The sequence below is a fragment of the Mustelus asterias genome, chromosome 21 (genome assembly GCF_964213995.1).
Source record: "Mustelus asterias chromosome 21, sMusAst1.hap1.1, whole genome shotgun sequence".
In the NCBI taxonomy this organism is placed as follows: Eukaryota; Metazoa; Chordata; class Chondrichthyes; order Carcharhiniformes; family Triakidae; genus Mustelus; species Mustelus asterias.
Genome location: NC_135821.1, coordinates 59,297,065 through 59,441,243, shown reverse-complemented (window position 1 = coordinate 59,441,243; position 144,179 = coordinate 59,297,065). Strand labels below are relative to the sequence as shown.

At 45.3% G+C, this 144,179-nt stretch overlaps 1 long non-coding RNA gene across 1 annotated transcript; it reads right to left on the bottom strand.

The window, feature by feature from the left end:
* Window positions 1–32,811: 32,811 nt before the first annotated feature.
* Window positions 32,812–99,922, bottom strand: LOC144508969 (uncharacterized). The gene is made up of 4 exons (XR_013500371.1): window positions 99,823–99,922; window positions 98,420–98,558; window positions 82,677–82,875; window positions 32,812–33,098 (listed from the first exon to the last, which is right to left on the bottom strand). It is a non-coding gene; the product is annotated as an uncharacterized LOC144508969 (long non-coding RNA).
* Between the last annotated feature and the right edge of the window lie 44,257 nt (window positions 99,923–144,179).

The window sequence follows — 144,179 nt, the reverse complement described above, 5'->3', positions numbered from 1 at the left end:
GGTGAGTGTGTGTTTATGTGTGTATGAGAGAGAGGTGAGTGTGTGTTTGTGTGTGTGAGAGAGAGGTGAGTGTGTGTGTGCGTGTGTGTTTGAGGGAGGTGACTGTGTGTTTGTGTGCGTGTGAGAGAAAGAGAGGGGAGTGTGTGTTTGTGTGTGTGTGTGAGAGAGAAGGGAGTGTGTGTTTGTGTGTGTGTGAGAGAGAGGGGAGTGTGTGTTTGTGTGTGCGTACGAGAGAGAGGTGAGTGTGTGTTTGTGGGTGTGTCCGTGTGTGAGAGAGAGAGGGGAGTGTGTGTTTGTGTGTGTGTGAGAGGGGAGTGTGTGTTTGTGTGTGTGTGTGTGTGTGAGAGGGGAGTGTGTGTTTGTGTGTGTGAGAGGGGAGTGTATGTTTGTGTGTGTGTGTGTGAGAGAGAGGTGAGTGTGTGTTTGTGGGTATGTAAGAGAGAGGTGAGTGTGTTTTTATGTGCCTGCGTGTATGAGAGAGAGAGGTGAGTGTGTTTGTGTGTGTGTGTGTGAGAGAGGGGAGTGTGTGTTTGTGTGTGTGTGTGAGAGAGGTGAGTGTGTGCTTGTGTGTGTGAGAGGGGAGTGTGTGTTTGTGTGTGTATGAGAGAGAGGTGAGTGTGTGTTTGTGTGCGTGTGAGAGAGAGGTGAGTGTGTGTGTGCGTGTGTGTTTGAGGGAGGTGACTGTGTGTTTGTGTGCGTGTGAGAGAAAGAGAGGGGAGTGTGTGTTTGTGTGTGCGTACGAGAGAGAGGTGAGTGTGTGTTTGTGTGTGTGTCCGTGTGTGAGGGAGAGAGGGGAGTGTGTGTTTGTGTGTGTGTGAGAGGGGAGTGTGTGTTTGTGCGTGCGTACGAGAGAGAGGTGAGTGTGTGTTTGTGTGTGTGTCCGTGTGTGAGAGAGAGAGGGGAACAAAGAACAAAGAACAGTACAGCACAGGAAACAGGCCCTTTGGCCCTCCAAGCCTGTGCCGCTCCTTGGTCCAACTAGACCAATCGTTTGTATCCCTCCATTCCCAGGCTGCTCATGTGACTATCCAGGTAAGTCTTAAACGATGTCAGCGTGCCTGCCTCCACCACCCTACTTGGCAGCGCATTCCAGGCCCCCACCACCCTCTGTGTAAAAAACGTCCCTCTGATATCTGAGTTATACTTCGCCCCTCTCACCTTGAGCCCGTGACCCCTCGTGATCGTCACCTCCGACCTGGGAAAAAGCTTCCCACTGTTCACCCTATCTATACCCTTCATAATCTTGTACACCTCTATTAGATCTCCCCTCATTCTCCGTCTTTCCAGGGAGAACAACCCCAGTCTACCCAATCTCTCCTCATAGCTAAGACCCTCCATACCAGACAACATCCTGGTAAACCTTCTCTGCACTCTCTCTAACGCCTCCACGTCCTTCTGGTAGTGCGGCGACCAGAACTGGACGCAGTACTCCAAATGTGGCCTAACCAGCGTTCTATACAGCTGCATCATCAGACTCCAGCTTTTATACTCTATACCCCGTCCTATAAAGGCAGGCATACCATATGCCTTCTTCACCACCTTCTCCACCTGTGTTGCCACCTTCAAGGATTTGTGGACTTGCACACCTAGGTCCCTCTGTGTTTCTATACTCCTGATGACTCTGCCATTTATTGTATAACTCCTCCCTACATTATTTCTTCCAAAATGCATCACTTCGCATTTATCCGGATTAAACTCCATCTGCCACCTCTCCGCCCAATTTTCCAGCCTATCTATATCCTGCTGTATTTCCCGACAATGCTCTTCGCTATCCGCAAGTCCAGCCATCTTCGTGTCATCCACAAACTTGCTGATTACACCAGTTACACCTTCTTCCAAATCATTTATATATATCACAAATAGCAGGGTTCCCAGTACAGAGCCCTGCGGAACACCACTGGTCACAGACCACCAGCCGGAAAAAGACCCTTCGACCACTACCCTCTGTCTCCTATGGCCAAGCCAGTTCTCCACCCATCTAGCCACTTCTCCTTGTATCCCATGAGCCTTAACCTTCTTAACCAACCTGCCATGTGGGACTTTGTCAAATGCCTTACTGAAATCCATATAGACGACATCCACGGCCCTTCCTTCATCAACCGTTTTTGTCACTTCCTCAAAAAACTCCACCAAATATGTAAGGCACGACCTCCCTCTTACAAAACCATGCTGTCTGTCACTAATGAGATTGTTCCGTTCTAAATGCACATACATCCTGTCTCTAAGAATCCTCTCCAACAACTTCCCTACCACGGACGTCAAGCTCACCGGCCTATAATTTCCTGGGTTATCCCTGCTACCCTTCTTAAACAACGGGACCACATTCGCTATCCTCCAATCCTCAGGGACCTCACCCGTGTCCAAAGAAGCAACAAAGATTTCCGTCAGAGGCCCAGCAATTTCATCTCTCGTCTCCCTGAGCAGTCGAGGATAGATGCCATCAGGCCCTGGGGCTTTGTCAGTTTTAATGTTCCCTAAAAAACCTAACACTTCCTCTCTTGTAATGGAGATTTTCTCTAACGGGTCAACACCTCCCTCCGAGACACTCCCGGTTAACACGCCCCTCTCCTTCGTGAATACCGATGCAAAGTATTCATTTAGGATCTCCCCTATTCCCTTGGGTTCTAAGCATAATTCCCCTCCTTTGTCCCTGAGAGGTCCGATTTTCTCCCTGACAACTCTTTTGTTCCTAACGTATGAATAGAATGCCTTAGGATTCTCCTTAATCCTGCCTGCCAAGAACATCTCGTGACCTCTTTTTGCCCTTCTAACTCCCCGTTTGAGTTCTTTCCTACTCTCTCTGTATTCCTCCAGAACTCCATCTGTTTTCAGTTGCCTGGACTTAACGTACGCCTCCCTTTTCATTTTAATCAGATCCTCAATTTCTCTGGTTATCCACGGCTCTTGAATCCTACCTTTCCTATCTTTCCTTTTTACAGGCACATGCCTATCCTGCAGCCTTATCAATAGTTCCTTAAAAGACTCCCACATGCCAGACGCGGACTTACCCTCGAACATCCTCTCCCAATCAACATCCACCAATTCCTGCCTAATCCGGCTATAGTTAGCCTTCCCCCAATTTAGCACCCTGCCCGTAGGACAGCACTCATCCTTGTCCATTACTATCCTAAAGTTAACAGAGTTGTGGTCACTATTTGCCACATGTTCCCCTACCGAAACTTTGACGACCTGACCGGGCTCATTTCCCAGAACTAGGTCCAGTATAGCCCCCTCTCTAGTCAGGCTATCTACATACTGTTCCAAAGAACCTTCCAGTACACATTTTACAAATTCCTCCCCGTCCGGACCCCCAGCTCTAAGCACTTTCCAGTCTGTGCCAGGGAAATTAAAGTCCCCCACTACAACAACCCTATTTTTTCTGCACCTATCCAGAATCTCCTGACATATCCTTTCCTCCACTTCCCGTGGGCTGTTGGGTGGTCTGTAGTACACCCCCAGCATAGTGACTGCACCCTTCCTGTTTCTGAGTTCCACCCACAGCGACTCAGTACATGACCCCTCTAAGTTGTCTACCCTCTGCACCGCGGTAATATGCTCCTTAACTAATATCGCTACTCCCCCACCTTTTTTAGCCCCTCCTCTGTCTCGCCTAAAACACTTATACCCCGGAATATTCAGCTGCCAGTCCTGTCCTTCTTTTAACCAAGTTTCCGTCACCGCAACCACATCCAAATTCCGCATAAGCATTAAGGCCCTAAGTTCGTCTGTTTTACCCGTTACGCTCCTCGCATTAAAGCAGATGCACTCCAGACCTCCAGGTCCACTCAGGTCATCCTCCTCCAGAGTGCTCCTCTTCTTAGCTAGCCTTGCCCTGGCCCCCAGCTCAACCCCAGCCTCAGTATTTACTGACCTACTGTTTTGTTCCCCACCCCCCTGCCACACTAGTTTAAATCCTGCCGAAACACTCTCGCAAAACTCCCAGCCAGGATATTTGCTCCCTTCCAGTTAAGGTGTAACCCATCCTTTCTGTACAGTTGCCATCCTGACTTGAAGATTTCCCAGTTATCTATGAATTTAAAACTCTCCCTCTTGCACCAGTCCTTTAGCCACGCGTTCAACTGTAGAATCTCCCTGTTCCGAGCCTCACTTGCACTAGACACCGGGAGCAGTCCAGAGATTGCTACCCTGGAGGCCTTACTTTTTAGCCTAGCACCCAACTCCCTGAATTTCTCTCGTATGACCCCCCTGCTCTTCCTACCTACATCATTTTCACCAATGTGTATAATCACATCCGTTTGACTACCTTCCTTTTTAAATATGCTTCCTACCCTCTCGGAGACATCTAGTACCCCGGCACCAGGGAGGCAGACTACCATCCTGGATTCTCGTGCACTCCCACAGAACCGCCTGTCCGTGCCTCTAACCATTGCGTCCCCCACAACTATTGCTCTCCTAAACCCCTTCTTTCCCTTCCGGACCCCTGAGCCTGTCTCCGTGGAGGCGATCTGGTCCTCGTGGCTTACCCCTGGAGGGTCATCCCCCTCCACAGAATCCAAAACAATATACCTATTTTGGAGGGGGACAACCACAGGGGATCCCTCCACAGACTGCTCACTCCCTTCCCTTCTCCCATCTGTTGCCCATCCCTTTCTTTTATGGGAGACTGCCACTGGGGTACTTTCTGGCACATCACCCTTCTGACTATTACCCCTCCTAACTGTGACCCACGTGTCTTCCTTCCGAGACCCTGGTGTCACTACCTGACTATAACTTTTATCTATTAATCTCTCATTTTCCCTAACTAAACCGAGTTCATCGAGCCTCAGCTCCAGCTCCCTTACACGATCCTTCAGGAGTTGCAGTTCCACACATCTGGCACAGATATGGACTTCCGGGAGGCAAGATGTCTCCAGGAACTCCCACATCCCACACCGAATGCAGTATACTGGCCTCCCACTCATACCAGCCATGTCCTTTTTAGTTTTTGGGAGATAAAACAAAAAAGAGGGTGTAACAGAAGAAAAACAAACAACCTTCCTCGCCTTCGCCGAAGCCCTGTGAGCCAAAGCCCTTATAGCTCACACTCTGCTTCCCACACACTCAAGCCCTGTGAGCCAAAGCCCTTATAGCTCACACTCTGCTTCCCACACACTCAAGCCCTGTGAGCCAAAGCCCTTATAGCTCACACTCTGCTTCCCACACACTCAAGCCCTGTGAGCCAAAGCCCTTATAGCTCACACTCTGCTTCCCACACACTCCACTGCCCGCTCCCGACGCTGCCCGCTGTATACTGCAGCCTACCTTTTATACTTCACGCGCTTAAAAAACCCTTCCCAGACTCCTTAGCAGCCCACTTCCAGTTTTCACTTTAAACTTAAAATTCTACTGCAAAAGTAAAGGCCAAAAAAAAAACACACACTTAGCTGACTAATTAAATAAATAAACAATTCAATTAATCTCTCACCAGCACTGCTGCCTCTAATCACTCCCTCTCAGCTTGCTCCAGTGGAACAATGAGGGGGAACCTCCCAGGTAACTGACTTTTAAAGTTAAAATAAAAACCCTTCCCAGACTCCTTAGCAGCCCACTTCCAGTTTTCACTTTAAACTTAAAATTCTACTGCAAAAGTAAAGGCCAAAAAAAAAAACACACACTTAGCTGACTAATTAAATAAATAAACAATTCAATTAATCTCTCACCAGCACTGCTGCCTCTAATCACTCCCTCTCAGCTTGCTCCAGTGGAACAAATGGGAGTGTGTGTTTGTGTGTGTGTGAGAGGGGAGTGTGTGTTTGTGTGTGTGAGAGGGGAGTGTATGTTTGTGTGTGTGAGAGAGAGGGGAGTGTGTGTTTGTGTGTGTGAGAGAGAGGTGAGTTTGTGTTTGTGTGTGTGAGAGAGAGGTGAGTTTGTGTTTGTGTTTGCGTGTATGAGAGAGCGAGAGGTGTGTGTGTGTATGTATGAGTGAGAGGTGAAAGTGTGTATGTGTTAGAATGAGAGAGAGGGAGGTCCCAATCTAGTGATTGAGAACGTAATCTTAATTCAAAATATTGGTTAATCCTGGTTTCCCAAACTTTTCCAGCCACAGAACCCTTTTGATCTCCAAAGAATACCACGGAGCCCCTAAGAAACGTTCTTATTGTGTTGAAGAGTTAAACCACAAAAAATTGACTGCTTTTGCTCAATAGGAATAAACAGACAAAAACAAATTGAGAGAAGTCTTTTCAATTTCTTATGATGTGGATTGCTGCAGAAAAGAATGTCCGAGGCGAGGTTCATCGGCGAGACCAGGCAGATGCTACAACAATGGATAAACGGACTCCATGCGACAATCACCAGGTAGGAGTGTTCCCTTCCTGTCGGGGAAACACTTCAGCAGTCAAGGGCATTCAGCCTTCGACCTTCGGGTAACCGCTCTCCAAGGTGGCCTTCAAGACACACGACAACGCAGAATTGCCAAGCAGAAACTGATAGCCAAGTTCCGTACGCATGAGGACGGCCTCAACCGGGATCTTAGGTTCATGTCACACTACATGTAACCCCCACCATTTGGCCTGGTCTTGCAAAATCCTACTAACTGTCCTGGCTTGAGACAATTCACACCTCTTTAACCTGTGATTATCCTTCTCTCCGCTCCTATTGTCTGTACCTGTAGAGACTTGATTACCTGTAAAGACTCGCATTCCAATCATTATCTTACAATTGTGTCTCTGCCTATGTATGCCGTGTTTGTGAACCCACCTCTCCACTCACCTGATGAAGGAGCAGCGCTCCGAAAGCTCATGATTCCAAATAAACTTGTTGGACTTTAACCTGGTGTTAACAAAAGAACAAAGAACAAAGAACAGTACAGCACAGGAAACAGGCCCTTCGGCCCTCCAAGCCTGTGCCGCTCCTTGGTCCAACTAGACCAATCGTTTGTATCCCTCCATTCCCAGGCTGCTCATGTGACTATCCAGGTAAGTCTTAAACGATGTCAGCGTGTCTGCCTCCACCACCCTACTTGGCAGCGCATTCCAGGCCCCCACCACCCTCTGTGTAAAAAAATCTCTCTAATATCTGAGTTATACTTCGCCCCTCTCACCTTGAGCCCGTGACCCCTCGTGATCGTCACTTCTGATCTGGGAAAAAGCTTCCCATCGTTCACCCTATCTATCCCCTTCATAATCTTGTACACCTCTATTAGATCTCCCCTCATTCTCTGTCTTTCCAGGGAGAACAAGCCCAGTTTACCCAATCTCTCCTCATAGCTAAGACCCTCCATACCAGGCAACATCCTGGTAAACCTTCTCTGCACTCTCTCTAATGCCTCCACGTCCTTCTGGTAGTGCGGCGACCAGAACTGGACGCAGTACTCCAAATGTGGCCTAACCAGCTTTCTATACAACTGCATCATCAGACTCCAGCTTTTATAATCTATACCCCGTCCTATAAAGGCAAGTATACCATATGCCTTCTTCACCACCTTCTCCACCTGTGTTGCTACCTTCAAGGATTTGTGGACTTGCACACCTAGGTCCCTCTGTGTTTCTATACTCTTGATGGCTCTGCCATTTATTGTATAATTGTATTTATTGTATTTATTGTGTTGTGAGACTTCTTACTGTTGCAACTTCTTATGGGTATACATGTATTATAGTTTATTGTGTAGTCAGGATGGGAGCAGGAGTTCTAACCAGTACCCCCCCTCTTCTTCCCACTTTACCATTACCTCTGCTCCACCTCCCTCCTCCCCATATCCCACAACTCTCCTGAGGTCAGTGTCCTGAGCTGGCCCATCCTGTTGTCCACACCCAGCCCTGGCTCGACCTCCCCCAAGCCCCACCACCCCAAGACTGATGTGTTGCCTCTGTAGCAGTGACTCACAACTCGCTGGTACTATACTAATGAGGCTGGTGGACCCATTTATTGGATCTTGCCATGGGTATCATTAGATGCGTACAGCATCAACTGTACTGGAACCATGGTCCCGATTCAGGCTCAATCCAATTTTCGATCCCTGTTTATATAAGAATTACTTACAACAGGAAACAAGGCCACATGGGCTGTAAATTCAGTGGTGTTTCAGTGGTACCTCCATCCCTACCACGAGCATCTGTGTTAAGCAGGCAAAATTACACCAAACCATTTTCAACCATCATTGGAGTCAATTACTGAGACACATTTAAAACCATATTGTGTGGGCAATTGCCCTGTTTTGCTCAGTTTTGTTCCAGTTTTAAAGCTCCAATGATTTCAGACAAAGTCATATCTTCAATCAGAAACATAAATTCAATTCTGGGAGTTATTCCCTGGTTACAATCTACAATGGTTTTTGTTATTGTGTGATCGCATTAAATACACTCACGATATGTGGTGCGACCTCTACTCTAATGGTTGGGTCAGAGGGCGCTGATTGACTAGTTGTATGCTTAACTCTCTAAAATTAAGTACACTAGATAAAGTGTTTGTATGAAGTCCTTGACTGTGTACAGTCATTGACCTGTATTGATATTTAATGGGTTTAGCATCTTGACTAAAATGTGTTAACCAGTGCCTTACAAACAGCACATTAAAACCTTTGGTTATGTTTTGCTCCTTCAATTCCTGACACCATTTGAACCTCCTCGAGCAGATTACACCATATAATCACTCCCAGATATTCATTATGCTATATATAAACCATCTCCAGTCAAATGATTAGATGAGCACAAGTAATCACTTCCAGAGATCCTTTCCCCATATATAAACCGAATGCAATTAGATTACTCTGCTGTAATTACTGCCAGGCATCCAATAGTCTTTGTAGTTCTTATATCACCAAGTTAAATGAAACTTGGCTTCTGTTTTGAACACTATTAAAACAGTTTACAAGGTGAAAGGAAGGCAACGATTCTAGAAAAATATAAAGATTATCACATGTTTTATGAGCTGTGACATTGTACACTAGCATTGTATCATTGAATGCATACAGTAGACCTGAAGAAAATGTAACTCTGAGGAAATAAATGATAGTATAGTATAAAAAATAAAAGGAGTCAGACTAATATCCATTGAAAAGGAGATTCACAGTTAATGATCGAGCATATGGCCCATGTTGCCTACAATGGCCCTTTGAAGGGGTGACCCAAACAGCCTTACTACACAGTGCTTTCCGCATGATCCTGTAATTTCCTCCCCTTCAAGTTTTTATCCAATTCCCTTTGGAAGATTACTATTGGGTTTGCTTCCACCAGCCTTTCAAACACAATTGCCGCGTGAAAAACATCTTGCCTCTGGCTCTTTGGCAATTGTCTTAAACTGTGTCCTTCGGCTACTGATCCTGCAGCAGTGGAAACAGTTTCTTATTTACTTTATCCAAATCCTTTCATGATTTTGACTGACTATTAAATCTCTCTTTCTACTCTGCTTTGAGGAGAACAATCATAGCTTTCCCAGCCTTTCCACATAACTGAGGTGGAACCATAGAAGTTCACAGCACACCAGGAAATCTTGGACACACCGTGTTGGCAGGGTTCTCTCTCACTTTTTCCCTATATTTTCCTCTAATTCACCTACTTATCTAATCTGCTTGATTGCTCTTCAGAGACTCTGAGTTCCTTAAAGTGATGAGCCTGAACCTTGTAGTCATGAAGGTTCAACAAAATCTGTCATCCTGATAGTGTGTTTTGATAATGATATTATAAAACCACAAATCACTCTTAAGAGATTGGGTGAACAGATTTGAGGTTCATAGAACCATAGAATCTACAGCATGGAGACAGGGCTTTCATCCCAAACTGGTCCATGCCAACCAAAAAGCCCATCTAAGCTAACCCCATCTGCCTGCATTTGGTCCCTACCCTCTAAACCTTCCCTAACCATGTATCTGTCCAAATGCCTTTTAAATGTTGTCAATGCTCCTGCCTCAACCACTTCCCCCGGCAGCTCATTCCACACACGTACCACTCTCTGTGTAAAAAAGTTGTTCCTCAGGTTCCCATTAATCCTTTCCCCGCTTAACTTAAACCTACGCCCTCTAGTTCTCGATTCCCAAACCCTGGGAAAAAGACTGAATGCATTCACTCTATCCATGTCTCTCATGATCTTATACACTTCTATAAGATCACCCCTCAGTCTCCTACGCTCCAAAGAAAATAGTCCCAGCCTGTTCAATCTCTCCCTATAACTCAGTCCCTTGAGTCCTGGCACTATCCTTGTAAATTTCTTCTGCACTCTCTCCAGTTCAATAACATTTTTCCTATAGCAAGGCAACCAAAACTGAACACAGTACTCCAGGTGCGGCCCACCAATGTCCTGTACAACTGCAACATAACTTCCCAACTTCTATACACAATGCCCTGACTGATGAAGGCCAGCATGCCACAAACCTTCTTCACTGCCTTCTCTACCTGTGACTCCACCTTTAGAGAACCGTGCACCTGAACTCCAAGGTCCCTCTGTTCTACGACACTCCCTAAAGTCCTACCATTCACTGTGAAAGTCCTACTTTGATTTGACTTTCCAAAATGCAACACCTCACACTTATCTGTATTGAACTCCATTTGCCATTTCTCGGCCCATTTCCCCAGCTGATCGAGATCCTGCTGCAATTTTTGATAACCTCCCTCACTGTCTACAATACCACCTATTTTAGTGTCATCTGACAAAGACAGGCTAAACTTTTTTAACTTTCCAGGCAGTCAGCTCCTCCCATCATGTGCAGACAGTTTGCAAGATTCCCCAGTGCATGAACTTTAAAGTTACATTGCAATACCAATGACATCTCTGAATCACAAGTAGACCCCTGCCAGCTTCTAGCAAGAGGCACATCCAAGGCCTGAATTGGTGTGCCGAATATTTTTGCCCGATGGGAGGGGAGAAATCTTGATTTATTGTACTTTATCCCCATTTTAAAACACGATTTCTTTTAGAAATCCATGCTGGCTCTTCCTAAACCTATATTTTTCCAGGTGACGACTAATTCTATCCAGAATAAGCTTGCCCACCACTGATGTTAAACTGACTGTCTGTAATTGCTGGGGTTATCCATACAACCTTTTGAACAAGGGCTTAACGTTTGCAATTCTCCAGTCCTCCTGGCACCTCCTCTGAGTCTAGAGAAGACTGGAAGATTATGGCCAGTGCCCCTGCAATTTCCATTCTCACTTCCTTCAATGTCTTTGGATGTATCTCATCCAGTCCTGATGCCTTGTCAACTTTCAATGCTGACAATCTATTCAACACTTCCTCCTTATCAATTCTGAACCCTTCTGGGGACAGAGTTTCATTGACAGTCACCAAGCCCTGTGTAGGAGCAACCTCCTTGGTAAAGACAGATGCAAAGTATCCACTTAATACCTCAGCCATGCTCCCGGCCTCCATGTGTAAAATTAATTTTAGGTCCTGGTGCGCTATCAATAAGGCGAAAGACTACCTGTGTGCCAATACAAGTGTAGGCTTTTATTCACAACAGAATCAGGAGCAGATCCCAACAAATAACCGACCTGGACTGAACAAGGGGGAGGAGACAGCCACCTTTATACTAGGTGCCGAGGGGAGGAACCAAACCGGGAGGGGATGTGTCCAGGTATGACAAGCACACACAACGGTGGTCCATATAGGACAAAGGCACAACTGAGGTCCACCACATTCACCCCTTCCTTTTAAAAAAACAACATGGGGGTGAAGCGGAAACAATATTACAAGTCCAGACGAACCGGTGGCTTGATCCGCCGTTGCGATCGTCGGAGTGCAGGTCGCAGAGTCGTCCGAGCAGGGAGCGATGTCGGCCCAGGCTCCATACAGTGAGCGTCGAGGGAAGGCGCTAGGTGGTGTGAAGCGGACCGATCCGTCGTCCCGTCCAGTCGTCGGGTACTGCGTGGCGATGGCTCCGGCGACTCAAGCGAGCTGTACATAGGGGCGAGAGGAGTGAGCAGTGGCCCTGGTGGCGTATGGAGAACAGTGGGAACCGGAGCTGGGGGGGTGGGGGGCCGCAACAGGCTCTGGGCACACAACATTGGAGACAGGGACTGAAAGGGAAAGAGGCGTAGCAGTCTCCGAGTGGACAACACCGGGAACCGTGGGGTGGAAGGACGTGGTGGCCTCAGGGGCACCCGCGGGTGCCAAGTCACGGACAGAAACCGTGTCCTCCCGCCCATCAGGGTACGCTACATAAGCGTATTGAGGATTAGCATGGAGCAATTGGACCTCCTCGACCAAGGGATCTGCCTTATGGGTCCGGACATGCTTCCGAAGCAGAACGGGCCCCGGGGACATCAGCCAACCCGGGAGCGAAGTACCCGAAGAGGACTTCCTGGGAAACGAAAACATCTGCTCATGAGGGGTCGTATTGGTCGCTGTGCACAAGAGTGACCTAATCGAATGTAATGCGTCCGGAAGGACGTCTTGGCAACGGCTGACCGGAAGGCCCCTAGACCGTAGCGCTAATAGAATGGCCTTCCAGACGGTTGCGTTCTCCTGCTCTACTTGACCATTTCCCCTGGGGTTATAGCTAGTGGTGCGGCTGGAGGCAACGCCTTTGGCGAGCAGGTACTGCCTCAGCTCGTCACTCATGAAAGAGGACCCACGGTCGCTATGAACATAGGCTGGGAAGCCGAACAGGGTGAAGAGCGTGTTCAGGGTCCGAATCACTGTAGCCGTGGTCATGTCCGGGCAGGGGAAGGCAAAAGGGAAACGTGAGTATTCATCAATGATATTCAGGAAATAAACATTGCGGTTAGAGGAAGGGAGGGGGCCTTTAAAATCAATGCTAAGGCGCTCAAACGCGCGAGTGGCCTTCACCAGGTGCGCCCTACCTGGCCGGTAGAACTGCGGTTTGCACTCAGCGCAGACCCTGCATTGCCCGGTAATCGTCCGGACTTCCTCGAGGGAGTAGGGCAGGTTACGGGACTTGACAAAGTGGAAAAATCTGGTGACACCCGGGTGACAGAGGTCGTTATGGAGGGACTGTAGCTGGTCTAGTTGGGCGCTGGCACATGATCCACGGGACAGGGCATCTGGGGGCTCATTGAGCTTCCCAGGCCGGTACATAATGTCATATCTGTAGGTGGAGAGCTCAATCCTCCACCGCAAGATCTTGTCATTCTTAATCTTGCCCTTCTGCCTGGTGTTAAACAGGAAGGCAACTGACCGCTGGTCCGTAATTAAGGTGAATCGTTGGCCCGCAAGATAATGGCGCCAGTGCCGGACGGCTTCCACGATGGCCTGGGCCTTCTTCTCGACCGAGGAGTGTCGAATCTCAGGGCCTTGTAAGGTCCAGGAAAAGAAGGCCACCGGACGGCCCCTCTGGTTAAGGGTGGCGGCTAGGGCAAAGTCAGACGCATCACTTTCCACTTGGAATGGGATGGATTTGTCCACAGCATGCATCGCGGCCTTCGCGATGTCCGCTTTGATGTCGTCGAAGGCCCGACGGGCCTCCTCCGCCAGGGGAAAAGAGGTCAATTTTAGAAGCGGATGGGCTTTATCCGCATAACGGGGAACCCACTGGGCATTGTAGGAGAAGAAGCCCAGGCATCTCCTCAGTGCTTTGAGGGTAGTAGAGAGGGGAAGCTGCATAAGGGGACGCATACGGGCTGGGTCGGGACCAAGGACATCATTTTCTATCACGTACCCAAGGATGGCGAGGCGGCGTGTCCGAAAAACACACTTCGCCTCATTATATGTCAGGTTCAGGAGAATGGCCGTACAAAGGAATTTTTGTAGGTTGGCATCATGGTCCTGCAGGTCATGGCCGCAGATGGTGACGTTATCCAGATACGGGAAAGTGGCCCGTAGTCCGTGCTGGTCCACCATTTGATCCATGGCCCGCTGGAAGACTGAGACCCCATTGGTGACACCAAAGGGGACTCGGAGGAACTGGTAGAGGCGACCGTCCACCTCAAAGGCAGTATATGGGCGATCCTCCGAGCGGATAGGGAGCTGGTGGTAAGCCGATTTCAAATCGATCGTAGAGAAAACCCTATAGTGCGCGATGCGGTTGACTATGTCCGCGATGCGGGGTAGAGGGTACGCATCTAGTTGGGTATACCTGTTTATGGTCTGGCTGGAGTCAATCACCATGCGGTGTTTCTCCCCCGATTTAACTACAACCACTTGCGCCCTCCAGGGGCTGGTGCTGGCCTGGATAATCCCTTCCCTGAGCAAACGTTGTACTTCGGACCGAATGAAGGCCCGGTCATCCGCACTATAGCACCTACTCTTGGTGGCTATAGGCCTACAATCCGGGGTGAGGTTATCAAATAAGTGGGGGGGGGGGATCTTGAGGGTCGAGAGACTGCAGCTGGTGCGCGAGGGGCGCTGCAGTGACAGCACCTTGCAGATGGAGAGCGGGGGATAAGGGCCATCATACTGCAGGGTGACGCTCCTATGATGGCTGAGGAAATCTAACCCCAGCAGTACAGCTGCACAGAGTCGCGGCAGCACGAGGAACCGAAAACGCTCGTAGACTGTGCCCTGTACCGTCAGAGTCACCACACAGCACTGAGTGGGAATTCAAGGCCATGGAGATGGTCTAGCTCCAGGGTCGCACAGGAAGGACGTATTGACGCACTGTGCGAGGGTGTATATAACTTTCTGTGCTCCCGCAGTCGAACAGGCAGTTTTCTGTATAGTCATTTACCTTGATCTCCATTATTGACTTGGAGAGTTGGTGAGGCTGCGACTGATCCAGGCAAATCGATGCCACCGTCGAATCCAGGAAGAATCCATCTTCGTCCGTGTCTGATGACGTCACGGCGCGTCTTGATGCCAGTCTCAAAGATGGCGATTCCCGCGCATCCGGTGACCGCATCAAAGATGGCGATTCCCGCACTTCCGGTGACCGCATTAAAGATGGCGATTCGCGCGCAGCTGCCGACTGCCTTAAAGATGGCTGCGCCCGCGGAACACACGTAGCACTACGAGGCTTCGGAAGCGGCTTCACCCGGCAGACTTTAACGAAGTGGCCTAGCTGACCGCATCCGGAGCAAATCGCATCCTTCGCCGGGCAGCGATGCCAAGGGTGCTTGGGTAGGCCGCAAAAGTAACATTTGGGCCCCGCCGGAACAGCCGTCGCGGTGGAGCCGTCGATAGAACGGGATGCAGGGTAGGACCCGAGGTTGTGAGAGGCCGCTTCTAGCGTTTCAGCCATCATGGCCGTTTTCCGGAGATCCAGGCCATCTTGTTCAAACAGGCGCTCCCGAATGTATGTAGACTCAATGCCCGCAACGTAGGCATCGTGGATCAGGTCCTCCGTGTTCTGAGCTGCTGTAACAGCCTTACAGTCGCAAGCTCGAGCTAGGACCCGCAGGGCGCGCAGAAATTGGGCGCACGATTCTCCTGGCTGCTGCTTGCAGATAGTTAGGAGATGTCTGGCGTAGACCACATTAGGGCTCTTTCGGAACTGCCCTTTTAGGAGTTTGATAGCGTCCGCGTATGTAGCAGCGTCCCGGAAGATTCCATAGACAGCTTCGCTTACCCGGGCGCGGAGCACGTGGAGTTTAGCGGCGTCGGTGTCGATGGCCGTAGCGGTGTCGACGAATGCTTCGAAGCAGTCCAACCAATGATCAAATTTATCAGAGGCTCTGACCTCTTGAGGGTCTAATGTTAACTTGTCGGGTTTTAGAAACTGCTCCATGTTGGTCAACTGTTGTGAATAAAATTGATGCGCTATCAATAAGGCGAAAGACTACCGGTGTGCCAATACAAGTGTAGGCTTTTATTCACAACAGAATCAGGAGCAGATCCCAACAAATAACCAACCTGGACTGAACAAGGGGGAGGAGACAGCCACCTTTATACTAGGTGCCGAGGGGAGGAACCAAACCGGGAGGGGATGTGTCCAGGTATGACAAGCACACACAACGGTGGTCCATATAGGACAAAGGCACAACTGAGGTCCACCACAGGTCCCTAATTGGCTCTCTCCCACCTTTTACCACCCTTTACTATTCAAATGCCTATAGAAGACTTTGGGGTTCCCCTTTGTGTTGGTTGTCAGTCTTTTCTCACAATCCCTCTTTGCTTCTCTAATGTGCTTTTTCACTTCTCTACTGAACCTTTTGTATTCCTCTTGGTTCTCAACTGTATTTTCTATCTGACATAAGCACACTTTTTCTTCCTTATCTTAATTCCTATCTCCTTTTGCATCCAGGGAGATTTAGATTTGTTTGCCTCATCCTTTCTTTTTTTAGGGAATATACTGACATAGAACCAACATAGAATCTCTACAGTGCAGAAAGAGGCCATTCGGCCCATCGAGTCTGTACCGACCACAATCCCACCTAGGCCCTATTCTCGTAACTCCACATATTTATCCTGCTAATCCCCTGACACGAGGGTCAATTTAGCATGGCCAATCAACCTAGCCCACAGATCTTTGGACTGTGGGAGGAAGCCGGAGCACCCGGAGGAAACCCATGCAGACACGGGGATAATGTGCAAACACCACACAGAAAGTGACCCGAGGCTGGAATTGAACCCGGGTCCCTGGCGCTGTGAGGCAGCAGTGCTAACCACTGTGCCAGCGTGCTGCCCTGTACCTTGACTGTGCCTGGGTCATTTCTGTTTTGAAGGTAGCCCATTGTTCAGCTACAGTTTTTCCTGCCAACCTTTTGTTCCAGTCTAACCGGCCCAGCTCCATCCTTGTCCCATTGATGTCAGTTTTATTTGCCAATTTTTACTCTGGATTGCCCATTATCCTTTTCTATCATCATCGTAAACCTAACAATATAATGATCATTGTCTCCTAAACTTTCTCCCACTGACACTTGATCCACCTCATTTCTAAGAACGCGGTCACACAGTGCATCCTTCCTTGTTGGGCTGGACACATATTGCTGTAGAAATCTAGGAATTTTTGCCCTCTCCGCCCTTTACACTACCACTGTCCCTGTCCACATTCAGGTGATTAAAATCCACCATTAAAACTACTCTATAAGGTTTGCATCGCTCTGTAATTTCCCTGCAGGTTTGTTCTTCCACATCCTTCCCACTAGTTGGAGGTCTATAGACTACACCGAACAATGCAACTGCACCCTTTTTGTTCCTTATGTCAGTCAATCACCAAGGTTCCAGATGTCCCAATAATCATTAACAAACCTGCACTTCCAGCAAAATAAAATTGAGCTGAAGGATGAAGCGAACACAACTCAGGACACATCATGAAATGCCTCACTCCACCAAATTCTGGGCTATTGGTTATAACAAAGAATATAAACGAGAGATTTCTAACAGTGCTGTATCTCTGAGTTATCGCTCAATGTTTTTCCACACGCACTGAACTGATATGGCTTAAAATCATTTTGATATAGCACCACTGGGACCCAGTGATCACAGATTGTCTCAGGCCTAACACAGATCTGGATGTCCATACCTTCGTTACAAGGTCACCTTCAAGCAAGGTGTAAAGACGACAGATATTGACCCTGGCAGTGGGAGACCATCACTGATGACCGTGGCCTTTAGAAGTTGACTGTTTGGAAGGGCATTGGAAGAGGTAAGCAGAAAGAAAAGTCACAGCTGGCTGAGAAGAGGGCCCAAAGGAAGTGGAGACCAAGGATTTGTGTACATTTTCAGCCCACTCTCTCCCTCTGTAGTAAATGCGAAAGAGTCTGCCATGCCAGAGTGGAATTCCTGAGACACACCAGATGACGCTTAACAGAGTTGACTGCTACAGTGCAAACCATTATCTTACGAGATGGAAGGCTACCACGAAGCAGGGTGGCGCCCATGGTGGCACAGTAGTTAGCACTGCTGCCTCCCGGCACCAGTGACCGGGGTTCAATCCTGGCCTCGGATGACTGTGTGGAGTTGGCATATTCTTTGTGGGTTCCTCCAAGTGCTTCACTTTCCTCTCACAGTCCAAAGATGTGCAGGTTAGAGAGATTGGCCATGCTCAATTGCCACTCAGAGTCAGAGGAATTAGCAGGATAAATATGTGGGGTTACGGGGATAGGATCTGGTGAGATTGTTGTCAGTGCAGGCTCGATGGGCTGAATGATTTCTTGCTGCATTGTAGGGATTCCATGATTCTATTCTATGATTCTAAAGCAATAGGCAGAAAATTCCATCCCAGCCTGCATTACATCAAGAAAATTTCAGCCCTAAATTGTCTTACTACTGCCCACTAATCAGCAAACTTAGCACAGAATGCGACTTGATTGTGGATCTTTTCCTGAACTGAATGCGCAGCAGTATCACAGAGGAAATGCACCACGACGGCAAAGAGGTCTCAACCGTCTTCATTTTGGAGATGCTCCAGCAGACCTGTTTGGAGGTGTAAATGGTTCATGCACCTTGGCGCCATGACCCTTGCCCTTTGACTTGTGTTCCCATGGCTTGAACACTGAAGTCTTGCCTGTGTGAATGAAGATTCGTCAGGTTAAGTGTTTTTATTAAAATGAAAACACAAACTGCTGTGGTATTTGAAAAATGGTTTCGTGCCACGCAGCTATATGCCAGAAAAGAATGTCAAACCCACAGGAAAACATTCAGTGCCTGATGAAAGATTCTGCTCAGTCTGTATTGATTAATAGTAAAATTTTTGTTGGCAGTAACATGAACTCAGAAAATGGTGTTGTACACCTGACTAGCTTGACTGGCCTTTGGGTCTTGTTCTCATGTTTATCATGAGCCAAATGTGTTTTTTTTTCTAATCCATGCATGAAATAAGATAGCAGCATCGAACTATGTATGGAAATATACTGGGTCTTAATGGCTTCAACTTGTTAACATTTGTGAGTTGCATTCTTGGCAGGAAAATCTGGATGCTTGCAGAATATTCCATTGCTGGGTTGAAATCAAAGCATTTTACTTCAATGAAAATTAGGGAAACACAAAGTGAATGCAAGAAATTAGAATTAAGTCGGAAAGTCAGAATGTCTGTGTTGGACCGAAAAAGCAGTGAAAAACATGAGCAAGAAAATCCATTGGAGGATAAATATGAATGGGTTTAAGAGACAATCAGGTGCCCTGCTGGAGAGAGGGTATGAGAAACAAAGAGAGGGAGAAAAAGAGGATCAAAGAAGAAAGAATGAGAGAGAAAGCTAAAGAGAGAGAAATATAGATTTGCATTTATATAGTGCCTTTTGTGATCTCCAAATGCACTTTATTGCCTATTAAGCACTGTTGAAGTGAACTGTTGTAATGAAAGGAAGGGATTAAAAGTTGTGGTAGGAAGATGGAATGTGGGATTAACCTTTGAAAAAGGACTGTATTTGTTAAACTTAATGACTTTTCTCCATTCGTGAAATATCCTTAAGTTCTTAAATAACCCCACTGAAATTTACAAAACCAATTAAATGTAACTTCAAAAAACTCCAAAAGAATCAACCTCTATAATTTGTATTTTCTCTGGTTTCAATGACAGTCCATAAAATTTATGTTGTTGCTGAGGCATTGCAAAAGTATTTGGTCCGCATCTATCTGGCCTTTGCATAGGCCTGACTCTGTAATGTTCGTGTGAAAAATCCATTTTATATAGACATCACAAGCAGAGGTGAATGTGGATATATTTATTATATTACTAGACTGTAATTCTCCTAGATTTTTGGGTGCCAAGACTTCCCTGGTAGCTGACTCAAATCATTATTCTTTATATATGAACACAATGTTGGTCGGTTGCTTGTCTTTGGGAGATATCACAAACTGGCCTGATCTTACATGTTTATTCAATCCCTACATAAAATGCACCATTCACCAGGAATCCCTGAATCAAAATCAGGAATGTATTATCAATATTAAAATAAAATAGGAATGGATATTCAGAACATATGAATACCGGTTGATATCAAAGTCAAGAAGTCATTCCTTCAATGGAGCACAATGAGTCTACTGCTTTAATGTGACTTTAAGGGATCACAGCATGACATCACTAAAAGGGAAGTGTGTCATGTGATCCAATTTCAGTTTCACTTTTGCCTGTGAGCAGAACACAGCAGAGTCCTGAATTTGTCAAGCTTTATATCCAAATATATCTGTTCTCATGTACCTGGTCTTAATAAATAACCCCAGTATGTGTTTACCCAATCCTTATGCACAATTGGTGCCATTATATCATCATAACAACACAACATGGTTTTCAGCGATGGTCAGATGGTGTGGCACCAAGATTGATACAGGTACAACATAGTGAACAGCCTTAAATTGTGCTATATAGCATGAGACAATCCTCAATGTTTTGGTCAGATTGCAATAAATTCGAAGTGTTATGAAGCGAGTGAGGGAGAGTCAAATAAAAAGAAAAAAACCCAAAAGAAAACCATCATAAAAATTGGGCCAGAGAAGGTTGTGCTTATAATGGGCAGATTCATCCCAGGTAATATAGAAGAAGGAAGATTAAATGGATATTGCCAGATAATCCATACAATTCCTCAGTTTGAAATGGGATACAGCTAAACAAACTACTTTTTAAAATGATTAACCAGAATACAAAGCTATGCATTCTTGATTCAGGTGTGTATGAACTAGACAAGCAAGCCATAAACAATTGCCTAGCTATAGAGAATGAAGGTCTGCAAAGGCTGGACACATCAGGACTTACAGCAAAAGAGCTAAAGGATCTCCGAAAGAGCTAGCAGACAGAGCGAGCAGCAGACAGAGGGGTGGCATGGTAGCACAGTGGTTAGCACTGCTGATTCACAGCGCCAGAGACCCGGGTTCGATTCCTGGCTTGGATCATTGTCTATGTGGAGTTTGCATGTTCTCCCCATGTCTGCGTGGGTTTCCCCCGGGTGCTCCGGTTTCCTCCCACATTCTGAAAGATGTGCTGATTAGGCGCATTGATCCGAACAGGCGCCGGACTGTGGTGACACAGGGGAATTTCACAGTAATTTCATTACAGTGTTACTGTAAGCCTTACTTATGACTAATAAATAAACTTTATTTGTTGAGTTGGTGATCGCATCTTCTCCCAAAATGCATTCCATCAAATAATTACTCGGGGTTGGATGTAAGCATGAAGCAATCCTCACATGTCAATGAAACTTACAGGCCAATTGTTGGCGCACTCACTAGAATACCCAAATCTATCAAGACCTGCAATGGTGAGGCCTTCTGCGTGCAGCACGGAAATGTCCAACTTTCCAACAATTCGGCAAGGCATGTAGCAAAAAGGACCATTGGTGGCAGCAGTGCACTGGAGCAAATGCTGTTGCAACTAAAGAGAGTTGTGTACTGATCCAAACAGACTGTATATAAAATGTACCTTCAAGCAATGAAAATGACCATCTGGTATTCTGTCAGAAACATATATATGAGGTGACGACAAAGCAGAAAATGACAATGATGAGCACAATGAGATGAAGAGCGGTGAACACATATTTCACACTGTCAATTTCATTCAAAACGTAGAGTCCATTGCACTGTTATAAGTGTTTGCCAAGATTAGAATTCTCTGTCCTCAGAATGTTGGTAACTATTCATCATTGCCAAAGATTGACACAGGGACAAGTGTCAACATACTACCTCTGTGAATTCTAAAAGATGTGTATCCATGGACATGGAGGGCCTTGGCGAGACCTACTGTTGTGAAACTTCCAATGTACAACAGTTTTCTAATTCCAGGTTCCATAATCCTGGAGTGCAAGTACAATCAATACTTGTCACAAATGTTCTATATCATGGAAGCTAAAGGCCCATGCTCATAGGAGCATGCCATGACCTCCTACTAGTGACAAAACATGGAATTAGTTGGAACTCATGCCATTGATCAACCACAAGCACTGTTCCTAAAGTCTCAGTTCATGATCTAATATCAAAATGTCCAGAATGTTACGCTTGCAGGAGAATGCAAGTCCATCAATTGATCTGCGAAATTTAGTGCAATGCAAATGCCAGTGGCTACAAGAAGAAATGGCAAAAATTTCTACACTACAGAAAGTATGTGTGGTGAACCATAGTTGGTTACCACTATGAGTACTGAACCATAGATGGTCAGCACTATGGGTATTTGTAGATATGTTACTGTTGTCACTGTTGGGGTTAGGGTTGGGCTGTTCTACCTGTTGATACTGTTCTGTGGTACACTCCAGTTGGCTCCGCCTACCTGGAGGAGTATAAAGGTCACTGCACTGCCTGGTGACCCTTTAGTCTGGGATTGTATTGTATATAGTGTGCTCCATTCTTGTTAGTAATAAAAGCCTTTATTTCCCGGGTACAATCTAGCCTCCCGAGTGATTTAATCGCGCATCAGTATGAAAAACCATAATTGAAGGATGGGCTGATTCAATCCATCACATCCACGAACACATGACATTATTTTGGCTTAACAAGCTGGGTATCTCTTAGGGACTCATTTTTAAAGGCAGGCAGGTCATCATGCTAGAATCTTTGTGACTTGGTGTTCTTCAATAATTTCATCACCCACACATGAGCATAGATCGGACAAAAGAACTTGCAAGCAAGACAGTCTATTGCCTGGGTATGAACAATGACACTGGAGTCGGCATCATGAAGTGCAAGGCATGTCAAGAACAAATGCCAAGTCAGCACAACGAAACACTGATTCCATGTGAAGTTCTTGCTCGTCCTTGGTCCAAAATCACATCTGACCACTTTCATGTTCATGGCACTGACTTCATTGTCATCATCATCGCCAACTACTTTGTCAATCACCTCATTATTCAACAATTGCACAATTCATCAAGCACAACTGTTACACATACACTTGAGTGCTATTTTCAGTTTATTTTGTGTGCCAAGAGAAATCATTACAGATAACAGTTTACCACTTATTGGCAAGCCATTTCAGGATATGTGTGAAAAGTGGAATATCGATCACACTTCTTCTTCCCATTGTTACCCTAGATCTAGTGATCTTTCTGGGTGAATGATTTGCATGGTGAAATTCTGATTCTGTAATACGAACAGACAATGCGAGATCTACACATTGTAATGTTATATCTGAGAGTTTCTCCTTTAAGTGGGGTGTGGAGTAGTATTATTGTCACTGGACTAGGAATCAAGAGACCCAGGGTAATGCTCTGGGGACCCAGGTTGGAATCCCACCATGACAGATGGTGAAATTTGAATTCCATAAAAATCTGGACTTAAAAGGTCTACAGATGACTGTGAAACCATTGTCGATTATCGTGAAAACACATCTTGTTCACTAATGCCCTTTGGGGAAGGAAATATCTGCTGTCCTTACCTGGTCTGGCCTACATGTGACTCCAGATCCATAGCAACGTGGTTGGCTCTTAAATGCCTTTAGAAGCAGCCTCAGTTGAAGGTCAATTAGGCATGGACAATCAACGCTGGCTTAGTAATGTCCACATCCCATGAATGAATATTTTTTAAAAAGTGCAACTATTCCATCACTGGCAGTGCTCATGTTTGGCAGCCCAGTGCGTGCCAATTTACCTACTCTTAACCCATTCTACTTTCTCAGAATGGAGAAAACAACTTTTAAAACTACAAGAGAAGATGATCATCATGCACGTATCGATCCCCATGCTCCAAATCACATAAATATCATACTCTTTTTGTGCCAGATGCAGGATCATGCAAATCTAAGACAGATAGACAGCTCATGTCTATAAATGTAGGGAAACAAATAGTGGTTAATCATGAGATATGGGTGTTTTGAACTAAAATAATAAATTATGATTGAGATTAGGAACATTGGAATAAAATATCACGCAATGTGCAAGCCCCCATGATAGCAAGCCACGCGTGGTGTCTTCAATTATAGGGGAAACGTCTGTGGTTTCCTTGAAGCAGCTTGTTTCAGCTGCCGGCAGGAATACGATGACACTCAACTAATGATGCATTGATGCCTGCTCCAAAGTTGCCACAGGGTATTTGACAACTTTTCAGCTTGTGAAAGGCAGCCCGACTCCTCATGTTTTGGATTCCTTTCCACAACAGCATTCCTCATTATTCCAAGCTTCTCACGGAATAGTTACCCCTACAGACACAAAACGCGCTCAGAGTCGAGATTGAACGGCCTGGCCATGGAAACGGAGGGGAGTCCAAATTGCAAGCTTCTCATTAAATGAATACTGCAATTAACAAATGTAGACCACCCCAACCCCACCCCTCCACCCCCAATACCCCCCGCCCACCTTTCGCCGACAGTGAACTGGTTCCTCCTAAATAATGTAAGAAAACTTGCAGCAAGACAAGTCTTTTAGGCACTTCTCTTCAAAGAATACCGCAGTGCGCTCCATCAGCAAGATCACCCCAGTTATTTAATCTCTGGAGAGAATCTCCTGTCTCAGTGAGTTTCAATCATGGGTCTGAGCCCTGCAGTTGACTTTTATCTCAGAGTTTCTTCCAGCTCTGGCTTTGTGCATCCCCACTTCACCATTGGCAGCCATCCATTTAGCTGCCCAGATCCCAAACTCGTGAATTAAGGGAGACCTGATAGAGGTCTACAGAATTATGAGAGGCAAAGACAGAGTGGGTAGTCAGAGGCTTTTTCCCAGGGTGGAAGTGTCAATGACAAGGGGGCACAGGCTCAAGGTTTTAAAGTTTTTTTAGTTAAAGTTTTAATGTTTATTTATTAGTGCCACAAGTAGGCTTACACTAACACTGCAATGAAGTTACTGTGAAAATCCCCTAGTCGCCACACTCCGGCGCCCGTTCGGATACACTGAGAGAGAATTTAGCGCGACCAATGCACCTAACCAGCACGTCTTTCAGACTGTGGGAGGAAACCGGAGCACCTGGAGAAAACCCACACATCGTGCAAACTCCGCACAGACAGTGACCCAAGCCTGGAATCGAACCCGGGTCCCTGGCACTGTGAGGCAGCAGTACTAACTACTGTGCCACCGTGCTGCCCACAGGTGAAAGGGGGAAAGTTTAAGGGAGATGCGCGGGGGGGTGGGGGGGGGGGGGGGGGGGGGGAGCGGGTTTCACACAGAGTGGTGGGTGCCTGGAACGCGCTGCCAGAGGAGGTGGTGGAAGCAGGCGCATTAGCAACATTGAAGAGGCATCTGGATGGGTACATGAATAGAGAAGTTATAAAGGGAAATGGACTGAGTAAGGGCAGAAAGTTGTTTTTTTAGTTTAGTTAGGGCATCATGATTGGCACTGGTTTGGAGGGCTGAAGGGCCTGTTCCTGTGCTGTACTTTTCTTTGTTCTTTGTTCTATCCTCATCTTGCCTTCTTAAAATCCACCACTTTGACCAAGCGTTTGGTCACGTGCCCTCATTCTCATTCTTTGGTTCCCTGTCTATTTTTAACCTGATAACACTCCTATGACATGCCTTGTAATGTTAAAGGTTCTGTACAAAACCAATTTTACTTTGTTCTTATCCCGTAATCCATATTTACACTTTTATCTCTTATTTGCTGCAGTGTTCAAATTTGGTCAGATTGGAAGTTTCAAAAGGTCTATTCTTAACACTGTTGGTTCATTGATGAATAAATCCATATTAAGAACACCAAGATCTGGTGGCAACAGCTACTTATACCTGTAAGTTAATGGGAACAGAGATTTAAACTTCACACATGGCTAAAGCTTCATAATACATGCCAATAAGGACAAAAGCTCAGACACCCGACTCTATATCAATTCTGGCTAACCTTAAAATTAACCCTAAAATTACATTGCTGCTCCTGCATTTCTCATGTCTCTCCTGACTTTCCAATTTTGGCCTAGTACACTGCTCTAGCCAAATTCAATGTCAAAGGGACAGAGATATTTGCTTTTAAATCACACCCTTTGTGACCTCAGGGTTCCAAAGTGCTTAATTCACATTCGGTGAAGCACTTTCGCAGTGTATATAGTCACTGTTATATTATAAATACAGCAACTAACTTGCGCACAAGATTGTCTCACACATAGCGACATGAGAACGATCAGGTATGTTGTTCTTTTACTGATGTTTGTTGAGGAGTAATTATTTGCCAGACACTGTCGAAAATCCTACTACACTTCTTGGAAATACAACTAAAGGATCTTGTACATCAACCTGAGAGGGCAGACAAGGCTTTGATTCTTATCCAAAAGGCAAGATGTCTGACAGTGCTGCACTCCATCTGTACCGCACTCCAGTGTCTGCTAAAGATTTTGTGCCTCAGTCTCTGGAGTGGGACTTTAACCCACAATCTACTACCAATGGCACAAGTACAACCATGTGAGTCACAGCAAACATTTCAACAGTAGGATTTCATTTGGCCCCATAGTGCTTGTGACCCCAACACTAACATTAGCAACTTTAGACCTTGCTTTAGATGTCAACCATAGATCAGCCATTACTCTCTCACTTATGGGTTTTCGACCTACTTGAGAAAGCCCCACAACATAGTCTGCTTGACCACTCCAGAGTATTGCTCCATCAGGTGAGACTTTATAACAAGGCTCCATCTGCCCTCTAAGTTGGACGTATTTCAAGAAGAGTGCTGCAGAATTTTGCCTGAAAACCTAGCCAACATTTAGCCAGCCCTTGGCCAATATCTTGTTGCGTCTTATGGGACCCTGTTGCCCACAAATTTGTTGCCACATTTCCTACATTACAATGAGTGACAGCGGGTGGAATTTTCCACCAGTGGGATTTTCTGTTCCCGCCGAAGTCAATGGACTTTTGAATGGCTTGTCACATTTTCCAGCCCCAGTCCCTCCATGAAGGGCCATAAAATTCAGCCCACTGTCGAAATGCCCAGAGATGATGTAAGATGCTATGTACATGCAAATCCTTTCTTACCAATTTCCCTTATCTCCCAAGCTTTCCCAACCATTTGCTTCTATTATGGACTGTTCTTAGCCTCAACTCCCGTATGTTTTGTCCATCTGATATAGAATCCCTACAGTGCAGAAGAAGGCCATTTGATCCATCAAGTCTGCACTGACAACAATCCCACCCAGGCCCTAGCCCGGGACACTAAGGGGCAATTTAGCATGGCCAATCAACCTAACCCACACATCTTTGGACTATGGGAGGAAACTGGAGCACCCGAAGGAAACCCACGCAGACACAGGGGGAAAGTGCAAACTCCACACAGCCATCTTTTTCTTCATATGGGGAGTTTATCACTTAACAATTTCCTACCCATATCTACTGAACTAATGTTTTCTGGATTATTTGTCCAGTAATACAACCTCGACATTCTGAATCCCTGATCACCTTATACGATTCTCTTCAAATGAACTTTTTTGGCCTAGTTGATCTCCCTTGCAACCTTAATTTCTGTTACATATGGGAATGATTACAATCGGATATTGTTCCAGTACACACAGAAATATGCACACAGGAAGCATTCCAACAACAATCTGGCATTATCTGATAATTTTGCTGATCTCCTACCTACTGGTGGACTGATTTTCCACTGTTCAGCCCCAGTCTGGTCAACTGCAGTTGAGCAGAGACCCAACATGATCAATCTTCCCCCTTTTTCCCATCTATTATTGGAGGGGGAGATGAAGAAAATAGTTTTAGTTTCCTCACAGCAAGTTATAATGGCCTGGACTGTGCTGCCTGGAGGGGCACTGGAAGAAAATTCAACAGGAAAATTCAAAAGGGGATTGGATTTATATTTGAAAATGAAACATTTCTGGAGTTACGAGGAAAGAGCGAGGGAATGGGACAATTTGAATATTTCTTTCAAAAAGACAGCAAAGGCATGATAGGCCGAATGGCCTCATCCTGTGCCATATGATTCAATAATTTATAAATTGGAATACAAGGAACGTAAAGGACAGAAATTTGGCCCCACTGCGTATTTCCTGAGTTTTCTTTTTGTCTTTCTAAGTTAATAGCGGAAACCACGCAGATAATCATTATTCCTCACGTCGCCACCATTGAACATTGACTGGTTCTTCTCCACAGATCACACACAGGAACCATGGCATAGGATCATAGAATTCCTACAATACAGAAGGAGGCCATTTGGCCCACTGAGCCTGCACCGACAGACCCTATCCCTGTAACCCCACATATTTAGCTGCTAATTCGCCTGTCATTAAGGGGAAAATTAGCATTACTAATCAACCTAATCTGCACATCTTTGGACTGTGGGATGAAACCGGAGCATCCGAAGGAAACCCACGCAGACACGGGGAGAACGTGCAAACTCCATACAGGCAGTCACCCGAGGCTGGAATTGAACCCGGGTCCCTGGTGCTGTGAGGCAACAATGCTAAACACTGTGCCATTGTGCCACCCATATGAATTTGCGAAGCCTCAGGTGTAATCCATTTTTATTGTTCCACCACTCATGCTTTGAGCTGCCTGTAAACTCTACATTTTGGAATTCCCTTACTAAGCCTCTCCACCCCTCTCGTCACTATTGACACACTCCTCAAAGTCTACCTCTTTGACCATACCATTGGCCACCAACCTGATAGCTCCTTATGTGGCTCAGTGTTAACTTTTGTTTGACAATAAATAACTTTTGCTTGAAGTGTTACTATATTAAAAGAGCTGTATAAATACAAATTCCTTTAAAACCGTAACTTAATTTATTCCCATATAAAATAAATACCTTTGTCTGTAATCTTGAATCTCAAATTCTATTGAATAAAATATACATTAAGCTGTGTTAGGGTCCCGGATGAGAACCCAAGGTATATTATGAAGCTAGACGAGACCCTAACATTTTTGTTATTTTGGCATAAATGTGAGGAACAATTTCACTGAATTGTTATAGTAAATAGTATTATAGTAAAACAAACTTTATTTAATAACACAGTTTAAATATAACTGTAACAAAGGAAACAGCCTAACCACAATTGAACAATATTTTAAAAATGAAAGGAAACAACTTCAATTTCTAACTTATCACTATTTGAGTTCCAAGTAAGCAACATTCTTCTTACAGATTTAAAAACCACATTCAACACAAATGATTAGCAATCACAAATGTACTTGCTATGGTAAATGTCTACGGACTTAACATGGGTGGGACAGGTCGATTAAGAAAATTAATTTCAGTGGAAAAAAGATCTGGAGACTTAACAAATCGAGTCTCCCAGTCCTATCTCATCATCACCGAGGTCTGAAGGCAAATTTATACCTGGAGTGCGAGACAGTGAAGTAAGTTTTCAGCGAGAGAAAGAGCTTTCAGAAGCTTGCAAAATTCTCCTACCTTCAACTGGAACAACGAAACTCTAATTATTTTCTGAAAAAAACTGTTTCTTTCTCTGCTACAGATCCAGGATTGCACATGGTCCACATCATCACATGACCCTGTCAATCACTCTAATCTGAAATCCCAGGGGAATTTAAGTAAGCAAAAGTCCATTGACTCTACTCAACATAACCACTTGCAAGGTTGAAATGAGTAATTATCCTGCTCTCCCTACACCTGAGCTGTATTTCCTATAGACTTACCAACTACCTATACCATAAAGCTGATTTTTTAAACATTCTCCTGAAATGTAAAAAAAAATACAATATATATGCATATATTTGCACATTTTCATCCCAACTGCTTTCATTCAGGCACAGTTTCACATTTTCACTACACCGGAATTGAATAAATTGCTGCAAATCCTGATTTCTCAATGGATAGTTAACAATTTTATTTTACTTGTGTCTTCCAGTTCTTGGCATGCAGTCTAAGTTAAGTATCTACTCTTTGGTGATCTTTATCTAATTCTGATAAGAGCCCTGCGTCATGCTGCCCTGTTATCCTTTCCTTCACTAAAAATAACCTCAGCTCGGTCAGTCATTACAACCAATGGATAGAAGATTTTCAAATCAACTTCATCGCTTTTCATACACACAACATTGTTATCTGATAAAGTCCAACAGGTTACCTTTTCAAAATCAAGGCGACAGTGCAATCTATCAAGGTATCTATAAGACATAGGAGCAGAGGTAGCCAACTCAGCTCATCAGGTCTGCCCTCAGTATTTACAATCCTGTTAATGGGCTTCCATTGCTCAAAGTGAATCAGAGGATATAGTGGGAGTTTGGGAGAGCTGCATCGCTGTTTGATCAGTAACATGGGTGGGACAGGTCGATTAAGAAAATTAATTTCAGTGGAAAAAAGATCTGGAGACTTAACAAATCGAGTCTCCCAGTCCTATCTCATCATCACCAAGGTCTGAAGGCAAATTTATACCTGGAGTGCGAGACAGTGAAGAAAGTAAATTAAGCAGCATGAAAGGAGGTTATTCGGCCCATTATTACCATGCCAGGTCTCCAAAAGCATTGCTTAATTAATCCCATGTCCCCTTGTTCCGTCCCCATATCTCTGAATTTTAAAAAAAATTATCTTTTGAATGTTACCACTGAATCTGCTTCCAGCGCCCTTTCAGGCAGTGCATTCTGGATCGTAACAACTCGTCACATGAGAAAAAAATCATCTTCCCGTGACTTCTTCCAATCACCTTAAATCACCTTGGAGTTTAGAAGAGTGAGAGGGGATCTCATAGAAACTTATAAAATTCTAACAAGGTTAGACAGGGTAGATTCAGAAAGATGTTCCCGATGGTGGTGGATCCAGAACTAGGGGTCATAGTTTGAGGGTAGGGGGTAAACCTTTTAGGACCAAGGTGAGGAGAAATTTCTTCACCCAGAGAGTGGTGAATCTGTGGAATTCACTACCACATGAAGTAGTTGATGCTAAAACGTTGTGAATTCAAGAAGAAATTAGATACAGCTCTTGGGGCTAAAGGGATCAAGAGATGTTGGGGGGAAGGTGGGATCAGGATATTGAATTTGATAATCAGCCATGATCAAAATGAATGGCGGAGCAGGCTCGAAGGGCTGAATGGCCCACTCATGCTTCTATTTTCTATGATTCTATGATCCAGCTGGCTGCCAGTGGAAAGAATGTCTCCTTGTCAACTCTGTCAAATCTCCTCCACCCCCTCACCCCACTCACAAACGCCATCATTTTGAACCCTTCTATTAAATACCTCCTTAATCTTTGCTGCTATAAGGAGAACAATTATAGGTTGGAGAGTGTTTATAATCGGTCTATATTTCCCAGGAACCAAAGAGAAAACTGTAACAGATTTTCTTTGCGTTTGCAAAGTGTTACACGCATTGTGCACAAGCCCTTTTAATGTTCTAACAGATTTTCCATGGCATTACTGTTGACTAATCCAGGGTCCTGCTGGTGTAAGGTCGCAGATCAGTTGTCTGCTCTGGGGTGAGTAAGCCACATAAGCAGTTGTCTGTCGGCACTTGAGGTCAATCAGAGTGCAAGTGCAAAGGCTGGGAAATTTCTGTCTCCAGTCAGAAGAATCTATCAAGAAATGCTTGACCTTTGAAAAAAAATGATCGTTATGCATCTGTGAGATTTCTGGAATGTGACATACATGGACTTTTTGTGCATTTTGTCAGAGACATAGCCAGAAAGGTGCTTTCATACTATAGAAATAATTGAACTGCATCCTTAAAATAAACAAACATTGAGTTTGTGAGTTATGTACCGCATTTAGAATTACACGTGTGGAATGTGATTGAATTCCTTTATGCAATTAATACGATGATGCAAATAAACTAAAGGGACTAAAACAAAACTGCTTTACATAAAGGTGCTGAAGGGGTTTGCAGGAAAGAATGAGGTGCATTCCAAGAAAGTCAATATACGTCATAATGAACATTGTCAAGGAATAAACCTACAAACACAAACAACATTTTAACATGGGTAAGGTCTCAGCAAATCTTCAAATTATAAAACCTTGAACCACAGAAAGAGGCCATTTGGTCCATCATATTTGTGCTGTTCATTGAAAGATCTGTTAGGTTAGTGTCATAGAGTCATACAGGTTTACAGCATGGAAACAGGCCCTCCAGCCCAACTTGTCCATGCTACCCTTTTGTTTTAACCACTAAGCTAGTCCCAATTGCCGACGTTTGGCCCATATCCCTCTATACCTATCCTACCCATGTAACTGTCGTGTGTCAAACATAGTACTGCAATTTTCAACCTTTAAATATTTGTCCAATTCGCTTTTGGAAAGGAGTATAGAATTTGCTTCCTCCCACCATTTCAGAAGGCGCAGCCCAAATTATAACAATGCACTCCGTAAAAGCTATTCCCCTCATCTCTCGTTCTTTTGTCAGTCACCTTAAACCTGTTCCCTCTGCTTACCAACTTTCCTGCCATTAGAAACACTTTCTTTCTAATTATACTTTTCAAAACCCATGTCTAAGAGGCAGTTCCAACATGCAGGCAAGTTGTGCTTGGTCACAGAGATAGACAGTACCTCAAGAGGTATGGCAGTGTTATGCAGGGACGCGCGGCACAGTGGTATTTTCATTGTTCTCATAATCCAGAGACCCAGGGTAATGCTTCAGGGAATGCAGGCTTGAATCCCACCATGGCATACAATCATACAATCCCTACAGTGCAGAAGGAGGCCATTCAGCCCATCAAGTCTGCACCGACTACAATCCCATCCAGACCCTATTCGCATAAACTCACATATTTACCCTGCTAATCCCCCTGACACTAGGGTCAATTTAGCATGGCCAATCCACCTAACCTGCACATCTTTGGACTGTGGGAGGAAACCGGAGCACCCGGAGGAAACCCATGCAGACATGGGGAGAATGTGCAAACTCCAAGGCCGGAATTGAACCCGGATCCCTAGTGCTGTGAGGCAGCAGTGCTAACCACTGTGCCACCATGCCGCCCAGCAGATTTGAATTCAATAAAAATCTGGAATTAAAAGTCTAATGATGACCATGAAACCATTGTCAATTGTCATAAAAAGACATGTGGTTCACAGATGCCCTTTAGGGAAGGAAATCTGCCATCCTTAACTTGTCTAGCCCACTCCGTCAGTGATCTTTAAAAACGCCCTCTGAATTGGCCCCTTAGTCCATGAGGAATGGACAATAAAAGTTGGCCCAGCCAGAAACACCCACATCCCATTAATGAAATTAAAAACGTTCAAGGCATAGCTGGTTACTTCTAAAGCAGCCAGATATTTCTTGTTTATTCAGGAAATTTAGACTGAATCAAGTCAATAATGGCGATTGTTGGAGAGAAAACTGTGAAGACAGCGGAAAACAACAAGGCTCAGTTTTGAAATGCCCTTCATACAATCCTGCAAGTTTATTTTGTATTTATGATGAAGCTTCCGCAAGAACATTGGCTTTTTTCCATCTGTTGCAATAGTTATTCGATAATCTTTTGAAGCACAGATAATGGTTTGAAGCACAGTTTGAGTCACTGGAAGGTGATGTTTGCACTCAAGCAGGGTTAGGGGGAAGCATAATGCCATCGAGTCACATCTTAGTCTCCGCAGGAGAAAAGCTTTTTCTCTACATCTGAAATATGAGCAGCATACGAACAGTCAAACAGTAATTTAATTTTGCTTTCTTAACTTAGCTTATAGTTTATTTTAAGGTGTCAGCCCGTGACTCAATTGGTAACACCCTTTTCTCAGAGTCATGGGATCAAATCGCACTGAACTTTCCTGAGTACATGTCCAAGACTGATGCTCTTAATGCATTACTGAAGGAGTGCTGCAGTGTCCATAAGACCATAAGACCATAAAACATAGGAGCAGAATTAGGCCATTTGGCCCATTGAGTCTGCTCTGCCATTCAATCATGACTGATATTTTTCTCATCCCCATTCTCTTGCCTTTTCCCCATAACCTCTGATTCCCTTATTAATTAAGAACCTATCTATCTCTGTCTTAAAGACACTCAATGACCTGGCCTCCACAGCCTTCTGCGGCAAAGAGTTCCACAGATTCACCACTCTCTGGCTGAAAAAATTCCTCCTCATCTCTGTTTTAAAGGATCGTCCCTTTAACCTGAGGTTGTGTCCTCTGGTTCTAGTTTTTCCTACGAGTGGAAACATTCTCTCCATGTCCACTCTATCCAGGCCTCGCAGTACCCTGTAAGTTTCAATAAGATCCCCCCTCATCCTTCTAAACTCCAACGAGTACAGACCCAGAGTCCTCAACTGTTCCTCATATGGCAAGCTCTTCATTCCAAGGATCATTCTTGTGAACCTTCTTTGGACCCTTTCCAAGGCCAGCACTTCCTTCCTTAGATATGGGGCCCAAAACTGCTCACAGTCAGAGTTGATGGCTTCTGATGCAACCTGTTACGAACTTGGCTGATGTTAACTGCAAGGGTGTCCCAACTTCGAAGCACCGGTTCATAGTGGTGTATAGTCTTGTAAGGAGCCACGCGTGATACCAGTGAGACCAGCCCAGTCATAGTATAACACTTTTTAAAGACTATTTATCATGGTACAGAAAAGACACACATGCACAAACAGGACTATGGAAATCACTCAGTTTAAGTAGGAATTACCCTTCTCATCCAAAGTACATTTACAAGATCTGAAATCTTTCAGGACTTCCCTCTGACCAAACAACATCCAATCCAATAGATCTATAAGTAAAGTGCAGCTTATAGTTACCAAACTGAATACAATTGAATAGTTATTATGGGGAATATCTCTTCTTGGTTCAGTGAAGATATGGGTTTTAACTGTCTCCATGAACGTACTCTGCACACTTGCTACTGCAAGTCTGCAAACCAGCACCAGCTTACAGGCTGTTAGCTGGGCTTTGTACCTCAGGCTGCTAGATAGATACTACCTCTCTGCTTCCACAAAATGGTTGCCAGTTATATAATTGTTTCCCTTTGAAGATACTCTCTGTATATTTGGCTGTCTGTCCCCTCGGCTTCTGTTAGTTTCAACATGACCATTCATAGGACGGGGCATAGAGTATAAAAGTTGGGGTCTGATGTTGCAGATGTATAGAACGTTGGTTCGGCTACATCTGGAATACTGCGTCCAGTTCTGGTCGCCACACTACCAGAAGGACGTGTAGGCTTTGGAGAGAGTACAGAGGAGGTTTATCAGGATGTTACCTGGTATGGAGGGGCTTAGTTATGAGGAGAGATTGGGTAAACTGGGGTTGTTCTCCCTGGAAAGACGGAGGATGAGGGGAGACTTAATAGAGGTGTATAAAATTATGAAAGGCATAGATAGGGTGAACGGTGGGAAGCTTTTCCCCAGGTCGGTGGTGACGTTCACGAGGGGTCATAGGTTCAAGGTGAAGGGGGGGGAGGTTTAACACAGATATCAGACGGACATATTTTACACAGAGGGTGGTGGGGGCCTGGAATGCGCTGCCAGGAAATGTGGTGGAGGCGGACACACTGGGAACGTTTAAGACTTATCTAGACAGCCATATGAACGGAGTGGGAATGGAGGGATACAAAAGAATGGTCTAGTTTGGACCAGGGAGCGGCGCGGGCTTGGAGGGCCGAAGGGCCTGTTCCTGTGCTGTATTGTTCTTTGTTCTTTGTTCTTATATGTCTTCCCTGAATGGTACCATCATCTGTCCCAAAGTATTTCTCATTAGCAGGGTGACGTATTCCTTTCTTTGGTCTGTCTGCACCTGCTAATCTCATTACAGGGACTCACATCCTGTGGAATACCTTTTGAAATGCGGGTAACTTTGGACCTGAAGGTACATTCATGACAAACCTTAAACAGAAGCTCCATCTGCCATGTTGGGTAGTTGCAAAAGATCTCACAGCAATATTTGAAGGAGGGCAGGACAGTTTTGCCCAGTGTCCTGGCCAATATTTATCCCACAAACAATGGGGGGAATTTTCCCGTCCTGCCTGCCACAGAAATCGTAGTGGGTTGGGGGGTGGACCATGCAAAGCTCCGTTAACCTCATCATTCAAAATAGATTCTAAGGTCATTTTCATTGTGCTGTCTATGGGAGATGCTGGATACAAATTGGCATCCACGTTTCCTTACATTACAATAGTGAATACACTTCAAAGGTAACCATTGATCGTGAAGAGCTGTGTGATGCCCTGTGGTGTTGAAGGGCACTATATTAATGCAAGTTCTTTCTTTTCTAATCTATATATCATGGTAGTTCTTGTGCTGTTCATTGTGGAGAATCTCACTAAATGAGACTAGAATGGTTACCCATTTTCCACCTGATGTCAGTGACCTTTACTGTGAGTTGAGGTGTAGGATATGGAGAGTCAAGCTCTCTCAACATTGTCAATGAAACAATCTCAAGGTCAAGAGACTGAGGGGTCAAACGTCAGTTCCAGGACTTTGAACGCGCAATGTGTGATGGTGACATTCAGTTGCAGCTCTGGGGGAGTGCTGCACTGTTAAACACATCCCTTTCTGCTCCCGTTTAAGTGGATGTTGCAGGTCTTCTCAAAGAATAAAGGAAATATAATAGGGAGTTATCACAGTATCCCTAATATTCTTCCGCCAACCAACAGCAAGTGTTTGGTACTCAAATGAATGTCTGGGCTGTCAGCCAACGATCCATAATAAGGCTTGGCTGTGAGCCCAGACATCCATTACTCTTGTTGAAACAGCTGCGCCCGAGAAAAAATATTGTTTGATTAACAGTTTAGATTCTCTGATCTTTGCTGTCAATTCCGCAAATTTTGTTTACACAACATTGTGCTTTCAAGGGTTTGTGATTTTTATGATGTTTCAAGTAGCTGGAAGATTGACACTTTTATTAGCTTATAGTGAATTGACTTTTTTGTCAACATAGAAGAAAGTTATGAATGAATTACTTTTTAAAAGCTTTTCCCCCCATACTACTATAGGGTTCATTGGTTCTAGACTGCATGTAGTGGGCCAATGGGCATGGAAGTACCATAGCTTGGTATGAGAGCCAATAAGGGGGTGATGGAAGGCCAGAGCTTGGCACAGAGGGCATAAAGGCCATGGGGAGAGGTAGATGGAAGGGAAAAGTTTGGCATTGGGCATGAGGGCCATGGAGGTGGGTGGAAGAGCAAAGCTAGGCACAGGGGAAGTGAGGGGCCATAGGGGTAGGTTGGGGGGGCATAAGGTGGCATGGATGGGGCATGGATGGGGTGAGGACTGGAGGATCTTTGTGTTTTTATTTTAGCCCGTACCAAGTATCATGGCATGGAGGTGGACATTTTAAACAGCCTACATCCACACCTAACAGCCCGTGTGGCTGCCTCCAAACTTCTTCATGGGTCGGCTGGCCTGGCTCCAGCCTGCAACCGCCCTCTGGCAATGAAGATCTCTGCTTTGTGGGCACTTTCTCCGAAGGCGGGTGGGGTGAACCGGGAAGTTGGCTGACTGCCGCTGCCCAACTTGAGGATGAAAATCCAGTCCTTAATTTCTTAAATGCATCTCAAGTCTTTTAGGTGCCTTCTTCAATCAGTAACTCCTAAGGTGATCCCCAGAATACAAATGGTGATTCCCCTCAATGTACATACACACACCTATCACCGCTCTTATTTTATTTTCTGTTGTCTGGTGTCAGCTTGTGCTGAATTAGGAGCGGTTTGAGCGAACCCATTTGAGCTAGGAACTGAGTTGTGATGACGCCAATCCAACTTCATGGAGGCTCCTTGCAGCCAACAACAACACAGCTGGGATTTCAGAGTAAAAGCTTTAGCTCTTAGTTTTATTCCTGAAGCAGAGGTTATTCTGTGCCAACTTGTTAAGTATTGATAAGCTGGTCGATTCATAATCAAGGTCAGGGTTGGTAGCGACAATAAAATTGTGTAAGAATTTGGATAAGTAAATTGCAAAGGTAATCAGAACAATTCTGGGAGGCGAGGAAATAAGGAAAGTGAAATTGGAAAACGTTCTGGCGAAAAGAGAGATCTCAAGACTAGGGGATTTCCTTTCTTTGGTTGTAGTGACTGGAGTGTCATACCATGTAATTGCTAATAGCTCACTTTGCAGCAATGGCGTATGTAAAAGATCCCACGGCACTACAATATGGATGACTTCACCCCTACCCCACTTTCCTCAAGGTCTCTATTCAGGTTTGTTCCCTTTCCGCACTTCAGTCTGACTGTTGGGGATTTCCTCCCTCCCCCCCTTTTTTTTGAATCTTTCGTGAGATGCGATATTACTGGCTGGGTCAGCATTTATTGTCCATCTCTAAATGCCATTGGGAAGGTGGTGTTGAGCTGCTTTCTTGAACCGCTGCAGTTACGTAGCATAGGTATACCCACTGTGCGGTTAGGGAGGGAGTTCCAGGATCTTGACCCAGCAACAGTAAAGGAATACCACAGAAAGCATTCTTTCTGGTTGTATCACAGCTTGGTATGGTTCCTGCTCTCCCCAAGACCGCAAGGAACTGCAAAAGATCGTGAATGTAGCCCAATCCATCACGCAAACCAGCCTCCATTGACTCTGTCTACACTTCTCGCTGCCTTGGCAAAGCAGCCATCATAATTAAGGATCCCCATGCACCCCGGATATTCTCTCTTCCACCTTCTTCTGTCGGGAAGAAGATACAAAAGTCTGAGGTCAGGTACCAACCGACACAAGAACAGTTTCTTCCCTGCCGCCATCAGACTTTTGAATGGACCTACCCTGCATTAAGTTGATCTTTCTCTACACCCTAGCTATGACTATAACACTACATTCTGCACCCTCTTGTTTCCTTCTCTATGAACGGCAGTGAGACAACCCAAATTCAGTCATCCAGTCCCTTCCTGCCCTTATAATTTAAGCTTGATTACCTGGCCCTCTCCAGTCTGTTAAACTGGAATAACCTATTGCTGGGCACACCAATGGAAATACTCAGCAGGTCTGGCAGCTTCTGTGGAGAGAGAAAGAGAGTTAATGGGGGAAATTTTCCAGTCTCGTCCACTGCAGTAATCATCATGGGCGGGATAGAAAATTTGATGGACTATTTAAAGGTTCGTTGCCCTCTGGTGGGAATTTCGGACTTGGGGAGGGGGTGAGGGGGCTAGATCTATGATGTGAGCTACAGAAATCGTAATAGCTGAATATTCCATCTGTCCATGGCTAATAGAAATAGACACAGTACTGCACGAGCTTGAACAGATAAGTCCTCTCTGGTTTCCTCGCCAATACTTATCTCTCAAACAACATTCGAAAAATAAATGATCGAGGAAGTTATCTGAGTGCTGTATGTGGGTGCTGGCAGTGCACTATCGCTGCTGCATTTCCTTCATTGCTACAGTGACCTTGACTTCGAGTTTAATTGGCTACAGCGTGTTCGGTTGTCCTGAGGTTGCAAGAATACACTCTATAAATGCAAACACTTCCGTTCTTTCTTTAAGTTGTCAAATGCTCCAAAGCAATTTTCAGTAATGATATCCCAAAATCATTAATGTTGGGAGTGTGTTGTTACAAGGTTACAAGCTGTATAGCTCCCATAAACAGCTGATAATTGTGAGGCAGCACGGTGGCACAGTGGTTAGCACTGCTTCTTACAGCACCAGGGACCTGGGTTCAATTCCGGCCTCGGGTGACTGTGTGGAGTTTGCACATTCTCCCCGTCTCTGCCTGGGTTTCCTCCTGGGTGCTTCGGTTTCCTCCCACACTCCAAAGATGTGTGGGTTAGGTTGACTGGCCATGCTAAATTGCCCCTTTGTGTCAGGGGGATTAGCAGGGAAAATGCATGGTGTTGCGGGCATAGGCTGTGATTGTTGTCGGTGCAGGCTTGATGGGCCGAATGGCCTCCTTCTGCACTGTAACGATTCTACGATTCTATGATCTGCAGCCAAACTAGGTGGACTACCCTCTGAGAATTTTGAAGTGATTTTGGGATATAGTTATTCAGCTCTTTAATGAATATCAGAATGTGGAGCATAGACTGAAATGCTGTAACAGAAGGACACCCCCTCAGAATGTCTATAAAAGGGCAGAGACCTGGTAGAACCGTGCCTTGCACCACATTACAGTCCTCCTTTCTCAGGTTCTGCCTTCAAACTATTCGCAGTGCTTTTTCTTTTGATTATGTATGAGTGTATTCCGAATTCTTGCTCCTTATCACCGCTTACCATCACAAATGGAATTTTTTTCTTCTAATGCAATGGTTTTGCAGTCAGCACTAAACCAGCTGGTAATGAGTCAGTGCTAAACTCAAAGGGTAGGTACAGACGTTTCAAAGCCATGAGGTGATGGATGCCATGATGACAAAGAGCTGGGCCAAAAGCTGGTTAGGTACTAATATGAAATAACACAAAGGAAGTGAGATCACTAAACCATTGCCATGATTCACAAGCTCTTGAAATTCTGGCCTGTTCTAATTTTACGCATGTGTCGATCTGTGAATTCTTTGGGGAGGGACTGGGTATGATAATCCATTGAATTGATCACTGAGTCGCTGAGGAGCGCCTCAGGGTGGCAAGATAGTGTTCCGTGGTGTTCCCTGCCTTTGGGAGAATAGATGTACATTTGCATAGCTCTGCACCAAGTGCCACTACACAAACACATTTCTTCCCCATCTATCAGAAGTGCCGCCTTTTGGACGAGACATTAAGCCGAGGCTGTGTCTGCCCTCTCAGGAAGATGCAAAAGATCCCAAGGCAATATTCAAAGAAGAGCAAGTGAATTCTACTGGTGTCTCGCCCAAGATTCAACCCTCAACCAATGTCAATATAAAAGTGATCGCACCTTGTACCGCTATTTGCACTCTTTGTCCCTTAATGGTACCATTAACATTCCCCTTTGTCTCACGTCCCTGACAAATTTACCCATATCTCCTTTGGACTGACTTATCCCTGTTCTTCTATTTTGCCTCACCTCCTTTGCCTCCTTTCCAACTATATCATTCTTTACATTTCTACCTCTCTTCAGTTCGGTAGAAGACCCAAAACTTTAACTTCAATTCTCTCCACAAACACTGCCAGACCTGCTGAGTTTATCCAGTATTTTTTTAAACTTTATATTATGTTATGAAATATTACCTGATAATTTATGTCAATGCTATTTATGGGACCTTTGCTATGTTTCTTGATGACACTTCAAAAATACTTAAAGGGTTGTAAAGTATTTTGGGTTATCCTGAGATCATGAAAGATTACTTGGTTATTTATTTCAGTGCTACTTATGGGACCTTTGCAATGTTGCTTGATGACACTTCAAAAATACTTAAAGGGTTGTAAATTATTTTGGGTTATCCTGAGGTCACTATTTCTTTCTTCTTAAAGAGGCTGTTTCAAGTGTGAGTTGCATGATGGATGGCACATCCATCAGTTTGCACTTTCTTCCCGTGTCTGCCTGGGTTTCCTCCGGTTGCTCCAGTTTCCTCCCACAGTCCAAAGACGTGCAGGTCAGGTTGATTGGCCATGGTAAATTGACCTGAGTGTCAGGGGGATTAGCAGGGTAAATGAGGGTTACGGGAATAGGGCTTGGGTGGCATTGTGGTCGGTACAGACTTGATGGGCCAAATGGCCTCCTTCTGTACTGTAGGGATTCTATGATTCACATCATGTCCCAATGAATGGCTTGACTCTTGTAACCATGCCATACACCTACAGACACCCATGAAAGAGATTGACACATTGGGCAAAAACACTGAATATTGAATGCCAGCCTCCTTTGAACTCCTGTTACACAAGTGTGATAAAAACAAGTTTGACACAAAAGCACGTTTCATCAATGTGAAGATTGTTCTTCTACTTGTTAAGCACTGAGCCCAGATAACCTGTCACGCAGCCAAAGTATAGCATTTGTGAAAGGCATAGTATCCCCCAATGTTGCCTCACTTCTTTTGAAGTCAATGGAAATGAAAATTGGGAGAATTGTATAAGTGCCTGAATTGATATTATCCATTTTACATTCTCACTCAAAGCAGGCATCATCCTTCAGAATGAGGAAGGTACGCAGCAGTATTCCAAGGAGATCCAAATCCAGCAGCACCCAATAGTAATCCAGGCATATCCCGTCCCAGCTCCCTTTAGCTCACTGAGGAGGAGCGACAGATGAATTGTCCCATCACCTGGAACTGGATCCACAATGCAGGAGCACTGCACAACCGGTATTAATAAAAACGATAATGCTACTGATGCAGCGAAAGGAGACGTACTAAAGATTGGACGGCACGGTGGCACAGTGGTTAGCACTGCTGCCTCACAGCTCCAGGGACCTGGTTTCGATTCCCGGCTTGGGTCATTGTCTATGTGGAGTTTGCACATGCTCCCCATGTCTTTGTGTGTTTCCTCTGGGTCCTCCGGCTTCCCCCTATGGTCCAAAGATGTGCGGGTTAGGTGGATTGGCCATGCTAAATTGCCCCTTAGTGTCAGGGAGACTAGCTAGGGTGAATGCATGGGGTTATGGGGATAGGGCCTGGGTGGGGTTGTGGTCGGTGCAGACTCGATGGGCCAAATGGCCTCCTTCTGCATTGTAGGATTCTATGAGTTTACTTTGAGATTGTGTAGGTCAACATTCTTGAGTTAAGGGCAGAGAAGGGGAGGAATTTCTGAAAAGCGTCCAAGAATTTTTTCTTGACCAGTATATTTTCTCCCCAATGAGGCATTGCTGGCTCTCGTCCTGGGGGATGGAGTTAGTCAAGTGGGGAGCGTCACAGTCGGAAAGCATCTCAGGAATTGCTTTCACAGTATCACAGGTTTTGGATTAGTTATGGAGAACGATAAACGGGAATCTAGAATAAAAGTACTTAACTGGAGGTGGGCCAATCTCAGTGAATTGAGGAGGGATCTAGACCAGGTAAAGACTGGTAAGCAGTAATGTAATGGAGCAATGGGTGACTTTAAGAGGAGATGTGTCAGGTACAATATAGGTACGTACCCACGAGGGGGAAAGGGGAGGCAACAAAAACCAGAGTTCCCTCTCTGAAGTAGGAATTAGAGAGTAGGCTGAAGCATGAAAAGGGGAAGTTAGCTTGACAGGCCAATTATAAAATGTACAGATCATTGGAGAAGTGGTGCGGCCAACTGACCAAAATGAAAATCTACTAGTGGAGATTCCCGGCTTGGGTCACTGTCTGTGTGGAGTTTGCACATTCTCTCTGTGTCTGCGTGGGTTTCCTCCCACAGTCCAAAGCAGGTTAGGTGGATGGGCCATGCTAAAATTGCCCCTTAGTGTCAGGGGAACCAGCTAGGGTAAATGCATGGGTTTATGGGGATAGGGCCTGGGTGGGATTGTGGTCGGTGCAGACTCGATGGGCCGAATGGCCTCCTTCTGCACTGTAGGATTCTATGAGATAGAAGGCATGACTGAGGGTTCTAAATGAGTACTTTGCTTCCGTGTTTGTCATGTAAGAGAACTTTGCCAAAGTAAATTAGGAAGTCGCAATGATACTGGATAAGATAAACATAGATAAACAGGAGGCAGTAGAAGGGATGGCAGTACTTATACTGGATAAATCACTCTGCCCAGATGGGAAGCGTCTGAGGGAAGTGAGGGTACAAATCACGAAGGTGTTGGCCACACACAGATCTTCCTCAGATTCAATGATGGTGCCATTGGGACAGAGGATTGCACACCATTTTACACCCTTGTTCAATAAAAGGGAGAAGAATATACCTGTAATTCCATGGCAGCATGTCAATGGCAGGGAAACATTTAGAAACACTAATCTGGGAGAAAATTAAGAGCCAGTTGGACAAACATGGCCTAATGAAGACAGCCAATGTGGAATTTTGAAGGGCAAAATATGTTTAACTGGTTTCATTGAGCTTTTTGATGAGCTAACAGGATGAGGGAAGTACAGCTGATATTGTGTATTTGGGCTTTCAAAGAACTTTGATAAAATATCACACATTGGGTAGGATTAGTGGGGTTTCCCATTGATTGTACCATCCGCCACCAGGGAACCACAAGGAGGAAAGGGGAGGCAACATCAGAAAAATAAATCCTCAGGGTTTGGGTTGTAGTATAAAGGGCTAAAAATGGGCTATGCTAATGTATGGTGTAGATGATGATGTATCACTGACATTGGTCAGTCATGTTAGACTCTCTCTCAGAGAGGTTGGAACACCAAGCCTAGGAGCAACATGCCTACATCACAACTTGTTTTGATGTAGTATTAATAAACAGGTGTTAAGCAGATACCAGAGTATGACTACAGTCTGTCTACTGACCAAATACCATGCCTAGAATCCACAGATAGAAGGATCATCTCAAAGCAAGGATGTTGTTGGTCAGGCTGGTATTTATTAGCCATCCATCATTACTCTCAGCTAAATAAGCAACATTCACTCAAAAATTTCTTTCTTGCACATGGCGGGGGGGGGGGGGGGGGGGGTTTCCCATCCCACCTGCCATGGGAACTGTAGTGGATGGATCATGCAAAGGTCTGCTGACCTTGGGTGGGACTTTCCAGTTTTGGGGCGAGTGTGGTCGGAAAATCCCGCCCAGCGTGTTTATTGCTCTGCATGGCGCATTCAAGATTCCTGTGCTAACACACATGCACACATCTGAGAGGGAGCATTGGTTGTGCACCGCCTATTTAGTGTGCTGTGTGGTACATTGCAGATTGCCATGTGTCTCTGCATCTGTGCAACTAAGAGGGAAGATTGCTGGTGAGCCTTCTTCTGATCCTTATTCTTGATTGGCTGCTAGCTATTTGAAGGCATTGCCACAGGACTGTTAAATAGGGAGTTCTGGGACTTTTGCTGTCTAGGTGAAGGTACTCTCAGAGGACTGTTAAACAGGGAGATCCAGGAGCTTTACTATCTATGTGAATGCATTCCCACAGGACTGTTAAATAGCGAGTTCCAGGACTTTTACACGACCACCAACACATGGCTTTAACTTCAGAAACCATCATTATGCAGCACTAGATGTGACAAGTGCCCATTGACTCACTAATGTCATCATTTTCGAACTAGAAATCTGGTTTAGGTCCTACAGATTGCTTCACACTGACAACACTGTTCCATTGAAAACATAAACAGTGATTGCCAAAAGAAAACCTAATGGGGTGAATTTTACCATCTCGCCCGCCACGGGAATCAGCACGGGCAAGGGGGGGAACCATTGAAAGATCCATTGACCTCAGGTGGGATTTTCCGGTTTCGGGGCGAGCGAGGCTGGAAAATCCCGCCCATTGAATTTTTGATTGAAGAATGGTTCTGTAAAAAAGAGATTGCAAAGAGCTAAAAAGCAATTCACTTCCTCTGTGAACTCTATTGTAAGGACTCACCATTAGAGAACAACTTCTGCTGGATGGTACAAAAACAGAAAAATGTTGGAAAAACTCAGCAGATATGGCGGCATTTGTGGAGAAAGAAAACAGAATTAATGTATCAAGTCTGTGTGACTATTCTTCAGAGCTAAAGAGAGGAAGAAATGTGATAGATTATATACTGTCTAAGAGGGGGTGGAGCAGCTGAAGCAGAGTATAAGGTCAGTGATTGATGGGAGCTAGGAGAGATTGCAACAAAGATGTTTCGGTCACGGTGCAGAGGAAGATTTAATTGCAGGTGCAGGTGCTAGTTGTTGCATAAATATAAGATATCAGAATGTGTTAATGAGAGAATAAAGGTCAGTGCTCAGTGAAAACAAAACTAAAGAACAAGTGACAGATAGCCCTGTGGGGGAGGGGTGTTGCATTGGGACTAACATTGTTTTGGATATGAAAAAAGGGTCAAATTGGAGGTGAAAAGTCAAAGTCCAAAGTTGTTGAACGCAATGTTGAGTCCTGAGGGTTGTAATGTATCTAATTGGAAAAGGTGCTACTCGTACATTTGTGTTAATCCATCCCACTTCTCCTTCTCTGTTTAGCTCTGCAATTGGGTCATACGGACTGGAAATGTTAATTCTATTTTCTTTCTCCAATGCTGGACCTGCTGAGTTTTTCCAGCATTTTCCTGTTTTTGCTTCAGATTCCAACATCTGCACTATTTTGCTTTCTTAGCTGGCAATTTGGACTTTGCTTTCTGATATGTTTACATCACATGTTGTCTATTATGACTCATTCACTGTGGCACACACCTTCGTGTGGTGCACTTTATAATTGGAACCCAGGGACCTAGGGTAGATTGTGCCAATTTTAGGACAAGGGTATTTCAAAATTAGATTCATGCTGGTGGGATTGGGGTGAGTGTTACTTTAATTTTGGGTCATGCTGTAAACTGGGCCATATCGATTAGCCACCCATTATACAGTCAGTCTGAATTTGCTTCCCATTTAGTTCCAGAGAAAGATAAACTGGCAGAGGTGTATGTGTACTCAATGGTGTCCATTCACACCTCTTGCTCAATGTTAATAATCATCCCTATTGCAAAAACAGATTCAATCCACCAACAACTCTTTTCGAAACTTGCCTCTTGGTCCAGATGGACACCAAACATCTCAGGATGTATTCAAAGAAAAGCAAGCCATTTCCCGAGTGACCCACCGTCAAAAGCAGATTATTTGTATGTTTTCTGTTGATAGGATTTGAGTTGAATCATTGCATTTCAAACTAACCCACTGTCTGTAAAACACTTGAGGGAATTTTCCTATCCTGCCTACCACAGGAATTGATGCAGGCGAGAGGTGGACCATGGAAAGGTCTGTTGACCTCAGGCGGGATTTTCCAGGTTTTGGGGCGAGCACAGCCAGTAAATCCTGCCTTTTGAGTTGCTTCTAAGAGTCATGGTAAGCTGTTGTCTCAATGTTGTGAGCTTCCTTTCCATTCAGTTCCATAGAAAGATAAACTGACAAAGGTGTATGTGCATTCAGTAGTGTCCATTCACACCTCTTGCTCAATATTAACATCGCCCCTATTGCAAAAAACAGATTCCACCTCTTGAATTGGAAAAGTAAATCAGGCGGACTGTAAAACAAGCTTGGTTTGTGCTACTGCTCAACTGAATTTATACACCAATGGATTGGCATATAAATTATACAGTTCCATCAGGCTGCATTTTGTGGGGCTGATGGGGGTCTCCCCCACTGGCCAGAGAACCAGTGAGAAGCCCCCATCAGTTCCGTGGGGAGGCCTGACAGAATCAAATTCATTTCAGGCACTTAGGTGGCCACTGTTGGGACCTCCCACCATGACTGAGGTCCCTCCGCGGCCATGTTTGCCAGCTAACCAGCGGCCAGCAGCTACTCACATTGCCAATGCCAATGGGAGTGGTGGAATTGCACTCACCAGAGGCCCAGGATTGCAGTGGGACCCCAGAGCAAGAGTGAGTGAGGGCGGAATAGGGGTCACAGGGTGGGGAGGATTGTGAGGGATGGGGTCAGGAAGGTTGCTTTCGTCAGCCCCTCCTTCTGGATGCTGGGTCCTCAGATAAAGGACAGGGTGCCTTTTAAAGAGGGACCTCCTCTGAGAGGTCACTGGCAAACTGAGTTTGCAAGGTGACATTCTGAGGCTGCAGGAAAGCTGTGCCGCATCTGATAAATCCCTGAGGCACCACTAAATTATAGTGAGCTCAGGGATAATGGATGTCAGTTGCTTCATTATGGGCTGAATTGACATCCTGCTGGTGGCCAGGAGTCCTGCGTCAGCCCCATCCACGCTGAGAATTAATCGGGGGAGGTCGTCCCACCATGGGGTGACTGGCAAGAGGCCTCTACTCTGATTAAGCAGGTGCGGCCGCCATGTTTTCTGCCACGATGGACTGCATTAAATCCAGCCCATTGTATAGCTTCAAACTGACAAAAGGTGGCTTGTGAAACATAGAATTCTGGTGGCACAGTGCTTAGCACTGCTGCCTCACAGCGCCAGGGACCTGGGTTCAATTCCGGCCTTGGGTCACTGTCTGTGTGGAGATTGCACATTCTCCCCGTGTCTGCGTGGGTTTCCTTCGGGTGCTCCAGTTTCCTCCCACAGTCCAAAGCTTTGCAGGTTAAGTGGATTAGCCATGCTAAATTGCCCCTTAGTGTCAGGGGCACCAGCTAGGGTAAATGCATGGGGTTATGGGGATAGGGCCTAGGTGGGATTGTGGTCGGTGCAGACGCGATGGGCCGAATGGCCTCCTTCTGCACTGTAGGATTCTATGATTCTAGAAGACACAGCACCATTCAACCCAAATAGTCCATGCCAACATTCATGCTCCACTCAAGCCTCCTCTCAATCTTGCTCATCTCACTCTGTCAGCATAACCCTCACTTCCCCTCTGCCTCATATGCCTATCGAGTCCCCCCTTAATTGCACATTTCCTATTAGCTTCAACCACTCCTGTGGTAGCGAGTTCCACATTCTCACCACACTCTGAGTAGGGAGGTTTCTCTTGAATTCCCTATTTGATCTCTTGGTGAGCTCTAGTCTTGCTCTTCCCCACAAGTGGAAACACTCTCTCCGTAGCTGCTCTATCGAAAACTTTCAGAATTTTAAAGACCTCAACCTTCTCATTTAAACAGATATGAGATTCTGATTGGTATAACCTCACCATTCTACTTTGTGAAATGCTTTTTTTGTCAAAGTTGTGCTACATTGAAAAGTACGGTTTTCCACAATTCACAATCCGGGTCTAAATCAGGTGGTCTGAACAGTATTGTTCTCTCTCAGTTTTGGTCGTACTGGAACCATATTCATCGTTTCTGGACATTATTTGCAGTTTACGCACTTGTTTTATTTTTGATGATTCAGTGGAACCCTCAACCTCTGGGATCAGAGTTTAAAGTTGATCCAAATTGATGAGATAAAGCTCAATTCCTGTCGTTTTGTAGTTAATCGATACTTTTCACAGGTGTTAATTTAAGGTAGACTTTATTGGTAGCCTTCATTAGGGCTGATAAATCCCCTGCTATCATCTAATGCTTGCTTTTAATCATTGATCTCGTGTATATAAGATCTCTAAAAATAATCCAATCAATATCAGAATGATCTGACATTTTATACACTCTGATACAAAGCTCTCTCTGTTCCTGGGCTCCTTATAAACTCAAGCTGCGCTAAAGCTGTAATGCTTAATATTAATGTTCCACCAGCAAAATATTTAACTAATCATTTGCAAAATATGTATCTCAGGGTGGAGTCCAGTTTAGAATGTTTAATGGATTGCTTGTTGGTCAATGATGATAAGATGAAGTTGATAAGCAATGTCCATGATACTTTCCTGCCAACACCACTGTGATTATTTTCCTCTATCACAACTAGTCCAAGGGTTACCCTGACACTCTGTGGTACTGCCCCTCATGCAGGTGGTCACGGGAGAAATGTGAGTAGTAACATTCGTGTCACAAAAGTGTCAGGCAATGACCATTACATACACTTAGGACTGTGTGGCCAAATTCCCCTCCAATGCGATTTTCAAGTTTGCTGATGACACCACCATAGTGGGTCAGATCTCAAACAATGACGAGACAGAGTACAGGAATGAGATAGAGAATCTGGTGAACTGGTACAGTGACAATAATCTCTCCCTCAGTGTCAACAAAATGAAGGAGATTGTCATCGACTTCAGGAAACGTAGTGGAGAACATGCCCCTGTCTACATCAACGGGAACGAAGTAGAAAGGGTCGAGAGCTTCAAGTTTTTAGGTGTCCAGATCACCAACAACCTATCCTGGTCCCCCCATGCCCACACTATAGTTAAGAAAGCCCACCAACACCTCTACTTTCTCAGAAGACTAAGGAAATTTGGCATGTCAGCTACGACTCTCACCAACTTTTACAGATGCACCTTAGAAAGCATTCTTTCTGTTTGTGTCACAGCTTGGTATGGCTCCTGCTCTGCCCAAGACCACAAGAAATTACAAAAGGCCATGAAAGTAGCCCAATCCATCACGCAAACCAGCCTCCCCCCATCCATTGACTCTGTCTACACTTCCCGCTGCCTCGGCAAAGCGGCCAGCATAATTAAGGACCCCACGCATCTCGGACAGTCTCTCTTCCACCTTCTTCCATCGGGAAAAAGATGCAAAAGTCTGAGGACATGTACCAACCACCTCAAGAACAGCTTCTTCCCTGCTGCCAACAGACATTTGAATGGACCTACCTTGCATTAAGTTGATCTTTCTCTACACCCTAGCTATGACTGTAACACTACATTCTGCACTCTCCCGTTTCCTTCTCTATGAACGGTATGCTTTATCTGTATAATGTGCAAGAAACAATACTTTTCACTGTATGATAATACATGTGACAATAATAAATCAAATCAAATTTCCAACAAGAGAGAATCTAACCATCATCCCTTGACATTCAATGGAATTACCATCACAGAATCCCTCAGTATCAACATCCTGGGGATAATCATTGACCAGAAGCTGAACTGGACGTTCCATATAAATACCGTGGCAACCAGAGAAGATGAAAGGCTAAGAATCCTGTGGCGAGTAGCTCACCTCCTGACTCCCCAAAGCCCATTCACCATCGACAAGATGCAAGTCAGGAGAGTGATGGAACACTCTCAACTTGCCTGGATGAATGCAACTCCAACAACACTCAAGAAGCTCAATATCATCCAGGACAAAGCAGCCTGCTTGATTGAGTGATATGGTGACACAATGGTTAGAACTGGTACCTCACAGCACCAGGGACGGGGGTTCGATTCTGGCCTTGGGTGAATGTGTGGAGTTTACATGTTCGTAACATGCCTGCGTGGGTATCCTCTGGGTACTGCAGTTTCCTCCTACAGTCCAACTATATTCAGGTTAGTTGGATTGACCATGCCAAATTTCCCCTTACTGTCCAAAGATGCGTAGGTTAGGTGGCTTAGTCATGGTAAATGCACAGGGTTACGGGGGGTAGGGCCGAGGGGAGGGCCTGGGTTGGATAGTCTCATGGAGAGTCAGTGCAGACTCAATGGCCGGAGGGCCTCTTTCTGCACTGTCGAGATTCTATGGTTCTATGATTCCACAAACACTCTGATGAATAGTGGCACCAGTGTGTACCACCTAAAAGATGCACTGCAAGAACTCACCAAGTTCAGCACTTACCAAACCCATAGCCGCCAACATTTAGAAGGACAAGAACAGCAGATACCGGGGAACACCACGACCTGAATATTCCCCTCCAAGTCACTCCCCATCTCAGTATTTGGCAAAGCGTGATGCTGGGTTGGAAAGCGACGTTTAGCCTGCCAGCGGCGATAGTGGGTTTTTGAATTCTTAGTTAGACTAAAAATTCTCCACGGGATTCACACCAGTAGAGATTTAATGGCATTGTTGAGTGAGCAATCAGACTACAGGCATTTCAATTGAGTTGTAGCTAAACAATCTCAGCTGCAACAGGATTTTATTACTCACACTCCTCACCCTTAGACTTGCCCTTGTCAGTTATGAGTTCTCAGGCCCCCACTCTCCCCGCAACCCACAACATGTGAGTGGATCAGTCAATCCATGGTGACTGGCCACCCACCCACCAAATGAGCCCAGGCTTCCCTTCCCAGTGTGAGGACCCAGCAGCAAAAGAAAGCAGCCTTAGGAATGATCATTTGCTGCCTTTCCTTTCTGGTGCTTCCCTTCTGACCCCAAGGTCTTTGCCTCTGTGGTCCAATTCCATTGCTCCTGTAGTCGCAGTGCCTTCAGCCTTCAACCCTGGTGCATTGGCCCCCCAGCCCCATGCCTGAGCGCCTACAGCCTGGTGTCATTAGCCCCAGTGCCCAAGTGTCTACAGCCTGGTGTCTTTAGCCCAGGTGCCCGAGTGCCTACAGCCTGGTGCCTTTAGCCCCAGTGCCCTCAGACTCAGTACATTGGCCTCTTCTGGCGCTGGTGTCTCTGCTGATACTCCCGAGGTTTTTGCTGCTATTCTCCTTCCCTTTGCCTGTACTCCCCTCGTCGTTCCCACTACCTCCCTCACTGCTGCCAGTACCTCCCTCGTCTCTGCTGGTACCTCCTTCATCTCTACTGGTACCTCCCTCGTCTCTGCTGGTCCCTCCCTCATCTCTGCCGGTATCTCCCTCGTCTCTGCTGGTACCTCCCTCGTCTCTGCTGGTACCTCCCTCGTCTCTGCTGGTACCTCCCTCGTCTCTGCTGGTACCTCCCTTGTCTCTGCCAGTACTTCCCTCGTCTCTGCCGATAGCCCCTTCGGTGCCACCTCACTTCTGCCGCTTCATCACCCCGAGACCGTTGCCGGTGCCCTCTCTCCCCTCTGAAGAAACAATGCCACGTGGTGAGCTGAACATTCACCTTTCAACTCCCCATGGAGGTTAGCTCACCGGATTCAAGTCTTTTGATTTGCGCCATTGGGCCATCACGCCACTGTGAGGGGATATTTGAACGTGGGGGCATGATTGCTGCAGGGAGGCCTGAGAGTGAGATGCAAATGAGTGGAAATGAAGTTCCCTACACTGCATGGTGGGAAACCCATTACGCCATTGGCAGAACGTGGGGCCCATTGCGGTGGGATTTTCTGCTCCCATTGCCAAACTTCCACCTCACCCTCCACTCCCCGCCCTGCACCCCCCCATCAACCGAATATACTGGAGCAGAAAATCCTAGCCCATATTCTTGTTCCTATGCACATCCTTCTGATCCAAGTCGTCTATATGGATTTCAGTAAGGCATTTGACAAAGTCCCACATGGCAGGTTGGTTAAGAAGGTTAAGGCTCATGGGATACAAGGAGAAGTGGCTAGATGGGTGGAGAACTGGCTTGGCCATAGGAGACAGAGGGTAGTGGTCGAAGGGTCTTTTTCCGGCTGGAGGTCTGTGACCAGTGGTGTTCCGCAGGGCTCTATACTGGGACCTCTGCTATTTGTGATGTATATAAATGATTTGGAAGAAGGTGTAACTGGTGTAATCAGCAAGTTTGCGGATGACACGAAGATGGCTGGACTTGCGGATAGCGAAGAGCATTGTTGGGCAATACAGCAGGATATAGATAGGCTGGAAAATTGGGCGGAGAGGTGGCAGATGGAGTTTAATCTGGATAAATGCGAAGTGATGCATTTTGGAAGAAATAATGTAGGGAGGAGTTATACAATAAATGGCAGAGTCATCAGGAGTATAGAAACACAGAGGGACCTAGGTGTGCAAGTCCACAATTCCTTGAAGGTGGCAACACAGGTGGAGAAGGTGGTGAAGAAGGCATATGGTATGCTTGCCTTTATAGGACGGGGTATAGAGTATAAAAGCTGGAGTCTGATGATGCAGCTGTATAGAACGCTGGTTAGGCCACATTTGGAGTACTGCGTCCAGTTCTGGTCGCTGCACTACCAGAAGGACGTGGAGGCATTAGAGAGAGTGCAGAGAAGGTTTACCAGGATGTTGCCTGGTATGGAGGGTCTTAGCTATGAGGAGAGATTGGGTAAACTGGGGTTGTTCTCCCTGGAAAGACGGAGAATGAGGGGAGATCTAATAGAGGTGTACAAGATTATGAAGGGGATAGATAGGGTGAACAGTGGGAAGCTTTTTCCCAGATCAGAAGTGACGTTCACGAGGGGTCACGGGCTCAAGGTGAGAGGGGCGAAGTATAACTCAGATATTAGAGGGATGTTTTTTACACAGAGGGTGGTGGGGGCCTGGAATGCGCTGCCAAGTAGGGTGGTGGAGGCAGGCACGCTGACATCGTTTAAGACTTACCTGGATAGTCACATGAGCAGCCTGGGAATGGAGGGATACAAACGATTGGTCTAGTTGGACCAAGGAGCGGCACAGGCTTGGAGGGCCGAAGGGCCTGTTTCCTGTGCTGTACTGTTCTTTGTTCTTTGTCCTAAAAGCAGCCATGAAATATCTCATCCTGTTTTGTTTCACAGCACTAAGGCACATATAAAATTTCCCTTCACCTGGCTATTTCTCCGATATTAAGCAACTTGTTTCTATCCCAGGGCTGGTTTTAGTTGGTATGCTTTTGGTTCTGGAGGATCTTTTAGGATATTCTGATTAAAGGTTCAAACTAATTGCTTTTTAGATGCTGAAGGACCTGCCATATATATGTTCCATTTATTTCAGATTTCCACCATTTTTCTTTTAATCTTCCTAACACAGAGATTTCACTCTAAAGCATTAGCCCAATATTGACATTCCCAACTTGTCTCAAGTGTGTCATAGAATCCCTACATTGCAGAAGGAGGCCATTTGTGTCTGCACTGACCACAATCCCATGCAGGCCCTATTCCCGTAACCCCACATATTTACCCTGCTAATCCCCCTGACACTCGGGGCAATTTATCATGGCCAATCAACCTAACCCACACATCTTTGGACTGTAGGAGGAAACCGGAGCACTCAGAGGAAACCCGCGCAGACATGGGGAGAACGTGCAGACTCCACACACACACACAGTGACCCGAGGCCGGAATTGAACCCGGGTCCCTGGCGCTGTGAGGTAGCGCTGTGCTAACCACTGTGCCACTGTGCCGCCCCATTGTAAACTCCAGTGTTTAGACACCGTTGCCTTGTCACAGATGCTCAAGATGGAAGCTGGGCTTTTGTCTTTATTTTATGATTTTAGACAGCCAGGATGAATACAAATAAGAGCTTCAAGGGGGTTTGAATTTAAAATTAGAGCTAAGCTGTTGGATTGTGAAGCCGGGGAACACTTCTTTGTTGTGGAAACCTGGAGCTTTCTCCCTGCAAAATGCTCTTAAGGCCGGGAGTCAATTAACATTTTAAGAACCTGAGATTGGCAGGGTTTTTGTTAGGCCTGCATATTGAGGGGTATGGAATCAAGATGGGTGGATGGAGCTAAGGTACAGATCAGCCATACCTGACCGAATGATGGAACAGTCTTGGGAGGATGAATGGCCTCCTCTCCTTCCTCTGTTCTCCTGCTATTCCAACCAAGGTTCCTCCCGTAATCAATCACACCAAAAACATACGATTTGGATTGTCCTTTCTGGCATCTCATTTTATGCAAAATGGCTGCCATATTTGTCACTGTACTTCAGATTAATTCATGTTATGCGAAGGATGCTGAGATATTTTTTGAAAGAAAGAACAAAACATTTATTTGGGGACTTTAATTACTTCATGAATTTATAAAGAGCTTCAGAGCCGATGAAGTACTTTCAGAAGTGTGGTCACTGGTGCAATGGAGGGCTAAGTGGCAGCCAATTTGCACGCAGCAAGGTTCCACAGAAAGCAATTGGATAACTGACCTTTTTTTTATTCATTCATGGGACATGGGCGTCGCTGGCTGGCTAGCATTTATTGCCCATCCTTAGTTGCCCTTGAACTGAGTGACTTGCTAGACCATTTCAAAGGGCAGTTGAGAGTCATCCACATTGCTGTGGATCTGGAGTCACATGTAGGCCAGAGCTGGTAAGGATGGCAGATTTCCTTCCCTAAAGGACATTAGTGAACGAGATGGGTTTTTCCGACAATCGACAATGGTTTCATGGTCATCAGTAGATTTTGAATTTAATGAATTCAAATTCCACCATCTGCCATGGCGGGATTCAAACCTGGGTTCCCAGAACACAGCTGAGTTTCTGGATTAATAATCTAGCGACATTAGGCCATCACCTCCCCCATATAATCCACTTTTAGCAATGTTGATTGAGCAACAAATATTGCTCTGGAGATCTCCCTCAGTTAGTCGTAGAACCTTTGTTATGACCAGGTGGAAAGGGATGAACTGATACCCCTCTATACAACCTCTTTTGGTTGGTCTTTTTCATGAGGATGTGCCCTTTTCCAAATCAGAATGTAGTCAACTATTTAAGCTGTAACCAATAAGAAGCCGATCAAACAGGGTTTACTTGAGTCAAAAAAAGAGCAAAATTATTAACCACTAAACCCAAGAACGATAATGAAAATGCGACATCAAGCATTTGGCCCTTATGCGGTCATTAAGACCCACATGCGCACACACACACACAAGCACACAAACACACTTGCAATCAGACACATGCATACATATCAGAAAAAGAAGGGGTTGGAGTCCAATTAAAAAAAGGGCAAAAAATATACAGTTAAGTATCCTTTGGTTGCCCTTGAGATACAGATTTTAAACGTTGCAGCTGATTTAGGTTTGCTAGTTTCTTTGGCTTCTCAGTGAGGTCAGATGTAGAAGATGTTGCAAGTTACCACAAGATCCCGGTTTGCTGGTATGTTTCTGCTAGAAATGGCTAGAAATTCCAAAAGAGAGAGCGGGAGAGAGAGAACTGCCTTCAGTCTGTTTCCTCCACTGAAGACTTTCTGGATTCTGCTCACATCATTAGCAATTTCTCTCTATTGGCTGGCAGCCTTCCCTTGAAATACTTCATCCATTGTGTATTTCCAAGAGATTTTTTGTAGGTCTTTCTGTGGTAACCATTGTTTTAATATCCAGTATTCTACATTTTTAAAGTCTCTATCTTAGCCAGTTATGAATTTCAATAGGTGTCTGGATTATAGGAAATATCTCTCTCTTCACACTCCCCTGAGGGTGATTTGTTGTTTCTCACTTCCACCTTGGAATGTGGTCTTGTATTTTTAAGCAGTTTTCTCTGTCCCAGCTCAAATTGCAAAACTTCCAGTTGGTTGAAAGTTGAAAAATCAATATTTTCACAAACAAAAGGGGCAGTGCCTCATAATACCATGGTCAGCCCAGCTGAGAGGGCAAATTAGGCATCAGTTTGGATGCTTTATCCAAAAACCAGCACATGTGACAATGTAGAACTCCCTCAGTACTGCACTGCAGTATCAACCTAGATTCCCTGCTGAAGTATTTGGAGTGGAGCATGAATCTCCGACTTACTGGTTTCGTGACGAGATTGATAAGAAGCTCCATAAATGCAAGGTTTTTGCTTTTTTTAGAAGGCTTTAACAGGCAAAAATAAGCTCTGTGTTCGCAGATAAGTTGCTGCATAGAATTGTAGAATCCCTACAGTGCAGAAGGAGGCCATTCAGCCCATTGAGTCTGCACCGACCACAATCCCATTTCGGCCCTATTCCCGTAAACCAACATATTTACCCTGCTAATCCTGACAATAGGGTCAATTTAGCATGGCCAATCAGCCAAACCCGCACATCTTTGGACTGTGGGCGGAAACCGAAGCACCCGGAGGAAACCCACGCAGACACGGGGAGAATGTGCAAACTCCACACAGTCAGTGACCCGAGACTGGAATTGAACCCGACTCCCGGGGCGCTGTGAGGCAGCAGTGCTAACCACTGTGCCACCATGCCGCCCACATATTCTAGTTTCTCTGCAGAGTTCAGGTTATTCCAGCTTCAGATAGGGTTAACTATGGTTAACAGATCAAGCAAAGTTCAAAAGCTGGTCCCTGAATTGCATCCAAAGAATGCAAAGCAACAGAGTCCGCAAGTACAGTTTGAAGTTTAAAACTTCCTTTTAAGACAAGTTTAAGGCAAATATCAGGTGAGTCAATAAGAAAATGGGAACAACTGGAAAGCACATCCCCTTCTGCCGCAAAATGTGGGGAATTTACATTCAAGACGCTGGCAGTAGATCAAGTAAATTGTAGTTAATGGGCTGTACAGATATTAAATACTGATTTTGATGTGGCTATAATAGATGCTTGTGATATTAAACATATAGTGCGTGTGGATTTTGCAAGAACCCTTTTGTTAAGATTTCCATGACACAAATTCATGAAGGCCGAACAATCACTTTAGCATAAAGCATATTGCATTCTGCTGAGAATTCACACTTTATGCACTGCAACACCATACATGGAAGATAGAATTGCTGGATGAAAAATTAACAATCTACTTCACCATTTCCCATCCAGATACAATGATGAGGAGCTGTTGGGAAGTAATGGCAATCTCATCAATTAATCTACAGCAGAACCAGAGATGCCACAAGGACAAACCATAATGATGTAGAACATTGGAAACGATGGTTCCAAAGTCACTTGTCTCTCCCAAGCATACCCCACAAACCATATGTCATGTTTCAAATTACTCACATTCTATGTCCTAAAAAGTAATTTGCAGAAAGCAATCAATCTACTCTGAATACATTGAAATCTGAGGGTGATTTACTTTTTACCATTGCTAGTAATGCAGGATAGCCAGTCAGATCAGATTGAAAGTTAAACAATACAGTGGACGACTTATGAAATTTAATCTGGTCAACTATATTCAGGTGTTCAATGGGCTTCACATTTTTTAAATTCTTTCACACGATATGGTCATTGTTGGTAAGACTAGCATTTGTGGGAAGGAGGTGGCATAATAGTATTGTTGCTGGACTAGTGATCCAGAGACCCAAGGTAATGCTCTGGGGACCTGGGTTCAAATCCCAGCACAGCAGATGGGGATATTTGAATTCAATAAAAATCTGGAATTAAAAATCGATGATGACCATGAAACCATTGTCGATTGGTGTAAAAACTCATCTGGTTCACTAATGTTCTTTAGGGAAGGAAATCTCTTGTCCTTACTCGGACTGGCCTATATGTGACTCCAGATCCACAACAATGTGGTTGACTCTTAATGTCCTCAGGGATGGGCAATAAATGTTGGCCTAGCCAGCAACGTCCAGATCCCATGAATGAAAAAAAAAATTGTCCATCCCTAATTTCCCTTGTGAAGGAGGTAGTGAGCTGCCTTCTTGAGGCGCTGCAGTCTGTGTGGTGTACCCTCACTGTTAGGTCGGGTGTTCCACAACTTTGGCCCAGCGATGATGACGGAACGATGATATAATTCCAGTCGACATGATGTGTGACATGGAGGAGGAGTTTGCAGGTCATACATCTGCATGTGCCTCCAGGTATGGAAGTGCAGTGCGCCTTGCAGATGGGAACACACGACAACCACAGTGTATCAACTTCTCTATTTAAAACTTGGCTTTCTTTGACATCTGTACTGGCAATAGTTCATTTTGTTATACAAAGAACAAAGAACAAAGAAGAATACAGCACAGGAACAGGCCCTTCGGCCCTCCAAGCCCGTGCCGCTCCCTGGTCCAAACTAGACCATTCTTTTGTATCCCTCCATTCCCACTCTGTTCATATGGCTATCTAGATAAGTCTTAAACGTTCCCAGTGTGTCCGCCTCCACCACCTTGCCTGGCAGCGCATTCCAGGCCCCCACCACCCTCTGTGTAAAATATGTCCTTCTGATATCTGTGTTAAACCTCCCCCCCTTCACCTTGAACCTATGACCCCTTGTGAACGTCACCACCGACCTGGGGAAAAGCTTCCCACCGTTCATCCTATCTATGCCTTTCATAATTTTATACACCTCTATTAAGTCTCCCCTCATCCTCCGTCTTTCCAGGGAGAACAACCCCAGTTTACCCAATCTCTCCTCATAACTAAGCCCCTCCATACCAGGCAACATCCTGGTAAACCTCCTCTGTACTCTCTCCAAAGCCTCCACGTCCTTCTGGTAGTGTGGCGACCAGAACTGGGCGCCGTATTCCAAATGCAGCCGAACCAACGTTCTATACATCTGCAACATCAGACTCCAACTTTTATACTCTACACCCCGTCCTATAAAGGCAAGCATGCCATATGCCTTCTTCACCACATTCTCCACCTGTGACGTCACCTTCAAGGTGACCTTGCACACCCAGGTCCCTCTGCGTATCCACACCCTTCATGGTTCTGCCATTTATCGTATAGCTCCTCCCTACATTATTTCTACCAAAATGCATCACTTCGCATTTACCAGGATTGAACTCCATCTGCCATTTCTTTGCCCAAATTTCCAGCCTATCTATATCCTTCTGTAGCTTCTGACAATGCTCCTCGCTATCTGCAAGTCCTGCCAATTTTGTGTCGTCCGCAAACTTACTGATCACCCCAGTTACACCTTCTTCCAGATCGTTTATATAAATCACAAACAGCAGAGGTCCCAATACAGAGCCCTGCGGAACACCACTAGTCACAGGCCTCCAGCCAGAAAAAGACCCACTACCACCCTCTGTCTTCTGTGACCAAGATGTGGAGATGCTGGCGTTGGACTGGGGTAAACACAGACAACAACACTGTTGTTAAACTTCTTATTCTGTGACCAAGACAGTTCTCCACCCATCTAGCCACCTCCCCCTTTATCCCATGAGATCCAACCTTTTTCACCAGCCTACCATGAGGGACTTTGTCAAACGCTTTACTAAAGTCCATAAAGACGACATCCACGGCCCTTCCCTCGTCAACCAGTCTGGTCACTTCTTCAAAAAACTCCACCAGGTTAGTGAGGCATGACCTCCCTCTCACAAAACCATGCTGACTATCGTTAATGAGTTTATTCCTTTCTAAATGCGCATACATCCTATCTCTAAGAATCTTCTCCAACAACTTCCCCACCACGGACGTCAAGCTCACCGGCCTATAATTACCCGGGTTATCCTTCCTACCCTTCTTAAATAACGGCACCACATTAGCTATCCTCCAATCTTCTGGGACCCCACCTGCGTCCAGTGACGAGACAAAGATTTGCGTCAGAGACCCAGCGATTTCATCTCTCGTCTCCCTGAGCAGCCTTGGATAGATTCCATCAGGCCCTGGGGATACCTTGCCCCAATTTCAAATAAAGTTTCAACAAAAATTGTTGTGTAATACATAAAGAGGTAAATGCATGACTTTAGACCAATAAGGCCAATTGCATGAAAATGACTCAAATAGCCCAAAAATTGCAATCGTCATCTCAATGGAAATCTAATCAGTTAATCTTTGCCACTGGGAAAAAATAACTTTTGGACTCGGACATCATGCTGAAAACATGAGAAAATTTAATAACTTTGGAAACAAACCCTAAATTTACCACAAAGGTCTCTATTAAACTTTTCCATAAAATGTACACCAAATACTCAATCTCAATTGCAGTCATAATGTGACTGCTTCATTACAACAATAAATGGTGAGGAACGGGGAGGAAGGAATGAAGCAGTTATGTTTCTGGGTCTTTACCAGAGATAATTTCTCTCATATTCCATGCCAGTGACCCACTAACAGAAGGAGAACCCATCCTCCATATGAATCAGACTATATCTGAATGAACTTGAAACTTGGTAATAAAGCCAGTCCATGAATCAATCCAAAATCCTCATCACTATGCTCAACTTACTGGATTTAAAGCCTCACATGATCTGCCAGACTCATGAAAGGAATAGAATTGGCCAATAAAAGTGTCAATCGTCCAGAGCCTTTAAAGTACCGATGGCTGAAACTATAAGCATAGGAAACCTCTTTAGTTCATTATAAAAGCAAAATACTGTGGATGCGGGAATCTGAAACAAAAACAGAAAATGCTGGAAAATCTCAGCAGATCTGACAGCATCTGTGGGAAGACAATAAAGCCAGTGTTTTGGGTCTAGATGACCTTTCGTCAGAGCTCTGATGAAGGGTCATCTAGACTCGAAACTTTGGCTCTATTCTCTCCCCACAGATGCTGCCAGACCTACTTAGATTTTCCAGCATTTTCTGTTTTTGTTTCTTTAGTGTATTGTTGTGTAATTGACAGAAGCGATCAAAGAGCCACAGCTATCAATAAAGCAAAGTTTTCAATGAAGCTCAGGTACTGTAATGGATGTCTGAACTTTCAGCCAAGAATACATAATGAGGCTTGGCTGAGAGCCCAGAAATCCATTAGAATACTGCAATATCTAAGCTCCAGGGAACTAATTTGGAATCAGGACAGATATCTCGCCCAACCTAAACTAACAGGTTGAATGACCTCCTTTGGTGCTGTAAAAGACTCTTCGATTCTAAATACTAATAGGCAATACAAGTGCATGTGGATCACCAGCTATTAGATGAAGACAACTTATTGCAGATCTCCAATCGCAGCAAACAAAATAGACAAATCCAACATAAAGGAATGTATATTCTAGCATCAGCATGTAGGGAATTTGGTGACACTGAGTTACACGTTTCTCTGTTAAATTACTGATTTTGATATATTTGTCTACCCTGAGGTGAGATGCATAACATGGTGGTGATGCAAAATGGCCCAGAATACTAGTACATGATCATAGTGTGAGATGGAGAGTTCAGAATGCAGTCATAAAGTACAGAAGGAGGCAGTTTGGCCCACTGTGCCTGTGCTGGCTATTTGACAAAGTAATTGAATTAATTCCACTCCCCTGCTCTTTCCACATAGCCCTTTTCTTTTTAAGCAAATATCATATTCCTGCTCCAAAGGCACTGCTGTATCTGCTTCCTTTATAGACAACTCATTCCAGATCACAACAATAGGTTGCATTAAAAAACGTCCTCCCCTTTTCCTCAGCTTTGGTATCTTAAATCTTTGTCTTCTGATTACCAACCCGCCACACAGTGGAAACAATTTCTCCCTCCATACACCCTCCCTACAAACCCCCTCATAATTTCTAAGACTTCTTTTAAACCGGCCCTTTAACTTTCTCTGCACTAAGAAACAAAACTCAGTTTTTCTATTCTTGCAATATACATTGTACTTTATTTGCTGTAAAGTGCTTTGAAATGTCCTGAAGATATGAAAGGTGCTTTATAAATGCAAGTCTTTCTTTGGTTGAAGTGCCTCATCCAGTCATTCCAGTAAACCTACTCTGTGCCCTCAAAGTTTTGACATTACTCCTAATATATACCGGTTGAGAATTGGACATAATATTGTGGGGCAGTGGAGGTCTCAGCCACTGGCTGAAGAGTCAGTAAGGAACCCCAGTTGCCTTCTCCTGGGAAGAGCTACTGGATTACGTGCCAATTGGGCAGTTGAGAGGTCACCAGCAGGTCTTCCACGGGATTACGATCATTATTCGTCCACTTGAGGGCGTGAATTGGCAGCAAAGTGGGAAGGTCACTCAAGGGATTTCCCATCATGGACTTAATCGGGATGAAGGCTAGGAAGATGGTGAGATCCACACCTTCCTCATTCCCATCTCCACCTCCAAACTCACCATGGGGGAAGAGCAGAAAATGCCCCCCAGTTCTTCAGTAGGGGCCTAACCAGGGATTGATAAAGTGTTTAAATGATTGTGCAGCATAAGTTTTCTCCTTTGCACATGCCTGTCATATTTTTTGTTTTGTTTTGCTAGCAGCGATCAAGGGCCAAATTTCAGCTGCCCCCACCAGCTATGTTTTCAGTGGTAGTTAGGTAAAATGTGTCAGGTGGCTAACACACCACCTCCCATCCACCCACAAGCTGACTCCCATAATCCACTAGGTGGGCAGGCATTGAAATTGGCAGATCACTCGCCATAGATTCATAGAGGTTTACAGGATGGAAACAGCCCCTTCGGCCCAACTTGTCCATGCCGCTCTTTTTTTAAACCCCTAAGCTAATCCTGCATTTGGCCCATATCCCTCTATACCCATTTTACCCATGTAAGTGTCTAAATGCTTTTTAAAAGACAAAATTGTACCCGCCTCTACTATTACCTCTGGCAACTTGTTCCAGACACCCACTACCTTCTGTGTGAAAAAATTGCCCCTCTGGACACTTTTGTATCTCTCCCCTCTCACCTTAAACCTATGCCCTCTAGTTTTAGACTCCCCTACATTTGGGAAAGGATATTGATTATCTAGCTGATCTATGCCCCTCATTATTTTATAGACCTCTATAAGATCACCCCTCAGCCTTCTACGCTCCAGAGAAAAAAGTCCCAGTCTATCCAGCCTCTCCTTATAACTCAAACCATCAAGTCCCGGTAGCATCCTAGTAAATCTTTTCTGCACTCTTTCTAGTTTAATGATGTATTTAAATAAATAATGAAAGCTAGGTTAGGCTTGTTTGCCAGCAAGCCTATTGACCAGAATAACATGCTGCCCATATCACAATATGGACACAATGTGGACAGACGGGCAGGGATGGTAGGCCAGTTTTAAGGCCTAGATGAAACAAGGTGGGAAGGAAGAGGAGGCACCAGTGTGCATTGGGGAAAAACCCCAGGATGTCATCCCCACACCTACAATTGCCCTCCAACAACCTGGCCTCCCACTTCTCTGGTCTCTTGGGATCCTGCATCCTGTCCCTGTTACAATCACAAGAACCTCTGTAAGGAACTTTTTTTGCTTGTTTTTCTTGGTTACTCTGCTCAGACACTATGAGGAATTATCTTTGTTGTGATTTTCTTTCTGTTGTGCGTCTGGTATGCAAGACGTCTGGCTGTTGTTCATTTTGGGGTAAAAATAATTTCAGGGAATTGTGGTTGTATGGAAAAGTTGACCCAGGCAAAGGCTCCATGATTTATTTTCACACCCTGTAAGCCTGAGATTTACCTTTCTTTGGAAGCCATCGCTCTCCTTCGTGCTCTATCTTGCAGTCCCAGCGGTGCCAACTACTGAGCTCTGATGCTTCAGGACTGCTGGAACTATTAGCCAATCAGATTGGCTGACAACTCTTTGTTGACAACTCATTAAGGGCATTGAGGGTTGTCAGTCCCAATCTCATAGTCTGGCCTTTCCTGAACATGGTCTGGCTGCAAAGCAGGCTTCCTTCCTATGTGTCAGCTACCAGCCAACTTTCCTTCCAGGCGGATGAGCAGTCCACCCCCGCCCCAGTAAAATGCAGGCCCAAGTTCTCTTTTAAATGGTCCAAATCATCTCAATTTAGTCATTCAGTCTCCAATGAGGAAACTGTATCAACATCTGTTCCTGAAGTGAACAGTTGTTACCATCACAAGTACGTCTGTTAGGAACTTCTCTCGCTTGTTTCTCTTGGTTACTCTGCTCAGACACTATGAGGAGTTATCTTTGTTGTGTTTTTTTTCTGTTGTGCGTCTGGCTTTATACAAGACGTCTGGCTGTTGTTCACTTTAGGGTGAAAATATTTTTAAGGAATAGTGGCTGTATGAAAAAGTTGGCCCAGGCAAAGGCTCCATGAATTATTTTCACGGCTCCACTAAAATAATATCAGTCTACAATAGAACTCATTTATCATGGTCAGAATAGCAACTGGGTTGATTGCTAATTTACGTTACAGCATAGCAGCTGACAATGTCCCTCACTCAGTACTGCAGTGTTAAATAAGGCTTTCAAGGGTACCAAGAACTACTTAAAGGGCAAATGTACAATGCTGACTGCCTTTAGCATTTTGCTTTTGAAAGTTCAACCCCCTGGACTGACCCACGATTTAGTTTCCCACTCCCTTGGCTGCACACACCTTAAGATCTAGGAGGAGAAAGTGGCCATTCGGTCCATCAAGACTGCTCTGCCATTCAATGAGATTATAACTGATCTGATATGATTATTCTCAACTCCACTTTCCCACCTTATTCCCATAATCTTGATTCCCTTACTGATTCAAAATCTGTCTGTCTCAGCCTTGAGCATAACTAACGACCCAGCCCCTACATCTCTCTGCAGTAAAGAATTCCACAGATGCACCACACCCTGAGAGAAGAAATTCCTCTTCATTTCTGTCTTAAATGGGTGACCCGTTACTCTGAGATTATGCCCTCTAGTCCTAAACTCTCCCACAAGGGGCAACAAGCTCTCACCATCTACCCTGTCAAGCTCCCTGATAATCCTGTGTGGATCAATAAGGTCGCCCCTCATTTCTTTGAACTTTAATGAGTACAGGCCCAACCTGCTCAACTTTGCCTCATAAGAAAATCCCTCCATACCTGTGATCAGCTATGTGAGCCTTCTTTGGACTGCCTCCAATGCCAATATGTCTTTCCTTAGATAGGGGGACCAAGTCACTCCCTTAGCCACCATGACAGTCCAGAGACAAAGAATTGCAAACCTTCGGCTGAATGTTATGGCCCCACCATGATGGGTGTGGAGTCGGGGCTGTAGAATGCAGCCAGCCGTTCAAAACTCCATTGACTTCAGTGGGACTGGAAAGTCTTGCCGGTTGGAGGGATTGTAAAATTCTGTTTTGACTTTAAAACTAAGATGCAAGAATTTGTCCATTTTTCTAGCACTGCTGAACTGACTAAAGAAAGAAAGAAGTTATAATATGTGAGGCCTTTCACCACCTCAGGGTGACCCAAAGAGCTTAACAAAGTATTTGAAGGGTAGTCACTGTGCAAAGCAGCAAAGTGCAGCAGCCAATTTGTATACAGTAAGGCCTTAAGCGGTGGCATGGTGGCACAGGGACCCGAGTTCAATTCCAGCCTTGGGTGACTGTCTGTGTGGAGTTTGCATGTTCTCCCCGTGTCTGCGTGGGTTTCCTCTGGGTGCTCCGGTTTCCTCCCACAGTCCAAAGATGTGAGGGTTAGGTTGATTGATCATGCTAAATTGCCCTTAGGGTCGGGGGACTAGCGGGGTAAATATGTGGGGTTATGGGGATAGGACCTGGGTGGGATTGTTGTTGGTGCAGGCTCAATGGGACAAATGGCCTCCTTCTGCACTGTAGTGATTCTATGATCTTACCAAGATGTTCCCAATGTTATAAGGGAGTGGGGGGGAGGGATTGTGGTGGGGGGGGGGGGGGGGGGAGGGGGGTGTTAGCGTGATGGTTCCTGTCATTTCTAAATTTAAGTGGTGTTTCTGGACTGTCCACCCATTGCCAGCAAATCTTAATTTCGGTAAGAGGATAGAGGTCCGATGGTATTTTTTGGCTCCACCAGCAGTTTTAATTTCAGTTCGATCAGCTTTCCTGGGATCAGCCTGATCATGATCATCAGCTGAATGATTACCTATTGATTCCTGGGATGAGAGGGCTGCTCCACAAGGACAGGTTGAGTAGAATGGGCCCTTACTCTCAGAAGGAGAGGTTACCCATTTGAAACATGCAAAATCTTTTTTTGACAGTGGATTCTGAGTGGTTGTTTCAGCTTGCTGGAGAGTCGAGAACGAGAGGTCATAGTCTCAGGATAAGGCATCAGCCATTTAGGAGAAATTTCCTCATTCGGAGGGTTGTGAATCTTTGACATTCTCTATCCCAGAGGGCTGGGAATGCTTACTGGTGAGTATATTCAAGATGGATAGATATTTTTGGACACAAAGGGTAACAAGGGATATGGGGTTTGAGCAGGTAAGTGGATCTGAGGGAGATGGCCAGCCATAATCCTATTCAACAGCAGAGCCTTTTTGAGGGATTGCATAGTCAACTCTTATTTCTATATTCTTAAAAAGTTCTTCCACCCAATGGCTGTGAAATTGGACATGGGTGGAGAGAGAAAATTTGCCTTTGACTGTTACACAACAAACTCAATATTCAATTCCAGTGAAGTCCACAGAAATAAAAATTGTGAGGGAGTGTATAATGGATGAACAGTGCAATCTGCTGACTTTGAGTCTCCATCCATGTCCAATTTCACCCCCTTTAACTTGGACAGCAGCCTCCAAGAAGCAAGGCAGTTTGCTTCTTTCAAATCCAAGACCAGGTTTTGGGCTCCGTGTCCTGTCTGGAGCTAATTGTTATGACCTGTGCCAAGTGTTAAGAGTAGGGTTCTGCAAGGTATGCACTGCTGTGAAATATGAACTCTTATTACAAAATAAGAGTTAGGGTTTTGCAAGGTGGACTTTGCGAAATGGGATGGCTATTACCCCAAATGCCAAGGGATACAGCTCAAGTTTTGAAAGACATGCATTATTGTGAAATGGAGGGTTAATCTACAACGTATGTTGCAGGTTAGGATCAGAGCATGGTAAGATATATTCTCTAAAATCTTCAAACACTGTTACACCTTGGGCTCAATGTTCCTTTGGGGCCGGGTGATTAATGCAATAATTGGTGGAATCTTGAGTTCTCCCCCTTAATGAGATCAGTGGTGGGGGTCAGGTGGGAGAGTGCTGGATGGGAATCCTTCTTCCCAATGCTGGGTATCTTAATCAGGCACTGACTGCCTTTGAAAGAGGAATTCCACCCCCCCCAACACCACCCCGACATCAACCTGAGAGCTTGTCAGCAAACCTGACGCTGTTTGCTTTTCAGCCTTCCCTGTGGCAATTACCATGCCCATGCTGGTTGAATACCAGTGCGACAGGATAAGACCCCTTAAGTGGGCATTAAGTGCTTGGGTGGAGGTGGGAAGGACATTGGTGCCTCCACCCTCCTGCCCAATTAAATGCGCTTTCCCCCTCCAAACACTCCACCTGAGAGGCATTGAATTCCACCCATTATGTATGTGTGTTAAGCTTTCCCTTCTTGCACTTGGACCTCCCGTCCATGACTTCCCCTTCTGACCACTTCTGCTGCAGTAATAATGGAGATTTAATTGGTTCAAGGCAAACGGTTTCATAGGAACACAGGAACAGGAATAGACCATTCAGCCCCCTTGAGGCTGATCCACTATTCAGATCATGGCTGATCTGTGGCCTAGATCCATTGGGCCATGTCCTTTAATACCTTTGCTGAACACAGAATTATTTATCTCAGATTTGACATTAGCAACTGACCTAGCATCAATTGCCATTTGTGGAAGAGAGTTCCAAACCTCTACCACCCTTTGTGGCCTTAGGCCTTCGCTGAAACACTGATAGTCAGACCTGAACTCCAAAAGAATTCTTTAGAGATCTTTCAGGCACTTCTGACTAATCTGATCAGTGGTCATAAAGTCACAAGCCATTGCTCTTCAAAAAAAGCCAAAATATTTTCTTTACACCGTCACCTGACTGAATACAAAAACAACACAAGTTTAATATCTCCATTCAATTGTCACCGAAGAAAAATTAAAATAATATTGACATGAATGCCACACGGATGGGTGTGGAATAACGGGAATGGGTTATCAGTAATATTGCATGTTGCAAATATTATTGATAACAAAGTTCCTGGAACTTTATTCAAGACATTTGCCTGACATTTACTGTTTCCCTGTTCATAATGCTGACTCAATCCAACGGGTTTATCTCCAGGGAGGCAGGTCTGTTTGAAAATGGCCCTCAAGATAAAGATTATGTTCCCTTTCAGAAAATCATTAAGATTCGCTGAGGAACTGATAAAGCTATGCATCAACACTTTACTTTCTCCTGTGACCAGCACTCTGACAAGGTCAGGAATTCCACCGGGAGAGTAATTCAAGCAGGTTAATCACACAATCACAGAGAATGCTTGTCTGGATAATCAGTCCCATTCTACAGAACAGGACCGATTCTACATAATGAGGTACAATTCCATACAATGATGCCTTTTTCCTACGAAAAGGCCTGTTCCATATCATGAGATCCATTCCATACATTGAGACCTATTCTGTACGATTAGGTCTATTCCATACAAAGAGGCTTATTCTTTATAATGAGACCTTCTCCAATGAGCCCTATAGTATGTAATGGTCCATTCTAAACAATGTGATTGTTCTGTACAATCGGTCCATTCCATACATTATTCCTATTCTATGTAGTGAGGGCTCTCACTAGTGGTCGGAACCGTGGTAGGTGGGGCGCTACATTTGTATTAAAAAATATCCCCTCTTTCCCTCCAGCATAAGGCCAGGAAGGAGAGGAGGCTTGTTCCACCAGTGATTCCTCAGATACTGAAACATTCCACGCCCAAATGCAACAAGACCTGGATAATATCCTGGCTTGGGCTGACAAGTGGCAAGTAACGTTCAGGCCACACAAGTGCCAGGCAATGACCATCTCCAACAAGAGAGAATGTAACCATTGCCTCTTGACATTATCATCACTGAAATCTTCACTGTCAACATCCTGGGGGTTACCATTGACGAGAAACTGAACTGGACTAGCCTTATAAACACTGTGGCTATAACAGGGCGGCACGGTGGCACAGTGGTTAGCGCTGCTGCCTCACAGCGCCAGGGACCCGGGTTCGATTCCCAGCTTGGGTCACTGTCTGTGTGGAGTCTGTACGCTCTCCCTGTATCTGCGTGGGTTTCCTCCGAGCGCTCCGGTTTCCTCCCACAGTCCAAAGATGTGCGAGTTAGGTTGATTGTCCATGCTAAATTGCCCCTAGTGTCAGGGGGATTAGCATATGTGGGGTTATGGGGATAGGGTGGGATTGTTGTCGGTGCAGGCTCGATGGGCCGAAAGGCCTTCTTCTGTACTATAGGGTTTCTATGATTCTAAAACAGCAGGTCAAAGACTAGGGATTCACTCACCTCCTGACTTCCGCTATCTACAAGGCACAAGTCAAGATTGTGATGGAATAGTCTCCACTTGTCTGGATGGTGCCGTTCCAACAACACTAAAGAGGCTTGACACGATCCTGGACAAAGCAACCCACATGATTGGCACCCCATCCACTAACATTCACTCCCACCTCCACTGATGCACAATGACAGCAGTGTGTATCAGCTACAAGAGGCATTGCTGGAACTTACCAAGGTTCCTTAGACAGCACCTTCCAAACCCACAAGCACTACCATCTAAATAGATACATGTGAGCAGAACCACTTGCAGGTTGCCCTCCCCCTTCATTATCCTGACCTGGAAATATATCACCATTCAGTGACACTGGATTAAAATCCTGGAACTCCCTCCCAAACAGCGCTGTCCTACACCACATGGACTGCAGCAGTTCAAGAAGGCGGCTCACCACCACCTTCTCAAGGGCACTTAGGGTTGAGCAGATTGTGAAATACAACAACAAGCACTAGGGATGAAAGAACAAAGCTTGCCCGCCTGTTGTGTCTGCTGGGTCCTATCCAGTGCTGCCGTCCCATCTGCTGGTCCTGTGTGACATCCCTGTTGATTCTAACCCTTAGACTGTCTGGTGTCCTTATGACCATGTTTGGAGTGAGTAGAACCTTCAGTTACCCTGGGGGAGCAGATCAGATCATTCATTCTCTTTCGGCATTGCAGGGTGTTTTCCCACAGACACTGAGCTGCCTGGTGAGCTCCTCCCAGGCTGATGTGGTGAGGTGGGATGACCTCCTACTCCCATTCTGAGGAAAACGGACCTCCTGCTTTTCCTCAACAGTCTGGAGGAGAATCTCCACGGAAGCCTCGCTGAACCATGGTGCTGATAGTTTTGACATTTTTGGTGTCATGAATTAACTATCCGACAGAACACCAGGGCTGCAGTGAGTGTCTGTGAAGGCAGTGGGAGGCAGTGGCCGAGTGGTATTTTTAATCCAGAGACCCCAGGGTCTCTGGGGACCCAGGTTCAAACCCCACCACAGCAGATGGTGAAATTTGAATTTAATAAAAGTCTGGTATTAAATATCTAATGATAACCATGAAACCATTGTCGATTGTTGTAAAACCCCATCTGGTTCACTAACGTCCTTTAGGGAAGGAAATCTGCCGTCCTTACCTGGTCTGGCTTACATGTGACTCCAGAGCCACAGCAATGTGGTTGACTCTCAAATGCCCTATGAAATGGAGGGCAGTTACGGATGGGCAATAAATGCTGGCCCAGCCAGTGATGCCCATATCGCGTGAATGCAAAAAAAGTTGCTATTTAAATATGGTGCTAATACCTTTGATCCCATGAGGTAATGACGAGGTGGGCAAATCCCTGCCCAGATGGCCACGAGATTTGCTATGCTCCTTGCTGAAGCATAATTAATTAGCTGAAAAACCAATGAGTTTATGCAAGCCATGAACTTGCATGAATTAATATAATAACTCCAGGAGTCAACTGAGAAGGAACAATGCTTTATTGCACAAAATAAGGTAAAGCAAAACCACAAGCCTGTGGTGAACACGAACAGGTCCCAACCAGGACAATATCATAATGGACCCACTCAGGGGCCTACTTTATACCAGACTCGGTATACAAGCTCCACCTGGTAAGGTAATTACCAATCCAAAAGGAGCTGGTATTCAAAGAGTCCTGCAAGGGGGTCAATCAGTGATACCCAATGCAAATCATGGGGGTTATCACAGTTCATATGACCCGCAACTGCCTAGAAGGCAACTTTTCAGCCCACTTGGTCTGCAGAATGGAAAATTCAGCCCGATGTATTCTTGTTCTCTGACATCACAACCAAAATCTACTTAACATGTATTCCAAGGTGAAATATTCATTTCTAGTATATAGATTTTAGTCTTGTTCTGTCTTAAGTCATTATTTTACAGTGTTGTAGAAAAAGATACTACATAAATTTATCACCTGAATCTCCATTTCCTGTATCATAATATATAAATAAATAACATGTATTATATATAGTGATGTATGCACACACTCAGTAAATTTTCCACAGTCAATTTATACATGTATCATTTTTATATGAACAAGCTGGTGACAGGGTTGGGAAAGGATCCTGAGAAAGTAACCCTGGGGACTCTGTAGCTTCACTGTGACCGCTGACAATTAAATGAGATTGCTGATATAACAGTTTCCTGGTCCATATTTAGAATAGAACATTACAGCGCAGTACAGGCCCTTCTGTCTGCTACAACAACTGCAGAGCATCATGATAAATCTGCTTTATATTAAAATAAAGAACGTACATTTAGTTAGCACCTTTTGCACTCCCAGGACATTCCAAAATGCTTTATAGTGAATTAAGAACTTCTGAAATGCAGTCACTGTTGTGGTGTAGGATATGTGGCTGTTCACTTCATAGAATCATAGAAATCCTACAGTGCAGAAGGAGGCTATTTGGCCCATCAAGCCTGCACAGACAACAATCCCACCCCAGGCCCTATCCCCACAACCCGACACATTCACCCCGCTAATCCCTCTAACCTACACATCCTGGGACACTAAGGGGCAATTTTGCATGGCCAATCAACCTAACCCACACATCTTTGGAGTGTGGGAGGAAATCGGAGCACCTGGAGGAAACCCACGCAGACACGAGGAGAATGAGCAAACTCCACACAGACAGTGACCCAAGCTGGGAATTGAACTTGGGTCCCTGAGGCTGTGAGGCAGCAATGCTAATCATTGTGCCGTTCCAAGCTTGTGCAAATTTATGCACAATTTGTGCACAGCAAGCTGCCACAAGAGGATAATGACTAGGCAATATGTTGGCTCAGAGATAAATATGGACCAGGAAACTGAGAAAACTGTCCCATTCATTTTTGAATAGTGCAGTGGGATCTTTCACATCCAATCCGAACAGATGGCGCCTCGATTTAAATATCTCACCCAAAAATATGACTAATCCTTTCCCTCAGTGATAACCTGAGCCAATGCTTTACCATATGTCTCACATCAAGGAATAGAATTTGAATTATGTGCGGCACGGTGGCACAGTGGTTAGCACTGCTGCCTCTCAGCACCAGGGACTGTGTGGAGTTTGCACTTTCTCCCCGTGTTTGCGTGGGTTTCCTCCGGGTGCTCCGATTTCCTCCCACACTCCAAAGATGTGCGGGTTAGGTTGATTGGCCATGCTAAATTGACCCTAGTGTCAGGGGGATTAGCAGGGTAAACATGGGAGATTACAGGAATAGGGCCTGGGTGGGATTGTGGTCAGTGCAGACTCGATGGGCCAAATAGCCTCCTTCTGCACTGTAGGGATTCTATGGAATCTATGAACATGCGCTTCTAATTAATGGCAAGTGTGCACCCATTGGGCCATGGACGACCATGTTCAGTCTTTGTTTGTTAATCTGTGAACTACGATGTTGGAAAAGCAACTAAAGGATAACGGTCTGCACGGGGGAATTTTGATTTCAGCCTTTACTGATTAAAGTTTTGATGTATACTTTCCAGCTCCTGTTGTTCCTGCACATCAGTATCATACAAATGTACTGAGTTTCTCTGGGCTGATAAAGCAAGTGTGAACTTGAGTAATTGAAATGTTTAAAGCATTAAGAAATTCAGAGAGGAATTTATCCTGAACGCCCTTGTGTTTGTACAGAATGATGAGGGACAGGAAATATGTGGCAGACACAAACCAATGACGTAGTTATTACAGTTGACCTGGTGCCACACGATCCTGTGATATGGCTTGAAATCGTTCAGTGCTATTTTGGAAGCAGTGCAAATCATACAAAACAATATTTGGAAAGCATTAACTCTATTTGTGGAATCTTGCTGTGCACACATTGGCTGCCATGATTCCTGTGCCACAACAGTGACTGCATGCCATGGGCACAATTTAATGCCCAACCCTGAGCGAGGAGGTGTGGGTTGGGATCCCTGACCCCTCTTCCTTATTATTTTTGGGGTGGAAAGGCTCATGGCTGGCATACCCCAATGTTAGTGCCAATTGAGGTTCTTAAAACAGACCATTAATGCCCAATTAAGGGCCTCATTCCTCAACCGCAGGTGGGCAGTGCAGAACCACAGAGGGAGTCTGAAAAGCTAACCCGAGGGGCTCTCATTGTCAGGCATGCAATGCCCGGTTGAGGGACCGAGCATCAGAAAATGGAGACCTGCTGAATACAACTCCTGCCCCTTCTTCTGACCACCCCCCACCATCCCTCGCTGCCAGCCAGCGACCTCCTCCCCTCCCTCACTCATGTGTGATCTGCATCCCACAATTTTCCTGGGCCTCTTGTGGGTCCAATGCCAGGAGCCATCACTGCTCCTGATGGCACCATCAGTGCATCGGAGAGCTGCCATCCTCTGACTGACCGGCAGTTCCATCCCCGTGGTCCTTAATATGGCAGGTCTTTCCCAATGGAGGTGATGTAAGACTCTCAGTGAGACCCCCAGTCACCTGGTTAAATTCTGCCCCAAAATACTTAATTAGCTGCAAAGCACTTTGGGATATGCTGAGGATGTGGAGGGAGCTATATAAATGCAAATCTTTGTGTTTCTATAATGGTGGGAAAAGCATTCTCACTCTTCGTTCATTCAACAAAGGCAGATTTCAGTTTATTCAGGGAACAGATTTCAGTCTGCAGATATTTTTAGTAAAAGTCACAACTAATGAGAATATGTGATATAGGTTGCAATGTTCCTGACACAAACAGTCTGTACCCCTGATATCACTAGAATACTTTTCGTTAGTTACATTTATGGACCGACAGCAGAAGACATCAGGCAACATCAGAATGTTCCCTTGCAAAAACTTTATACATAAAACTTTATACATTGTATGGCTTACTCCATCCTGTTATTTTCGCCAACATAAAGGGTGGAAATTATGTCACAGATCTTCCCTCTTTTGTAATTCCACTCGCCCGCATGGCAAACATGACGTAGTTTTACTGAACATACTGAACAAGCCTGTTCCCTTAAACCAGTCAAGACTGTTCTTCATTTTATCTAATCAACTAAAAATAGCCATATCAGGGCTGATGGATATTTTCTTGTGCAATACATATATCTTTCACAAAGAATAATGAAATTTGGAATCTTTTAGATGAGGGAATTACAAGTTCTTGCTTAGGCGACAAATAATTTCCTGATTGTTCACCATCTCGCTAACACTGTCAAACTGTTCAAATATTCTTTTCAATGATTGCAATGATTTCCTGAGTAAGTACTGTACAGTTCAGAGAAATACTTTTTAAAATGTTTTTTCATGGGGTGTGGGCTTCACTTGGATAGGCCAGCATTAATTGCCCATTCTTAATTGCCCTTAAAGTTAAAGTTTACTTATTAGTCACAAGTAGGGTTACATTAACACTGCAATGAAGTTACTGTGAAAATCCTCTAGTCGCCTGTTTGGATGCACTGAGGGAGAATTTAGCATGTCCAATGCACATCTTTGGACTGTGGGAGAAAACCAGAGCACTCGGAGGAAACCCATATGCAGACCCAGGGAGAACATGCAAACTCCGCACAGATAATGACCCATGCTGGGTATCGAACACGGGTCCCTGGCACTGTGAGGCAACAGTGCTAACCACAGTGCCACCGTGCCACCCGTAGGTGATGGTGGTGTTGAGCTGCCTTCTTGAACCACTGCAGTCCATGTGGTATAGGTACGCCCAGAGTGCTGTTAGGCAGGGTAGTTCCAGGATTTTGATTGAGCTACAGTAAAGGAATGAGCGATATAGTTCCAATTCAGAACGGTGTGTGGCTTAGAGGGAAACTTGCAAGTGGTGATGTTCCCATGCATCGGCTTCCCTTGCTCTTAGGGGTCGCAGGTTTTGAAAGTGCTGTTGAGTTGGTGCTTGGTGAGTTGCTGCATTGTAACTTTGCAGATGGTATACACCCATTCAGGTTACAATTTTGCAGCTGGCAGGTTTAGTAGCAAAACAGGATGGAAATTGAAAACTGTATTAGTCCTTTCAAAGTGAGACTCATCACTCTCATCCCACTTTCATAGAGAACCAATTGCTGCTCTGTAAAATGTGCCATTATTCTCCAATTGACAGGGAAAGAGGGCATTCACTGTTCCTTTGAAATGGCATCCAGTTAATCCAACACTTTCTCCATAGCCCGACAAATTGCCTTTTTCCTAGTATATGTCTTATTACCTCTTGAAGATTAATATTGAATCCATTCCCACCACCCTTTCAGACAGTGCATTCCAAATCATAACTTGCTGTAGAACAAGGTCTGATATCCCCCTTTGCCAATTACCTTCAAACTGTATCCCCTGGTTATCAATTCTCCTGCCAAAGAAAATAGTTACTCTCTAAGAGTTCACAATTCTGAACACCTCAGCTCAGTCCTCGTTTAAACTGTCTCTGCTTTGTGGAGGACAATTCTATGGTGGTACAGTGATCAGCATTGCTACCTCACAATGCCAGGGAGCTGGGTTCAATTCCGGCTTGGGTCACTGTCTGTGTGGAGTTTGCACATTCTCTCCGTGTCTGTGTGGGTTTCCTCCGGGTGCTCCGGTTTCCTCCCACAGTTCAAAGATGTGCGGGTTAGGTTGATTGGCCGTGCTAAATTTCCCCCAAGTGTCAGGGGGGTTATCAGGGTAAATATGTGGGGTTACGGGGTTAGGGCCTGGATGGGATTGTTGTCAGTGCAGACTTGATGGGCTGAATGGTCTCCTTCTGCACTGTAGGGATTCTATGATTTTCTAAATCTCCAGATAGCTGATATCCCTCATTTCTTGGACAGTCTAATAAATCTATTCTGCATAGACAGTTTGGACTGAATGGCTTTATGCAGTGTGGATAAACATGTGGAGTGGACTGTCTACCAAGGCAGACTGTACAGAAATATTTAAGGGAAATTTGTATGTATATTTGAGAAAAGGAATGATTGAGGAATATTAGATTTTGGGACTGGCTGACAGGTCTCAAGTGTCTTTTCCAATCCTCTACTTTCCCATCTTTTTTTGAAGGAAATTGTTATCAAGTTTGGAAAGGAAGAAAAACCAACTATCAATTGGGACAGCACGATGGTTAGCACTGCTGTCTCCCAGCACCAGAGATTCCATTTGATTCTGGTCTTAGCTGACTGCCTGTGTGGAGCCTGTGCACATTCTCCTCATGTCTGCGTGGATTTCCACCGGGTACACCGGTTTCCTCCCACAGTCCAAAGATGTGCGGGTTAGGTTGATTGGCCGTGCTAAATTTCCCCCAAGTGTCAGGGGGATTAGCAGGGTAAATATGTGGGGTTACGGGGATAGGGCCTGGGTGGGATTGTTGTCAGTGCAGGCTCGATGGGTCAAATGGCCTCTTTCTGTACTGTAGAGATTCTATGATTCTATAATTGAAGGAAGATTTGGACTGATACAAGAGCTCCTCCTTTTCACAAAGTGACCAAGATTGAAAATGGACTTTGTGGTTAAATATTGGAGACAAAATCTGAGAATCATGTTTTAAAAATGTTGGATGTTGAAATGGGGTTGCCTCTTGAATTTTTGTAGATTGAGAATCTAGGATGGGCCAAATGATTTTCTTCATCTGCATGCATCTTGTGATAATAATCAGTTCAAAAAATAAGCACGCAACTTTGGTCTGATCAATGTAGCAACATTTTTGGGTGTGCCCAGGTTGAACATGTTTTGGGAGACAGGTTGCCTGTGCCTTACCCCCAATCACCAGTGATACGTGTGAAATAATGAAATGCTCTGCTTTTTCACTGGGCTCAGCTTACATGACCTCAGATTAACACTGCAGTGGTATTTCCTCATTGACCTGCTTTCCATAGTTGACAGTGTTAGCTTCTTTGACTGCTGTAGATAAAATCGAACAACTTCCCTGAACATGATCACCAGAGGTAGAATATTGAGGAAGCTCGAGGACAGGCACCCCTTACAACATTCCATGCAGCACGGTGGCACAGTGGTTAGCACTGCTGCCTCACTGCCAGGGACCCGGGTTTGATTCCCGGCTTGGGTCACTGTCTGTGTGGAGTTTACACATTGTCTCCATGGGTCTGTGTGGGTTTCCTCCGGGTGCTCCGGTTTCCTCCCACAATCCAAAAAATGCGCTAGTTAGGTGGATTGACCTTGCTAAGTTCTCCCTCAGTGTACCTGAACAGGTGCCGCAGTGTGGCGACTAGGGGATTTTCACAGTAACTTCATTGCAGTGTTAATAAGGACATAAGAACTAGGAGCAGGAGTAGGCCATCTGGTCCCTCAAGCCTGCTCCGCCATTCAATAAGATCATGGATGATCTTTCCATGGACCTCAGCTCCACTTACCCACCCACTCACCATACCCTTAATTCCTTTTTTGTTCAAAACTTTATCTATCTGTGCCTTAAAAACATTCAATGAGGTAGCCTCAACTGCTTCACTGGGCAAGGAATTCCACGGATTCACAACACTTTTTGTGAAGAAGTTCTTCCTCAACTCAGTCCTAAATCTGCTCCCCCTTATTTTGAGGCCATGCCCCCTAGTTCTAGTTTCACCTGCCAGTGGAAACAACTTCCCTGCTTCTATCTTATCTATTCCCTTCATAATCTTATATGTTTCTATAAGATCTCCCGTCATTCTTCTGAATTCCAATGAGCATAGCCCCAGTCTACTCAGTCTCTCCTCATAAGCCAACCCTCTGAACTCCAGAATCAACCCAGTGAATCTCCTCTGCACCCCCTCCAGTGCCAGTATATCCTTTCTCAAGTAAGGAGACCAAAACTGTACACAGTACTCCAGGTGTGGCCTCACCAGCACCTTATACAGCTGCAACATAACCTCGCTGTTTTTAAACTTCATCCCTCTAGCAATGAAGGACAACATTCCATTTGCCTTCTTAATTACCTGCTGCTAATTTAAGCCTACTTGTGACTGATAAATACACTTTAACTTAACCATGGCTCCATATAGGGAACATGTTTGAAAAAAGTGACCCTTGAATCTCGTGAATACAATTAAGAAGTCAAGTTTCAGTGATATGTCAAAACGAAAGACTTTGTGAATTTTCACTGACAAATATTCAGTTTGGATACTTTAGTTGGCCATCATGTTTGAACCTCTTTGATCACACTTCTGTCTCTGCCACAGCAATACTGTGGTTAAGCTGCCCAATCCATTTTCATCCTTATTGACCTCTCAGTAGCCTGTAACACAGACGATTAAATTATCCTTCTCCAATGCCTCTATCTAATTGAGTGAAACTATCCTCACCTAGTTCCAGTCATGGCTAGAGGATCTTCTGCAATGGCTTCTTTTTGCGGCCCCATACCTTGAGATTGCAGCATCCCTCTGAGATCTACCTTTTGTCCTCTTATTTTTCATCTAAATGCTGTTCCTCAGCAGCACCATTGGAAGACATGACATCGGGGTCCATACGTATGCTGACCCCAGCTCTACCTCACCACCGCCTTCCTTGACCCTTCCACTGTCTCGTTGCCATGCTGCTTGTCAGACACTCCTTCCTGCAGGGCCAGAATTTACTCCAAATTAAAGATTGAGAACCCGGAAGAAATTGTCTTTAATCATCTCTACGAGGCCCGTTCCCTCATTGTCAATTACAACCCCCACCTTAGCAGTTGCCTCAGGCCGGACCAGAGTATGTGCAGTCATGGCATCCTATTTGACATTGAGCTGGGTGTTGGGCGCTATATCCTCTCAATCACAAAGGCTGCTTACTTCCATCTGCATCATAGATGTCACACATCTATGCTCCTACCTCAGTTTATCTGCTCCTTATTGAATCATACAATAATAGAGCACAGAAGGACAATGTTCAGCCCAGGATATATCTGCAGGCTCTTTGAAGAGCTGTCTTGTCAAACTCCTCTACTATTTCCCCACAACCTTATATATTTCCCCCTTCAAGTATTTATTTGATTCTCTTTTGAAAGTTATTATTGAATCTACTTACACCATCCTTCCTGATCGTAAGAACGTAAAGATTTATTTCTTCTTGTCGACTTTAGGATTCCTTTCAAATTACCTTCAGTAATTTCCCTGGCCAGGAATTGAATCCAGGATGTAATCCCAGCAGCGTGGTGCTCCCAGCAGCGCGGTGCTCCCAGCAGCACGGTGCTCCCAGCAGCGCGGTGCTCCCAGCAGCACGGTGCTCCCAGCAGCGCGGTGCTCCCAGCAGCACGGTGCTCCCAGCAGCGCGGTGCTCCCAGCAGCGCGGTGCTCCCAGCAGCACGGTGTTCCCAGCAGCTCGGCGCTCCCAGCAGTACAGTCCTCTGTACTTCCTAATGTCCTACCATTCATTGTGTATTCCCTTGCTTTGTTAGTCCTCCCAAAATGCATCATCTCACACTTTACAGGGTTAAATTTCATTTACCGTTGTTCTGTCCATCTAACCAGCCCGTCTATATCGTCCTGTAATCTAATTTCCTTCTCGCCATTTACCACACCACCGATTTTTGTGTCACCTGTGAACTTACTGATCATACCTCCCACATTCACAACTAGACCATTAATGCACATTACAAACAGCAAGGGACCCAGCACTAATCCCTGTGTTACACCACTGGGCACAGGCTTCCAGTCACAAAAATAACCTTTTACTATCATCCTCTGCCTCATGCCACGAGGCGAATTTGGGATCCAATTTGCCATATTGCCCTGGATCCCATGGGCTCATAACTTATTGATCAGTCTTCCCAATCAACACCTCTTGGTGCCTAGATGTAGCAACACTGGCAAATTTCTGCTCCCTGGACCTAGAATACCTGAAGCTAAAATGTCGCCCCTACTGTCGCCCACGGGAGTTCACCTCCGTTATCCTGACGGTAGTTTACATCCCACCCCATGCGGATGTGAAGATCGCGCTGGACGAAATATACACCACTACGAATAGCCTTGAGATGAAACATCCCGAGGCCTTGTTCATCGGGGCCGGGGACTTCAAACAGGCCAAGCTCAAGAGTGTACCACCAAGTTATCACCAACACCTCTCCTGTTCCACCAGAGACCCAAACATTCTAGACCACTGCTACACAAATATCAAACATGCCTATCGCTCTACCGCCCACCCACACTTTGGCAAATCAGACCACAAGGCTGTGCTCCTGCTCCCGGCTTACAAGCAAAAACTGAAATGGGAGGATCAGTCAAAGAAAGTCGTGCAATGTTAGTCTGAGCAAGCGGATTATCTCCTACGGGGCTGCTTAGACTCAGTGGACTGGTCAGTATTTAAAAACTTTGTGATCAGCCTGAACGAGTACCCCACTACAGTAACTGACTTCATTAGTAAGTGTGTAGAAGACTGTGTGCCAAAGAAGCAAATCCGTGTGATTCCCAACTGGAAACCATGGATGAACAGGGGTATCCACTGCTTGCTGAAGTCCAGCTCTGAGGCGTTCAAGTCAGGCGACCCTGATCTATACAAGAAAGCCAGATATTATCTAAGGAGATCTATCAAAGATGCCAAAAGACAGTACCGGACCAAGCTAGAGTCACAGGCTAGCCACACGGACTCCCGCCAACTATGGCAAGGTCTGCAAGACATAACAGGCTACAAATGGAAGTATGTAAAATCGCCGGCTCCAATGCACCCCTCCCTGATGAGTTCAATGCATTCTATGCCCATTTTGAGCAAAATGTCAGCGAGAACACACCCTCCACCCCCTGGAAGCTTCGGATGAACCTGTATCTGAGGTCACCATTGCAGATGTCAGAGCAGCTTTCTCGAAGGTCAACCCACGGAAAGCAACTGGTCCAGACGGGGTACCCGGACGAGCACTTAGATCTTGCGTGGATCAGTTGGCGGGGGTATTCGCAGACATCTTCAACCTCTCTTTACAACAATCTGAGGTCCCTATCTCCTTCAAGAAGATGACCATCATCCCAGTGCCAAAGAAAAGCCAAGCACCGTGCCTTAATGACTATCATCCAGTGGCTCTAACATCCATCAATATGAAGTGCTTCGAAAGACTAGTCATGGCACGAATCAATTCTAGCCTCCCTGCCTGCCTGGATTCACTACAGTTTGCCTACCGCTGCAACAGGTCCACAGCAGACGCCATCTCCCTGGCCCTGCACTCAACCCTGAAACACCTGGATAACAAAGATGTCAGACTCCTATTTATTGACTACAGCTCAGCCTTCAGCACCATTACTCCTATGAAACTCATCTCCAAACTCCGTGGCCTGGGCCTCAGTTCCTCCCTCTGCGACTGTATCCTGAACTTCCTAACCCACAGATCACAATCAGTAAGGATAGGCAACAATACCTCCTCCACGATCATCCTCAACACCGGTGCCCCACAAGGCTGTGTTCTCAGCCCCCTACTATGCTCCTTATACACCTATGACTGTGTGGCCAAATTGCCCTCCAACTCGATTTTCAAGTTTGCTAACGACACCACCGTAGTGGTTCGGATCTCAAACAATGACGAGACAGAGTACAGGAATGAGATACAGAATCTGGTGAACTGGCGTGACGACAATAATCCCTCCCTCAATGTCAACGAAACGAAGGAGGTTGTCATCGACTTCAGGAAGCGTAGTGGAGAACATGCCCCTGTCTATATCAATGGAGATGAAGTAGAAATTGTCGAAAGCTTCAAGTTTTTAGATGTCCAGATCACCAACAACCTGCCCTGGTCCCCCCCATGCTGACACTATAGTTAAGAAAGCCCACCAACACTTCTACTTTCTCAGAAGATTAAGGAAATTTGGCATGTCAGCTACGACTCTCACCAACTTTTACAAATGCACCATAGAAAGCATTCTTTCTGGTTATATCACAGCTTGGTATGTCTCCTGCTCTGAGACCGCAAGAAACTACAAAAGGTCATGACTGTAGTCCAATCCATCATGCAAGCCAGCCTCCCATCCATTGACACTGCCTCGGCAAAGCAGCCAGCATAATTAAGGACCCCACACACCCCGGACATTCTCTCTTCCACCTTCTTCCGTCAGGAAAAAGATACAAAAGTCTGAGGTCACGTACCAACCAACTCAAAAACAGCTTCCTCCCTGCTGCCATCAGATTTTTGACTGGACCTACCTTGCATTAAGTTGATCTTTCTCTACACCCTGGCTATGACTGTAACACTACATTCTTCTCTCTCTCCTTTCCTTCTCTATAAACGGTATGCTTTGTCTGTATAGCGCACAAGAAACAATACTTTTCACTGTATGCTATTACATGTGACAATAATAAATCAAATCAAATCAAAACGTGGGACCTTGTTGAAAGCCTGACTGAAGTTCATGTCGATTACATCAACTACACTGCTATCTTCTACACCCCTAGTCACCTCCTCGAAAAATTCAATCCCATTTTTAAAATGTGAGTCTCTGCACTGGGGGTGGGTGTGGGTGAGCACTGAAATGATTCTTTCTGCGCCCCCTCATCCTCAGACGGGGGCTTGGGAGGCTGCTCAGCTGGCTGCAGTCTGCTGCTAACTAAAAAATATGAAAGGGCAGATACAAAAGTTTGAGGTCACGTACCAACCAATTCAGGAGCAGCTTTCTCCCTGCTGTACATGCAAAGTTGCTGTGAGAAGCCAAGATATGCATTGCCACCGGAGCGATCTCTGTCCACATCGGTGATCTCTGCTGCAACCTCCTCGAATTCGGTGACAGTGATGATCTCTGCCTTCCCTCCCCCCAGCTGGGCTCACTTGCGCTTATTGTGTGCAAGTTTGGCCTGTATGGAGACAAAAGAAAGAGGTGTCCAAAGATGTGCAGGCTAGGTTGATTGGCTATGCTAAATTGACCCTAGAGTCAGGGGGATTAGCAGGATAAATATGAGGGGCTACAGGAATAGGGGCTGAGTGGGATTGTGGTCGGTGCAGGCGCGATGGGCCGAATGGCCTCTTTCTGCATTGTAGAGATTCAATGATTCTAGATGATCAGAGGGGATGGAGGAGAGATTGGGTGGAACGCATGTCTCCTGTGTGTGGTGCGCCCCACCCAAGAGGGACAGAGGATGGAGATGAGCAACAAGACAGATGGGATGGTGGTGTTATCAAAGTCTTGTGGAGAGTGTTGATATGTGACTCCCTCAACTGAATGTGTGAGATTTGTGAAGAGAATAGCTGTTTGAGTACATGATGCCATTCCGAAAGTTTGATGGTGGAGGGAGCTGAGGAGGGACTTACCCTGGCAGAGCGATGGAGATCATTCACCCGCTTCCTGCACTGGATGGAGCTTCATGGGTGGATGAAAGCCGCCCTGACCTCCCAGGCAGCGGCCTCCCAGGCCAGAGAGGTGAGGTTGCTGTGTTTTCTCGAGCCATCCCTGGGGTAGAGACCGTGCTGATGGGCCCAAAATCTGAGAAGAATGACCTCGAGGGCTCTGGCAGTGAAAGGTGGTGCTGCCATCCACGTGAGGTCACTCGCCTTTCGTTTCTGCATTTCCTGACACATTGGAGGGCCTTTTGAGGACAGGTGAGCTGGAGAGAATGATACGAGTGGGCTAGACTGGTGTTTAAATATCGCGCTGGGATCAGCAAACCCACCGGTTTGACGGTGGGCGGATGAATCAGCTGCCAGGGGAGTTCGAGGGGAACTCACCTGTGCATAATTAATGAGGTTCCGAGCGCAGAATCCTGTGCAGGATCCTGCCATTCTGGTCAGCGGGAAAGGTGGGGTGGCACGGTGGCACAGTGGTTAGCACTGCTGCCTCACAGGCCAGGGACCCGGGTTCAATTCCCGGCTTGGGTCACTGTCTGTATGGAGTTTGCACATTCTCCCCGTGTCTGCGTGGGTCCCCTCCGGGTTCTCTGGTTTCCTCCCATTGTCTGAAAGATGTGCGGGTTAGGTGCATTGGCCGTGCTAAATTCTCCCTCAGTGTACCCGAACAGATGCCAGAGTGTGGCGAATTGGAGAGTTTCACAGTAACTTCATTGCAGTGTTAATAGAAGCATGGAAACATCGAAGATAGGAGCAGGAAGAGGCCATTTGGCCCTTCGAGACTGCGCCGCCATTCATCTCGATAATGGTGATCATCCAACTCAATAGCCTAATCCTGCTTTTTCCCCATAACCTTTGATCCCATTCACCCCAAGTGCTATATCCAGCTGCCTCTTGAATACATTCAATGTTTTGGCATCAACTACTTCCTGTGGTAATGAATTCCACAGGCTCACCACTCTTTGGGTGAAGAAATGTCTCCTCACCTCCATCCTAAATCGTCTACCCTGAATCCTCAGACTGTGACCCCTGGTTCTGGACTCCCCCACCATTGGGAACATCCTCCTGCATCTACCCTATCTAGCCCTGTTAGAATTTTATAAGTCTCTATGAGATCACCCCCTCATTCATCTGAACTCCAGCGAAAACAATCTTAACCTAGTCAATCTCTCCTCATACATCCGTCCCGCCATCCCCGGAATTAGCCTGGTAAACCTTCACTGCACTCCCTCGAGAGCAAGAACATCCTTTCTCAGAAAAGGAGACCAAAACTGCACACAATACTCTAGTTGTGGCCTCACCAAGGTCCTGTATAATTGCAACAATGAATCCCTGGCTCCTGTACTCGAAACCTCTCACAATGAAGGCAAACATGCCATTTGCCTTCTTTACCGCCTGCTGCACCTGCATGCTTACCTTCAGTGACTGGTGCACAAGGACACCCAGGTCCCGCTGCGCACTCACCTCTCCCAATTTACAGCCATTCAGGTAGTAATCTGCCTTCCTGTTTTTGCTTCCAAATGTAAGCCCACTTATGACACTAATAAATAAATAAGTAACGGCGCCACTGCATTTAGTCTTAAAGATGGAAAATTCTGCCCAAAAAGAAATTGACCATTTTATTGTTAACAAAGAAGACAATGGTTTCAATAATCTTTCCAACACAAGTGTGCAGTGTTAATGATTTTCTTGATCCTGGTGACAAAATGGTAAACAAACCAGCATCAGCCATCAGGGCAACAAGCCAATCAATATTGAAACTACTGGGTGCATTGTCAATACTAAATCTGTTGCTTCAGAGTGACTTTCACTATTTCATAACGTGCTTGGTGTTTAACTTTTCAATTGGTAGTGAAAGAATTGAATACACTGCGGTGAGGGGCAGAGGTATATAGCATTTGCATTGAGATTTCATTTCTATACAGATATAAAGGGACTAATTGTTTCATCAGCTTGACATTGTTTGTGTTACTTTATGGCACTAAACCTGCTGGTGACGGAACAATATTAAATGACCTCTAATGAACTGAGGTTTGTCCTGGCACTGACAAAAACAAGGTTGTAACAGCCAAAATAAGCAATTATATTCAGCTATGCACAGTATTAACAGCAGCAGGTTGTGTTTATCTAGGGCTTTAATTGAGTAAAAAGAGGCAGCAAGGCAGAGCTCTTCTTGGAAAAGCATTAAATGGCGTGGCGTCAAAATAGCTAAAGGCAGAAGAAAGGGAAATGGAACAGAAGGCAGTGTCCAAAGGCAGATTTGCAATGAAACGCACTGTGCCTAGGCACAGGGGGCCTGACCACTGGGGGGCCCCATTCTGGGCCAATGCACTGGGCATCCAATCAAAGAATGATTACTTTGCATTTTGCTCATTGAGCCAATTAGCAGCCAATGCAGAGCAAAATCAGACTCTGATTGGAGAGTCTGAAAGAGGAGGAAGACTGGTAACGAGAGGTTAACTTGTTGAGGCGCGCAGGCGTGCAAGACCCTAACGAGAGGCGAGGGAGGGACGCAGCGGCAAGCCATGTGGTGAACCATTGTTGGTTACCACCAGGAGTGCTGAGCCATGGTTTGGCCAGTACTATGAGTCTGTAGATATGTTACTGTTGGGGTTAGGGTTGGGCTGTTCTACCTGTTAATATAGTCCTATGGTACACCCCAGTTGGCTCCGCCTTCTGGGAGAGGTATAAAGGTCACTGCTCTGCCTGGTGACCCTTTAGTCTGGGATTGTATATTGTATATAGTAGCTCCGTTATTGTTGGCAATAAAAGCCTTTATTTCCCGGGTACATCCTGCCTCCCGTGTGATTTATCGCGCATCAATTTTATTGCCAACAAGAAAATTTTTTTTTGACAAAAAAAACCCCAAAAGAAAACCATGGAGCAAATGCTGAAACCCGAACGGCTTACGTTGGATCCACGTGCGGCGGGAGCATCGAACACTTTCGACCACTGGTTGAAGTGTTTCCAAGATTACCTCGACGCCTCCACAGCGGTCAACAACGACGCCGACAGACTCCGGGTCCTCCACGCGAGGGTAAGCGACGCTGTATACTTAGCGATCCGTGAGGCCCAAGATTACAAAGGGGCCCTCGAGCGTCTCAAAAAGTGATACAACAAACCGCCGAATGAGATCCATGCTCGACACCTTCTAGCCACTCGACGGCGGCAGCCCGGCGAAACGACGGAATAGTACCTGTGTGAACTTCAGCAGCTAGCCAGAGCCTGCAACTGCAAGCCAGTGTTGGCGGCCCAGTACATGAGCGACCTAGTTCGAGACGCGTTCGTGGCGGGAATCGGCTCGTCGTATATCCGCCTTCGGCTGCTGGAGCAAGGTAACCTCGACCTCACTAAAACCGTAGAGTTAGCTGACGCTCCAGAAACGGCCTCCAAAAGTCTGGAGATGTACCCCGACGACCGCGTGGGGACATTGTGGCAGGTGCAGCCGCAGACTCCACTTTATTCAGCGGGTTCGAAAAACTGCATGATTGCGTTTCCAGCCTTGGACCTGACGATGGCAGCAGCTCCAGGTGGCCCGCGGTGTTACTTCTGTGGGGGGGTGAAACACCCTCGGCAGCGATGTCCAGCTAAAGCAGTATTGTGCTCCGCCTGTGGCAAGAAGGGACATTATTCAAAAGTATGCCGGACCAAACCACCCTCCAAACACAGTAGTGCGGCGTGTGACTCCCTGGAGCCGGCCTCCTTGTCTTCTGCGTCTTCGAGGTCTTCCACCACGTGCGATTCCAGGGCGTCGCCGTTCCTAACGACGGAGTCGCAAGACACGTGCGACCTGCAGGGGCCGCCGGTTTTGGCGCCATCGGCCACGTGCGACCTATGGGGGCAGCCATTTTGGTCGGCACCGACCGCAAATGACCAGCAGGGGCCATCATCAACCATCTCAGCTGCCTGCAGTTGCACCCACGATCCAACGGTGGCGTCAATCATCCTGGACGAGGCCAAGCCTCACAGACTCGACAAGTCCATGATGGACATACAGGTAAACGGACGCCAGATTTATTGTTTGTTTGACAGCGGGAGCACGGAGAGCTTCATTCACCCTGACACCGTGAAGCGGTGCGGTCTCCAGATTCGGACTGTCAAGCAGACAATTTTGATGGCATCAAAGTCCTGGTCTGTCACCGTGCTAGGGAGCTGCGTGGTCAACCTGACGGTGCAGGGCACGGTTTACGAGAACTTCAGGCTCCTTGTGTTACCGCACCTTTGCGCGCCGATACTCCTCGGACTAGATTTTATGGTCCACCTGAAGAGTGTAACCCTGCAGTACGATGGGCCACTCCCTCCGCTTTCAGTGGGAGCTCTGCAGCCTCTAAATTGCCCAACGCGCTCCACATGTAGTCTCTCGACGCTCAGGATTACCACACCCTCCCTATTCCAGAATCTCGTGCCAGGCTGCAAGCCCATCGCAACAAAGAGCAGGCGTTACAGCGCTGAGGATCGGATCTTTATTCGATCTGAAGTTCAGCGGCTCCTCAAGGAAGGGATCATCCAACCTAGTGCTAGTCCATGGAGAGCGCAAGTCGTGGTGATTAAGAATGGGAACAAACCCCGGATGGTCATAGACTATAGTCAGACCATTAACAGATACACGCAGCTGGATGCGTATCCCCTCCCGCGCATATCTGACATGGTCAATCAGATTGCGCAGTACCGGGTGTTCCCCACCATCGACTTAAAATCTGCCTACCACCAGCTCCCCATTCGCCCAGAGGACCAACAATACACGGCCTTTGAGGCGGATCGTCGCCTGTACCACTTTTTAAGGGTTCCCTTTGGTGTCACGAATGGGGTCTGGACCGAATGGTGGACCAGAACGGGCTGCGGGCTACCTTCCCGTACCTGGATAGCGTCACCATCTGCGGCCATGACCAGCAGGACCACGATGCCAACCTTCTTAGATTCTTACGCACTGCATCTCGCCTGAATCTGACCTGCAACAGGGAGAAGTGTGTATTTCGCACGCGCCGCCTAGCTATCCTCGGATACGTGGTGGAAAACGGGGTCCTTGGCCCTGATCCAGACCGTATGCGTCCCCTCCTCGAACTCCTCCTGCCCACTAGCATCAAAGCACTGAGAAGATGCTTAGGCTTCTTCTCATACTATGCACAGTGGGTTCCCAATTACGCGGACAAAGCCCGTCCGCTCATCAAGTCTACCTCCTTTCCCCTAACAACAGAGGCTCGCTTAGCCTTTGCAGGAATAAAAGCCGACATCGCGAAAGCCACGATGCATGCTATTGATGAGTCCATCCCCTTCCAGGTGGAGAGTGATGCATCTGATTTCGCCCTGGCCGCCACACTTAACCAGGCGGGCAGGCCCGTCGCCTTTTTCTCTCGCACCCTCCAAGGCCCTGAAATTCGGCATTCTGCGGTGGAAAAGGAGGCCCAGGCCATTGTGGAGGCCGTTCGGCATTGGCGCCATTACTTGGCGGGAAAACGGTTCACTCTGCTCACGGACCAGCGGTCCGTGGCGTTCATGTTCAACAACACGTTAAGGGGTAAGATCAAGAATGATAAAATCTTGAGGTGGAGAATCGAACTCTCCACCTACAATTATGATATCATGTACCGTCCAGGGAAGCTCAACGAGCCCTCGGACGCCCTGTCGCGTGGAACATGCGCTAGTGTGCAGGAGAATCGATTACAGGCTCTCCACAATGACCTCTGCCATCCGGGGGTCACTCGGCTCTTCCACTTCATAAAGGCCCGGAATCTACCCTACTCGGTGGAGGATGTCAGGTCCATAACCAGAAGCTGCCAGGTATGCGCGGAATGCAAACCGCACTTCTACCAACCTGACAGGGCACACCTCATTTAGGCCACTCGTCCTTTCGAAAGACTGAGTGTGGACTTCAAGGGCCCCCTTCCCTCGACAGATCGGAACCTGTACTTCCTCAATGTGATTGATGAGTACTCACGATTCCCTTTTGTCATTCCCTGTTCTGATATGACCACTGCCACGGTTATCAAGGCATTACGGGATCTTTTCACCCTGTTCGGTTACCCCTGTTATATCCACAGCGATAGGGGCTCGTCGTTCATGAGCGACGACTTGAGGCAATACCTGCTCTCATATGGGATTGCCTCTAGTAGAACCACGAGCTACAACCCAAGGGGTAACGGACAGGTTGAACGAGAGAATGCTACAGTCTGGAAGGCTGTCTTACTGGCGTTGAGGTCTAAAGGTCTTCCAGTCTCCCGTTGGCAAGAGGAACTCCCTGATGCGCTCCACTCCATACGCTCACTCCTGTGTACGGCAACCAACGCTACTCCTCATGAGAGAATGTTTTCATTCCCTAGGAAGTCTTCCTCTGGGACCTCATTACCGTCTTGGTTGACGTACTCAGGACCTGTCCTCCTGCGGCGGCATGTTAGGACCCGCAAGTCCGACCCTTTGGTTGAACAGGTCCATCTCCTCCACGTCAACCCTCAATATGCCTATGTGGCATATCCTGACGGGCGAGAGGACACAGTCTCGATTCAAGATCTGGCGCCAGCAGGGGGCTTGGAAACCCCAGTCGCTCCCACACCCCCAGTTAGGGACCCCCCGACCATTATCTCTCCTCCTGACACGGCGCGGGCAGTATCGGGACCACCACTTAACCCTCTTACTCCCATGTACAGCTTGCCTGAGTCCAGGAGATTGTTGCCACCTCGAGGCGTGCTCGAGTCCAGCGGATTGTCACCACCTCGTGGTCTACCGGCCCGTGAGGAACTGGAGGAGTCACTGGACACCGCCTTGGAGAGAAGGTCACCGCGATTGCCTGAACCGGCGTCATCGCCGGTGTTGAGGAGGTCGCAGCGACGGTGCGGTCCCCCAAACCGTTTGAACTTATAGACAGATGAACAGTTGTTCTGTTTTTTTGTGCCCCGCCAGCCTTTGTTTTAAAAGGAGGGGTGAATGTGGTGAACCATTGTTGGTTACCACCAGGAGTGCTGAGCCATGGTTTGGCCAGCACTATGAGTCTGTAGATATGTTACTGTTGGGGTTAGGGTTGGGCTGTTCTACCTGTTAATATAGTCCTATGGTACACCCCAGTTGGCTCCGCCTTCTGGGAGAGGTATAAAGGTCACTGCTCTGCCTGGTGACCCTTTAGTCTGGGATTGTATATTGTATATAGTAGCTCCGTTATTGTTGGCAATAAAAGCCTTCATTTCCCACGTACATCCTGCCTCCCGTGTGATTTATCGCGCATCAAGCCACACAAAGATTAAGCTGCTGATGTTTGTGAATCAAGCCACGAGGAGATGAGCAGGCGAGCAGGTTTGCCCCCAGCGCCTGTACTAGTGGACCCAGGCCAGCAACAGGTGCACGACATCTCGAATCAAGCCACGAGGAGCCAAGCAGTAGATTGTGCCGACAGCAGAGAAGACCCAGACCAGCAATCAGGACCAGGCACTGGATGATGTCCCCAGGCGAGGGGTGGCAGCCATGATGAGTGAGGCAGGCTGCCTTGAAGAGTGAAGACCCCAGGCGAGTGAGGTGAGTGAGAATGGGAAGGTGTGAGGGGTAGGGGGGGAGACTAAGGGGATGGGGGAGGAGGAGTGTGCGTGCAAGAGGGTTGGGTTGCAGACTCGCAGGGAGGGAGAATGTGTGAGGGTGGATAGTATTATGGAAGAAGGGAGAGTTTGTGAGAGGGGAATGGGCAAGGGGAGAGTCGAGTGAGTGTTGTTTGAAATCCATGATTAGAATTATAGTAAGAGTTTTGACAACACCAGGTTAAAGTCCAACAGGTTTATTTGGTAGCAAATGCCATTAGCTTTCGGAGCCCTGCTCCTTCGTCAGATGGAGTGGATATCCACTCCATCTGATGAAGGATCAGGGCTCCGAAAGCTAATGGCATTTGCTACCAAATAAACCTGTTGGACTTTAACCTGGTGTTGTCAAAACTCTTACTGTATTTACTCCAGTCCAACGCCGGCATCTCCACATCATTGGAATTATAGTTCCAGTAGTTAAAAGATGAATTTTAATTTTTTCCGAGCTAGAATCTGATCAAACTGTGGGATTGACTGTGCAAACGCCTGCTCTTTCAGACACTTTATTAGCCCCCAAAATCAAGATCAATTTCTTTAGCGATATGAAATTACATTATCAATCTGGTAGTCACAAACATAGAAATCGAAGGGAATGTGAGAGAATGAATTTAGGCAAAAAGGCAGTTTGTCATTTTACTTTAAAAAGGTTGAAGCATTGAACAATGCACAAACTGCACATTCATCCTCACCAAAATGTATGGGTGGATTATCTGATGACTTAGACTTGCTGATTTTCCGAAAGCACATGGCCTGAAATAGTTGAACAAGAAGTGGACTCTGAGATGACAATGGAACTACAAGATATTATAGAATCCTACTGTGCAGAAGGAGGCCATTCAGCCCATTGAATCTGCACCGACCACAATCCTATCCAGGCCCTATCCCCATAACTCCATGCATTTACCCCAACTAATCCCCCGACACTAAGGGACAATTTAACATGGCCAATCAATGTAACCCGCACATCTTTGGACTGTGGTAGGAAACTGGAGCACCTGAAGGAAACCCACAAAGACACAGGGAGAATGTACAAACTCCACATAGACAATGACCCAATCTGGGAATCGATGCTGTGAGGCAGCAGCGCTAATCACTGTGCCACCGTGCCGCCTATATTTCTTTGTTGAAGTGAGGGAAGGTACCTACACTGAAGACATTGCCTTTTGGCCAAAATCTGGGTATGATATAATATTCCGTACTAAATAAACCAGAAAACATAGGTAATATGGAAAATTTGAGGAAAGAGTTTGGGGTTGGAGGCTGAAAGTAAGCTAGAAGTCTTCATAAGTCCCATTTTCTGAAGGTAAAGAGAAATGGGATGAAGGAAATTAGAAATTGGTTTATATTTTCCAGAAAAATCTGAGGCACTCTATGGTTTGGTTTGCAAATTATTTCCTGACCCTAGTAAAGAGAAAAAAGTATTTGTTGAAGGGTACTCTAATAGGAGGAATGTTGGAAGAAATCTTGCTGACCATAAAACTCCAAAAGCTCATATTAAAGCTATGTGTGCATCTGTTCAAAAATGTAAATTATTTGGAAGAATTGATTCTGTGTTATTGGCTCAGTTTGAAAAGAAGTGTTCTTATTGGAGAAAAGTGCTGAGGTGTATTGTTGTTGCAGTCAAATTGCTGTCTTCTTCGGAACTTCGTTTAAGAGGACATGATGAGCCACCATTGTCAAATGAAGAGTATATTTTTTTAGCTTGCCTTGAATATCTCAGTGAATTTGATGAGCTTCTCAAAGCGCATTTGCAAAGTTATCAATATTGAGGCTCAAGGAAGACCAACTTCTTAAACATACCAAACCTAATTTTCTAACACATCAAACCAGTGAAGTTGTAGAGCAATTTCTTTGTTTTGTCCAGCTACACTCGCACACTTCTGAACGTCTGGAAACAACTGTTTTGGAAATCATTGCAAATTTAGTTTTGGACATCAAAAATTGTCATGGGCAAAGCTTCGGTAATGCCACAAATATCTCAGGAAAATATTCAGGTCTACAAGCAAGACTGAACAATGCAAGCCCCTGTGCTTTATTCATCCCATGTTCCAGTCACTCTTTGAATTTAATCTGCAATGCTGCAGCTGAATCCTGTGAGGAAACTTACATTTTTTTGACTTTGTTCAAAAGGTGTATGCTTTTTTTTTAGGTTTCACACATCGGGGGAATATATTGCAATCACGCTAGAGCAAGCAAATGGAAAACGTTTGACAGTCAGATGAATTTGTGACACCAGATGGTCTGCTCATGCAGACACTGTTTTAGCTTTGAAAATGAACTTTGCTGATATAAAGGAAACCTGTATAACCACATCAAATTCAGGAAAACCACATGTGAAAGCTGAAGCAAAATCCTTAGCAAAGGGGTTTGAAAAGAACGATATTGCTGTTTTCACTCATTTGTGGAACCATTTACTTCAAAGAATTAATGCCATCAGCAAATCACTGCAAAATTTTGATACAACTTTATTGAATGCTGCACAATTGTTAGCCTCAGTTAAAAGTTTTGTCGTGGAAGATTGAAATGACTATAACTCAGTGGAAGCAGAGACACTACCATTAACAAAAAATATAGTCCCCTCTGATCATGGGAAGCATACAAGATGCAACAATTTACTTTTTGACAAACCAAGGTGATTAAATCACTTTGAAAGGAAAAGAGAAGATCATCGTTGAGACTGTCAATGTTATTTGTGACATAATAATGGTGCAATTGCAGAGTAGAAGTGAATCTCTGAAGAAAACGATTGATTTATTTTGCATGCTATTTGACAGAAGTTTGGATGAAAATGTTAAAAAACCACTGCAGTAAGAGTTTAATTGAATTCTACCAAGAGAACATGGGCACAAATCTTTTTGAAGGTGAAGTGAAACAATAATTCATTTCATCGATAATGATGAGGTTTGTGCTTTGAGATCACCGGCTGATCTGTATAAACTTGTATGTGTTGGTTTGCAGGCAACCTTCCCAAATGTGAAAACCATTCTAAAATTATTTAAAACAATACCTATGGCAAATGCTTCCAGTGAACATTGTTTTTCTGTATTGAAAACTTAAATATTTGCAAAGTACAATGAGTCAGGAACAGTTGACAAGTTCAGCAATATTGACAATTGAAAATCCATCTTTACAAGGTTTTACCCACGATGATGCAATTGATAATTTTGTGAAGAACAAGTGCAGAGGAAAAGCTATCTGAATTGCCAATCCAACAAGGAATAAAGCAAGAAAACTTTAAAAATCTATCCCTCTTCCATATTCTCTTGTTTAAATTATGTTTTCCAAAAGGGACTGGGCTGATATAATGGCTGCAGCTGGTCACAGGCTGGCAGTTCTAACCACCATCGCTCTCAAGACTGACCTTCAGAATGTCTTCAGGACAAAGAATGGAATCCTGCTAGCAAAAGCCACCTGATATTGGACTTGGACTCATTGGACACTCCAGTCACATATGTTTATGGCAATGACTTCTTTGCTTATGTGAGAGTAAGTAAGGAAGCTAAGTTTTATTTCTGAAACTGAATGGCAGTGTATACATCTTGTTGATTGGAGTATTTGCTCCTGCACTGGACTCACTCATTTTGTCCTGCATTGATGCATTAAAGGCATTCTGTCCTGTGCTGCGGTGATGAGTTTTTCCATCTCATTCATTGCTCATCAGCAAGTTCCATGTTTTCTCACCTCAAAACTCACACATCGCAATATTAACCAACTTTACCATCATTCTGACAAGAGGTAAGCTTGGATTTCAATGCAGCAATTATTTATGCCGGCGTGTATCTACAAGTTAAAAACCAATGATCAATTTGTGTATTTTTGTGGCTTGCATTTTTGCGTTCTGTGGGGCGAGGGTGGGTGGGGTATGAAGTGGGGGGGCATCCAGAAATGAATGTGACACGGGGCCCCATGAACTGCAAATCTACCTCTGGCAGTGTTAGAAGATTACAGGGAGTGCACTGACATGCAGAGCAGTCTACACATATAGGGATGGGTAAGGCAAGGATGGACACCGGTTTTGAACTCATTACACTGGAGGGACCATGAAAGGAAAGAAAATAACTATGGATCAGGAAGGCCACTGGGCTCTTCTCGCAGAGATATTTTGATTTGATTTGATTTATTATTGTCACATGTGTTAACATAAAGTGAAAAATATTGTTTCTTGCGTGCTATACAGACAAAACATACCGTTCATTGAGAAGGAAACGAGAGAGTGCAGAATGTAGTGTTACAGTCATAGCTAGGGTGTAGAGAGCGATCAACTTAATGCAAGGTAAGTCCATTCAAAAGTCTGACAGCAGCAGGGAAGAAGCTGTTCTTGAGTCGGTTGGTACGTGACCTCAGACTTATGTATCTTTTTCCCAATGGAAGAAGGTGGAAGAGAGAATGTCCGGTGTGTGTGGGGTCCTTAATTATGCTGGCTGCTTTGCTGAAGCAGCGGGAAGTGTAGACAGAGTCAATAGATGGGAGGCTGCTTTGCGTGATGGATTGGGCTACATTCACAACCTTTTGTAGTTCCTATAGAATTCAACAACAACTTTTTTATTTAATGTCTTTAACATAATGAAACATCCCAGCGCACTTCGTAAGGGCATTATTAAACAATGTTTGACACCAGGCCACATAAGGAGATATTTGGTCAGATGATCAAAATCTTTGTTAAAGAGGTATATTTTGAGAATGTCTTCAGGGGAGAAAGCAAGGTAGTGAGGCACCAAATCTGGAATGTGCAGACTGAAAGGCAGATTCACAACAACATTCAATAAGCAAATTCAATAAGCACGTGAAAGGGAAAATAATTGCAGTGCTATAGGGAAAGAGCAAGAGAATGGGAGTAATTGGATAACACTTTGAAAGAAATGGCATTGGCGTGAAGGATCAAAGAAGTTCCTTCTGTGCTGTAGCAAAGAATGGAGATGACCTGATCAGAGTGCAACAAGGAACGAGTGCTGACTTGGGAATTTGATGCAGGCATGATATATCTCGGAGATTATTCTCAAGCTATAATTTAGATTAACAGACAGGCTCCGACTTAGAACTTTTTAAAAAATGCAAGCCGGTTAGGAGCCTAGTTTAACAGAAACTGTCTGGCGGTGATAATTATCTATCAATCAGTTGGAATTGGCTGCCTGAATATGTGTCAATCACTGCAGCAGGAAACTGACAGTTGCAACTTGGGTGCGAGTCACCAGCCCTCAATAAAAGCGGACAGGCTTTGCAACCACACAGAATGGGAGCACGGGGTGAAGATGACGAGGCCCAAGTGTGATGAAGAATGAGTGGTGGCTTGGGAATTTGGTGCACGTGTCGGCTGTGGCTTAGTGGGTAACACTCACATTACTGAGTAAAACAAGTAACAGGGTCAAATTCAATGACAGAGACTTGAACACATAGTCTGCAGTGAGAGGTTGCTGCATCATCGGAAGTGCCACCTTGCAGATGAGATACTAAACTAAGGTCCTGTCTGTCCTCTCAAGTGGATGGAAAAGATACCACTACATTACTCAAAGAAGAGAAGGGCATTTGTCCCAGTGTCCTGGTCCAATATTTATCCCGTAAACAACTTCATTAAAAAATAAATCAGGTTGTTGTGACATTGCTGTTTGTGAGACTTTGTTGTAAGCAAATTAGCTGCCATATTACAACAGCAACCACACTTCAAAAGTAGTGCTTATAAAGTGGTTTGGGGCACCCTGGGGTTGCAACAGGTGCTATTTAAATGCAAGTCATTCTTTTTTTCCTTTAGATTTGGATTTGTGATTTTGAGATCCAGATCTGTACTAAAAAAGATTTATGTGCAAGTGTGCAGTTGGAACAATGAACTCCTGACCTTGAACATCGTGACCCAGATCTTCACGATGAACATCACAGAAATGGCTGGAAATTCTAAGTCCCGCTCCCAAAAATGGCATTTCCCATTTTTGCTGAGGCGAGACTGAAATTAGACTGGGGATTGTGCACATGCAGTTTACAGAGGTAGCTGGCCCTTTAAATCACCAGATGCCTCCACTGAAGTGGGATTTGGAAGGCAAGGATTATAAAACCTGATGTATGCAGATTAGGCAAGGTTAAAGCAGGTCTGAACTTGGGGGATTCATTTGGATGGCCAGAATACCCCTTGGAGAGGTAAGGCACCCATTGGGATTGTAAAGATGATTGTGCATAAAAAGCATATATACTCATTGGAACAGCTGAAGCTGTCAAGCAACTGCCAAGCTGTCAAAGAACTATGAAGCTGGCAAGGAACTGTCATTGCTTTCAAGGAACTGTCAGCTCTCAATGCTGACAAGGAATTGGCAAAGAACTATCAAAGAATAAAAGCAAAATGCTGCGGATGCTGAAAATCTGAAATAGAAACTAAAAATGCGAGAAAAACTCAGCATGTCTGACAGCCTCGGTGGGGAGAGAAACAAAGTTCACATTTCAAGTACTTAAGACATGTATTTGAAACGTTAACTTAGTTTCTCTCCCCACAGACACTGATAGACCAGCAAAGTCTTTCTGACTATCAAAGAATAGTAGGCGAGTTGACAGGCAGGGCTTAAGCGCAAAATGTAGTGGGTGGGGGCATGGGTTGGCATGAGTTGGTACTAAGTTGGCATCAGGCTACAAAGGGTCCTGGGGTGAATGGGCATGGATTGGCATTGGAGTTATGAGGGCGTGGGGAGCATAAGGTGGCAAAGGTTGGCATGGATGGGGCATGGGGAATGTGTGGGGTGTGAGGAAGGATGAGGGTTGAGGGTTGGAGGGCTGGTTTTTGTTTTAAACTTTTAGAAAATAACTTTAAATGCTGGGGTACAGAGGCAGGCCTTCTGCCCAGCCAAGCTGCCCACCAAGCAGCCTCCACATTGATTCTGGGGTGACAGGCCTAGCTTTCAATACAGCCCAACCCCCGGAAGAAAAATCCCAAACTGCAGGTGGCCATCTTTAAAAGTCATGCTCTCCGACCTGATCATTCTTCAGTCTCTGGGCAACTGACCCAGGAGCAAATATCTAAGACTTGGTCAACACATTGTTTGATATGTTGCATCAAAAGTGATCTTGAATATGAACAGGATAAAATCTATTCTTTCCTTTATGGAGCCCATAGAACACGGGGCGGCACGGTAGCACAGTGGTTAGCACTGCTGCTTCACAGCTCCAGGGTCCCGGGTTCGATTCCCGGCTCGGGTCACTGTCTGTGTGGAGTTTGCACATTCTCCCCGTGTCTGCGTGGGTTTCCTCCGGGTGCTCCGGTTTCCTCCCACAGTCCAAAGATGTGCGGGTTAGGTTGATTGGCCAGGTTAGAAATTGCCCCTGAGATGCGTAGATTAGCGGGTAAATATGTGAGGGTAGGGCCTGGGTAGGATTGTGGTCGGTGCAGACTCGATGGGCCAAATGGCCTCCTTGTGCACTGTAGGGTTTCTATGATACTTCTATGAACACCAATTCAACAGTTACCATTGTCTGAAACAGTAGTGACTACCTTTGGTATTTTGCCTCCACTTTTACCTTTCCTCACCTGGAAGGGCAGAAATACTCTGGGATCCAGTTGTATGGGCACCACTCGCCCTCCATCGCCTGGTCCAATTGGCCATTCACCAATTACACGTGAACTTGGACAATGAGTATTTGCAGAGAATGTGCCCACGTGCAATGGCCTGTGGGGGACAGAGGAACATAACAGTCAAGCTTAATAAAGTCTGTACCTACAGGTACTTACACACACTTTTCAGCTGAGACCATTTATCAGGAACACTAGCTGATCTTATTTCCCATTCCTCTGCACTGAGGCTAATGTTTTACATTTTAAAATTCATTTATGGCATGTGGGCATCGCTGGCTAGGCCAGCATTTATTGCCCATCCCTAGTCGCTGTCCACTTCCTGAGGAAGTGAAAGGTGTTATATTAATGCAAGGTCTTTTTCTTCTATCTCGCAGTAAGCTGCCTTCTTGAACCGCTGCTGTCCCTGAGGTGTAACGCCCACAGTGCTGTTAGGGAGGATGTTCCAGGATTTTGACCCAGCGACAGTGAAAGAATGGCAATATATTCCCAAGATGGATGATGAATGACTTGGAGGGGAACTTCCAGGTGGTGATGTTCTCAGATATCTGCTTCCCTTGTTCTTCTAGATGGTAACGGTTGTGGGTTTGGAAGGTGCTAAGGAACCTTGGTAAGTTCCTGCAGTGCATCCTGTAGATAGTGCACACGGCTGCCATTATTTGTCAGTGGTGGAGGGAGTGAATGTTTGTGGAAGGGTTTGCAATCAAGCAGGCTGTTTTGTCCTGGATAGTGTCGAGCTTCTTGAGTATTGTGGAAGATGCACCCATCCAGGCAAGTGGAGAATATTCCATCACACTCCAGACTAGTGTCTGTAGATGGTGGATTTGGGGCATCAGGGTTTCTAGCTTCTGACCTGCTCTTGTAGCCACAGTATTTACATGTGCATGCCCAATTAGCTCAGCCTGTAGGGCATGAGAATCTTAATCTCAGGGTTGTGGTTGGAGCCTTGCGTTGGGCATCATTGTTTTGGGGGTCGGTTCAACTCAGTTGGCTGGACAGCTGATTAGTGATGCAAAGCGTTGCCAACAAAGTGGGTTCAATTCCTGTACCAGCTGAGGTTATTCATAAAGGCCCCATCTTCTTAACCTTGCCGCTTGCCCTCAGGTTAAATCACCACCAGTCAGTACCGCTGGTCATCTGCGACTATGATAATGTATTTTATTTATATGGCTAATCCAGTTCCGTTTCTGGTCAATGGTAACCCCAGGATGTTGATGTGGGGAGTTACCAGTTGAAAATAGAACTCCACTAACTATTGTCCTGTTTCAGGTAACCTCAAGGAACTAGTGGAGTTTCATAAAATTCTCAGTTGTAATCCTCATACGACTTCAGAAAAACAGATGGTCAGATCAATACTTAACTATTGTCCACAGGATCTTCATATGGACAGGATGGCTGTCAAATCTCCTTACATTCCATAAGTGTCGACACTAAAAAGTGATTTAATTCGTTGGAATGCTCCTCGGCACGTCCTGAGGAAGTGAAAGGTGTTATATTAATGCAAGGTCTTTTTCTTCTATCTCGCAGTAGTTACGCGGAGAGTGCGCACATCATTCTACCCCTCCCCCACGTCAGCGAGTCCTGGCACCCTCAGTAAAGAACTCCCATTACAAAAGAGGTTTTCCCACATGCCTGTGAGGAACAGTGAGGACTGCTAATGAAGTACAAGTTGAAATACCTCCCTGGCTGCTTCTGGTCACTGATGAGCAGCTCGCTTACAATGCTTGAAATGTCCATGATGTCATAGGGTAGTTATGCCAGACAAAGGAATTACAGTGAGAAGAATGTGCCAGTGTGAAGCTGGATGTGGCGTTTGTATTACAAGATAATCCTCTGTTCCCAGGTGAGCAGCAAGAAAGTCAATGAAAGTTCCTCAGAATTTCACATCGATTAAGGGATCATGTTCCCCACCCTGGGGCACAGCAAATTTTTCTAACCACCGCTAATCTCTTTATGATTTCTGATTGGGTCGTAAACGTGGGATAAGAGCCCATTGTTCTCCATACTCTATTGCCCTTTAGACATTAACTTCACATCAATAACAAATACCAATGTGGCTCCATAGGGCATTATCCATGTTAATTGATAATGAGCCATTATACTCTCATAATAGCATAGCCCAGGTATTGCATTCCACTTAAAGCTGCAGTACCCGACCATCAGTATCTTTTTTCAACATAAAAACACTGCATAACTCTCTGCTGCAAGGCTGTACTGACTGGATTATTTATTTGCGTCTACTGGACTCTGATGACCAATGAACAGCACATGGATGTGAAATTCTTCCCAACAGTGAATTTAGCATAAGATTCACCAGGGGTATAAACCATTTTAACATGACATCCTTACTTATCTTGCTGCCAAAGTTATCTCCAAAGTGGAATTTCACCTCCCCGGTGATTTGGACACGGGAGAGGTCCACGGGGAGGCTGCAATGATTAATCCAGGAGCTGAATACATCAAACCTCCAGCCTCACCAACCTCCCCCCCCAAAAAATTGACACTACTCCTTTTAGAATTAGAATCATAGAATCCCTACAGTGCAGAGGGAGGCCATTTAGCCCATTGAGTCTGCACCGACCACAATCCCACCCAGGCCCTATCCCTGTATCTCGATAAAAGTCACCTGGTGTGTGAGAAGATAAAGAAAGCTGGTAATCGAGATACTTGACCATCTTTTTCGGGTCACCCTGCACCCCATGCCATCCACAGCCCAAGAGGGAAGGTACCCTGGAGTTGGTGACAGAGAGACGGGCCCGCATTTGAGCTCACTCTGAAATCTAGTTCGGAAGTTACGCGCACAAATGCTCTCAATTAGGTTGATTGGGTTAGGTTGATTGGCCATGCTAAATTGACCCTAGCGTCAGGGGGATTCGCAGAGTAAATATGAGGGGTACAGGGATAGGGCCTGGGTGGGATTGTGGTCGGTGCAGACTCAATGGGCTAAATGGCCTCCCTCTGCACTGTAGGGATTCTATGATTCTAATTCTAAAAGGAGTAGTGTCAATTTTTTTCGGGGGGAGGTTGGTGAGGCTGGAGGTTTGATGTATTCAGCTCCTGGATTAGTCAGTCAGGTTGCTCCCAAAATGTTTCTATGAACCACCATGTTGGGCACATTGCATCTCTTTTCCTTTTGTTGCAGAGGCTACATCATTTTGCAGGGATTTTCACAGTAACTTTCATTGCAGTGTTAATGTAAGCCTACTTGTGACATTAATAAATAAACTTAATAAATAAACTTCAACTTAATTTACATTTTGATCAATAAAGCTAGATGTGGTTAGCAATGCAGTAACCAGCATTCAGCCCATCATGATTCTTTCAAAGCACTGTGCAATCTTAAGAGAAACTAAAAATGCATCTAGTCACTTTGCGTGGTTGACATCCCAAATAATTGTGAATATCTTCTCTGAAAGTTCTGGTAATAACCAGTTGGCATCTTCTCAAAGAACATGTTCATATGTGCACAATTGCTCCCAATTAGGTTGATTGGGTTAGGTTGGTTGGCCATGCTAAATTGACCCTAGTGTCAGGGGGATTGGGGTCGGCGCAGACTCGATGGGCTGAATGGCCATGGTTTTCCATGATCTACTGAAAAGTGGAAATCTTCAAAAGTATTAAGTAGTCACTGCACAGGGAAAGCTTGTCTTGCTGTGTTGGTGGTGGTGGTTGGAATAAGAGGGTGCCGGGGTTGGAGAGGGGGTATGGTGGGGAAGGGAGGGGGGGGAACGGGGGGGAGGTGGGGAGAGGGAGGCGGAAAGCCCTACTCTGTTTTCTGACATTGGTGAACAAGGAGCTCAGAGTAAAGGCCATCACACTCCCCCAGGCACCACCTCTCCCCCTCTCCATCTCAGGCTGTGCCAATTGGTATAGATAAGGGTTTGATTTTGATTGTCACATGTATTAGTATACAGTGAAAAGTGTTGTTTCTTGCGCCCTATACAGACAAAGCATAGAAAAGGAAAGGAGAGGGTGCAGAATGTAGTGTTACAGTCATAGCTAGGCTATAGAGAAAGATCAACTTAATATGAGGTAGGTCCATTAAAATGTCTGTTGGCAGCAGAGAAGAAGATGTTCTCAAGTCGGTTGGTACGTGTCCTCAGACTCTTGTATCTTTTTCCCGACGGAACAAGGTGGAAGACAGAACGTCAGGGATGCGTGATGTCCTTGATTATGCTGGCTGCTTCCCCAAGGCAGTGGGAAGTGTAGACAGAGTCAGTGGATGGGAGGCTGGTTTGCATGATGGACTGGGCTTCGTTCACAACCTTTTGTAGTTTCTTGCGGTGTTACACTGAGGGTGTTACACTGAGGGTGTTATACTGAGGGTGTTACACTGAGGGTGACTGCAGGAGCACAGAGCAAGAATTGCTCTTGTCTCTGGCTGCAGCAACATTTTAATTCTTTTTTGAATGATATTTATCTTTTTGTTTTGCTCCTAATATTGCAAACTGCTTCTTGGAAATGTGTAAAATGTTTCCATGTAAGGAAGCAGACCGATCTCCTGCATTGCAACAATGACTGCAGTTCACAAGTACTAAACGGTTACATTTTTTCAAGGAACTAAGCCTCTCTTATTGAGAACCTGCCACCGCCCCTTTAACATTGTGAATAGTACATCTTCTTGCTACTTCGGAAACAAGGGATGTTTGCAAGCCAGAAACAAAGCACAAGAGTTTGAATTGCAAACGGGGGAGTGGGTTTGGGTGGGACGGGGGTTTAAAATCCCCGTAACATGCTGGCAAGTTGGAAACCCAATTTTACCAGGCCTCATTTAGAAGCTAGTGCGTGTATCTGCGTTGGTGAAGGGTACACCTGAGTCATGTCAGGGTGCATCATGCTCAGAGTGCCCTCCCTCTTCTTAGGGCCCAAAAACCCCTTTCTGTTAGTGATCTTCTGTCACCATGCAAGAACTTGTGGGACATGAGGAACATTGATTCCAACTGACAAGAGGAAAAGTTTCCAAGTTTGCACCTCTTGATGTTCCAGTCAATGGTGGCAGCAATTTCAAAAGAGTCGATGCCACATGCTAAGTGGCATTCTGATATCCAATTCTGCTGCTAGGCCTGTGGGAGATCATTCCCCCCCTCCCCCCTCCCCCCTCCCTCTCCTCAGTGCTTATGCCCAATTACTTGCTGTCCTCCTCTGCATTCAGGGTGGCTAGGGCTGCAGACCCACTGTGATTTCTCCGCCTCTCCTCAGAGTCATGCCCTTGCTCCTGCTGCCATGAAAGAAAGTAGAGAGTATTGGGCAGTGTAAGATTTGTAGATGAATAAGTGGCCTTTGTGTAGGGTGACTGTTGGGGTGTGGATGTGAGATGGCACCAAGATGAGGGTGTGCATCAGAGATGGAGAATTGAGGAGGGAAATGAATCGGTGGAGCTGCAGTGTGTTGTCCAGAGGAATACTGTGGAGGAGAAAAGTAAAAGTTTATTTATTAGTGTCACAGGTAGTTTTACATTAGCACTGCAATGAAGTTACTGTGAAAATTCTCTAGTTGCCACATTCCGGCGCCTGTTCAGGTACACTGAGGGAGAATTTAGCACAGCCAATACACCTAACCAGTATGTCTTTGGACTGTGAAAGGAAACTGGAACACCCGGAGGAAACCCACACAGACATGGGGAGAACGTACAGACTCCGCACAGACAGTGACCTGAGCTGGGAATCAAACCTGGGTCCCTGGTGCTGTGAGGTAGCAGTGCTAACCACTGTGCCACCGTGCAAGTGAGCAGGAAGTGGAGTGGCAGGAACAACTACTGAACAAATTAGAGAATACAAATTGTTCACTGATCAGCAACATATAATATTGTTAATTAAACAGGAAAATATCCCATTTGTTATATCCAACAGTGTGCAGACGGTACACTAATATTGGTGACTGCCTCAACCCTCATTAACATGTTCTATACATTTAACCATATGAGTAGTATCAGTAAATTCATATTTGGAGGAAAGATTCAATGCTTGCAACCCAGAATCTTTTCTATTCTGTCGAAGAACTAAAAGACTTTCTCCTCTTGGGTGCATGATATTATTCAATGTCATTACTTCATAAAAAGGGTGTAATTGGATTCTATTTATCAGTAACCTCACAGGGTAGAAAGATCAACTGACACCTGAACAACAAGGTGGAATGATTGAACAACATTTGTCTTCACCATCAGTGAGAAGCATTGGATCACTTAGGTGTCTCTGTGTGACATAACATCTTAAGAGGCCAGAGGACAAAGATTGAATGGTTCACAATTATCTTTTCTTGATCAGCAAGTCTGAAGACTCTGTGGACTGCTGCTTCTCACGACAATATATTTTCAATATGCAACAGAACTTTATCATGATATTTCAATACTTAGCAAATCATACAAAAGCACTAAGATAGAGTGGGATAATAGATAGGTAAACTAAAGCCCAGGATTGAATCAATAGAAAAGACCCTTGAGAATCATGTGCAGGATAAAAAGGTTTACTGATTTGCTATGATCCACTAAGCACTCCTATCCTTGTAATTTCACCCCCATAAAGCCTGCTCACGGTGAACCTCCATTACCAAAAATAAGCAGAATTACAGCTATGATTACACCCTCTGTTCATAAGATAATTATGGATGATAAAGGCCACCTAGCCCAGCTCATCTCATCCATCCAGAATGATATTCAGGACATTTTAAGAGCAAGAGTAACTCATTAAGACCCTCGAGCCTACCCTACCATTTTATATCATTGCATTCATTATACCGGTGACTACAACTCTAAAGTATTTAATTGGCTGTAAAGTGATTTCAGACATTATGAAAGGTGCTGCAGTTTTTGTCTTTCTTTCATTATATCCCCATGCAGTAAGCAGAGTGACTCTAGCAATGGTAAAATTGAAAGTCCGTTGCTGATTCTCTAAGAATAATTCATCACAGAGCAATCAACTGATGTTAGGAAGGTGGCTAAAAGCAATCACTACATTTATAAAACAGTTCAACTCTGTCGCTAATACAACCTCACCATTCTGACTTCTCAGGCATCAATCCACAATATACTATGAATGGCATCTGTGCCCTTTATGCTAATGACACCATCTCGAGGATTATCCATCAGATATCTACCAGTAGTTTAGGAAAATGTACAATTGATTTAATTGCTGATCTAGATTTCTCCACAGAAAAATAATACAAGGTGCATAAAGCAAATATGGCCTCAACTCAAGAAATGAGTTGTTCTCCTTCCCCCAGAAATTGTTATACAAATTATGTTGCACACTGAAGTCACAGCCTAATCTGGAAATACGTAAATAGAAAACTCCAAGCCCAAAAGGAATGACAGCCCCAACCCACCACCACCTCCAACCTACCCCTCACCCCTCCAAAACCACCCCCAATTCCTCCAACACCTTCCAACCTTCTTCTCACCCCTATAATACCCATCTAACACTTCAACCTACTCCTCAGCCCTCTAACACTCAATCTACTGCACCCCTCTGACACCTCCAATCTACCCTACCACGCCAAAGAAGTCAGAATGACAAAGTTGCTTAAAAGGTCAAAAGCAGCAACTCAGTAAAAGTGACCTGACAGACAAGATTTATAAAAAATGGAATTGAGCCTGATTTGCTTTTAAGTTGGTCTTTCAGGTCTGTTGCTCTGTCTCTGTCTAGAGCAACGTGCCTCCTAACCTCCCTCCCCCCACCCCCCATCCCCCCGCCCCCAAAATCCTCAGCCAATCCTGGGCCCCAGTGTTTAACAACGTCTGCACTCTCCCTCTCCCAGAGGTGCTGGGGGCTAGTTTTCCCACCTGTCTTCCATGTTTCTCCACTCTTCAGCCACATTATTGGACACAACCGTTCTGCCCGCTGCTGGGATCTGTCCAAATGGACAGTTTACCATTGGCAGGTGCAGCTCATCATCAAGCCCTGACTCCACTGGGAAAGTGGGAAGAAAGAATGCCGTAGCTTTTTAACTCAGCCACTACCAACAGGATTGGAGAAATGAGACTGGTGGGATTGCTCTGCAGAGGGCTAACATCTCCAGAATGCTGTTGTTTCTTTCTCGACTCTGCTGCTCTGTCTCCAAAATTGCCAGCTCTCACTGCCAAAACAGTGTTTGCGATTGGCTATTGTTTCCTTTCAAGTCTTACTTCACCCTTGTGCTTTAATTTTCAATATACTTTTCCATTTGTATCTCCCCTCTGTTAAACATTTGCCTGAATAACCACATGTCAGTCTGCACCAGGCACCAGATTAATGTGCGGTAATAATGTTGTCATTAGGACTCCAGTAAAGTTTAAAGGTCTGTGTGTGGATTATTTCCACAGTATTTGAACTGTGAAAAACACCCAAGAGAATAATTGAAATATTTAAACTCTCTCTGGAAGGGCAGTCCAGGCAACATCTGTTGATGGAGAAATTGAATACTTCAAGCCGTTGATTTTTTGACAGGTTTGCGACGGAATATCGTCAACCTGAGATGTTGACCTGACCTCCTCTTCTCCACAGATGCTGCCTTACCTTGGGGAGTATTTCTTGCATTTCCTAATTTTACTTCAGATTTTCAGTATCTGCAATACTTTATTTCTTCCTTAAGGTGATAACTGTCCATTTCACTGGTTGGTTTTGGGAAAATGAACAACCTGGTACTAAACTATGCAGTACTGCTCTCTGATGTGATATGTGTAAATTGGGGTATGTGCTTCCCCTTTAAGAATGTGGGTCAGGTGACCCTGGGGGAGGGGCGAGCTCAATCCAGGGTGGTGCTTGGGGAGTCAGTCTCAAAATGATTGTGAAGCTGTGCACACCTTGAATAATGTGTTCCCTTGTTCAGTGCTCCATGGTCTTTTCTACACCCTACAGCGTGAGACCCAAACATAATATCCGCCATTTGCAAATCCATTTTCCATCAACACAAATTGTTGTGCAACTATGGAAGGTGACAATATTCACTCCTGTTAAAAAGTTTTTTTTAAAGTTTATTTATTAGTGTCACAAGTAGGCTTACATTAACACTGCATTGAAGTTACCGTGAATATCCCCGAGTCACCACACTCCGGCGCCTGTTCAGCTACACTGAGGGAGAATTTAGCATGGCCAATGCACCTAACCAGCACATCTTTCGGACAGTGGGGGGAAACCAGAGCACCCGGAGGAAACTCACGCAGACACAGGGAAAATGTGCACACTCCGCACAAACAGTGACCCAAGTCAGAATCGAACCCGGGATTCCGGCACTGTGACCCAGCAGTGCTAACCACTGTGCCACCAGTTTATCTTAGTATCTCCACTCCATCTAAAAGGTATGTTTTGACAGTAGCTTTTAAACCTGTGGTGACCAACACCAAGGAGAGTAGCAGGCACATCATAAAATATAACAAAATCAAGGCGGCATGGTGGCGCAGTGGTTAGCACTGCTGCATCACGGCGCCAGGGACCAGAGTTCAATTCCGGCCTTGGGCGATTGTCTGCGTGGAGTTTGCCCGTTCTCCCCGTATCTGCGTGGGTTTCCTCCGGGTGCTCCGGTTTCCTCCCACAGTCCAAAGATGTGCAGGTTAGGTTGAGTGGCCACGCTAAATTGCCCCTTAGTGTCAGGGAAATTAGTAGGGTAACCATGTGGGATTACAGGGATAGGGCCTGAGTGGAATTGTTGTCAGTCCAGGCTTGATGGGCTGAATGGCTTCCTTCTGCACTGTAGAGATTCTATGTGCTGTAAATGTTCAGCAGGTCAGGCAGCATCTGTGGAGATGATCTCCCAAAATGCTAACTCTGTTTCTCCCTCCACAAAGAGAGAGAGAGGGTGCGAGAGAGAGGGAGAGAGAGCATGAGAGAGAGAGACCGTGAGAGAGAGAGAGAGACCGCGAGAGAGAGAGAGAGAGAGTGCGAGAGAGCAAGAGCACGAGAGCAAGAGTGAGAGCGCGCAAGAGCGCGAGAGTGAGAGAGCGTGAGAGCAAGAGCGCAGGAGTGAGAGAGCGAGAGCACGAGAGTGAGAGTGAGAGCGAGAGCACAAGAGAGGGAGCGCAAGCGAGGGAGCGTGAGAGAGGGAGCGCGAGAGAGGGAGCGCGAGAGAGGGAGCGTGAGAGAGGGAGCGCGAGAGAGGGAGCGCGAGAGAGGGAGCGCGAGAGAGGGAGCGCGAGAGAGGGAGCGTGAGAGAGGGAGCGTGAGAGAGGGAGCGCGAAAGAGAGAGGGCAAGAGAGAGAGCGCGAGAGAGAGAGAGAGCGAGAGAGAGAGAGCGAGAGAGATTGAGCAAGAGAGAGAGAGAGAGCATGAGAGGGAGAGAGCGAGAGAGAGAGCGTGAGAGAGAGAGAGTGCGAGAGAGAGAGTGCGTGTGCGAGAAAGAGAGAGGGTGCGAGCGCAAGAGCGCGGCACGAGCGCGAGAGCGGGAGAGCGGGAGCGCGAGAAAGGGAGCGCGAGAGAGGGAGCAAGAGAGAGGGAGTGAGAGAGTGGGAGCGAGAGAGAGGGAGCGAGAGAGAGGGAGCGCGAGAGAGGGAGCGCGAGGGAGGGAGCGAGGAAGAGGGAGCGCAAGAGAGGGAGCGCGAGAGAGGGAGCGAGAGAGAGGGAGCGAGAGAGAAGGAGCGCGAGAGAGGGAGCGAGAGAGAGGGAGCGAGAGAGAGGGAGCGAGAGAGAGGGAGCGAGAGAGAGGGAGTGCGAGAGAGGGAGCGAGAGAGAGGGTGCGAGAGAGAGGGAGCGTGAGAGAGGGAGCGCGAGAGAGGGAGCAGAGAGAGGGAGCGGGAGAGAGGGAGCGAGAGAGAGGGAGCGAGAGAGAGGGAGCGTGAGAGAGGGAGCGAGAGAGAGGGAGCACGAGAGAGCGAGCGAGAGAGAGGGAGCGCGAGAGAGGGAGCGAGAGAGAGAGATTGCAAGAGAGAGAGAGCGAGAGGGAGAGAGAATGCGAGAGAGAGAGAGTGCGAGAGAGAGAGTGCGAGAGAGAGAGTGCGAGAGAGAGAGAGTGCGAGAGAGAGAGAGTGCGAGAGAGAGAGAGTGCGAGAGAGAGAGAGCGCGAGAGAGAGAGAGCGCGAGAGAGAGGGTGCAAGAGAGAGAGAGCGCTAGAGAGAGAGGGACTGCGAGAGAGGGAGCACGAGAGAGGGAGCGCGAGAGAGGGAGCGCGAGAGAGTGCAAGAGAGAGAGAGTGCGAGAGAGAGAGAGCGCGAGAGAGGGAGCGCGAGAGAGAGTGCGAGAGAGAGAGAGCGCGAGAGAGGGAGCGCGAGAGAGAGAGAGTGCGAGAGAGAGAGAGCACAAGAGAGAGAGAGAGAGAGCAAGAGAGAGAGAGAGCGAGAGAGAGAGTGCGAGAGAGAGTGATTGTGAGAGAGAGTGCGAGAGAGAGAGATTGCGAGAGATCGAGAGCGAGAGGGAGAGAGCGAGAGAGAGAGTGCGAGAGAGAGCGAGAGGGAGAGAGTGCGAGAGAGAGAGTGCGAGAGAGAGAGAGTACGAGAGAGAGAGAGTGCGAGAGAGAGAGCGTGAGAGAGAGAGAGTGCGAGAGAGAGAGCGCACGAGAGAGAGAGCGAGAGGGAGAGAGTGCGAGAGAGAGAGTGCGAGAGAGAGTGATTGCGAGAGAGAGTGCGAGAGAGAGAGATTGCGAGAGAGAGAGAGCGAGAGGGAGAGAGCGAGAGGGAGAGTGTGAGCACGAGCGAGAGAGAGAGCGCAAGAGAGTGAGAGTGCGAGAGAGAGAGAGCGCTTGAGAGAGAGAGAGTGCGAGAGAGAGAGAGTGCGAGAGAGAGAGAGCGAGAGGGAGAGTGCGAGCACGAGCGTGAGAGAGAGTGCAAGAAAGAGAGAGTGCAAGAGAGAGAGAGAGCGCGAGAGAGAGAGAGAGCGCGCGAGTGAGAGAGTGCGAGAGAGAGAGCGCGAGAGAGAGAATGCGAGAGAGAGAGAGTGAGAGAGAGAGAGTGAGAGAGAGAGAGTGCGAGAGAGAGAGTGCGAGAGAGAGAGAGCGCGAGAGAGAGAGAGAGTGCGACAGAGAGCGAGAGAGAGAGAGAGAGAGCAAGAGAGAGAGAGCGACAGAGAGAGAGTGCGAGAGAGACAGAGCGCGAGAGGGAAAGTGTGCGAGGGAAAGAGCGAGAGAGAGAGAGAGTGCGAGCACGAGCACGAGAGCACGGCGTGATTGCAAGAGCGAGAGCGCGAGAGAGAGAATGCAAGAGAGCGCAAAAGAGGTAGCGCAAGAGAGGTAGCGCAAGAGAGAGAGAGAGCGAGAGAGAGAGATAGCACAAGAGAGAGCAAGCGCGAGAGAGATCGAACGCGAGAGAGCAAGCGTGAGAGAGAGAGCGAGCACAAGAGAGCGAGCGCGAGAGAGCAAGCGCAAGAGAGAGAGTGAGAGCACATGAGAGAGCGCATGTGAGAGAGAGTGAGCGTGAGAGAGAGTGAGAGCAAGCGCGTGAAAGCAAGTGCGTGAGAGAGAGCGAGAGAGCATGAGAGAGTGCGTGCGAGAACGAGCACGAGAGAGCGCGGGAGAGTGCGAGAGATCGAGAGCACGTGAGAACATGAGAGAGCGTGCGCGAGAGAGCACGAGAGAGAGCGTGAGAGAGAGCGTGAGAGAGCGCAAGAAAGCACGAGCGAGTGCGAGCGAGCGCGAGTGTGCACGAGAGAGCGCGGGCAAGCGTGAGCGGGCGCGAGCGAGAGAGAGTGTGAGAGAATGCACGAGAGAGAGCGCACGAGAGAGAGCGCATGAGAGAGAGCGCACAAGAGAGAGCGCTCGAGGGAGTGCTCGAGGGAGAGCGCACAAGAGGGAGCGCACAAGAGGGAGCACACAAGAGGGAGCGCATGAGAGAGAGCGCACAAAAGAGAGCGCATGAAAGAGAGCGCACGAGAGGGAGCGCACGAGAGGGAGCGCACGAGAGTGCGCGCATGAGAAGGATCGCACAAAAGAGAGCGCACGAGAGAGAGCGCATGAGAGAGTGCGCACGAGAGGGAGAGCACAAGAGGGAGAGCACGAGAGAAAGACGACATGGGATAGACTTGGGCTGGAATTTACTGGCACGCCCGCCCCGATCCCGGGGGCGGGTGAGGCTCGGAGAACGGCATTCTGTTTTAGCCTCGGGCAGGATCGTACAAACGTCGGGCGGATGTGCCAGTAAAATTCCGCCCTTTCATTTATAAGTGCTTTTCGCTTTTCATGGCATTTTAAATCACTTTACAGCCAATAAAGTATATTTGAAGTGTGGCCACGGTTGTGAAAGAGAAAAGGCAGCAACCAATTTCCACACAGCAAGGTCCTTTTAACAGCCATGAAGTAAATTACCATATCAACTGGTTTAGGTGATAGTTAACAGTTAAATGTTGGCCAGGACTTGGAAAAAAACTGCCCTCTTCTTTCTTGATACAGCAGCTTGGGATCACTTATCTGTACCTAAGGTTTGATCTGAAAGATAGATATCTCAGACAGTGCAAGACTCCATCAGTGCTGAACCGGAGCTTTACCTAGATTATGCACTTAGGTTTGTGAAGAAGAGCAGTATCTATGATCTATTGATTCAGAGGCAAGTCACTGCTACCCACTGAGTGTACTTATAAATCGATCTCTCAAACATACTAAACCAGCCAATCTCCAAGCCTCTTTATCTTTGAACTTACGCACTTTGAAACCGTTTTCATACTAAAACCTCTCCTGGGCCAAAAGTAAATCTTGCAGAATTTGTTTATGGCCCTCATTTAGGGCACACAATCACAATCTTGGAGACAGCTGAGGCAAGGATATGTTTTGGACTACTTTGGACAATATGTGATGGATCCAACAGATGAGCAGATTCTAGGTTCAATTCTCAGCTTTATCTCTGAGCTGCACTCAGTTGGGTCACTGGTAGAATTATTTAGCCGCATCTTGCTGGATACCTAACAGCACAGTAATGCTACAGCCCCGGGTGGTGTACAAATTATCCAGCAAGATCTGCGGATAAACAATATACCATCAGTCACTTGCTATCTTGTCTTTACCCTCCATTATTGTGAAGTACTTGCACATGAATTACCCATTATACTCATCACAGTCAGTTAACGCACAAAATTAACAAAGTCCCACTTCAGCCGTGTTAATGCAATACCTGATGCAGAAAGAGAACAAATCCTAATTAGAGTCTCATTCCTTCAGGTAGTGAATCGTTCTCAGAGAGAGATTTGAAAAATGCCAAATTTGAAAATCTTTAAGATGTTTTTCTCCCTTTTCCTCTCTTACTCTCAGTGCATTCATTCTTTCCTTCTCTGTCTTCTCGGATTTGACTCAGATTTACTCTCCTGCCTTATCTTTCCGATTTTAGCCACAAAATTCAGCAAGTGCATTGTTGTTTATTCATTCATGGGATGTGGGCGTCACTGGCTGGGCCAGCATTTATTGCCCGTCCCTACCTAGTTTCCCTCCAATCAGATGACCATTTCAGAGGGCATTTAAAAAAGTCAACTATGTTGCTGTGGATCGAGAGTCGGATGGCGGCCAGACCAGGTGAAGTTTCCTTCCCTCAAGGAGTGACCCAGACGGGTTTTGATTCCAGATTCACTTTTATTGAATTCAAATCTCACCTTCTGCCATGGTGGGATTTGAACCGCTGTCCTCAGAGTGTCATCCTGGGGATCTGGATTATTAGTCCGGTGACTATGCCACCGCCCCGCCCCTGTATTTCACACAGTTCTCCATGTGGCTGGTGATCTGATACACAGTGGCCTGTGGATAAGGAATGTACCCTCAATCATTTGGTATCTTACCCTTACCTGCCATTACTTTGAACTATTTGCTGGGTTTGCATGGTTAACACAGTAAGAGTTTTAACAACACCAGGTTAAAGTCCAACAGGTTTATTTGGTAGCTAATGCCATTAGCTTTTGGAGCGCTGCTCCTTCGTCCGATGGAGTGGAAATCTGCATGGTTACCCATTGACTAAAATGCAGTAAGGCACCCTGGTTCTACATTCACAAAACAATTTGTTTCTTACTCTTTATGAATGATAAAACAAAATAAATAACACTTCCTCCATTCCTAACCCTGAAATCACACTATTTGAGCTGTTGCACTGGCTCTGTCATTCACCAAAGGCCCTGGATTTTGCATTGTCAGCTCACACATCCAGCTAAAGTTTTATAAAGTTTATTTTACTAGTGTCACAAGGAGGCTTCCATTAACAGTGCAATGAAGTTACTGTGAAAATCCCCTAGTCACAGAATCAGAATATTACAGTGCAGAAGAGGCCCTTCGGCCCATCAAATCTGCACTGATGCATGAAAGGCCCTGATCTGTCCACCTAATCCCGCTTGCCAGCACTTGGCCCATAGCCTTGAGTGTTATGGCGTGCCAAGTACTCGTCCAGGTACGTTTTAAAAGATGTCAGACATCCCGACTCCACCACCCGTCACCACACTTCGGTGCCTGTTCGGGTACACTGAGGGAGAATTTAGCATGGCCATGCACCTAACCAGCACGTCTTTCGCCCTATGGGAGGAAACTGGAGCACTCGGAGGAAACCCACGCGGACGTGGTGTGAACGTGCAAACTCCGCACAGACAGTGACCCAAGCTGGGAATCGAACCCGGGTCCCTGTGAGGCAGCAATGCGAACCACTCTGCCACCACTATAGTTATTATATAAAACATCTTTAAGCTGAAGGTTGGAAGAACACCAACATGAGTTGGCACCATAAAGTTCACTTCAGCAACTCTTGATTTTGAGAGGGTAAAAAAATAAATAAATGAACTGGGTTTCACACTCCGGTGACACTGTGTACTGGGAACTGTACTGAAGGCAGCAAGCTGCTTGGTTGTGGTGTCCAGCACCCCCTTGCCAAGATGTACAACTTGCCAGTACTCACTCTGCTTGTACATGAAGTCTGTCCAAATCAATGAAATACAGGGTGGAATTTTCCAAAAAAAACGGCAGTGTCATTTCTGGTGTGAATGTGGGCTCAATTCCTGCCTACACCAGTGGCGTGATCCGGAAAGCAATCTTTAGGTACTTAGAAATGTTTCTTTCCCCACATGAAAAGCACTGCACCTACTGTGGATATTATCTGAGTATTTCAATCATTGAAAAAACTGCACAGCACTCACTCTGCAGCAAGCCAGGAGGAGAGCTGCTCCTACACCAGCTCCCAGGTTTTCGGAGTTAAGTACATCCTGGCTGGACTTTGCCATTAATCAGTGAACCCTAAACCCAGGCCCTTTTCCCCTCTAGAGCAACAGAACAAAAGGATGTGGCTCCGACCCTCACTCACACATGAATGTCTTGGGGAGGGGTTGGGTGGTGGGGAAGAGGTGGCTGTTGTAGAGCTGCCCGAGAACAAGGTGGTCCTACTGTGGGAACCGGGAAGTTATTCGGACATCTCCTGTCCTCCTGCCCATAAGAACCCTTGCCACTGCCTGGCCTCCATCCTCCAGCTACACTGGGGCATCCTCCTCCTCCTCAGAGGAAATGTTCCACACCTCCTGCCTTTATTATCCTAAATGGTTCTCTCTGGCACTTGAGAGGACATTTATGAGGCAGTCATGTTGCTGTGGAACTGGAATCGCATATAAGCCAGGCCAGGTAAGGATGTTAGTGAACCAGTTGGGTTTTTGCGACAGTAACAGTTTCATAGTCATTCCCCCCCAATACAGCATTTTTCTTTAAGTTTCCAGTCTTTCTAAAACAAAAATTTCGCAAACAGTTGTGGTGGAATTTGAAGTCACATTCTCTGGATTGATTAATCCAAGTGATATTACTATTCCAGCAACAGAACCACTACAGGACCACACCATGAACTATCCATCATGACCCCTCTTGGTTGAGAAAAGCGGAGCAAACTGGAATGAAAAAAGTGACGGAAACCTCACCTCTAAACTGAAAAAGCACCAATTTATTTGTTTAGTCTTGTTTAAACACGTGAAGAGAAAAATATTTATCTTATTATTCAAGTGATAGCAATGCAGACAAGGGAAAACACAATGACCTTCTAATGTTGTTTTACAGTAATTATTTACATCTCCACACCACCATTTCATCAATACATGACACGAGGCAGTGAAAAAGCAGTTAGCTACTGCTTAAGCTGCCAAGAAATTGGAGACACTGGGCTTGATTTATATTTATTCGGCATCTGTACCTGCTCTGAAAAGAGACAACAGATCATTATTAAGCATTCTTCCAGTAAAAGAAAAAAACAAGACTGCAAGGAAGAAAGAATTTCTAAAAGGTAACAGCAAATCTGAAGAGGAGAAAAATTGGACATCTTTAAGGAGATTGAGCCTGAGGGACTGAACAAATCACAGTTCTTCTTGGGCTGATAGAATATGTCCAAGATTGCTGAGGGAAATCGTGAAGGAGACCTGTGGGGTGTCGTGACCATCCGCTGGGCGTCAGTGAAGTACCTCAGACCTGAGAATGAGTAATTGCAAAACCTATGCTTGAAAGACTGACGAAGGTCTTGTGGCACAGTGGATCCTCATCCCTATCTCTGGACCAGTAGTTCTAGGTTCAACTCCCACTTCAGGACTTGATGGCCATAGAAGGTGGGTTCATAACATGGCTGAACAGATTGACTATTAGCCTGTAAATCCTTCCAATATGCCTGATGGCAGGTGATAAGAGTGTGAGTCAACAATTAGTCTATTTTGTAACCTGGTAAAGCAATGGAAACAATTTGGAGTGACAGAAAGGAGTTCCCAATGTAGCAATGGGTGCCATGCCTGACAAACCTTCTTAACTCCTTTCAAGGTGCCAGGAATAAAGCTGACAGTGCAATTCTCCAGAATATAGTTTACTTGGATTTTACATGAAAACCTTCCAATGAAACTAAAAGTGATGAAAATCCAGGGTAGGGTCCAGGACTGGATGTTGAAATGGTGAAAACATAGTAAACCATTCACGCAAGGTGTGTTGTTGGACAGGGATGAAGAGTCATAGAGGTTTACAGCATGGAAACAGGCCCTTCAGGCCAACTTGTCCATATCGCCCTTTTTTTTAAACCCCGAAGCTAGTCCCAATTGCCTGCATTTGGCCCATATCCCTCTATACCCATCTTACCTATGTAACTGCCTAAACACTTTTTCAAAGACAAAATTGTTCCCACCTCTACTACTACCTTTGGCAGCTTGTTCCAGACACTCACCACCCTCTGTGTGAAAAAACTGCCCCCCTGGACCCTTTTGTATCTCTTCCCTCTCACCTTAAACCTATGCCCTCTAGTTTTAGACTCCCTTACCTTTGGGAAAAGATGTTGACTATCTAGCTGACCTATGCCCCTCATTATTTTATAGACCTCTATAAGGTCACCCCTCAGCCTCTACCCTCCAGAGAAAAAAGTCCCAGTCTATCCAGCCTCTTCTTATAACTCAAACCATCAAGTCCCGGTAGCATCCTAGTAAATCTTTTCTGCAGTCTTTCTAGTTTAATAATATCCTTTCTATAATAGGGTGACCAGAACTGTACACAGTATTCCAAGTGTGGCCTTACTAATGCCTTGTACAACTTCAGCAAGACGTCCCAACTCCTGTATTCAATGTTCTGACCAATGAAACCAAGCATGCCGAATGCCCTCTTCACCATTCTGTCCACCTGTGACTCCACTTTCAAGGAGCTATGAACCTGTAGCCCTAGATTTCTTTGTTCCATAACTCACCCCAACACCCTACCATTAACTAAGTAAGTCCTGCCCTGGTTCAATCTACCAAAATGCATCACCTCACATTTATCTAAGAGGCTGAAGGGGATTGAGTGAAGACTGAGGTGTTTGATGTTTGGTCCTTTGTCTGCTTTGACAAAACTTGATGCATCTAAAAGGACCAAGTTCACTTGTTTGTCACTCAATCCATCCGCTGAAACATTCACACCCTCCAATGCCAGTGCACCTTGGCTGCAGTGTGTTATCTACGGGACATACTGCAACAATTAATCAAGGCTTGTTCAACAGCATTTTCCAAACCTGCAACCTCCACCTAAAAGGTCAAGAACATTAGATGTATGAGAGCAACCATCACATCCAAGTCATACACCATTCTGACTTTGATGTATATTGTGGTTCCTTCATTGCTGGTTGGTGAACACCCTAGAATTCCCTACCTAATGGCATTGAGACAGCACACACACCATTAAATGCAGTAGTTCAAGAAGATTGCTCACCATCACCTTCTCAAGGACAACGATAAATAGACAATAAATGCTGGCCTTTGCAGTGATCCCAGGAATGATTTTTAAAAAAATGTCCCGGCCACTGAAGCTAAATGCAAGGTTTGTGGATATCATCAAATCAGTGAAAACTGAGGAAACAACCGAGGATTTGGAAAGTGAAGTGGACCAGACGTGCAAACGAGCAGAGCGATAACAGATAAATTTAGGTTCGACAATTACAAAGTATTTCTCACAACGCAAGTATTCCTTCATTCTAACACGTGCTAAAAGTCTCTAACAAATTATACATTCGTTGCCACATAAATATACAGAAAGATTGAATGGATTCACTCACAATGAAAGTGCAGATAGACTCAGTCTAAACTCAATTGCTCCAGGCATGAAGGTCTTACTCCCTTATAGGGATCATTGACGTAAAAGCTAAGGCAGCTGTATCATAAAGAAATGCACATATGCCAAAAAAGGTGGATGTGAAATTTTGATATCTTCTTTCTGAGCAATAAATGCCATCATTTAGATAAAAAAGACAATTGTTGAACTTTGTCAGGAATTACAAGTGGATCGGCAAAAACTGAGCAGCAAATGCCAGTAAAACATTGGCAGCAACAAAAGCATTAATGACTACACTGACCTTTAATGTTTCAGGTAGGAGGAATGATAATAGCTTGCACATAGTGCTGCTAATTTAAGGCATTAACCCCAGCAACATCTCAAATTTTCAGAAGGACCATGAAATAAGGAAGATGTATTTGGGTATTCCATCAAATGATTCACTGAGTCACTTGATGGAGTGGAAAGGTGTTTCAATCAGTGATGTGCATGGGGCACAATTGGTGCTCACAGTGGCTTATAAACACATTTGTAAAATATATATGACCCTCTCCTGTCTGTTTTATCTTCACCTCTTTGTTTGTCTAGCAGATGTTCCAAGAGATTTGCAAGTTCAGTTGCCATGTGATGGGTGACAATGGTCGAGGAATTGAATTGCTGCTTATGGCACTGGTTAGAGCAATAACATGTTTTGGTGTTTGAAGTAGAGGAATCAAGAGAACAGGTCATTTCATGCCTCTGTCGCTCAGATGGTGCATTCAAGCCTCATTGGCTTTGGTGTGGCACACGTAGTTACACTACATTGCCACTCACCTTACAGCGGTGCTCGATCTGATTTTGATGATCAGCCATGATCAAAATGAATGGCGGAGCAGGCTCGAAGGGCCGAATGGCCTACTCCTGCTTCTATTTTCCAAGTTTCTATGATCATCAAGAGACTTTTAGAACTGAGAGGTGAGGAGAACTTTCTTCACCCAGAGGGGGTGAATGTGCGGAATTCACTACCACAGAATGTAGTTGAGGTCAAAATATCTGATTTCAAGAAGAAATTAGATATAGCTCTTAGGGCTAAAGGGATCAAGAGATTTGGAAGGAAGGTGGCTGGCGGCGGTGGGGGATCAGGATATTGAATTCGATGATCAGCCATGATCAAAATGAATGGCAGAGCAGGCTCGAAGGGCCAAATGGCCTACTCCTGCTTCTAGTTTCTATAAATATTGAACAACAGACATCAAACTCCACTGATGTAGAGATATGACCTGTTAGAAACAGGATTAGAAGAACCAAACAGTACCATTTTAGCAAACGTCCTGAAGAATTCTTGCATCATTTATAACGCAGTATGGGATCGTTGAATGAAATGTCACATAAGTCAATGCTTGTCCCAGTGTAGAGAACTAAAATTTCTTCCAATCATGAATGTAAATCATTGTTGAAAAAATAGATATGTTAATCAACATGGTCTTTGGTTTTGTGATTGAGAGATACATTCAGGGTACCACGAGAACAAAGTTAGGAGTATTAGGAAGCTCTTAGTTCACAAAATCTCAATGTTGGTATCCAAAACAAAGGCACCACAGCAAATGATTTGCATTTATATAACAGCTTTCACAAACTCAGGACATCCAAAAGCACTTTACAGCCAATGACACACTTTTGAAGTGTGGTCACTGGTATAAACTATCCACAGAATATCAAATATATATATTCAGCATTTAAGACAAGATTCCATACATGATTGGCCATGCTAAATTGCCCCTTAGTGTCCCAAGATGTATAAGTTAGGGGATTAGCGGGGTAAATATTTAGGGTTATAGGGCTAAAGCCTGGATACCTGCTCTGACAGCTACTCTATTGGACAGTCTGTGTAGACTCAGTGGGCCAAATGGGATTCTATGACATACATCATCACAAAGCAGCCATGGGCTAGTACATCAAATGTTCAAAACTATTTTTCTTCCATGGTTGTTTTCTGCTTTTCTGGGGCATCGTAACAATAGACCTGGAAACCAGCAAAGATTTGAATTCTTTATCAAGGCTGCTATTCAGGCAGAATGAGGGAAAAAGATTTTCCTGCAACTAGTTATGATCAGGAGTGAACTACCTGAAGCAGATTCACTAATAATTTTTAGATAAATACAGAGAAAGGGGGATCTTTTTCAAAGTTCCGGGGCAGGACCAGGGGAGTGAGACCAATTTTTAAAAAGTTTATTTATTAGTGTCAGAAGTAGGCTTACATTAACACTGCAATGAAGTTACTGTGAAAATCCCCTAATCACCACACTCCGGCGCCTGTTCGGGTATACTGAGGGAGAATTTAGCATGGCCTAACCAGCAGGTCTTTTGGACTGTGGGAGGAAACCGGAGCACCTGGAGGAAACCCACGCAGACAAGGGGGGAATGTGCAGACACCCACAGACAGTGACCCAAGCGGGTCCTTGGCGTTGTGAGGCAGCAATGCTTACCACTGTGCCATCGTGTTGCCCCATGAGACAACTTTTTCTGCATAGGCATGATGGACTCAATGGCCTCCTTCTATTCTGTATCATTCTCTGATTCTACACTCCTGGAGAACAGTTACTACTGCCCAATGTGAATATAAAATGAATAAATATATTGATTGTTACTAATAGTAGAATTTGAATTAATATAACTGTTAGGCAGAGGTTGGTTGCATTTTTGGGATACCAGTACATAATCTCCTCAATTACATTACTGTGGCGACGCCTTCTTCAGATTGTTTGAGTGTCTATCTTCAGAGAACACTCAGTATCCATTTGCTAAACATACTGGAGATACTTGTCCTCCTTAATAGCCTTCACTGTGGTGGCGACACTCCAGAACAATTTAGTTAGTGTTCCATTGATAAGTGACTGCCACCCTTAACATTTTTTCATATTTTGTGCTTAATCGACACATTTGAAAAGTGAGAGTTCCTCACTTTCACTCCCCGTAAAATCTAAGAGCTTTCAAGGCCAGGATTGGCATTACCTGGATACTCTCTTGTACTGCATATATTATTGGTGATGTCCTGCAGAATGGGTGTTGGCATTTCATCTATCCTTTTAAATAATAAAAAAAAATGTTCATACGTCCATCAACATCCCTTCTGCCACTGGAAGCAAATTTGGTATTTGATAGAGCCCTGACACAGATTGTTCCCAAGAACCTGCCAAGGGCTTTTCTAATATGTAAAGGTATCTAGACTTTAGAACAACTTACATTTATATAGGACCATTAATAAAACACTCAAGGTGCTTATTGGGGACATTTTTATAAGACAAAATATGACACAACCACACAGGGAGAGATGGTGATGTAGTGATAACATGGCTGGAATAGTAATTCGGAGGCCCAGGCTAATGCTCTGGGGCAAAAGCAAAAACAAAAAATGCTGGAAAATCTCAGCAGGTCTGACAGCATCTGTGGAGAGAGAATAGAGCCAACTTTTCGAGTCTGGATGGCCCTTCATCAGAGCTATGACGAAGGGTCATCTAGACTTGAAATGTTGGCTTTATTCTTTCTCCACACATGCTGCCAGACCGACTGAGATTTTCCAGCATTTTTTGTTTTTGTTGTAATGCTCTGGAGCCATGGGTTCAAACCCCACAAACTATTAAATCTGAATATAAAGCCAGTCTCAGTAATGGTGACCATGACAGCTATCCTTAATTGTTGTAAAAACCCATCTGGTTTATTTAATGTCCTTTAGGGAAGGAAATCTGCATCCTTACCTGATCTGGCCTCCATGTGACTCCAACCCTCAGCAATGTGGCTGTTTCTTAAGCACCCTCTGGAATGGCCTAGCATTCAGTTCAAGATTAATTAGGGATGGGTAACAAATGCTAGCCTTGCCAGGGAGGCCCGCATCCCATGAAAGAGTTAAAAAAATAACGAGATATTAGATCAGATAGCTAAAAGCTTGGTCAAAGTAGATTAAAAGGAGTGTCTTAAGGGAGATAGTGGGGTGGAAAAGGTATTCCAGGGATTGGCATCCAGGCAACGGAAGGCACCGCTACTAATAGTAGAGTGATTAAAATTAGGGTTGTTCAACAAGCCAGAATTAGAGGAACACGAATATCTCAAAGGGTTACGGGACTCAAGGAGATGAGAGGGAAAGGATGGGGAAAAGGGATTTGAAAACATTTTGGTAGATCAAACCAGGGCAGGACTTACTCAGTTAATGGTAGGGTGTTGGGGAGAGTTACAGAACAAAGAGATCTAGGGGTATATGTTCATATCTCCTTGAAAGTGGAGTCACAGGTGGACAAAGTGGTGAAGAAGGCATTCGGCATGCTTGGTTTCATTGGTCAGAACATTGAATACAGGAGTTGGGATGTCTTGTTGAAGTTGTACAAGTCATTGGTAAGGTCACACTTGGAATAGTGTGTACAGTTCTCATCCCCTATTATAGAAAATATATTATTAAACTAGAAAGACTGCAGAAAAGATTTACTAGGATGCCACTGGGACTTGGTGGTTTGAGTTATAAGGAGAGGCTGGATAGACTGGGACTTTTTTTTCTGGAGCGTAGGAGGCTTAGTGGTGTTCTTATAGAGGTCTATAAAATAATGAGGGCATTGATCAGCCAGTCAATATCTTTTCCTAAAGGTAGGGGAGTCTAAAACTAGAGGGCATAGGTTTAAGGGGAGAGATACAAAAAGGTCCAGAGGGTGGTGAGTGTCTGGAACAGGCTGCCAGGGGTAGTAGTAGAGGCAGGTACAATTTTGTCTTTTAAAAAGTGTTTAGACAGTTACATTGGTAAGATGGCTATCGAGGGATATGGGCCAAACGCGGGCAATTGGGACTAGCTTAGTGGTTAAAAAAAAGGGCGGCATGGACAAGTTGGGCCGAAGGGCCTGTTTCCATGCTGTAAACCTCTATGACTTCATGAACAAAGGTGAGAATTTTAAAATCAAGATGTTGTTTTGATCAATTAGTTTAGCCAGTTAAAATATCTAGGCTCTAAAACATGCACACGGGCACACATATACGGGCACACACATGCCAGGAAGAGTCAAAGAAAATTTCAACATGAAACCAACTATAAAAGGTGTTAACATTTTTTAGGTATCTTTTCACATTCAATCAGTTGGGAAAAGAAACCAGATTTCTTGCTGCCAAATGTAGCTCCAGAATCAGCTGTCCAAATGTCGAGAACTTTCTCCCAAACAAGGCTATGGATTCTCGGTCATTTGAGGCCTTCAAGAGTGAGATCAATAGTCAATAGACCTTTCTTAGGTGAGAATATAAAAGAGTTAAATGAGATTGAGATACAAACCAGCAAGGATCTAATTGAAGAGTGGCTTGAGGGGCTGAATGGTCTATTACGGTCCTATGTTGCTGCTTGACATAGTGAAAGCACCTTAGCATTGCTTGGCAAGATAGCAGGTGCTAATTTGTATTATACAGAGTCAGACTGGGAAAATAGGTCAAGAGGTTGCCTGGTGGGGATCTTTGAGATGATGAAAGGGTTTTATAGGGTTTGCATAGAGAGAAAGTTTCCACATGTGGGAGAAAACAAAACTAGTGACTATAAATACAAGATGGGCCTCAATTTCCCACTCCCTTCACAATGGATTGAATAGAATGAGTGAGCTTCCTGTTGAGTTCCTGCCTGCTCCAATCTCTCAGCGATGAAACACTGGGGTGGGCAAGTTCTTGGACAGGTTGCTCGCAGTTGCCCCAATTGAGGTCTTAAGTGGCCAATTATTTCCCATCGAGCCTCCATTTTTAGGCCAGCAGTAGGATTCCCCAGGTGTGGGGGCAGATCCATCAGAAGCCCTATCTAACTATGGGCACTGCCCTTTAAGGTCACTGGATCTCCCTTGTCCCTGTCCTTTCCTCTGAAACTCCAGTGCCCCCAGTATATCATTGCCCCCCCCCCCCAAAACTTTCTCTTTTCTCCTGTCTAGAGACCCCGAAAACTCACATGTTCAGCCCTCCTGGGAGTTAGGCTCCATCGATTTCATGAAGGTCCTCTGGTCATTCATCTCCTTTGTTGTTGTGGGATCTTGCTGTGTCCAATCAGATTCCAACGCAGTCAACTGATGCTCATTCGAGTGTGGAATAGCTACAGGGCAGACAGTGTGATTGAGAATGTGTTCCTCGCCAACTCTTCAGATGGTGCATGGGATATTCGAAATATCCTGGCTATGGTCACTAATAAATCCAATAAAGGATTCAGGAGAAACATTTTTACTCAGGGATTAGTTAGGATGTTGAACTACCACGGGCAGTGGTTGAGACGAATAGCATAGATGCACTTAAGGGGAAGCTGGATAAACACATGAGGAGAAAGGAATATAGAGTCATGCTGATGGAGCAAGATAAGGAGGGAAAGGAAGAAACTCATGTGGAGCATAAACACCGGCATCATGAGCTAGTTGGACTGAATAGCATTTTCTGCCCTGTAAATTCCACTTAATTCCATGCAGGTTATTGTGATCTCTTAGCATAATGAAGCTGTTATATTCTGTGCAATTTAAATCCTGGGACTGTGGCATGTGCTGGAACAAGTATGCAATTTGTTCTTGTACCACGACTGAAAATATCTCTTCTGGCACAAACAGTCCTTGCCCTGAGGCAAGAAAATTTTCCCCATTGTGTATAATCTTACAAAGCAATCAAAAATGTTACAAATTTAGCACCAGAACAACAAGGAACCTGTTTAGGAACAGCTGCGCCATTAATCACCTTGCATCCCGACCTGTTTTATCGTGCCATTACATGAGCTCTTAGGGCGAGACACGAACTACTTAACTCTTGGCTGGGTCACTCATGGATGCATGTCTTCCATCACTTCCCATTCTACTGTATAATCCAAGTCAAGTACATTGGTGAGACCACATCTGGAGTACCGCACACTGTTTCGGTCCCCTTACTTGAGGAAGAATGTAAATGCATTAGAGGCGATTCAGAGAAGGTTTACTAGGTTGATTCCAGGGATAAGGGACTTGTCCTACTAAGAGAGGCAATTTAGGTCTATAGTCGCTGGAGCTTAGAAGAATGAAAGGAGATTTAATCAAGGGATGTAAGATGCTAAAGGAGATTGACAGGGTAGATGTAGAGTGGATGCTTCCCCTTGTTGGACATCCTAGAATGAAATATGTTTTATGCTAAGATTTAAGACAGAAAAGAGGAGGAATTACTTCACTCAAAGGGTTGCGAATCTGTGGAATGCTCTACCCCAGAGTGCAGTGGACCTCATTCAGAACACTAAACAAATTTGAGGAGATGGATAGGTTTTTAATTAGTAGTGGGATGCAGAGTTATGGGGAGCGGGTTGGAAGGTGGAGATGAGGCAGAAATAAGATGAGAAGCAGGCTCAAGGGGCTGAATTGCCCATTCCTACAACTAGTTTATATGCTCTTCTATAATGGTTTTAATTTACAACCTTCTGGGAAGACTAATTTAGTCCATTGTTTTCAAAATTTTACACACTTTAATGACTTCTATCAATACTAACGATATCACTTATAATTACACGGTACTTTGTTGTGCTGAAACATCTTATAGAGCTTCTCTATGGGAAGTGCAGTGGTTGTTATTCTGTAGGCAGCTATTGAGCCACAATGAGGTGGCAGAACAATTCATCTGTTTTTGATTGTGTTACTGAAAGGCTAAATATTGGCCATGGCAATAAACCACTCAGGCAGATGTTATTTGAAGAAAAGCGGGGGAGCTCTCCTTGATCAAGATTCATCCCTCATCCCAACACCAACAAGAACATATTGTCTGGTCATTCATCTCATTTCTGTTTGTGGGATCTTGCTGTGTCCAAATCAGCTGCCACAGTTCCCTCAATTACAACATTGATTTTTTTTTCCATGGGATGTGGGCGTCACTGGCTGGGCCAGCATTTATTGCCCATCCCTAATTGCCCTTGAACTGAGTGGCTTGTTAGGCCATTTCAGAGGGCATTTTTTAAAGAGTCAACCACACACAGTGCTGTGGGCCTGGAGTCACGTGTAGGCCAGAGTGGGTAAGGATGGCAGATTTCCTTCCCTATAGAACATTAGTGAACCAGCTGGGGTTTTTCTTGACAACAATCGACAATGGTTTCCTGGTCATCATTACACTTTTTTAAATTCCAGATTTTTCTATCTACCTTGGTGGGATTGCACCTTGAAAGTTCATTATTGGCTGCAAAATGCTTTGGAATTTTGAAATGTATTGAAAGATGTTGTTTATGTACAAGCTCTTTCTCTCAGTACTGTACTGATGTATCAGCCAAGATGTGCATGAGCTCCAATGAAGCTTGAATCAATACTCTTCTAACTCAGAGACAAATGTGCAAACAGAGGCAGCAACTTAACAACATCGGAACTTTCTTTAAAGCCACATTGTACCAAGACATCTCAATTCACATTCAGATTCAGATTCCACTGCAGCAGTTCATCAGTGTGACAACTGCTTCATCAATAATCTTCCCTTTACCACAAGGTCGGGAATGTAGCAGTTCCCTGATTTCAGTGTCCAGAAACATTTCAGTTTTCCATTCATAAGGAAGTCCATACCAGCCTGGAACAGGATCTGAAAAACATCCAGGCTTGCTTGTGCTGCTAGAAAGTAACTAGTAACATTCAGGCCTATAGAGCCAAATAATGCCCATCTCTAACAAAGAAAACTCCCAGTCATCTCTCCTTGACTAATGATGCTATCACAAACTCCTCCACCATCAACGTCTAGAAGGATATTATCAATGAGAAGCTTACTCTGACCAGCAATTTCAACACAGTGGTTGTGACAATTGATCTCCTGACTCCTCAAAGTCTCTCGTTCATCTACAAGACTCAACAGAATTGCAATGAAATGCTCATCTCTCGTTTGGACAGGTGCAGCAACAACAACAACATTCAAGAAGCTTGGCGCCACCCAGGGCAGATCAGATTGCTTGATTGGCCTACATGCCCACCAGGCTCATTCTCCAACTCTTCCCACAATGATGCATTGTGGCTGCAGTAGGGACAATCTATAGGATGCACTGCAGCAACTGACCAAGGTTACTTTGCAGCACCCTTCCCCCTGCCATCTCTACCACTGACAAGAACTAGGGTGGCAATGTCATAGAAACAACATTGTTGTTTGCCTCAAATCACACCTTACCCTGACTTGGACATACGTGACCGACCATTCATCTTCATGAGATCAATACCTTGGGATTTTTTACCTAACTCTATTACAGGGCACTGTCAGCACAAGAATTGCAGCGAAGAGAAGGGTCACCATTACTTTTCATAGAATCCCTACAGTACAGAAGGAGGCCATTTGGCCCATCAAGACTGTACTGACCACAATCCCATATAGGCCCTATTCCCGTAACCCCACATCTTTATTCTGCTAATCCCCTTGACACCCGGGGCAATTTAGCATGGCCAATCAACCTAACCTGCACATCTTTGGACTGTGACAGGAAACCAGGGCACCCGGAGGAAACTCACACAGACATGGGGAGCAAGTGCAAATTCCACAAGACAGTGACCCGAGACCGGAATTGAACCTGGGATCCCTGGTACTGTGAGACAGCAGTGTTAACCACTGTGCCACCGTGCCGCCCTTTTACAGCGTAATTGGGGTAAGTAACACAGGATCTCTCACAACCATGGCAGCACAGTGGTTAGCCTTTCTGGGTGTATCAACGTCACAAGATAGGGCCTGTGTGGGATTGTTGTCAATGCAGGCTCATTGGGCCAAATGACCTCCTTCTGCACTGTAGGAATTCTATGGTCCTAAGTATTACTTCAGAAAGAATTCTGGATATAAAACATGAAGTCTGAATCTAATTGAAGTGAATGGTAACAGAACGAGGCTACCTTATTCATTAATTTTTCAGAAGGAAACACACTGTTTGGTGCAGTTCTGACGAAGGTCATCCAGACTCGAAACGCTGGCTCTTTCTCTCCCCACAGATGCTGTCAGACCTGCTGAGATTTTCCAGCATTTTCTGTTTTTGTGACACTGTTGGGTTGGTTGAGAATGAATTAATTACCTGATAATCAATCAATCATTGAATTGACGAAGGCAAAAGTCTTCATTAACCGATGAAAATTGATGTCAAATGATCGAATGTAACTTTTACAAATTTCTGTGTGAATACATTCATAGCAAGTTATACAAATGGTGTAGTGGGCCTGGGCTTAATGGTAGCTCCTCTGTGTCAAATGTTGATACAGTAAGAATCTCACAACACCAGGTTAAAGTCCAACAGGTTTTTTTGACAGCGCAAGCTTTCGGAGCACTGCCTCTAAGGGCTTACCTCAGTCCAACGCCAGCATCTCCACATCAAATGTTGATGACAGCCCTGGTAAAAATACAGAGTTGAGAGCTGATCTATGAGTATTGAGTTGACATCTTGAGGTGGTGATGTGATGTGATCGTATCGGAGATTAACCTGTTGCACCCATCCAAACCATCCCCCCAGCCCCCGATCTTGGAAGATTCCTTTAAATGTGAGCACTATGTACATCGAGATTGTCCCACTCCAAACTTGACTGAAGAGAGTGAACAACCGTCAAAAGAAAGTCTTGGCGTCCCTCTCATCCAGGGCAATTGCATAGAACACTGGAGGCCAGGCAACTAAATTGAAGTCTCAGTAGTATCTAATCATTTAATGGGCATGGTAGTGCAGTGATTTTGATACTGGACTAGGAAAACAAATGTCTGAACTAATAATCCAAAGAACTCAGTGTCAAACAATCTGGAAATAAAAAGCTGGTAATGGCAACAGTGGCCCACATTGATTGATTGATTTATTACTGTCACCTGTATTGGGATACAGTGAAAAGTATTGTTGCTTGTGAGCTGTTACAGATAAAACATACTGTTCATAGAGTAGATAGGGGAGAAGGAAATGAAAGGATGCAGAATATAGTGTTGCAGTATCCGATAGAGTGAAGCGAAAGATCAGCTTAATGTGTGATAGGACCTTTCAAATCTCTAATGACAGCAAGGAAGAAGCTGTTCTTGAGTCAGTTGGTATGTGTCACTTTCCCAATGGAAAAAGGTGGAAGAGAGTGTATGTCCGGGGTGTGTGGGGTCAGTGATTATGCTGGCTGCTTTCCTGAGGCAGTGGGAAGTATAGATGGAGTCAATGGACAGGAGGCTGGTTTGTGTGATGGACTGGGCTATGTTCACAACCCTTAGTAGTTTCTTGTGGTCTTGGTTAGAGCAGGAGCCATGCCAAGCTATGATGCAACCAGAAAGGTTACGTTGAACCCATCTGATCCATTAATGTCCTATAGGGAAGGTTCTACCTGGTCTGCACTCTCTATTGCTCGAGTCCCGCATCAACACGCTTGACTCTTAACAGCTCTTGAAACTGGCCCAAATGGCCCCTGGACTGCAACAGCTCGAGAAGAGAGCCCAGTGTTGCCTTTTCAGGGAAAAGAGGAAACAAACATTAGTCTTGTCTGTAATGCCTCCATCCTGAAAAACCATCCAAAATCTACACTTGGCTCCATGCATGTTTATTTCTTTCATCATTTTACTTCCATTAGTATAGATTGAGTTAGTAAATTAATATCAGGTTGCACTGATAATTTTCGCTCACCATTTGGATTTTTCTTAAGCTCGTATGGCGTTCCCATTTCAAGCAACAACTTGCTTTGACTAATGTTTGCATTTATCTGATAATGATAAACTGACATTCCACAAGTTTACACTGAGGAGCGAATTAGAACCAAGGAAACACATCTCAAACAATAGTCACTAGTACGCGCCTTAAATAGTTCAGGACGTGACCCTCTAAATTCAACAGATCCATCGAGGTCACAGCATGAAAAAAGGAAAATCACAGTGACTTGATCATAGTATCCCTACAGTGCAGAATGAGGCCATTTTGCCCATCGAGCCTGCACCAACAACAGGCCCTATCCCCATAACCCCATGTATTTACCCTGCTATTTTCCCTGATATTAAGGGGCAATTTACCATGCTCAATCCACCTAACCCACACATCTTTGGACTGTGGGAGGAAACTGGAGCACCCGGGGGAAACCCATGCAGATATGGGGAGGATGTCTGCGTGGAGTTTGCACAGTCACCCAAGGCCGGAATTGAAACCCGGGTCCATGGTGCTGTGAAGCAGCAGTGCTAACCACTGTGCCACCATGCCGTCCTATAGATCGGTGCCCAAGGCCATTGGAAAGAATGGGAACAGAAGGAGAAAGAAAGGAAAGGAAGAAAGAAACATAGGAGAAGTAAAGGGGGAAGGAAGGAACATTCTTTCATTTATATAGCACCCTTTCATGAACTCAGGACATGCTGGCACAACTACACATTTGACAATTACTTTTGCAATGGGATCACTGTTATAATGCAGAACACAAAGGTGTGTAGGAGCAAAGAGTTTAGAGGCCACATACCACTGAATCACACATTTGTTCCACTTGGTTTTCTCCCCACACCCCGAACAGTTGCTAACTGGAAGCAACTTTCAAGATGCACTGTGTGTTGCATGGCAGTATCAGTACGAAACATGCCCCATTACGGGAACTGACGACGTGACACATGTGCCACACAACATACCATTCACTTGCCCAATACCAGGCCTTTATAAAAATGACAGCCACTGTAGCACGTACACACTTAAGGCTGCCTTACATCGCCTTACAGAGAAACATGGTTGGCATACCAATCAATTTTTTGATATTTCCAAAACCACAGAATCAAAATATGATGGGTATCAGAGGCCTCTCTCCTTCCAGTTTCACAAAGAAGGCAATTAGTGTCGAAAAATAGAAATCTGATTTCCACTGAATGAACTCAGATACTGATACATGTCACAAGTCAGTTGCGACTCGTAAGAGGAAATATTTTTAAACTCATGTCTGAGAATTCACGTGGCACAGTCTTATTTATTTATCCAGCTGCGTTCCAGCAGGTACCCAAGACAGAGGGATAAGGAAAGCGATTGTTTACACATATGTCGTGGACTAAGTTTAGATTGCAAGATTTGGAATTTACCTGCCTCAGTGTTTGCTCAGTAAGACAGGAGACGTTGGCCCTGTTTGGGATATGTCACAGTATCAATAGAAAGGCAGATTCTTGACAGTGTGTTTACCTTCATTTTAACATGCGTGAATCATAGGCTAGCAATCTGGAGTCTGACTGTACAATGAACTTCCAGAATGCTTTGTTCAGTTGGAAGCCAATTTTTTGTCGATCGTGGCATATAAAATCGACCTTTGAAAATCCTTCCAAAAACTGGGGTCAACTTAGACATCAAGCATAAAATATCAACCACCAGTGTTGGCTCCCAATTTGCAATGTGAAAAAAGGAAACATAAACGGCATATTAAATTAAATCAATGTGCCGCTTTTTATTAATGAAATAATAATTAAGGAAAAGTGAATCGTGTGGAGGGCGTAGAAGGTCTGCAGAGAGATTTGGACAGGCTGAGTGAGTGGGTGAGGATCTGGCAGATGGAGTATAACGTTGACAAATGCAAGGTTATTCATTTGGAAGGAATAATAGCAAATTGGATTATTATCTAAATGGAAAGAAATTACAACATGCTGCTGTGCAGAGGGACCTGGGGGTCCTTGTGCATGAGACGCAAAAACCCAGTCTGCAGGTGCAACAGGTGATCAAGAAGGCAAATGGGATGTTGGCCTATATTGCAAGGGGGATAGAATATAAAAGCAGAGATATCTTGCTGCATCTGTATAGGGCATTGGTGAGGCCGCAGCTGGAATACTGTGTGCAGTATTGGTCCCCTTATTTGCGGAAGGATATATTGGCCTTGGAGGGAGTGCAGAGAAGGTTCACCAGGTTATGGGGTATTGATTATGAGGAGAGACTGAGCAGATTGGGTTTGTACTCGTTGGAATTTAGAAGGCTGAGGGGGGATCTTATAGAGACCTATAAGATAATGAAGGGGCTGGATAGGGTAGAGGTGGAGAGATTCTTTCCACTTAGAAAGGAAACTAGAACTAGAGGGCACAGCCTCAAAATAAAGGGGGGTCGGTTTAGGACAGAGTTGAGGAGGAACTTCTTCTCTCAGAGGGTGGTGACTCTCTGGAATTCTCTGCCCACTGAAGTGGTGGAGGCTACCTCGTTGAATATGTTTAAATCACGGATAGATGGATTCCTGATCGGTAAGGGAATTAGGGGTTATAGGGATCAGGCGGGTAAGTGGAACTGATCCACTTCAGATCAGCCATGATCTTATTGAATGGCGGGGCAGGCTTGAGGGGCTAGATGGCCTACTCCTGCTCCTATTTCTTATGTTCTTATGTTCTCCAAGGACACTTTGAAACACAATCATAACATTTAAAAGAAAGTCAAATTAATCGGTCGAGATTTTCCATGCTCCCTGTGGTGGGTTTCCCAGCAGTGGAAGCAGCTCACCATTACCCGCTGGCAGGATTTTCCAGTCCCACCAAAGTCAATGGCCACTGTGCCACCGGGGAATTTGCCATGGGGTGGGGGAGTAAGGGTAGGGGGGAATGCCTTTGGTGGGACTGGAAGATCTTGCCAGCGGGAAGGGCCAGAAGGTCCCGGCACCACCTTTCGGCATCCAACACAAGTGAGTTCATCAAGTTCGCTTTGATTCATTTGGTTATGGCATCGTCGTCAGAATCCCACTCTGAATCAGACGTCGGGCTTTTGGTTTCATAATCACCCCTGCACACCTTCCTCTCTGTCTATTGAATTGAATATTTCACATTTTTGAATTGTCTGAATGTTCAGTTACCGGCCATATTGAAATTCATGGGTAATTTCCTCCATGTTGTCGAGGTGACTTACTGGGTAATCAAGATGTTGTCACCCTCTGATGAAGAATTGTGGGAAAAAGGCCATTTTGGCACCGAGGTACTTTGCTATTTCTGAGAAATCTTGGTCTACATTTTAATTCCCTGAAGCAGCTACACTAACTTACTGTTGCTCTGAAGTTTTGCTGGACTCGGGCTTTGATTAGACCCACTTAAGTGTGTACGTTTGCATTGCATTTCTGATAACGATGGAAAGACTCTTACAATTTTCGAGAACCCATTCTGATACATGCTTCTTAAAACCAGCTCATTGCTCGGTCCCAGTTCTCATGGTGTAATTGGTCCTTCGCATCTTCTTCAGGGCCGCTTCCTATTTTTATTCTTGCACCAATTTTTCACTAACACCGGATTCCCTGGTTGCAGCACAGCTATTTGACGAGTTAGGAAATGTTACCACTTTCAGCTTGAAACCAGCTTTATACTTCATTCCTTTTGCAAGAGGCCCATTTCTGTTTGTTGATCACCACACACTGTGCCCTCTGTGTGGGCACCTTAAACTCCCATGCAACTTCTTGGCAAAATGCCCTGTGCGCTGACAAGGTGACTATAACCCTAAACATTGGGCTGACTCCCAATGCATGTATCGCCTTAAGCACCATTCATTAGCTGAAAAATGTGTTAGATTGGGGTGTGATGTTGACTTGCATGCCAAGTATAGGCACAGACATGCATTCCAACACTGAAAAATTGAGCTGTCATTATACACTGTGACAGAGAGTACATCAGAATGTATTTTAATTTTAAAAGGGGGCTGGATAAATACTTGGTCGGGAATGGGATTAGCTGAGATAGTCACATTCACCACTGACTTAATGGACAGGATTCCTCCCCCCTTCCCCCACGGCAGCAGAAGTGGCCAGCTACTGTCAATGAATTTTGTTGTTCGCACATTCCAGGTGGGGGTGGAGGCGCCATCGACAGCACTGGAACATCTCACCCACGGGAATGGCTGGAAAATTTTGGCCAAGTTTTCCTACGTAAGGGGTTGGGGAAAATATTCCCAGTAAGACGCCACACCACTTAAGGGATTAGGTGTGCAAACTGGGCTTGGACATATCCCTGGAGGTGTCACGGTATGACCTTCCACCTTCAACCACCCCTACCTTACCTCCTATCAGTAGTCACCCCCTTGTCCATCCATGCTGTCCCCCACCTTCCAAAGACCAATTGGAAAGCAAAGATAATCTTTAGTTACCCGAATGACTGACAGTCAATCACCCAGACTGCTTTCTTTTGCTATCTCCAATATTTTTAGAATGGATGAGTAACAGTCTTCAAAGAAAAGAAAACCAAAAAACCCACAATTTTTATAATATTGTCTCCCATAATTTTCTTGCAATACAAACCTGGAGATGAAGTAACCTTTCAATACTGAGCCTCCAGGTGAATCCTATAGTGTTGGCAACGCTCTGAAGGGTTGCATTGCAAAAATAGATGAATATGGTAAAGTACTGTGTGACGCCCAGTACAGGCATGAAAATAATATGAATTTTAAAGCTGTATTTTGTTTCAGAAGTGGACACCAAAAGCTGTTTAGGATGGTTGTAACATAGATCATAGAATCCTACAGTGCAGAAGGAGGCCATTCAGCCCATCGGGTCAGCACCAACCACAATCCCACCCAGGCCCCATCCCCATAACTCTATACATTTACCCTAGCTAGTCCCCCTGACACTAAGGGGCAATTCAGCATGGCCAATCCACCTAACCCGCACATCTTTGGCCTGTGGGAGGAAACCGGAGCACCCGGAGGAAACCCACGCAGACACAGGGGGAATGTGCAAATTCCACACAGACAGTGACCCACCAAGTCGGGAATTGAATCCAGGTCCCCTGGCACTGTGAGGCAGTAGTGCTAGCCACTGTGCCATCGTTCTTCCCCATATCACATATGATTTTGGCAGTATAACTCCAGATGAATCTAAAACTCAGGATGAACTTCACGCATCCCTTTATTAAGGATGAACTGGCAATAAACAGGACTATGATATACCAGCTGATTTATCTTCTTGTTGCACAATGGACAATAGAGACATTGAAATTCAATGGTCAGAATCTTACTACCGTTCATGCCAGCGGGATTTTCCTATCCTGCCGCAGTGAATGGAGATTTGGCTGGCTGCCAAATTCTCCGACTTTGCTGCAGTGGGAGTGTGGCATGAATGGCAGATAAGATTGCGCCCAATGTCTGCGAGACAAATAAGAAATGGATGTCACTGACCTTCCACATTGTAATGCTTCCTCATTCCAAACACCAACACCATGGCTCTTCGAAACTCTGGAGGGCGTGAAAAGTCACAACTCGGGACGTTTATTGGATTAACACTCAACCCAATTTGAAAAAGGACTTTGGACTTGCACCAGGTCACATATAAGGCAGCCATGTTTGTTACCTGCTTTAAGAGGAACAGCAAAAGCTGTTCAGGTCAGAAACACCATCCAAATCATCCAACCAGCTTCAGGACAACCACACAGGCAAGGTAGAACAGCTATACCATGACAGTGGGAGAAGGATTCTCCCCAAACCTGTTCCATCTTCAAATTCACCTGAGACCTGACCTGCTGGCAATTCAACTACAAGAAGCCTTGCAACTTACTGTGAACTCTCTTCCCTAATTGGAGAGGATGTCTTGTAAAATAAATCATCCAAGGCTGGCTACAATAAAAAGGCTGAAAGAATTCCAGATTGTAAGTGATAGTGGAGTCAGACACTTTAGGAACATTTAAGCGGTTATTGGATAGGCACATGGAGCACACCAGGATGATAGGGAGTGGGATAACTTGATCTTGGTTTCAGATAAAGCTCGGCACAACATCGTGGGCCGAAGGGCCTGTTCTGTGCTGTATTGTTCTATGTTCTATGTTCTATGGGGTTTATGGGGATAGGGCCTAGGTGGGATTGTTGTCAGTGCAGACTCGATGGGCCGAATGGCCTCCTTCTGCACTGTTCTGGTTCTATGATTCTATGATTAAGTGTATGCCAATAAATAATATTCCTTTTTAAAAAAATGCTTGTTGCTGGAATTGTCTAAATGGGGCCAAACCACTCTGCGGGTACTGATTGCACATCAAAACACTGCGATCACCGACAAAAATAAAATGCATAAGTTCTGTCTATGACAAGTGCTTGGTCAACACTGTGGTAATGGCCATGGGTGCCATGCCAGACAAGCCATGAGTCTCTCAAAAGCCAATTCCTTTCTCTGCTGTATTTGTAGATCTTAGCTGATAAAACAGAGTTCCAGACTTGGGTTCATTGTTGAGATGGGGCAGATTGGGCGGGAAAGCATAAGGCAGGGTTTTCAGTGCTAACTTCATTGTCCTCTGCTGGATTTTGTACATGTAAAAATCACGCTCAGAAGTGATTGACATTCCCTCATCCCATGGACTAACACCCACCGTTCAGTATCATGCATTCAAAATAACCACGGGTAAATCTCAAGATGGCTCCGGGTTCCACTGAAATCTTCGATGCAGCCAGGGATAGAAATGAAGGGAAAATTAAAGGGAACGCTACTAATCCAAATTCAAGCATATTCATTGAGAAACACAGCACAAGCCGTGATGCTCATTTAATTATGAATAACTTTATAAAGCTGTGAAGAGATTCCTCCTTTGAAATTGCTTGCATATTTCAACACTCAATTGGTTTTTACACTAACTCCTCCACAGTCATAAGAGTTGTTTGCTTGTTGTTACATACTTTGCATGTTGTTACATACTTTGCATGTTGTCACTTAAAGATTACAATCTGCAGAAATCCCACCACCGGTTATTGTACTTCACTCTTTATCAGAAGCACAAAGACAAGTGTTTGCCTATGTTTGTTATTTTTATTCTCTTTACTATGGCATCTTTTCAAGAAACTTTACTCAAATAAAGTGCATCCTGTTTCCTTACAATAACGAATGTCATTGTAAAACAGAAGGAACTTTTTTATATTTAATGTGGAATGTCAGGCAGTCAGGCTTGGGGGAGGGTTGGACCGTCAAATCAGTTCATTTATTCAGGACAGCACAGTGGCACAGTGGTTAGCACTGCTGCCTCACGGGCCCAGGTTCGATTCCCAGCTTGGGCCACTGTCTGTGCGGACCTGCATGTTCTCCCCGTGTCTGCGTGGGTTTTCTTCAGGTGCTCTGGTTTCCTCCCACAGTCCGAAAGACATGCTGGTTAGGTGCATTGGCCGTGCTAAATTCTTCCTCAGTGTACCCAAACAGGCACCAGAGGGTGGCGACTAGGGGATTTGGACAGCAACTTCATTGCAGTGTTAATGTAAGTCTACTTGTGACACTAATAAATAAACTTAAAAATTTGTTGTGGATTACCCACCATCAGAACCAGTCAAAGACTGAGTGAGAAAATAGATTTCTTGACAGCACAGCTAACCATAGCCATTGTACGCACACCTTCATAATAAATGGATGCTGTGAGAGATTGCCGTCATTGATTGGCATTGAGCAATGGAAGTGGACATTTCATTGTTGTCAAGGTGCGTACTAGGAATTGGTCAAAATCAATACAATTGGAATTGTAGATCAATCTGTGAAAAAATTGGGAAAATAAAATATTATTTATTCCCTGGTGAAGTTTGGAAACTATCCAATTCTGCTAGTCTAAATAAATTGCATATCTTTTCTCTTGGGTGTTGTTAAGTGAAGAGGGCCCAGTTGTACCAAGTGATAGTGTGGATGATTTGTCCAGTGTGGAGGCCCTAAGTGTGTTCCGTAGAGGCACTGGCCTCTAGGGAAGAATGAGATGCTTGTGAGCTCTCTGCCAAATCTGCAAAATTGCCTGCTGTAGTGACCAGAATCAGATCAGGAGTCTAGATTTGGCTTCTGAAGTTTTGTATCTTTGAAGTCAAAGCCAAGTCTAACCAGCTAAACTGCTGGAGGACACAGCACTCTTAATAACAGTCTCCAAGGGGATTGAGAACCTTGTTTTGAAAAACTGCCCCCCCCCCCCCCCCACCCCCAGCTCAACAGAATATTATATATCCTTACAGAAAGCGTGACTCCTGTTGGGAGAACTTTCATTGGTCTGGATTTTAGGAGGAACGGTGACATACAATGCTTCACAAGAGGAGGCCATTCAGCTCTTTGTGTCTGTACTAGCTCTTGGAAAGAACTCTGCAGTCAGACCCATTCCACTGCCTTTCGCCACAGCATTGCAAAAATTATTCCTTAAAGTATTATCCAATTCCCTTTTGAATCTATCTTCTGAAGTTCAATCCAACCCAGGCAGACAGGATGAACGATGCTCCTATGTTCCTACACGAAGCTGGTAGCTCAGGTTCCAGTGGATTGAGACCACTGTACAAATGTGTAAAGGCTTTGTCCACTTCTAATTGCTCAAAGCCAAGAATTGGTGCACAGGTGTGGAAATACTAACTCAGTGGGAAAGAGAAAGAAAGTAGTTGTTGCAAAGAAAGCAAGAAAATGTGACCCTGAAACAGGAACAACTAAACGTTTTCTTAGGGGCCACGCAGATTTTCAAATTATGAAGACTCAGGGGTAACGTTTTAGTGGGATTATGGGGCAAGGGGAAGATAAATTTTAACTTTAGTTGATTGTGTGATTGTAAAGATTGTAAATATCACCCACTTCGTACTCTCAGCAAAAGTTAAAATTACTATAAACCATAAAGATTAAATCTGCAAGAAAAAACAGAAAATGCTGGATAAACGCAGCATGTCAGGCAGCATCTATGTAGAGAGAGAAACAGAGTTAAAGGGTGCTGTTTTGCCAAAAAACGGTGCCCAACGGGCGGGTCCACGGGACCATGGGCATTCCTGCCCATTTTTGGGCCAGCTTAGTTTAATGTATTTCCGGCATTCTGTGCACCATACAGGCCGTCAAGGGATTTGTGCCAGTTGGGGTGGAGGGGGGGTCCTAATCCCTCCCAAGGGGCTGGCATTGGACTGCAGAGGGGTCTAGTGCGCATGCACCCATCTCCCAGTATACTGGGAGATCGGTTGACATGACCCGATCGCCAGCCCCAGCCAACCGCACCCCTATCGCTGAACATTGCCAGCCCCGACCCCCCCATGATAGCCGGCTCGCTAAATAGATTTCCATATTGTAATCAGCTTTGTACTGTTCCCCGGCGTAAGGCTGATTACATCCCAAAAAAAAATGGCCCAGGAAGATCGCGACCGGCATCCAGCCAATCGCGATTCCTGTTTCTGGCCTCCTGCTGACATTTCCCGGTCCGCTGTGTTACTCGAGCAGCGCAACAGGTCGGGAAAATCATGCCCAAAATGTTTTGAGTCAATTTGACTCTCTACGCAACTGAAGATGGATAGAAATGTAACAAATTATATAATTGTGTGTTGGGGGTGGGGGGGGGGGGGGGGGGGGGGGCGGGGGGAGCGCTAAAATGGAAGGTTAGAGATAAGGAGAGATTGACAAAGATGCCTTGGGCATAAGACAAAGGGGGTATTAATTGTGGCATTAAGGCCTGAAGTAGTACAAGCAGTGGCATAAAGCTAAGATAGTTTAAATCTGCATTCCATTAATTTGTATGAACCTTAAGTCATTGATACTAACAAGGTCTTTGTGTTCTGATTTAGGATTTATCCACCATTCAGACACAAGTGCACAGGACTTTCTTTGCAAGCCGATTCAAACAGGACAAAACAGCAATTGCTTTTGGGATGAGAATCACATTTTCAAGACACTGCCCATCCCCAGATGCCCTGTTAACAGTCGAGGGGTTTGTTCGGCCACTCCAGAGAGCATGAAAATGCTGAAGTCAATCATGATGCATAAGAGAGCATTAATAAAAATGAGAGCGCATAGAATTGGGAACAATCTGTCCCATGAGTAGTGAATTGGTTCAGAGGTAGGAGTCGGAGAGCAGGGCAAACAAACAAAATTTAATCCAAGAAATGTCAATACCTTCAGGGTGGCCCAGTGGCAGGCACTACTGCCTCACAGCGCCTGGATTCAATTCCCAGCTTGGATCACTGTCTGTGTGGAGTTTGCATATTCTCCCAGTGTCTATGTGGGTTTCCTCCGGGTCTCCAGTTTCCACCCACGGTCCAAAGATGTTAGGTGGATTGGCCATGCTAAATTGCCCCTTAGTGTCAGGGAGACTAGCTAGGGGAAATGCATGGGGTTATGGGGATAGGGCCTGGGTGGGATTGTGGTCGGTGCAGACTCGATGGGCCAAATGGCCTCCTTCTGCACTGTAGGAATTCTATGATTGAAGTCTGTAAACTAGATTTGCATGTATTCATTACTGAGCCTTCAAAGTTTATTAATTTGCTCACTAAAGCTTTGGTCTCTGTGAACCACTTTTCTATAAATGAATGCAAGTTGTTGTTAAAAATAGGATGGCAGGTGTAGAAATTCCAATGCATAATAAGTCACGCAGACACACCGACTGAAGCACAGATCGATAAATCTACCTCTTCATGCAGCTAATACAAATATTGCTCATCAGCAAAAAATTGTTAAACTTTACCAAGCAAAACAGAAACCAGATAAGAAATGCTCTGTTCCAGAAACAACTCTATCCCACACACTAATGTTTAACTTTTTTTTCCCTTCTCTCTTTCAAGTTCCTCCCATAAAACACACCTTTCCCTAAGTATGACAAAGTGCATGTGACGTCCTCCAAATTGAATACCATTCTGTAACTGTGTCCTGAACTGTGGGTGAGAATGGGACAGGTTGACCTGTCCTCTGATGCTCCTTGCTTTTTCCATTTGGAGAAATTGACTCATACCAACTACAAGGACGTAAGCAACATTCCTGATGCAGAATGTGTCAATCACATAACCACACTGTAACCCATAAACCCATGAGAAACAGGAGTTCGACATTTCCAGGTTTCTCTCCATTCAACAATACTTACTGCACATCACCCTATATCTACAACTAGGATTCAAAAAATAGAATTTAAACAGAGATGGCGGCACGGTGGCATAGTGGTTAGCACTGCTGCCTCACAGCGCCAGGGACCCGGGTTCGATTCCCGGCTTGGGTCACTGTCTGTGCGGAGTCTGCACGTTCTCCCCATGTCTACGTGGGTTTCCTCCGGGTGCTTCAGTTTCCGCCCACAGACCAAACGAGGTGCTGGTTAGGTGCATTGGCCATGCTAAATTCTCCCTCAGTGTACCCGAACAGGTGCCGGAGTGTGGGGATTTTCACAGTAACTTCATTGCAGTGTTAATGCAAGCCTACTTTTAACACTAATAAACTTTAAACTTGAATGCTGGAAACACACAGCTGGCATCTGTAGAGAGAACATAGAAGCTCATCTTCTGATTAGGCACTTGACAGCCTTCTGGACAAAACATTGAGTTCAACAACCTCAGAAGATGAACTCTCTCCTCCACCTTCATCCCATTTCCATTTATGATGCACTATCAATTACGATACGAGGACTCCAGCGAGTGAGTGAACTAACAGGCTTTTATTCGCAAAGAACTGGAGCACACCCTTGTAGCTAACCTGGCCCAGACTGAGGCGAGGAGGAGGAACCATCACCTTTATACCTCGCTCAGTTGGAAAGGGAAGAGTCTCAGGTGGAAAGGGAGGAGTCTCGGGCCAGGTGCAGCATAGGTGTGTCCAGACATACACATGTAATTACAGTGGGTCACCACATCCATTTTATCATCTTTCTTTTTCACTACTATTTTTCCACTTCTCCATTCCAGCTCTTCTTCTTTCCATCCCCTCCCCACCCCCCCCCCCCCCCCCCCACTTCAGTGTAACTGCCACATTCCTCAGGCAGTCCTTTAACAACCCATACCTCTGTTCTGCAATTCTCGCATTCTGATGACTTAATTGACATTCTTAACATCTTCTTAGCCTTCTGTATCCTCATTTACATTCCCGTGGTCCAATTCCACACCCCTTCCCCCTCTCCCACCCCAATATTATAAATCTCTGCTGATTTTCTTTACTCTGACGAAGGGTTATCTAAACTCGAACCGTTGGCTCGATTCTCTCCCCACAGATGTTGTCAGATCTGCTGAGATTTTCCAATATTTTCTGTTTTTGTTTCAGATTCCAGCATCCGCAGTGTTTTGCTTTTACTATAGAAGCTCTTGTTTTGGATGAATCAATTCTTCAGTACTGAAAAATAGCCAAACTACAGAAAACCCCCTTCTCCAGAGAAGGTGATGGTCAGACATCAGAATATAATCAGGAAAAGGAAAGAGGGCGAATCTCTGTATATTCTGTATAAAACACACAAACCCAGAGAGGAACCATGACTTGAATGATGGAACAGATCATCTCCGCCAAGAGGTGGACAGAAACATTAAGACAGTAAAAAAATATTGGATGTGCAAATAGTCAAGGAACTGGAAGTGCTGGAGAAATGTGAAAATACGATATTGATGGAATTTATGAAGAAACTGGGGTTATGAACTTAAAGCAGTTTTGAAGATTAGAATACAGCAGAAGTCTAAAGTAGCTGAAGTCAACATTCAGACCAGAGGGTTACAGAGTGTTGGGAGAAAAGCAAGATATTGATGGGAAGCTTCAACTTCAACAGGGACACGAAACAGACTTCACAGGCAAGTAGAGACGGGGGCGCCTGCGAGATCTGTGCCTCAAACACAAACTTCTCATCCATGTGTTCAAATTCTTTCCAACTTCTCAATCTCCTCCAATTTGGGTCTCTTGTGCATTCCACCAGCCCTCCCTTCCATATGAATGTGGCACGGTGGCTAAGTGGTTAGCACTGCCACCTCATGGCGCCAGGAACCTGGGTTCGATTCCTGGCTTGGGTCACTGTCTGTGCGGAGTTTGCATGTTCTCCCCCTGTCTGCGTGGGTTTCCTATGGTGCGGCACGGTGGCAGAGTGGTTAGCACTGCTGTCTCACAGTGCCAGGGACTTGGGTTCAATTCCCGGCTTGGGTCTCTGTCTGTGTGGAGTTTGCATGTTCTACCCGTGTCTGTGTGGGTTTCCTCCGGGTGCTCTGGTTTCCTCCCACAGTCCAAAGATGTGCAGGTTAGGTGGATTGGCCATGCTAAATTGCCTCTTCGTGTCAGGGGGACTAGCTAGGGTAAATGCATGGGGTTATGGGGATAGGGCCTTGGTGGGATTGTGGTCATGCAATGGGCCGAATGGTCTCCTTCTGTACTGTAGGATTCTATGATTCTATGAATTGACTTTCTTCAGCTGGTCTAGGTTAAGAGTAGGTAGGCTAAAAATTGCTTTAGAAGATAATCACAAAATTACTGTGAAGGAAGAAGCCATTCAGCCCATGAGGTCTCTTACATGAGGTCCTAATACTATTTCATGGTAGTATCCTCCAGAAGTGACATATCACAAGGATCTGTTCTCTGCGAATAGAAGGAGTTTGTTTAAGTCTTGCGCCTTTGTTGAATTACCCAGGAGCTTGGGGAACCTACAGATCTCCACTGCTTTCTCTATGACAGTGCTTCAGCCAATCAGAATCAACTTGCCAACTCTGTTCTCTTTTAGTATAAATTGTGATCATTTGAAACTTGCTATTCTTGCATTTGTCCTGATGAGTACGAGTCAAGAAACTTCAGCAACATGTCCCTCTTTTTTCAGCAAGATTCCAGAAATATTTTGTCCCTACTTCTCTGTCTGGACGTTTATTCCACATCTAGGGTGCTGCATGTGAAGGACCATTTACTGTCACCCATCCTAAAAATCGTGTCTGACATCAACTTATGCCCCTTAATTCTACTTCCAGACTGAGGGTTATTTTTGAATAGTTTGAATTTGACTTCTAATCTAACTCTCCACAGGATTTATGTTTCTATGATAGGTCTTTAGGAGCCAGCACCTGCAACTGCTAATCCAGAACTATTTCTAAGTCAGAAGCCTAAAGATCTCCCTGAAGGAAACGCAAACCCACCGAGAAGAAGGGAACCTTTCACTACTGGTAACAAGTTTCAGCTTTTCTTCACTTAGACATCAGGCCACAATTATAAAACAATTCACAGAACTGTTAAAATCATGAAAATGTTAAGAGCGACACCAAATTAAATGTACTGGAAATTGTGACCGAACAAAATAGATTCCTATCAATCTGTTCTTGTATTGAACAAGGCCCTTCGGCCCTCCAAGCCTGCACTGCCAATGCTTCCCATGTGAACTAAAAAGAACAAAAAAAAAAGAAATTGGTGTCAAATGCACCAGGGAATCAACTGTTCAAATTCTCATTTTCTGTTCCAAGTCTCTCTAGAACATTATACCACTCTCCTTGAGTGACCTCTTCCAGGTCCATGGCTTTAAACACCCCCACTGGTTCTCCAACTCCAATCTGGTTCCCATCTCCCTCACTCCCTGTTCCTTCAGCCTTGTTCCCACTCCTCTCAAACTGCACACTTCAACCTCCCTTCAAAAGCTCGCTTAACTTTCCTATTGTACTATGTATCCGCCTCCTTCTTCCTTTCCCTTCTGAGAAGGCACAGCCCTTGGAGACATTTCTTTCTACGTATTGAATGCCTTACTGACGCAACCATGATGGGCTAAATGGCTTCCTCCTGTGCTGATTTTATAGAATTGCAAATCTTTAAAATGGTGCACAAGTTGGCAGGTCCAAGTCGAAATGACACATCTCCAGTGTTACAAAGAT